Source organism: Mustela erminea, chromosome 17, assembly GCF_009829155.1.
Source record: "Mustela erminea isolate mMusErm1 chromosome 17, mMusErm1.Pri, whole genome shotgun sequence".
In the NCBI taxonomy this organism is placed as follows: domain Eukaryota; kingdom Metazoa; phylum Chordata; class Mammalia; order Carnivora; family Mustelidae; genus Mustela; species Mustela erminea.
Window position 1 is genome coordinate 30,809,230 of NC_045630.1, and position 142,595 is coordinate 30,951,824.

The 142,595-nt window shown below is 46.6% G+C and overlaps 3 protein-coding genes across 9 annotated transcripts; 2 read left to right on the forward strand and 1 right to left on the reverse strand.

The window, feature by feature from the left end:
• The first annotated feature begins 10,203 nt into the window (after positions 1-10,203).
• On the forward strand, positions 10,204-108,604 carry NVL (nuclear VCP like). Of its 7 annotated transcripts, none has more exons than XM_032319084.1 (23): positions 10,205-10,337; positions 14,202-14,275; positions 16,865-16,917; positions 17,000-17,099; positions 21,410-21,467; positions 22,673-22,927; positions 24,519-24,648; positions 24,866-24,942; positions 25,438-25,572; positions 27,644-27,745; positions 29,344-29,461; positions 34,222-34,366; positions 44,156-44,420; positions 45,714-45,932; positions 46,834-46,938; positions 51,058-51,120; positions 57,233-57,352; positions 60,602-60,701; positions 78,203-78,309; positions 95,116-95,192; positions 97,421-97,509; positions 99,652-99,722; positions 108,312-108,604. In XM_032319084.1, the coding sequence occupies exons 1-23, from the start codon at positions 10,281-10,283 to the stop codon at positions 108,354-108,356; spliced, it is 2,565 nt and encodes an 854-aa protein (XP_032174975.1). In that variant the 5' UTR covers positions 10,205-10,280; the 3' UTR covers positions 108,357-108,604. The 7 variants fall into 7 exon arrangements, 6 of the variants coding, with proteins under 6 accessions (XP_032174981.1, XP_032174978.1, XP_032174975.1 ...); XM_032319085.1 differs by lacking the exon at positions 108,312-108,604 and adding an exon at positions 107,299-108,305; XM_032319089.1 differs by having other exon boundaries at positions 10,211-10,337; positions 16,870-16,917.
• A 16,632-nt stretch (positions 108,605-125,236) lies between these two features.
• On the reverse strand, positions 125,237-134,363 carry DEGS1 (delta 4-desaturase, sphingolipid 1). Its single transcript, XM_032318219.1, has 3 exons — positions 134,158-134,363; positions 128,858-129,600; positions 125,237-125,745 (listed from the first exon to the last, which is right to left on the reverse strand). The coding sequence occupies exons 1-3, from the start codon at positions 134,237-134,239 to the stop codon at positions 125,599-125,601; spliced, it is 972 nt and encodes a 323-aa protein (XP_032174110.1). The 5' UTR covers positions 134,240-134,363; the 3' UTR covers positions 125,237-125,598.
• Positions 134,364-134,560: 197 nt separating this feature from the next.
• On the forward strand, positions 134,561-136,916 carry LOC116575908 (F-box only protein 27-like). Its single transcript, XM_032317542.1, is given in 5 exon segments — positions 134,561-135,080; positions 135,083-135,481; positions 135,484-135,705; positions 135,708-136,346; positions 136,885-136,916. Coding segments are annotated over 5 exon segments (1,482 nt in total). The 5' UTR covers positions 134,561-134,890.
• The last annotated feature ends 5,679 nt before the right edge of the window (positions 136,917-142,595 follow it).

Here is a 142,595-nt window from a genome sequence, read left to right on the forward strand (position 1 = left end):
TTCCACAAATCACTACACTGTTAATAACTATGCTGAATCAAGAGGTAAAAATCGGGACTATTCAGAGTCAGGATTAGATCACCCAAACTATAAACTCCGTCAGCCTGAACCTATTTGTTGGCTAGATCAAGTTGGGGAGGGTGAAGTTGTGAAGAACAGAATGTGAAATGTACCACTAGGTGGGGTTGCGCCATTACAGATCAGAGAACGTTTCCATTATTGTGGGAAGTTCTGGACAGACGCAAGCACTCATCTTTTTTTACATAGTCAGTCATCTTTTTGGTCTGGATGTATGGAAGGGTACCAACTGAACAATGGACTTGTTGGAAATTTGTCTTCAGGGCAGTAATTACTAAAAGTAATTCCAGCTGAGAATGTTCAGGCATGTCATTACTGATACCTAGTATTAACTTACTTTCAATTACTGCCTGCTGCCCTTGATAGGGTAAAGAGATGAAAAACATACTGTTTGCCCTTGAGAAGCTGGCGTTCTGGAAAGTACTTAAGGTCTGAATAGGTCGCATAGTTTGCAAATTTTGCCCAATGCAAAATTAAAATAAGGGTCCACTTTCAAGGTGGAAACTTTATGTGTCAAGAAAAGAAAAAAAAAAGAGAAAGAAATCCTTTGATTCAGAACAATGAAGAATACTTTATTTATTAACAGTAATACATTTCAGGGTGCCTGGGTGGCTCAGTCATTAAGCATCTGCTTTCAGCTCAGGTCATGATCCCAGGGTCCAGGTTCGAGCCCTGCATCAGGCTCCCTGCTCAGCGGGAAGCCTGCTTCTCTCTCTGCCACTCCCCCTGCTTGTGTTCCCTCTCTTGCTATCTCTCTCTCTCTCTCTCTCTCTCTGTTAAATAAATAAATAAATAAAATCGTTAATATCTTAAAAATAATAAATAAATAAATAAATAAAGTAATACCTTTCTTTGACAGCCACACAAAATTTTTTAAAAAGAACAAGTTTTGGGCTTCTGGGTAGCTCAGTTGGTTGGGCCTTTGCCTTTGGCTTGGGTCATGATCTCAGGGTCCTGGGATCCAGCCCTGCATCTGGCTCTCTGCTCAGCAGGGAGCCTGCTTCCCTCCCCCCTCTCTCTCTGCCTGCCTCTCTGCCTATTTGTCATCTCTGTCTGTCAAATAAATAAATAAAATCTTTAAAAAAAAAGAGCAAGTTTGAAATTCTACATACCCCTGAAACAAATAATACATGCTAATATAAAAAAAATAAAAAATAAAGAAAATTCTATAGTGTCAGGGAGTTAAATTTCTTTCTTTCTTTCTTTTTTAAGATTTTATTTATTTATTTGAGACAGAGATAGTGACAGAGAGGATGAAGGGGAAGATGAGGGAGAAGCAGGACCCTGAGATCATGACCTGAGCCAAGGCAGACGCTTAAGTGACTGAGCCACCCAGATGCCCAGGGTACTAAATTTCTTAATAAAATTCAAGTTGGCATGAATATTGTCAATAAAAACAACTACTGAAGATAGTGCACTTCATATAACATATTTAAAATGTTCAGTGCTTTTCATGATGAAACACTTGTGCATACTATTACATTAAGCAAAATAGTTTTATTTTAAAAAACATTTTTTAAATTATTTATTTATTTATTTGAGAGAGAGCGAGCACGCATGACAGAGGGGAGGGTCAGAGGGAGAAGGAGGATCCCCACTGAGCAGGGAGCCTGACATGGGACTCTGGAGTCTGGTATCATGACCTGAACCAGAGGCAGTCACCCAACCAACTGAGCCACCCAGGTGCCCTAAGCGAAATATTAAAAAAAAAAAATACATTTGTAACCCATAACACAGATAAACCATAGGGAGAAGCAAGGACTGGTTTATATGGGTGCTGTATACTTTCTTTTGCTTGGGGTTCATAAGTGAGGCCCCTTTTCTGGCCCTCTCACCATGCTCCCATTTGACACTAGAGATTCTTAGATTGGACATATGACTTTGATAATCTCAGGGCAAAGACCCTGATGACCCCCATTTGTCTAAACTTGCGGAAAAAAGAAAAAAGAATGTCAGGCAGCCACAGCAGACCATTAAACTAAGGGTGGGATCTTCTAAGAACAGAGGCCTTGGCGAAGGCACAGGTCATACACCCATGAAGCCAACGGAAAATGTAGATAGTGTTCTGTGACAAATTACAGACCAACAAAGTATGATGCTTCAGATATGTTGTGATGCTGCTGGCCCTGTTAGCCCCTTTTTATTCTTACATTTTGCATGCTCACAATTAAATTACATTTAAACAGTTATTAAGCATTGACTCTGTGCTATTTACTGTAGGAAATCTTTGCTAAAGTTCAATATAATTGAGTAAATACACAATCTAATTTTTAAAAAGATGTTATAAAAAGTTAGAATTCTTTTGCTCTTCCTCCCAAGACTCAAGAACAGGGCAGGGACTGAAACTGGTAAGCACTCAATATATTTTTGCTGAATATTCATTCAGTGGGTCGAGATTTTCACAAAGGGAAATATCAAGAAAGGCAAAAGGTAGATGGCTAGCTAGGATTCTAGAGAAGTCACAGACTGGCCGAAAGGCATTGTAGACAAGAGGAAATGTCAGTAAAAGCAAAGTGCTGTAAGTATTACCTTCCAGGAGAACTGGATGCCTCCTAAAAGCGGGGATTTGTTTCTTCCCAGCTAGGACCAGCACCTGTGGCCCAGCAGGCCTTCAGGACTGACCCAGTAAATGCAGGGAAGTAGATGAAGCTGGAGCCAAATGAACCAAAGTTTTGAATATTAGAGGGAGAATATATATTCAATGTACAGGTAAGAACCATTTGAAAAGGGCAGTGAAGTGATCAGGACTCTGAGGAAAAAAGAAGCCTGTGGTTTCCTTGCTGTGGTTCTGGAATATAGGTGAGGTTATATGGGGTGAAGTCTGGAGCCAAAACCCAAGAAAGAAATCTTGAGACATCTTTGGTGCAGAAAGGTGATTTTATTAAAGCATGGGTGCTGAAGGAACAGAAGGCTGGCTGAGGACAAAGCAAAAGCTGATACCCTACAACGTTCCCCCACCCCCACTCCTGGGTGGCACCTATGTGACATTCTTTAGGTATTAATGTTAATACCTTGCTAAGAAGGGAAAAATGACCTTGACAGTGGCAAGGCCTCTGGTATCCTGTGTCTTGTAGGTCTTCTTTGGCATATGAAAGTTCTATTGAAACCTCCCTTTTCCTTACCTCTCCCAACCCCATGGTATATAACCTGCCACCCCTCACGACCCCAGGGCAGCAACTCTTCCTGCCCACAGGTCCTGTTCCGTGCTTTAATAAATCACCTTTTTGCACCAGAGCCATGTTAAGAATTCTTTCTTGGCCATCAGCTCTGGACCTTACTACATTCTAAAACTTCATCATTTGGTGCCCAACGTGGGGCTTTGAGTCTTTACATCTGGACTCTGGACTTTGGTGCAAAATTGGAGAGTACTTTCTCTCCTCTTCTTTGACTCTCATTTCAGGAGCCCTTCAAAGAGTATGGTCTTATTGGAACACTTTCATGCTGATTGCTCGGGCTGTAATCTTCTAGCCCGTGGCTACTGTATGGGGAGGAGAAAGTCTGCCTTTTGGCTGGAAGTTAGTAGCCTGGTCAAAATGGTAATAAGACCCAAAAACTTGATGCCCTCTCTCTGTTCCTCTTCTTATACTAACTTGTCTGTCTTGGGCATGGGACAGCCACCTAAGTCACCAGGATGGCTGCCAATCTTAAGACTCCTGGGTGAAGTTTCCTCCTGATTGATCTAATGTGATCTCCTCCACATCCCTGGTCTAGCATCTTCTGGCCACTGGACCTCCACTGGGAGCCCGCTGAAACCAGTACCCAATTGAATTAAAACCCAACTGGGGACCGCTTCCTAGGGACGTTGGCTGTAAGGACCACATGTGTTGGAATGTTGCTTAGACTATGACAGATTTCAGTCTTTACTGTTTCTTGTCAGTGTCCTCTACTAAGTACTTAGAGCTACAGAATTCATTAATTTCCCCTTGTAAAACTTCTCTAGTATTTTCCGTGGGTTAAAAATGGCAGGGCATTAACACAACTTCCAGACTATAGGATGGCACAGTATCTTAGTCCATTCACCAGGCACCCATCTGTAGCCTAGGATGCAATGGGGAAGAAGAGGGATGCCAGCACCCTTTCAGGGCCTTTTACAGCGGGAATGCCTTCACAGGAAGGTAGAATGGTGATCAACAGTGATTTTTATTGAGAGATGCCTCCCGTCACTTTTAACACCTGGAATGTCTGACATACTGCATGAGATGCCACCCAGGAGTTGGGGGGGATTTTGGTAATGAACCTTCTTTACTTTTCTAGGAACATGGGATCCTCTTCTTCTGTTCCCAAGAGTTCTCCCTTGGGATCCCTTTTAACCCACTGGAATCAATTCAGATTACAAGATTTAAGAAAGAAAAAAATGATCTTCTTCTGTAACACTGAATGGCCTCAGTACTCCTTAGGAGATGAGGGAAAGTGGCCCATGAATGGGACATTAAGTTTCAAGTCAATCTGTCAGTTAGACCTCTTTTGCAGGGAGAAGGGCAAATGGACTAAAGTCCTATACGTCCAAGCTTTTACGGCCCTAAATCGGGATCTGGGCTGAAAGACCTCTTGTAGAGTGTGTTTAACCCTCAGTCCAGCCAACAGAGGCCCCCTCCCCAGATATACTGGATGATGACTGTCTAAATAGACAGACTCCTCTTAATAAACCTGAGTTGGAAGAATTGTCAGCCAGTCTAAAGAAAGAGAACACTGGCTCTATTGCTAACCCTCCTCCTTATAAACCCCAAGACCCCTTTGCCCCCAGCCCAGGGGGACATACCAGGAGCAGGACTCCCTCTCTTCCAGGAGCTCCATCTAAGTGGGGAATGCATCCTCTTAGGATTTGCAGCAGGAGTGGAGAAGTGGGCACAATTAGGGTCCATGTCCCATTCTCCATGGCAGACCTGGGTCAAGTAAAACCACAATTACGATGACATTCTAAAAATACTTCTCAATTTATTGAAGGCTTTCAAGAAGAATATATTATGTGTGATTTGACCTGGAAGGATATATGTATCATTTTAACTTGTTGTTGTCCCTCTGAGGAAAAAAACGAATTTGGGAGGGAGCACGGGAGTTCGCTGATAAGCCGGCAACTAGAGGAACATTCTCCAGCTGGGGGTGCGGCTGTCCCTGGCATGAAACCACACTGGAACTACTGAGAGGATAGTCCAGGGAGAGAAAAACAGGACCATATGATCACTTGTTTAAAAGAAAGAATGAAAAAAAGGATTTTCTAAACCTCTAAACTTTGATAAACTTCAGGAAGTTACACAAGGAACTTTTGAAAATCCAGCTCTATTTCAGGGACAATTGGAAGAGGCCATCTGTAAATACAGAAATTTGGACCCAGCCTCACCTGAGGGAGTAACCATACTAAACATAAGCCAGTTGGCACCTGACATCCTCTGAAAACTAACTAAAATGGCTTTAGGTCCTCAAACTCTCATCCAGCACCTACTAGAAGTAGCAACTGAAGTCTTTAATAACAGAGATATGACCTTAAGGCAAGAAAAGGACCGGAGAACTAAACGGCAGGGTAAGATACAGGCTCAAAAATAATGGCTGCTGCTATTGTGGTTTTCCCACAGCACCAGACTAACCGGGGACCAAAAAAAAAAAAAAAAAAAAAAAAAGCCAGTAACAGACAGAAAACTAGGTAAGTCCCCATGCTATACACGTGGCCAATTCGGACACTGGAGCAAAGACTATCCAAACATGTGCTCTCCACTAGGGCCGTGTCCTGTCTGTAAAGAAGCAGGACGTTGGAAGAGAGACTGTCCTCATCTCCAGAGAGAGAGGAAGACAGGAAATCACTTCCCTGCCTGAGAGTCGAAGCTGGAGGAGCTGGCATAACGGGGCCCTGAGGTTGGTCCGGCTCCTTCTGACATCAAGATGACTGAGCCCTGGGTTACTCTAGGTATGGGAGGCAAGTTTATCAATATTCTTACAGACACAGGAGCCCCTTTCTCTGTCCTTATTCAGCACTCCAGCCCTACTTGCCTTTCTTTTTTTTTCTTTTTTAAATTTTATTTATTTATTTATTTATTTAATTTTTTTTTAAAGATTTTATTTATTTATTTGACAGAGAGAGATCACAAGTGGGCAGACGCAGGCAGAGAGAGAGAGAGAGGAGGAAGCAGGCTCCCTGCTGAGCAGAGAGCCTGATGTGGGACTCGATCCCAGGACCCTGAGATCATGACCTGAGCCAAAGGCAGCGGCTTAACCCACTGAGCCACCCAGGCGCCCCCCTACTTGCCTTCCTAACCTTAAAGTTGTGGCATAGAAGGGGAAACTAAAACATCCTGTCAGACAAGGTCCTTAACCTGTAAATACAAAAGTCAGTTGGTCACTCGTGTTTTTCTAGTCCTTTGTCTTGTCTCAGTCCATTACTTGGATGAGATTTAATGTATAAATTGGGTAGCCAATTGGCTCTTCCTGTAGAGGGGGATGGCCTGTTCTCTTTAACATCTGGAGAGCTAGAACCATACCCAACTGTCACTTCCAATGTCTGGAAGGAAGTAAATCCACAGGTCTGGGATTGTGATACTGCAGGATAGGCTCTTACAGCCTGACCCGTCAAGGTGACCTTAAAAGACCCAACCAATATACCTCTAAAAAACAACATCCTCTAAAACCTGAGGCCAAAGCTGGGTTGCTACCACTTATTGATAAGTTTCTGAGACAAGGTATTTTAAAGCCTTATCAATCTCCTCATAACACCCCAGTTTTACCAGTAAAAAAGCCAAATGGGGACTATCGGATAGTACAAGACTTAAGAGCTATAAATGAGGCAGTAAGTAACGCCTATTCAACCCTTACTGCCAAATCCGCATACTATTCTCACCCACGTCCCTGGTAACACCAACTGGTTTATAGCACTTGACTTAAAAGATGCCTTTTTGCATCCCACTAAGTGAGGAAAGGCAGCCACTATTTGCTTTTGAATGGACCTCACCTTCAAGCCCACAGGTTGCTCAATGAACCTGGACGGTCTTACTATAAGGATTTAAAAACACTCCTCACCTATTTGGAGCTTCACTTACCAAAGATCTCCGTGATATATCCTTGTCTGAGGGGACAATAATTCAATATGTAGATGACATTCCAATCTGTAGTCCCAAGAAGGAGACATCTGATAAAAATTCTATAACTTTACTTAATTTTTTGACAGATAGATGGTATCGTGTATCCCCTAAAAAGGCACAAATATCTCAACAAAAAGTACACTGTTTAGGATATGAACTGACACCGGGTCACTGTATTCTATCTACTGATAGAAAAAAAGGCTATATTGGATCTAGAGCCTCCCACTACAAAAAAACAACTCCGGGGGCGCTTGGGTGGCTCAGTGGGTTAAAGCCTCTGCCTTCAGCTCAGGTAGTGATCCCAGGGTCCTGGGATTGAACCCCGCATCGGGCTCTCTGCTCAGTGGGGAGCCTGTTTCCTCCTCTCTCTGCCTGCCTCTCTGTCTACTTGTAATCTCTGTCTGTCAAATAAATGAATAAAATCTTAAAAAAAAAAAAAAACCCAAAACAACTCTGTACTTTTCTAGGTATGGCAGGTTTTTGCTGCCTATGGATTACTGGATGTGCACTCTTAGCCAAACCGTTGTACGGTTTTGTTAAAGGTCCTGATGAGGAATCTTTGCTCTGGACTAAAGCTCAGCAGATGGCCTTTCAAACCTTAAAAGCTAAACTCCTGTCAGCTCCAGCTGTGGCGTTACCAAATTTAGAAAAACCTTTCACTGTATACGAAGCAGAAGAGCACAGCCAAGCCTTGGGAGTTCTCACCCAAAAATTAAGAAATGAAGCTAGACTGGTGGGCTATTTTTTTTTAAAGATTTTATTTATTTATTTATTATTTTTAAAAAAGATTTATTTATTTATTTGACAGAGAGAGAGATCACAAGTAGGCAGAGAGGTGGGCAGAGAGAGAAGAAAGCAGGCTCCCTGCTAAGCAGAGAACCTGATGCGGGGCTCCATCCCAGGACCCCAAGACCATGACCTGAGCCGAAAGCAGAGGCTTTAACCCACTAAGCCATCCAGGGGCCCCTATTTTTTTTTTTTAAGATTTTATTTATTTGACAGAGAGAGATCACAAATAAGCAGAGCGACAGGCAGAGAGCGAGAGAAAGGAGGAAGCAGGCACCCCAGCAAGCAGAGAGACCCCAATGCAGGGTTCAATCCCAGGACCCTGGGATCATGACTCGAGCTGAAAGCAGAGGCTTTAACCCACTGACCCACCCAGGTGCCTCTAGCCTCCCAATTTAAAGCAAAGATGGACACGATCTGTTTTTAAATGGTATGATCACTTAACAATTATTCCCTAAATAGCATCCCCTTACTTAATATCAAAGTCACACAAATGTGCAAAGCATTCCTACAAAATAGAATGGCCTCCCTTTTTCCTTACCTCCTCTAGCCCCATTGTTTACAACCTGCCACCCTCACAACCCCAGGGCAGCAACTCTTCCTGTCCATGGGTCCTGTCCCCGTGCTTTAGTAAGTCACTTTTTTGCACCAGAGACGTCCTAAGAATTCTTTCTTACATTTTAAAACTTCGTCATGGGGACAAGACCCATGGATAGAAAAAGCTGCTGCAGAGTTGTGAGGGGTGACTGTTCATATACTTGGGAGTTGGGGGAGGTAACTAAGACAAAGGGAGGTTTCAAAAGGATTTTCATATGTTAAAGACTCACAGGTTACCAGAGACCTTAACCACTGTCTATGTAAGGTTGTTTTTCCCTCTACCAGGGCATTAACATGAAGACAGTTGGGAACCTCCTGGAGTAATGTCCCACAGGTCCCACCCAGGAGTTTGTGTGTGTGTGGGGGGGTGGACAATGCAGGGTGTCAGCTTGTCCTTTGACCTCAGCAAACCTTCTGTTCGTTCATCACATCATCCTGAATAAGGAGGTTAATACATCTAATTCCACCTCCCTCCACCCCCAACCTTAATAAACACTGTTGTCATGATGAAGTTTTAGAACGTAGGTGAGGTTCAGTGGAGTGAAGTCCGGAGCCAATGACCAAGAAAGAATTTTGTGCAAAATAGTGCTTTGGTGCAAAATAGTGGCTTATCAAAACATGGGGACAGGACCCGTGGGCAGAGAGCGCTGTTGCCCTGGGGTTATGAGAGGTGGCAGGTTAGGTACCACGGGGTTGGGGGAGGTAAGGAAAAGGGAGATTTCAATAGAACTTTCATATGCTAAAGAGGACCTAGAAAATACTGGATACCAGAGGCCTGGCCATTGCCAAGGTCGTTTTTTCCCTTTTCAGCAAGCTATTAACATTAAGATGTTGGAAGATTCCTAAAGAATGTCCCATAGGTGCCACCTAGGTGTGGGGGTGGGGGAAGGCTGCAGGGTGTCAGCTTTTGCTTTGTCCTCAGCCAGCCTTCTGTTCCCTCATCAGTCACAAGCCAGGACGACCTCAAATGGGAATCTTTTAAAACACTGTGAACCAAGCAAGCACACTGAAAGGAAAGCCAGTAACTGTGTTAACTGTCCCGTTATTTATGTCTTAACGCCTCACTTGCAAATACGGACCTTTACCAGAATTCTGGGCAGCTTCTAGGTCTAGCTGTAGTCCTGCGCTGGACGTGCTCCACAAACCAGCGGCGGAAAATCACTCAAGATGACAAGCTTTCCGAACGTTGCAGACGGTGTGGTCACCTGCGCACATCTGCGTGCACCTGCCTGCCCACCCCGCGCCCAGGTGCGGTCTCCCTGCGGAGCTAGGTGGCGCTGTGCTTTTACCCCTCCTTCATCGTCCTGGAGGTCTCTAGGTTTGGGGTTCATTACGATTCCGGCCCACACTAACTTTGCACGGAGCAGGGGGTGACTGGAACTTGACCCAGAACCCAAGCCGAGCCACGCAGCCCGAAAGGTGCTGGCCGTGGCCGCGCGCAGGCGTGTCCGCTCAGCGGGGAACAATAAAGTTGAGCGTGTTCAAAAGGGGTCCTTGTCTTCCAGGGCCCTCTGGACAAGCCTGCAAAATAAGACTCCCTGAAAGTCCCTGGGGTTGGCAGGTGTCGTTGTTCTCGGTGGCGTCTTCCTCACTGGCAGTGGGAAAGGACCTGCGGGGCGGCGCGAACGGCGGGCGGGCGGGCGCGGGCGGGCGCAGGCGGAGAGGGCGGCCCGGCGATCGTCGTGGGCAGCCCTGCGAGGACCCCGGGCCAGTGGAGCGGGCCGCCTACTTGGGGCTACCCTGACGCGTGCGATGAAGCCACGACCCGCGAGGTTCGTGGACAACAGGCTGAAGCAGCGAGTCGTGCAGGTAGATACTGTGCGCGGCCCCTTCTCGGCGGCTTCCAGGCCAGGCTGGACTGGCCGCCTGTCACGGCCCGGGTCCTGGGCGGTGCGTCGGCCGCCCTTCCGCCGCGCGGAACTGCTGGGAGCCGGGGTCCGGGCTGGTGCGGCGCCTGCGGAGACGGGGAAGGGGCGAGTGCAGCCAGCGAGGGGAAGAGCCAGCGAGGGGACTGGTGCAGTCCGGAGGCGACGGGACGGGACGGGGGCGGATGCAGCGCCCACGGAGTCGGGGAAAGGGCGCGTGCAGCCCCGGAGGAGCTGGGACGGGGCCTGGTGCAGCCCGGGAGGAGACGGGAAGGGGGCGGGTGTAGCGCCTGTGGAGACCGAGAAGGAGCGGGTGCAGCCCGGGAGGAGATAGAGAAGGAGCGGGTGCAGGCCGGGAGGAGCCGGAACGGGGTCGGTTCAGCACCTGTGGAGACGGAGAAGGAGCGGGCGCAGCGCGGGAGAGACGGGACGGGGCTGGGTGTAGCGCCTGTGGAAACGGAGAAGGAGCGGGTCTAGGCCGGGAGGAGACAGGGAAGGGGCGTGTGCAGCTCGGGAGGAGACGGGACGGGGGCGGGTGTAGCCTTGGAGGAGCTGGGGTCCGGGCGGCTGCAGCCGGGGAGAAGCCAGGATGGAGGCGAGTGTAGCCTGGAAGGAGCGAGGACAGCGGCGGTGCAGCCCGGGAGTAGCTGGCGAGGGGACAGGTGCAGTCCAGGAGGAGCCGGGACGGCGGTGGGTGCTTGGCATGGATCAGATGTTGTAATAGGCTCTTGCCAACGGGTTTTTCATTTTCATACTCATCTGTAGAAAGCGGTGTGTAGTAAATGTTTTGCAGTGAGTGGCACTGTCTGCCAGCAGTCTTAGGAGGAGGGAGAAATTTCTCAGCCCTCCGTACTCTGGGAGCTATATATTCTTTCCCTTTTGCTTCGCTAGTGCTGTAGTCCCCTTTTCGGACGGGTCTCTTCCTTCCAAACTCTTAAGTGTTGGAAGTGCCCTGAGCTCCTGCGTTGTTTCTCTAGACTCATTCCTCTCACCTACTTCCTAGGTGGTCTCCTCCAGTGTAAAATCTTTAAGTACTATCTATATGTTTTCTATACCTTCACTAAAATTACTATAAACATAAAATTAAATATAAATATATGAGTATATAAACAGATTCAATGAAAGTATATGTACATTTAATTTTTTATTTTTATTTTTTAATATTTATTTGAGAGAGAGAGCATGAGTTGTGGGGGCAGAGGACAGAGGGAGAGGGAGCAGCAGACCTCCTGTTAGCAGAGATACCGATTTGGGGATGGATCCTGGAACTTGGGGATCATGACCCGAGCCTAAGGGAGATGCCTCACTGACTGAGCCACCCAGATGCCCCATATATTCACGTTAAGTACTGTCTGTATAGTCCCAAGACTCATGTGTCTAGTGTGGATTTTATTTTAAATAACCGTCTGCCTACTCAACATTTCCTCTTGAATGTCTGATGGGTATCTCCCACATCAGATCCATACTGAATATTTTGATATTTGCCTCCAAACCTGTTTTTTTCCTATTGTTTTCTGTTTCAGTAAATGACACTACCATCCATCCAGTTGTAAGGGCCAAAACCCTTAAAAACCATTACTCCTTCTTTGTTTTGCTTTTTGTAACCAATTAATCAGCAATTTATTCGGCTTTACCATCAAAATCTACTGCAAACCCGGACACTCCTACCTCACTGTACCTCCAGCCATCATAGCCTAAACCGGTTTGATCTCTCCTAGTTCTATCTAAGGTCTGTTCTTTGCAGGGCAGCCAGGGAGGTCCTTTCAAAAGGAGCTTGGCAGAGCCCTGCTCAGAAAACCCCTCCGATGAACTCCCAGAGTTATCTAGAGAAAAACCCATCGTGAAGAATGTGATGTAGTCTGGCCCCTGTCTACTTTTTTGTCCTGTTTCCTTCTGCCATCCCCCTTACTTTCACTGTCGTCACCACACTGACCTCAGACCTGCCAGGCACATGACCTTCATTCCCGCAACTCACAGCTGCCTCTGGATGTTCCCACCACTGGCTGCTTTGCTGCGTTCAACCGATGTCTCAACAGTGATTCCTAATGGCTGAATCCAGTGGCCCTTACGCAGCCCTTCACCATTTCACGTTATCCATTTTTCTCTATTGCTTTTGCTTTGGCTTATTATGAAAGCAATAGGTTCTTATGCTTTAAAATAGAAGGGTCAGAAATGCATAAAAGGAAAGAAAGAATCCCTTCATCTTCATTTCTGTAGGGGTAACCATGGCGAGTTTCTGTTGTATCTTAAAGTTTTGTACATGTGTACACACTTGTGTCTATATATATGTGTGTGTATATGTATATATATTTATTCACACATAGAGGATCACCTGGTCTCTTGTCACTGGAGGCATTTATGCCGAGACCATTATCCTGTGTTAGGGATTCTTGAGAAGAAACTGCTGTCTGAAGTCAGGCATGCCTTGACTGGATGAGCAGCAGGCATTGAAACTTGGAAGTGGGGGGCGCCTGGGTGGCTCAGTGTGTTAAAGCCTCTGCCTTCGGCTCAGGTCATGATCCCAGGGTTCTGGGATTGGGCCCCGCATCCGGCTCTCTGCTCTGCGGAGAGCCTGCTTCCTCCTCTCTCTCTGCCTGCCTCTCTGCCTACTTGTGATCTCTCTGTGTCAAATGAATAAATAAAATGTTTGTTTAAAAAAAAAAATTAAAAAAAAAAAAAGAAACTTGGAAGTGGGCAGACATTCTGGGTTTGAAATCTGGCCCTGTAATTTACATGCTGCCAAGTAAGTAAGTGGCCTTTTAAAGTCTCTGAGACTTTCCCATGTATAAAGTGGGGGAGACCAACTTCCCTCATGGGACTGTGAGTGCTGCTAGAAGAATGAGTTAGAGGCCTGCAGCAGGTGCCCAGAGCCCTCAGTTTCTTGGGAGTTTTTCCTGGTGCCTCCAGGCCAAGTAATACCTGCTGGGTCTGTTTATTAAACAGTTAGATTCAAGCCACTTCCTGACTATTTAATCCAAGTAACTTAGTAGCATTTTGAAATAAGTGATTTATAAAAATGGGAAAATTAATATTGTTGTGTTTCATTCTTTTTTTTTTTTTTTAAAGATTTTATTTATTTATTTGACAGAGAGAGATCACAAGTAAACGGAGAGGCAGGCAGAGAGAAAGAGAGAGAGGGAAGCAGGCTTCTTGCCGAGCAGAGAGCCTGATGCGGGACTCGATCCCAGGACCCTGAGATCATGACCTGAGCCGAAGGCAGCGGCTTAACCCACTGAGCCACCCAGGCGCCCTGTTGTGTTTCATTCTTAAATAATCATATGTGAGTGGGGTTTGTATGCCCTTTGGGTCAGATTGACTCTGACGTTCTCATATCTGATTCCACATTAAATTTTGCAAGGGATTTACTTACAGCAACTGCTGAAAATCCAGTTTTGCAAAGATCTGACATCATCAAAAAGTGATTTAATATTGAAACCATGAGTTGTCTCTGGCCAGCAGTTCCTGCAGTATTGGACAGGTGGCAGATATTATGATGCTCCCTCAGACTTAAATAGCCCTTCATGCCTTTGTGAGCCTAGTGCTTTGTTCTGGGGTATTTGGGAATTTAGAGTGTTATAAGCCCTCACTTACAGCTATTTTAGTTATTGGTACCGTGCTATCATAGTGATTAATAATGTTAAATTCTCTAATTCCAGGCTTGATAATTATGTAGTGATTTTTTTAATGTTTCTGATACGCTTAATAATGAAGAGTTTACATTAAAGCATAAATGTTTGAATGGCTCAATCTCTGATTAAAATCACTGAGTTTAAAATAGTGTTGAAGTTTGTCTTATTTTCTGTTGTAGTACCTCACCAGTAACAAATGTGGCAAATATGTGGACATTGGAGTCTTAGCATCTGATTTACAAAGAATGTACAGGTAAAGAGGTGTAATCTCCAGATTCATGCCTTTATTTTATTTATTTATTTTTTTTTTAAAGATTTTATTTATTTGACAGAGAGAAATCACAAGTAGATGGAGAGGCAGGCAGAGAGAGAGAGAGAAGGAAGCAGGCTCCCTGCTGAGCAGAGAGCCCGATGTGGGACTCGATCCCAGGACCCTGAGATCCTGACCTGAGCGGAAGGCAGCGGCTTAACCCACTGAGCCACCCAGGCGCCCCACATGCCTTTATTTTTAGTTTCCATCCAATAATCCAGTTGATATTAATCACTGCTGGCATTTATTCACCAGTCCAAAAGTTTAGAATTCAGTCTAGGTATACAAAGATTTATCAATTACCTATTATATGCAAGATGCTGTCCTTGTTACTAAGGGAAATGGCTGCTGCTTCCCTTTCAGTACCTTACAGTCTGGTCAGGAGTATTGCCTTTTTTCCTGTCTCATTAAAGAATTAAAACCATCAGGTATGATCTCCCTGAGCTTCCTGGCTACCTTGAAACATCTCTAGGCTTCCCCCTAAAGATTCAGTTTTTCTCTTCTGTCTCTAACTTCACCTTTCCTGATACCTCACTCCATGAATTATCACCACTTTGTATATTTCAGACCCTCTGTTTTCTTTTTCTCAGTATACTAGTTTGCTAGGACTGCCATAAAAAAATATCGGACAGGGCACCTTGGTGGTTCATTCATTAAGCATCTGCCTTTGGCTCAGGTCATGATCCCAGGGTCCTGGGATCAAGCCCGGCATCAGGCTTCCCGCAGAGCCTGCTTCTCTCTCTGCCACTACCCTTGCTTGTGTTCCCTCTCTTGCTGTGTCTCTCTCTGTCAAATAAATAAACAAAATCTTTAAAAAAAAAATAAAGAAAAAAATGAATCTGAGGTAGGGGATCTTAAACTACAGAAGCTTAAAGTCTCACAGTTGTGGGGCAGAAGTCAGGGATCATTCAAGGCTCTGCCTGGGTTGGTTTCTCCTGAGGTCTCTCCTTGCCTTGCAGGTGACTGTCTTCTTCCTGTGTCCTCACCTGCTCTTTCCTCTGTGCATCTGTCTGTATCCTAATCTCTTACTCTTTTAAGATTTTATTTCTAAGTATTCTCTATGCCCAGTGTGGGACTCAAACTCAGAACCGTGAGATCAGCAGTCACGTGCTCCACTGACTGAGCCAATCAGGTGCCCCTCTTACTCTTATAAAAACACCAGTTGTATTGGATTAGTTTGCTTCATTGCTTTGTCCTGTGGGCCCACTAGGATGGCCGCCCTGCCCTTAAGAGGGACAGTGCCACTTTCCAGATCTGGACCCCTGGGCCCAAGGCAGTGGTGGCAGCCCTCCAACCTCTGAGCCTCCTTTAGAGTCATTCATACCTTTCCTTGAAGGGTCATGTGTGTCCACAGCTGATGGCCCCTCCTGTATAATCTTAGAACTTCAGTCGTATTCCTTCCTTCATCTTTCCTGTCTCTTCCAGTACAAGCTGCCAGTAGTTCTGATGCTGTAACCCCATTTCTTTTTTTTTATTTTTTTAATAGATTATTTATTTATTTATTTATTTGACAGAGATCACAAGTAGGCAGAAAGGCAGGCAGAGAGAGAGAGAGAGAGGAGGAAGCAGGCTGCCTGCTGAGCATAGAGCCTGATGTGAGGCTCCATCCCAGGACCCTGGGATCATGACCTGAGCCAAAGGCAGAGGCTTTAACCCACTGAGCCACCCAGGCGCCCCATAACCCCATTTCTTTCTTTCTTTTTTTTTTTTTCTAAAGATTTTATTTACTTGACAGAGAGATCACAAGTAGGCAGAGAGGCAGGCAGAGAGAGAGGGGGAAGCAGACTCCCCACTGAGCAGAGAACCCCATGTGGGGCTCGATACCAGGACCCGGAGATCATGACCTGACCCGAAGGCCGAGGCCTAACCCACTGAGCCACCCAGGCGCCCCTGTAACCCCATTTCTTTTTTCTTTTTCTTTTCTTTTAAGATTTTATTTATTTATTTCACAAGTAGGCAGAGAGACAGGCAGAGAGAGGAGGAAGCAGCCTCCCCACTGAGCAGAGAGCCCGACGCGGGGCTCAATCCCAGGACCCTGAGACCACAACCTAAGCTGAAGGCCGAGGCTTAACCCACTGAGCCACCCAGGTGCCCCTGTAACTCCATTTCTAATCAAGAAAATTTTATGGGTCCCTGGGTGGATCAGTTGGTTAAGTGTCTACCTTCGGCTCAGGCCCTGGGATCAAGCCCTGTGTTGAGCTCCTTGCTCAGTGGGGAGTCTCCTCCCTCTGCCTCTGCTTCTTCCCCTGCTCATGTTATCTCTCTCTTTCTCTGTCTCTCTGAAATACATAAAATTTCAAAAGAAAAAAATTTATAGTAGTGAAATGTAAACTCAGAATTTCCTTGAAAATAAGCTTTTTTTTTTTAAGGATTTTTATTTGTCAGAGAGAGAGTGAAAATAAGCTTATGGTCAGGGTGAATACAGTGACATACTTACATACTTGTGCAAATTAATGTGATCAATTTAGATTGAGTCTAATGGGAAAACGTTGGTGGAGACCACTGTACTAAGACTCTTTTCATGTTTTTCAGTATAGACTACGGTCGAAGAAAAAGAAATGCTTTTAGGATTCAGGTAGAAAAAGGTGAGTCTTTTAGTGTTAGAACTGAATTATTAATGAAGTTAAAGAATTGTTTTAGGTCATGACATTTTTCTCTTTGTTTCAGTATTTAATATAATTACTAGTGAGAAAGAACTTAAGGATCTAACAGAATTGGAAGATGAACATCTGGCAAAAAGAGCAAGACAAGACGAAGACGATAATGAGTAAGGATTACAGAAAAGGAACTGTTTTTCTTAAGCGGGAGCCCAGTCACATTGCATTTCTATTTGCAAAATTTTCAGTGGCTCTTCATCGCCAGCGTTGGCTACATGTAATACTTAATCTGTCTCCAGATCTTTGCTTCAGGCCTACTGAATACTCACAGTTGCCCAAAGAGGACACATTTTTGTGCCTTTGTGTGAGTGGCTTTCTGTAACTCCCACCCAGCCTTCAAGACGCCACATTAGTGCCTTTGTTGGGCCGTCTTAGATGCCTTTCTGCAGATTTCCTTAACTCCTATTTATAGATATTTGTGATGTTGCTTGTTATATGGTGTTGAGATTGTTATGTATGTATCTGCAACAGACCCATCTCATTATCCGTGTTTTCCTCTGCCCTAATACAATGCCAGATACGTAAAAAGGTACCAACTAATTTTGTCATTTAAGTAATAATATTGAGGGTTTTTATCATGAATGGGTATTACATTTTCAAATGCTCTTTATGCACTTAATGAAGGATTTTGCTATGTTTTTTCCCTTTGTTCTATTAATTTGGTGAATTATGTTGATTTTTTTGAGTGTTAAGCGGGTCTTACATCCTGGGAAACACCCTACTTGGTCCTGATGTATTATCCTTCTTAGATATTGGAAAATCCTGTTTGCTAATCTTTTTTTGTATGTGGTTATGTCTCTATTCATACTGGTGTGCATTTTTTTCTTTTAAAGATTTTGTTTATTTAACAGAGAGATAGCAAGAGAAGGAACACGAGCAGGGGGAGTGGAAGAGGGAGCCCTTTGCAAGGGTCTGTCTCAGGATCCTGGGATCATGACCTAAGCTGAAGGCAGATGCTTAATAACTACCACCAGGCACCCCCATTTCTTTCCTCTTTTGCAGTGTCTTCATCAAGTTTTGGTATTAGGGTTGTACTGACTTCATAATATTAGCTGGAAAATGTTTTTATGTCTCTATTTGATGAAAAAGTTAGCGTAGTATTACTGTTGTTCTATCTTAGTTTGTTAGAATTCACCTAGAATTCATGTTGACCTAGAGGCTTCTTTTTGGAAGGGGTTTAGGTAACATTTATTTTTGCTAGATCTAGGGCTCTTCCTATCTTCTTTTTCTTTTATCAGTGTTGGTAAATTGTGCTTTTAAGGGAACATTTCCATTTCAGCTAGGGTGTGGAATTTGTTGGCATAAAGTTCAAGATAACCCTCTCATTTTCCTTTCAATGTCTGTAGTATTGTGTTGGTAGCTCCTTTTCACTTTGCTGCCTTTTCATTTGGATTTACCATCATTTTCTTAACTAGTTCAACATTTGGTTCTTTCCAGTTTTGCACTATCGTGCACATAGTAAGTAATCCTTTAGGACATATCTTGTATACATTTTTAAAGATTTTACTTATTTATTTGACAGAGAGCACAAGCAAGGAGAGTGGCAGGCAGAGAGAGGGAGAAGCAGGCTTTGTACTTAGCAGGGAGCCCTATGTGGGGCTTGATCCCAGGAACTTGGGATCAGGACCCGAGCCAAAGGCAGACACCAACTGAGCCACCCAGGCACCCCCATTTCTTTGTTTTTTTTTAATGTTAAATTCCTGAAGTGGTTTGTCTGGGGTCAAGGATACATTTTTGAGATTTCCGATACATTTGGAGTTGTCTTCCAAACAGTTGTCTGGGTTCATACTCCCAGCAGTTTTGTATAAAAAGTGCACTTCTTTTCTTTTCTTCTTTTTTTTTTAAGATTTTATTTATTTCTTAGATTGAGAGAGACAGGGAAAGAGTGTGCACAAGCAGAGGGAACAGCAGGCAGAGAGAGAAATAGACTTCCTGCTGAGGAGCAGCCTGATGCAGAACTCGATCCCAGGACGCTGGGATCATGAGCCGAAGGCAGATGTATAACCGACTGAGCCACCCAGGTGTCCCTAAAGAGTGCATTTCTATGCACCCCTGTACATACAGGACCACCCCTGTGGTCCTAGTAGTACTATTCTTTAATCTTTGCCAGCTTCTTAGGTGAAAATTGATATATTTTTATTTGTAGTTTTTTATAACTTGTGAAGTTCAATTTTTTTTTTGACTGTTTCATCTTTTTTCTGTTAGTTGCTAGCTTATGGGTTTTGTCTCTTCATTTGAGAGGTATTCGAATTTTCCATATTAGTTGTCAGATATATTTGTATAAAATAATACTACCTTGTATAGGTATTGCACATGCTTGTTCCATTCTGCCATTTGTTTTTTATTTTTGTTTAAAGTGTCTTTTGGGGCACCTGGATGGTTCACTTGGTTAAGCAGCTGCCTTCGGCTCAGGTCATGATCTTAGGCTCCTGGGTTCAAGTCTTGCATCGGGCTGCCTGCTCAGTGAGGAGCCTGCTTCTCCCTCTCCCTCTGCCTCTGCCCTTACGCCCTGCTCATGTTCTCTCTCCCTCCCCATCTCAAATAAATAAATAAATAAATAAATAAATAAATAAATAAAATCTTTAAAAAAAAGTGTTTTTTGATTAGAGAACCTAGTCCAATTTGTCAGTCTTTATGGTTGATGCTGATATACTTAGAAAGCTCTATCACAGGAGTATCTGGGATAATTACTGTACTTTTGCTTATTTATTTACAGCTTTATATTTAACTCTTTAGTCTGCTTGTATTTGTAGGGTGTGACTCATAGGCAAAATGGATTTTTTTCCTAAATAGTTGAATAATTCACCTTCTTTACATTGATTAGAAATGCCCAAACTTATATTATTAGAATTTAATGAATAACAAGAGAATTCATGTCTTAATTATAAAAATGGGACATAACATTCACGTAAGCCTTTTTGCTTAAAAAGAGTCCTTTACTTACTGATTATTTTCTAAAGACATTTGATTAAATAGTAGCAGGGTCCTATAGTTTCCTGAAGCTATTAAGTATCAACTCTGCGTTATGATGAACCGAGACTGCATTTTCAGTTTGTACTTGTTAGGATTTATGCCTGTTCCTTACTGTAGGATATGAAAACCTCTGTGTACGTTCATTTCTCATGGACAGACTTGGGAAAGCTGCACTTGGTCATGTGACTGGGTCATATAGAATTTGTTAATTTGTTACTTAGTTATTTAATTATGGCTTGCTGGAATATTTCCCCTTTTTTGGCATCTGATATTCCTAATGAGACCCTTGGGTCAGATAGGAATTTGCATTTCACTTTTATTAATTGCTAGGATTAAGATAACCACAATTTATTAAGCATTTATTATGTACTCTAAGGACTTGGTGAGCTTCTGTTGAATCTTCTAATAAGCCAGTGAGGTGGGTATTATTTATTCTCCCTCTTTATAGATAGGGAAGCAGGTCCTCACAGAGATTAAGTAGAAGCTAGTAACCGCACTGTTGAATGTTGAATCCAGATTTCTCTTAACTCCAAAGCCTGGACTATTAACTACCATAATATTTTGCCTTAGTGTATATATATTTTTTAATTTTTATTTATTTTTTAATTTCTTTTCCATGTTTCAGAATTCATTGTTTATGAACCACACCCAGTGCTCCATGCAATATGTGCCCTCCATAACACCCAGCACCAGGCTCACCCAACCTCCCACTCCACTCCCCTCCCCTCCAAAACCCTCGGTTTGTTTCTCAGAGTCCATAGTCTCTCCTGGTTCGTTTCCCCCTCTGATTTCCCCCAACTCCCTTCTCTCCGTCTCCCCATGTCCTCCGTGTTATTTCTTATGCTCCACAAGTAAGTGAAACCGTATGATAATTGATTCTCTCTGCTTGACTTATTTCATTTAGCATAATCTCTTCCAGTCCTGTCCATGTTGATATAAAAGTTGGGTATTCATCCTTTCTGATGGAGGCATAATATTACATAGTATATATGGACCACATCTTCTTTATCCATTGTCCATTGAAGGGCATCTTGGTTCTTTGCATAGTTTGGCGACTATGGCCATTGCTGCTAAGAACATTGGGGTACACATGGCTCTTCTTTTCACTACATCTCTATCTTTGGGGTAAATACCCAGTAGTGTCTTAGTATATTTTTTTGTTTGGGTAGTAAATTTTTTAGGATGTGGGAGAAAAGCCTTTAAAATGTTTCTTTTCGGGGGGCGCCTGGGTGGCTCAGTGGGTTAAAGCCTCTGCCTTCGGCTCGGGTCATGATCCCGGGGTCCTGGGATCAAGCCCCGCATCGGGCTCTCCGATCAGCAGGGAGCCTGCTTCCTCCTCTCTCTCTGCCTGCCTCTCCGCCTACTTGTGATCTCTGTCTGTCAAATAAATAAATAAAGTCTTTAAAAAAAATTTTAAAAAAATGTTTCTTTTCTTCTTCTCACTGAGGTATACTGAAAGCTATTCAGATGATGATTCAAATATGGAAGACTACCCAGATCCACAGGTAAGTCAGACATTTAATGGACCCATTTTGATTTTTTAAAAAAATCATTATGAACACTTCTTAAAAAAATCAGTGTGGAATAGAATAAGAGACTTTGAACACCTCATCAATAAATAATTGAAAACTTTCTATGTATAGTGCTGAAGAATTCTCCGGATGGCCATCCTTTCAGTATTTGTGTTTATGGCTTATTTTATAAGGAAGAAAAGGGGAAGAGAGTGGCCAGAAACAAGGGCATAGGGGAAGAGAAAGGGGAATTATCAGTAAAAATTGAGAAAAGGATACATTTTCTGTCAAAGAGTTGACATTTCCAAGAAGTAGGCTTTGATTGAAGGGAAATGTAGAAATAATATGCCAGATGATTTGTAACTTACTGTATTTTTTCCCTAATGGTAATTCAGTTCTTAAATTTATTAACAAAGTTAGAATGATAATGAGTTCTATCTGATTCTGTATTGAATTGATGGGATAGTAGTGACTCTCCTTGACAACCAGCTTATTTTTACACCTGATTCTGTTGTATTTCTTTTTATTTTAAAATTTTTTTTTATTATTTTATTTTTTTAAAAATATTTTTGTTTATTTATTTGACAGAGAGAGAGATCACAAGTAGGCAGAGACGGGCAGAGAGAGAGGGGAAGCAGGCTCCCCACCGAGCAGAGAGCCCGATGTGGGGTTCGATCCCAGGACCCTGAGACCATGACCTGAGCCAAAGGCAGAGGCTCAACCCACTGAACCACCCAGGTGTCCCACTGTTGTATTTTTTTTTTTTTAAGATTTTATTTATTTATTTGACAGACAGAGATCACAAGTAGGCAGAGAGAGGGGGGGAAGCAGACTCCCCACTGAGCAGACAGCCTGATGCGGGGCTCGATCCCATGACCCTGGGACCATGACCCAAGCCTAAGGCAGAGGTGGCCTGAGCCACCCAGGCGCTCCCATTGTTGTATTTTTTAAAAGGGAGTTTACTTGCTTGATTTTATTTAACTTTTTATTTAACATTTATGAATTGGTGCATTAACTTGAGGTGAAGTGGGGGGACATCATTTGTGAACAGTAAATGTTTGTTTATGAAGCATCTTATTGTAAACCCCTGTGTTTTCTGGCTGAAATGCTGTGAGAGAAGGTGGGTAGTGGAATTTACAGGTAACCAGCTTCCCATGAGTACCTTCAAGTAATTCATGCTGATGTCATGTTTCTGCCAGGCAGCAAATCACATGAACAGCTCCCTACTCTCCTTATATCGGAAAGGACATTCTGATTCTGTTTCAAGTACTCCCGAGATGGAGCCCAGAGAAACCACTGGTTCGACCCCATGGACACCTTCGGGAACAGGCTCCATCCCGTTAAAGACCCCGGCCAGAGGTTCTGAGGGAGGGTGGTTTATCGACAGAACTGGTGGAAAGATGGACCTGACAGATGAGAAGAGTAATCACAAGAAGCCAGGATCTGAGATAGAGGTATTTGTTGTAGTGGAATTTTAGCCCTAAGTAGTTGGAGCACATTACCACCTTTTCACTTGATGTAACATCAGCAGATTCTTGTGTTTCTTGAAGGGCATGGGGATTTGGAAGCATACAGAGAACGAGGTCATGTCGCCACCATTTCTGTCCAGGTCTAAGCCTTAACTACTGAAATAACCTCCCCCCAGTTTATTTTCCATACGCAGATGTCATTTTATTTGTTTAAGATTTTATTTATTTGAGAGGGAGAGCACAGAGGGAGAGGGAGATGCAGACTCCACACTGAGCACAGGGAGCCCTTTGCAGGACTAGATCCCAGGACCCCGAGATCATGACTTAGCTGATATCAGACACTTAACTGACTGAGCCATCCAGGCACCCCACAGTTGTTGTTTTTATAAGTCAGATTGTTCCCATTCATGTATTAAAAATGGCTTTGTTCAGTCTAATCCAAGGCCTTACAGTAGCCAGGAAAATTGTGCACACGGCTACCCTACTTGCTCTTCAGTCATCTCAGCCACCGTGGCCTTGAACACCCCATGCATGCTCACCTGGGGCCTATGCGGTTGTGCTTCTATCTGGTACTGTCCCCAGATTCCTGTGACTCATATCTTCTTTCCCTGTAATCTTGTCAGTGTCCTTTTCTGATGTGTAAAATATCCCGTAGTTGGATACTGTTTTTCTGACTCCCCTTCATCTCCTTTTTGTCAAGCACTTAGGACCACTTAAACTTACTGAGTAATTCTCTTATTGGGTTTTTTTCTTTGACTTTCCTCACTAGAACATCAGCTTCAGGGGAATAGGACCTTTGGTTTATTTAATAGTGTCTCCCTGGCTAAAATGCAGCTAATGGGGGCACCTGGGTGGCTCAGTCAGTCGAGGTCTGAATCTTGACTTTGGTTCTGGTCATGGTCTCAGGGTCCTGGGATTGAGCACAGCATAGGGCTCTGCTCTGGGCAAGGAGCCTGCTTGAGAGTCTCTCTCTCTCTCTCTGCCCCTGCCCCTACTCATGCACACGTGTGCATGCTCTCTCTCTCTCTCTCTCTCTCTCTGTCTCATTCTCTCTAAAATAAATAACTAAAATCTCAAAAATGCATCTGACATATAGTTGTCACTTTGTTGAATTAGTGCCTAATGAGCCTTCCAAGGTGCATTTACCAGTGCGGGTTAAAAAATAGGTACTTTGGGCATGTGTTAGAGAAAGTTGGTTGTTCTGGGAGGAAGGGAAGTTAGTGCTAAACCAGTGTGTGGCTCACTTTGAGCTTAGGGTAATAACTTGAGGGAGCCTGCCCAAATGGTACACCATGAAAATACAGTGTAAGCAGTGTAAGTAGATACCCTTTTTTTTTTTCTTTAAAAACCTTTCTAAGTTCCACCCAGGGATCCAGGGTTCTGGAATTGAGTCCCACATCAGGCTCCCTGTTCAGCGGGAAACCTGCTTCTCCCACTCCATCTCCCCCTGCTTGTGTTCCCTCTCTTGCTGTCTCTCTGTCAAATAAATAAATAAAATCTTTAAAAAAAAAGGAAAGAAAGAAATACTGGTGCTGTGATTTCGAGTAGGGCATATCAAAACTTCTTTTCTTTCCAGGATTCCAAGGATGCTTCTCTTCTGGAGAGTAGTGAAAAAAGGAAAAGTAGGCTGAAGAGCAAAGGAAGCAAAAGGAAGAAAGACCTTCAGGAAGCAGATGGAGAAATAGAAGCTGTCCTGAAGCGGAAAGGTGCGCTGTGAGTCCTGGGGGGTGGGAGGGGGGCTGACCAGTGGGCTCAGGGAGTGGCGTCCTCAGTCCCAGCCCTTGTGCCTGGACCTGCCGTGTGCAGCGATGTTTGTGAGAAAAATCTTCACTGTCCCATGGACCTTGGTTTCCTTAGACATTATTCAGTAGAATTCTGAGTTACTACTGAATCACTAATCTTTTCATCTCTTTTGTGTACAAGCTAAAGCCAAGGAGCTAGAGTTACAGGTCTCCAAGGTGAAGTTTGAAGACGTCGGAGGCAATGATACGACATTAAAGGTTAGCTCGAGTGCAGAATTTTACTGAGATGGGCTTATTGCCAAACTGTTACTCCAACAAAGTCTGCCTCTTTGTTTCTGGTAGGAACTGGGGGTGAAAAGGAGTCTAGGGAGGGGAGAAGGGCAAACCCGGCTTGTACCTTCAGGGTGCTGAGGGGGAAAGAAGTGTAGTACCTTCTACTTCGCCACGACTGGAATTATAGTGTATGGAAGATACGTGTTTTGTGAGTGGTACTGTTGTGGCAGAAGTAGGAATGACAATGACTGTTCACTTAGCATCTGCTCTGTTCCACTTCCCACGCGTCATGTCCGTGATGCCGCGAGGTGGGTGCTCTGACAGCTGGGGGTGGGGGGCATGGAGAGGGTCCTCCACCAGGCACCAGAGCTGGGCTGCAGCCTTGGCTTCAGGCTAGTTGGGAGGACAGGCCGATTGCTTCCATGGGGTTCACTCCCTCTTGGGCTGAGAAAGATGTCTTTCCTGTCTGTTCCCTGCCAGGAAGTCTGCAAGATGCTTATCCACATGCGTCACCCTGAGGTGTACTGCCACCTGGGCGCCACCCCACCTCGCGGAGTCCTGCTGCACGGGCCACCGGGCTGCGGGAAGACCTTGCTGGCGCACGCCATTGCTGGGGTGAGGTTGGTCTTTGACTCTGTGGCTTTTGGTCCTTGTGTCCTTGTTCCTCTTAGGTCAACCTGAACCAGAATTGGCATCTTCTCTGGAGGATCAATTTCTCTCCATTGTTTTTTGTTTTTTGTTTTTAAAGATTTTATTTATCCATTGGACAGACAGTAGTAGTAGACACAAGAAGGCAGAGAGGCAGGCAGAGAGAGAGGAAGGGAAGCAGGCTCCCCACTGAGCAGAGAGCCTGATGTGGGGCTCCATCCCAGGACCTTGGGATCATGACCTGAGCCGAAGGCAGAGGCTTTAACCCACTGAGCCACCCAGGTGCCCCTCTCCATTGTTGTTTTTTTTTTTTAAGATTTTATTTATTTATTTGACACACAGAGAAGGGGCACAAGCAGGGGCATCTGGGGCAGGTAGAAGGAGAGGGAGACTCCCTGCTGAGCAGGGAGCAGGGTGCGGGGCTCTATCCTAGGACCCTGAGATCATGACCTGAACCGAAGGCAGACATCTAACCACCTGAGCAACCCAGGTGCCCTCCATTTTTCTCTCCATTTTTCCCTCTTTCCTGCTGTTGTGTGCTTTAATGCAGCCAGTTACTTAGATGGCAGGGGTTGGGTGGGAAGCAAAGTGTTGTGGCTATAAACAGCCTTTTTTTTTTAACACACAATTTATGTTTTGGCTACTTTCTTTCCCTTTAAGCCAGTGCTTCTTAAAAGCAGTAAATAAGAAAATGAAGGATCGTATTGTTTTTCACAGAACTAAAGTTACTCAAAATTTCCATTCAGAGTCATATTCTTACACTTTTTTTTAAGGTTTTCTTTCTTAATTTTTTTTTTTTTTTTAAAGATTTTATTTATTTATCAGAGAGAGAGAGGGGGAGAGAGCAAGCACAGGCAGACAGAATGGCAGGCAGAGGCAGAGGGAGAAGCAGGCTCCCCGCTCAGCAAGGAGCCCGATGCGGGACTCAATCCCAGGACTCTGGGATCATGACCTGAGCCGAAGGCAGCTGCTTAACCAACTGAGCCACCCAGGCGTCCCTTTTCTTAATTTTTAAATAATCAAGAGATCAAGAGTCAAACGCTCCATCGATTGAGCCGGCCAGGCACCCCATGTTCTTGTACTTTTTAATATGAAAATAGCATTTCTAAATGGTGATCTTAGGTGGCAAAATACAGAGATAGCAATCTTTAATCTCATCAGATTTTTCAGAAACTGTGTTGGGTGGTAAAATGCACAACATCCGAGTGACTGCAGTTTAAAGAATTGCATTTATACCTGTGACTAATAGGTTAGTGCTCTGCACAGGGAGCTTGTTCGTACAGGAGAACTGATGGATTTGGCTCATTCGTTCCTCTGTTTTGACGAAACTATTGTGTGACCACCACGTGGCAGACACTGAAATATAGTGAGGCATATAGCAAACCCAATCTTGTAGGAGAGGTTGTGTGAGGCCACCATCACACAAATAAATGTCCACAGTCAGTAGCGGTCATGAATGGGAGACTTGGGGTGCGGCACATGGGTGGCATCTCTGTGGGATGTCCATGGCTGAGGCAGTGATTTTCAGAATGAGTAGGAATGTGCAGTCAGGCTGGTTATTGTGTGTTGCCGGCAGGGGGTGCAGTGCTGCACTTGCCCCTCCTTCATGTCGGGAGCCTGTCCTCTGACTGGTAACGGGCACCTGCCCCATAGGCCAGGTGAGACAAGCCAGTTGTGCCAGTGGGACACAACTGTATCGTGATCCTGCTTCTCTTTTCCAGCAGATAAATAACTGGAACTTTCTGGCTCAGCTCTAAGCAGGGGGACCTGTCTCTGGAGAGCCAAGTCCCTTTACTCAGAAGAGGTGACAGCAGGGTTGCAGAGTGCCTTTAATAAAGTGAACACAAGTGGCAGGTGTCCAGGTGCTATGTTTGAGCAAACTGTAGATTTTTAAATAATCAGCCCAACACAAAAAGATGAAGTTGCTCAGAAAATCGGGTACTCAAACCAGGAAATTTTGAGAGAGGGACTGAATAAGGAACAGGTAGGAAAGATAAATTCTGACAATGTGATCATTCTTTAATGTGTTTCTACCCAGGAACTGGACCTCCCAATTCTGAAGGTAGCTGCCACAGAGATTGTGTCCGGAGTGTCTGGGGAGTCGGAGCAGAAGCTGAGGGAGCTGTTTGAGCAGGCCGTGGTGAGTCAGACACATGCTGGGTCATCAGGTCGCCCATGGTTACGACTGAGAGCCTGCGATGGCTAAATACTTCCAACTATTCACGGGTACTGACTGTTGGCTAAACTCACCTGTTTAATGTCAAGTCAGGCATAAGTGTAACTGGTGAGGAGTTTGAGGCTGTCGTAGCCAGTGGTTGTGTGTTGAAAATAGATTATCCTGGTCTTGTTTCCTTTCCTTTCACTTTCCCCAAGTTAAGTTTAGCAAACAGTTTGTAAGCAGTGTGAAAATTGTTCACCTTTAGGATTATCTCATTATAAAAGCAGCCATAGAAATCCAGGATAAACTCTTCTCTACTTGCCTCTTTGAATCAGTGAAAAGAAAATCCTGTTACCAGAGAAATTATAGATTGGATTTTATCCCAGCTATAATTCCTTTTGTTAAAACATGGTTGATGGCCAATGTTCCCAGTCCCTGTTACCTAATGAAGCAGCACTAGGGGGCATGGGTCAAAGGATAAAATGGTCCAGGCAGATCCCTTGGTGCTTCTGTCCAGCTGAACTCTGATGACCATCACTTGCTCCTCCTTCCTCTTTTTCTCACTGGGTTTCCCGGCCGTGGGCAGATGCTGTTGTGCTCGCCCCCAAGACCACTGTCTGTGAGCTGACTGACTGGGTGTTGCCTACAGTCCTCGCTGCCCCTTGGCCCGTGTTGTCACTGGGAGGATTGGAAGCGAGCTGGCCAGATCTTCCCTTTAGTTGCTGTGGTCCCCATGGTGTTGAGACGCCTTAGCCGGGCTGAGAGTCTGACCCTTAGCATGATCAGTGTCCCTGAAGAATTAGGAATGAGCTTGCTGGAGATTGCATGTCTCGATAGTTTTATTTAAATTTTTCATATTAATCGATCCTCCTCTCTTTTTATTTGTTTTTATTGTGGTAAAATAAGTTAAACTTGCCATTTTAAACATTTTTTAAGTGTACAGTTCTGTGGTGTTAATAAATATATTCACTCACATGTTTTGTGACCATCACCCTTAACGTCTCCCCAGCCTGACCGCATGCTCACTGGCCACTGGCCCACGCCCTCCCTCCCCAGCCCCTCGCTGCCACTCTGTTCCCCGTGGCTGTGGCTTTGCTCCAGGCAGTCGGTGCTTCTTTCGGAATCTCCTCTGTCCACTCTGAGCTTTGAAGAACACACGGGGAAGGTTCTGGTCATCCACACGGCAGTACTGGGGACTCCCTTCTTTCCTCAGTGCGTTCTTCACGGCTGGCTACTGCTGGTTCTCCGGCTTGGCTTGTGCTCCCTCCTGGGTTGTACCTCATAGCATTGCAGATACTGCTCGCTGATGACAGAATTTCAGTAACTTGGTCACCGCAAAGCATGGGTGGATGAGAGAGTTGGAAGCTTGATAGCCTGTGTGCAGTCTCTCATTGTCCTCTCTGCGGTGACTTAAGTCATATCAAAGCAGACAGGATCATGCTGGGACCTGCCTTCTTCAGTGCTGCTCATTGGCTGAATGGCGTGAGAACTCCAGAATTTTTTAAAACATTACATACTAAACTATGCTGCAGTGTGGGGAATGTCTTTGTGATTGTCTTCTGTGATATTTTTATTTCTAGTCAAATGCACCCTGTGTCCTTTTTATTGATGAAATTGATGCTATTACCCCCAAGAGGGAAGTTGCTTCAAAAGACATGGAACGAAGAATTGTAGCCCAGCTCCTCACCTGCATGGATGGTCAGTTGAAAGTAATTCATTTTCAGATAATACGTTGTGGGTTCTTTTAATAGTGTGAGTAGCATGAGGATATAAGATGTTTGGGTGAAATAACACCGAGTAAAAAATCCTTTTCTTAAAGGATTGTATTGTTAATTTTTTGGAGTACATCTTACAGTTATTTTAATGTGTTTATGCATACATGCGAGCATACTGACATTGTTTTGCTTTGTACAGTGCTGCGATTGCACCACTCACATTGTTCTAGGACTTGCTGTGTATATCTTAGTGCTCCTGAGAAATGTGGCTATTTTAATGCATTTAAATTTACCTTTTAACTCCTGCATGGTGTTCTTTAGGATGGACTTACTATATTGCATGTAAGCATTCCCATTTTGATTGATGTTTAAGTTGTTTTGTTTTTTGCTTTACCAGAAGCTGTAGGGAATCTAAGTGGCCCTTTTTGGTGAACACATACTTTTCGAGGGTAAATACCTTAAAAATTAAGGTAATGGTTAAAGGTTACATGCTTTCAGCTTTATACGAACTGGCAAACTGCCTTCAGAAGGGTTTGCATTGTATGCTTCCCCGTCCTCTGAGACGCCCTGTGTCCATGTCCCTCCACAACTCTGACTGTTACCATGTTCTTATGTTTGATAGGCTGGTGGTGATGATAGAGATCTTACCTTGTTCTTTTACATTTCCCTGTTTTTGCAGGAGGTGGATCCTTTTTCTTTATTTCTTGGCTCTTTATATTACCCCAATCCCTTTCTCATCCTGTGCTTCCTGTGTAACTGAATTTTTTTTTTTTTTTAAAGATTTTTATTTATTTGAGTGAGTGAGCACGAGAGAGTGGCAGAGGGCGAGGTAGAAGCAGGCTCCCCACTGAGCAGGGAGCCTGATGCGGGGCTCGATCCCAGGACCCTGAGACCATGACCTGAGCCAAAGGCAGAGATTTAACCCACTGAGCCACTCAGGCACCCCGTAACTGAATTTTTTAAAATCAATTTGAAGGAGTACTTTATTATTTTTTTTTTTCAAAGATTTTATTTATTCATTTGACACAGAGAGATCACAAGTAGGCAGAGAGGCAGGCAGAGAGAGAGAGAGAGGAGGAAGCAGGCTCCCCGCGGAGCAGAGAACCCGATGCGGGACCCGATCCCAGGACCCTGAGATCATGACCTGAGCCGAAGGCAGCGGCTTAACCCACTGAGCCACCCAGGCGCCCGGAGTACTTTATTTTAATTTGTTAAGGAAGCAAATTCTTTGTCAAATACAGTATAGTTACTTTCTCCCAGTCTGTAACTTGTTTTTCAGTTTTGTTAAATTGTTTTTAGATAGAAATTTGGAGGGAAGGTAAATATACTTTTGGAACTAGATCCTGTCCACCGTGAAATAGCCTGGGGTTTACATTCACAAGATACATTGAAGTAGTACGGATTTGGGGCTCCTTGTGGTGCTGGTTGCAGGTTGCTTAGTCTGCTGTTTTATTTTCGTGTAAAATTTTCTTGCCATGTTTTGAGGCCTCTGTTCTGAATTGCCGTATTAAAGGTATATTGTTATCAGTTATAAGATAGGTGGTTCCCTAAGAAGGGGAGAGACCCCAGGAGGCATACTGAGGCACAATGCTTATCCCATGATGGTAGAAGCTTTCTGATTTCAGAGATTTTACAATCTGGAAGAAAGGAACAAGTACCGGGCCTAAGCAGATTACCCATTACTAGAACTTTACTGACAGTTGGGGTTAGTTGGGGTTTCTGGTGTGTCTCTGTGTGTGTTTTAGGGTCTTCTCTGTGAACAGAGTAGAGAAAGTAGTCAACAGTTCGATGGACACAGTCGTGCCACAAGTAGTCTGTCCCAGGTGGTGGTTTTTCCCCTGCAGTTTGAGAATTTTATGAAATACTAATTCAGAGTTTACAAATTTGAATTTTAATAATTTAAAACTTTTAAGTAAATTGTTTTGAATTAGGTAATAATGAGGCCACTTAAGAGCTAATTTTACCTAATTTCAAAAAAACTTAAAACTCAGGCATAATTTTAATTATTAGGAGCTGGAAAGTATCTTAAAATATGATCTTGTCCATGAGGAAAGTGATGCACAGGGAGCCAGGGCCCAGTGTATACAGTGGGTCATCAGCAAAGCCTGGGCTAGGCTCCAGAATTCTACATACACATGTACGGCTAATAGGCTACCCGCAAATGTGTGCTTTGTTTAGGAGAGCTGATGCCCCATAAACAGGTTTTACTTTGCGTGGCAAGAAGTAAGACTATGCTTTTTCCACAATATTCCAAAATTCAAACTTGTGGCTAACGTAACGTCAGTTTATCATGATCACGTCATACTGGTGAAAAGGGAGAAGAAGAATGGGATTTATCTTGAAGTTATTGACAGGAGGGGGTGGCCAGTTCTCTCTGAGGTCTGATTTTTATCTTTTATGCAACAGGAAAAAATAGCATTTTGACATTCGTCCTTCTATTACTGCCTGTTGATTACCTGTGGAAGGGTATTTTTCATGACGGAGGCTTTCAGATTCCCACAACTGTTCTCACTGAGTTCTGTTACTGACCCCTGATACACTCAGCTTGCATCCCTGAGACCACAGTGTCTGAGTGACCCGATCTGGAAGAAGGAAGGGAATTCCTAGGTCGTTGTCGTAGCCGTGGGCATTAGACCCATTTAACCAGCCAGGGAGCGGCCAGCCTCAGTGCTGGGGCACTCAGCATAGGCACGTCTCCGTGGGAAGCACGTGTGCTGCTCATGATTATAATGTGCCGTCTCGTTTCCTTCAAGTTTTTCTTGCTTGTTCAGTGACTCTCACAGTGTGAATCTCTTCCTTGAGCTTTTATGCAGTTTTCAGAAAGTTTTTTTTTTTAAAGAATTTATTTATTTATTTGACACAGAGAAATCACAAGTAGGCAAAGAGGCAGGCAGAGAGAGGGGGAAGCAGGCTCCCTGCTGAGCAGAAAGCCTGATGTGGGGCTTGATCCCAGGACCCTGAGACCATGACCTGAGCTGAAGGCAGAGGCTTAACCCTCTGAACCACCCAGGTGCCCCAGTATTCTGAAAGTTTTTAAGAGCTTTCCTGTCTCACTCAAACTGACCACCTTGTGCCTCTCTTCTCAACCCAAAATCTGTCAAAGGAATAGCCGCTGTCTGCTAAGTACAAGCTTGTGTTAGCAGTCTACACTACACTCCCTTCACTACATGTCTGTCCCTGACGTTTTACTGAGGCTACTCCTGGGACAGTCGTGGGGGAACCTCTGTTGGCCACATTTGGTGGCTTTCAGTGCTCATCTGTCCGAACTTCTGTTCAGTAGTTTCCTTGTCTAAAAACTACCTGTTCCAGGGGTGGCAGGTGTTGCCAGAGGGGCCGACTACACCCTAGTGCCTGGCATACAGTGAGCCCCCAGCAAGCGTCCATACAGTGGTTCTCCAGAGCCTTTGCGCCTGTCGGCTGCCTCGCCCTGGGCATTGTTGGCACACATGGCTTGAGCACGGGCGCTGTCTTTTCTGTCCTTGCCCCGTCTGTCCGGCTGCTCCTTAGCCGTTCCCTGCCGTGCCTGCCTCTGTCCCCTGTCCCTCAGACAGAGGTGGTCTGTAAGGCTTCCCACTCGGACTTCTCCTCTGCCTTCTGCCCGTTTCCTAGCTGTCTGATGCGACACTTCAGCAAACAAAAACTATCTGTAATCTCAGTTTCTAATCAGCATCGACTCCTCTTCCCCCTGCCGGATACCCCATGCTCCGTGCGCTCGGGCCAGACCCGCTTCCCTTCTCTGTCCTTCTGCCCTCGCCCTGTATGCCCTTCGAGGGGAATCACTTAGTGCCTTGGCTGCCTGTGCAGCCTCACCCTGCGAGGGGCCTCTCCCCCTTCTCCCCTGTGTTCCTGCCTCATTGTCTCCTCTGTCCCCTGATGGCTGCCATCAGATAACGCTGAGCTCTCCTCTACTCTCTTCCTCTCTACTCTTAGAATTGTCTTTCCAACACACACACCTTCTCAGAAAAACTTTCTCTGGCTTCCTGTGGGCTAAGGAATATTCTACAGATTCCTCATGACTCAGCCATGAAGGTACTGAATTAGCATCTTCCTGCCTTCTTACCTGTGAGGAGTGCGACCTCAGACCTCAGGTCAGACCTCTGCTGGTCTACCCTGGCTTAGTGGAGAAGAATGAGAGAGAAATAACACTCAGGAAGGACACGCGCTGGACACTGCACTCTGCCATTCCTGAAACTGTCTCTAGATGATGCCAGAGCAACTGAAGACTGTAGTGTGTACCCCTCCCCCCACACCCAGGTATCCACACCACACGGCTGTTTGGAGACCTGCACTGTGCATTCTCGCCCAGTCTGCCCGCTGCCGGGCAGCCCCCCTCTGAGCTCAGCACGTGTGCCTGTGCCTCTGCTGTCACTCACACACTCTGTTCAGGCAGAACTTCAGTCACTTGGGTCTGCTTATGAATATCCTCGTTCCCTGAATGTAGCCTCTTCTGTGAAACTGTGCTGTCTTCCATTGTCTCACTGCGACACTGTTTCTACCCATCACCATGCGTCACAAGATTTGTCCTATGGGTTTCTCAGTACACTGTGAGCTGCTTGAGGACAATGTGTATTTATCCTCCTCTTGTCTTCCACATAACAGACAATTAGTAAATGTCAGCTTTGTATGTATATTGCCGTCAAAACATGTACTGCTCTCTAACTACTCAGGTGACTTATGGAAGTGCTGTTGTCTGCCATCCCCGGTGTCTTGTTCGCTGCTCACCCTGTGTCTGCTTCTTACCAGATCTGAACACCATGGCCACGACGGCCCGGGTCCTCGTCATTGGAGCCACCAACCGACCAGATGCTTTAGACCCTGCTTTGAGACGTGCAGGAAGGTTCGACCGAGAGATATGCCTAGGGATCCCAGATGAAGCCTCCAGGGAAAGGTACACTCTTGGAAGATGAAGTTTATGTGTCGCTGTGTTGTCTGAATGGAGTGATTTGGAAACGAGGGCTGAGAAGTACCACATAGCCTTTTCTTTCTCTCTTCGTTTCTGTGCCAGTAACATTGATTTGGAATCCATGGCTGGTGTCACTTAGTCGGGCGATCGGCAAAGGAACAACATGGGGAGCTGTGGAGCGGAGCTGTGCTCGCTGTCCCATGCGGAGGTTACATTGAGCACCACACTCTCACCTGTTGCGCTAACCTGCTTAAGACACAGGGTTTGCAACAGAAGTTAGCCAGAGAGCTGAAAGCCATGTGTGTTCATTTGAAGACCAGCCTGTCCTAGTTGGGGGGCTGGGGGGTGGGGAATGTGAGTGTTCGTGGAGCAAAGAAAGCTCCAACAGCATCTCAGTAAGCAAAGGCCACACAGAAGGCACTGATGAGGCCAGGGAGCAGGAATCTAGCAGAGAGGTCTTCTGTAAGAGCGGATTCCTCGTGGCTTTTGGCTCCGGGTTAGTGACACTGATGTTGGCGCCGTGGTCCCCAGCAGCTTTCGGGAAGAGTGGTGTGTAGGGAGAGGGGACTCTCACGGGAGGGCAGGAAGCTCAGGGGATGCAGGGCAAGGAGGTGCTCATAAGGCATGTAGGTGGGAGAGAGGGTGGGGAGGAGCGCATCACCCCTTCTCCTTCCCAGCTCCTCAATCCTTCAGCCTTAGATTGTCGACCAGGTCCTTCCTCAGCAGCTGTAGTCCCAGTCAGGCACATGCTGATTACGTTCCCACACATGTGGTCTTCCATAGTCACTCAGGTGTTCAGGTTCATCTGCTCGTGTTTAAGCCCACAGCATAGTGATATTTAAGATTTCAGTGGTTCTTACTTATTTGGCAAACATGCTGAGCATATGGCGTGTGAAGATACCACTGTGGAGGGCGAGATGACCAATGCAGAGAAGTACGAGTCCTTGCTTTCAGGACGCATCCAATCCGGTAAGAGTTCTAGAAGTCAGGCCTGTGTTCTGCCTCAAGCCTTAGTTTCGCCCACAGCCCAACCTACATAGAGACATAGACACAGTGGGGCCTATCTTTGCTGCTGGATAAAATGTCTGTTCTCACTGTCTGTCAGTGTCCCTGATCAACAGAGTCCTTAAACACTTTCATTGATGGCCATATTTTGAAAAATTTGAAGCCACAGATAAGTTGAAAGAATAGTATGATTAGGGTCTGTATGCCCTCCAGCTGAATTCACCCCTCGCTAGAACTGTCCACTCTTGTCTTTAGCCTCAGGAAAAAACACGTATATTTGTGTGTGTACCTTTTTTTTTTTTAATTTGCCAAGCCATTTGAAGGATAGTTGGAGACATGATGACACTTCAGCTATAAGTCCTCCGATGGGACTGTCATTCTGTGTCACACCATTTCACATCATTCCAGGAAATTTGATATTGACACAATGATAATATCTCACTGTATAATCCGTTCTGATTTTCCAGTTGCCCCAAGGATGTCCCTTTTTAGTTGTTTGTGTTTCATCTAGACTCCACTCTGGGATCAAGCCCGGCTGAGTCCATGTGACCCTATAACCTTAGCCTGCCTCCTCGGGGAGGAAGTGTTTTCATAACATTGGCGTTTTCTGGGTGCTGCGAAATTTGAACATTCCCAGTTATTTCCTCCTGATGACACTCAGGTTAGACACTTTGGGCAGGAATACTGCCTGGGCGGTGAGGTGTTCTCAGCATCATGTCAGGAGGCTCACAGTGTCACTTCGTGCCATTATTGGTCGTGTTAGGTCCGATCGCTCCATTAGGAAGTTTGTCAGTGTTTCCTCCTGTAAAGTTGCCTTTTTCTTGTCCACTTAATAAATGGAAACCTGACATTTCTGGTATCTGCAGTAACTATGGCTAGCTTTATCAGTTTGTCCAGACTCCACTGTAGACTCCTACTCAGTGCTGTGGTGTTCACGGCAGTGTTTCACGTAGGCCAGGCGCTCTGGCTTAGTCCCGGGCTTAAGTGTCTGCTGTGCTTAAAGCCAGCTGGGGAGACTAGGGTTCAAAGCCTGAAAGACGGTAGCTCTTGAGTAGAATCATGAGTGAGACTCTTATAAGGCAGTGTATTTAGAAATATCATTTTTATTCTGCTTAAAAAAAAAAAAACATAGGGGCGCCTGGGTGGCTCAGTGGGTTAGGCCGCTGCCTTCGGCTCAGGTCATGATCTCAGGGTCCTGGGATCGAGTCCCGCATCGGGCTCTCTGCTCAGCAGGGAGCCTGCTTCCCTTCCTCTCTCTCTGCCTTCCTCTCTCTCTGCCTGCCTCTCCATCTGTGATTTCACTCTGTCAAATAAATAAATAAAAATCTTAAAAAAAAAAAACATAAAATTTACTGAACTAGTTTTAACAGTACAGTTTAGTAATACTAACTTGATCCAGTTTCTAGCAAATTTCTAGAACTTTGCAACTTGCAATTTCACTGTGGAGAATTAACATTCAGTGCCCCTTACACACCCATTACTCCTCCTATGAAAGAGTATTTCTTTTTCTTTCCTGCAATTTTATCATTATTAGTACTTAAAGCTTGATTGATTGGAGAGAGAGATAGAGACCACAACCCTGAGATCATGAGCTGAACTGAAATCAAGAGTCAAACGCTCAACTGAATGAGCCACCCAGGGCTTTCCAAAGATTTTATTATTTTTTAGCAATCTCTACACCCTTCGTGGGGCTCAAACTCAAAACCCTGAGATCAAGAGTCAGACGCTCCACCAACTGAGCCAGCCAGGTGCCCCAAGAAAGAGTATTTCTTTTTTTTTTTTAATATTTTTTATTTATTTGATAGACAAATACAAGTAGGCAGAGAGGCAGGCAGAGAGAGAGAGAAAGGGAAGCAGGCTCCCTACTGAGTAGAGAGCCTGATGTGGGACTCTATCCCAGGACCCCGGGATCATGACCTGAGCCGAAGGCAGAGGCTTCAACCCACTGAGCCACCCAGGTGCCCCAAGAAAGAGTATTTCTGATTTGAGTCTTCAACAAAGGCAGAATACAGTTTTCTTATTTTTGTATTTGTGCCTAGCTCTGAGTGCAAACACAAAGCAGTTATATTATCATATGCAAGTGCTAATACCTTAAATTCTAAGGTGGGGAAAATATATAAATAGAATTGAGGTATGTCAGTGTTTGTATCACTAGTTCTTAGAAGGTCATTGATTGAGGAAATATTTCAGCACCTTTTGTTGTACAAAGGAGGGAGGCAGAGTGGTCGGCATTTCAGTCACTAGTGTGAGTGATTAGAAGTACAATGTGTACAAAAAGGAAAAAATAGGATGTTTCAAGCAAAGCATGCCGGTCTGGGGGTTCTTAAAGGCTTCTCCGAGGAAGCTGAGACGTTAAGGATAATAGCGATGAACAGATCATGTAATGATAGATTATTCCAGGTAGGCGCTGAGGTGACTGAACTCAATGAGTGCAGGGACCTGGAAGAACACTGAGACTGTAGAAGAGATAAGGTGTAGAAAGGCTGTCAAGGAATGCAGAAGGCACTTTACATACCCTTGTTAAGGATTTTGGATTTCTCTGTGAGTGGTGAGAAGGAATTAAAGCAGTTCAGTTAGGTAGGACAGTGATGGAAAGAGATTTTTTATTTTGAAAAGATGACTGTAGCTACAATGTGAAGAATGAGTGAAAGAAGAGTGAGAATGGGTTCTGGTGGTCCAGGGAGGGGCCTGTTGTAATATCCAGATGAGATGGCATTGGGCTTAAGGAGGTGGGAGGGTAGGTCAAGATAACTGGAGCATGGATAGAGCACAGCTGGGGGGAGGGCATTGCCTGGTGTGGGGAGCGTGGATACGGCACAGCTGGGGGGTTGTCTGGTAGGGGAGTGTAGATAGGGCACAGCTGGGAGTTGCCTGGTGATCAGAGCATGGATGGGGCACTGATTGGGGGAGTTCCTGGGGGCACAGCTGGGGAGTGCTTGGTGGTTGGAGTGTGGATGGGGCACAACTGCGATAATCTGAGACATTTAGCAAGTAGAGCCAGTATGTTGCATTTCTTGGCAGAAGGAATGCGTGGAAGGTGGGGGCTGTGATGGAGCAGGAGGGAATATTCCCAGGTTGCTGTGGTTTTCTCTGAGGGGTAAGAAGTAGTGGAGGCGTTAGAGGAGGATTTGGGGAGAGCTGGAGCTGATCCGGGCAGCTGGGCTAGATGTGCTTGCAGGCTGTTCAAGTGGAGATGTCAGCTTGGCAACTGGATGAGTCAGGAGCTCTAAGGAGGTACAAATTGGGGAATTATCAGCATACTGAAGGCAGCTGAAGTTCTATGAGTAGAGCAGATTAGCTGGAGTGCGAGAACCAGAGGTCGGAGGTCCTGGGGCAGAGTTAGGATCCAGAGGGAGCCGCTGGAGTGCTGGAGAGAGGAGAATGTGTGTCATGGGAGTGAGGGGACGTGAGTGTTCCCTGCAGGAGGGACTAATGAGAGCTCAGGAGGGCAGGGCTGGAGCACCGTTGTTAGAGTTGAGCACCTAGCTCAAATGAGCTATCTGAGAGCTCATGAATAGGCTGATCAGGCAGCATCCTGGTTGAGTGGTTAAGTGAGTGGTGGAAAGAGAAGGAATAAGTGAGCAGACTTTCATGATTCCACAAAGGGAGGTGTGGACATGAAGGGGGAGAGGGAGGTAGTAGCCGTACAAGGGGTATTGGGATGTTGGGGGTGGGATAGGAGAAACCAGAGTACCTTGGAATGCTTTGGAAAGAAGCAAGTAGGAGGAATGGGGAATGGGAGCCCAGGGAGGTGCTGGCTGCGGTGCAAGGGCTCTTCCGGTGGAGCAGTTGCAGAGGGAAGGGGGGTGCAGGCCACGGAGCTTGTTGCTGTGGTACTTGTTTTCTCCATGAATCCAGCAGTGAGATCATCTGATGAAAGTCAGGCAGGTGACCTGTAGAGGCTGAAGGAGGGTGAAGGCCTGCAGTTATGTTCTTGGATGATTCTAAATGAGCCAGCTAGGATAATAGGATTTTTTGGTGGTGTTTAGGATTGGGGTGTAGAATGGTACCTAAGCCTCATCTTGGAGTTTTTTCCTCCCCAGGAGTGCTCCCCAGTCTAGGTACAGGCCAGGAGGGAGCCGAGATTTAGAATTTAAGAAAGGAAATAGAGGCCCTGGGGTCTAAGTTGTAGAAAGAGGAGCACCTGCTGAGGAGGGGCGAGCTCAGGGATCTGTCAGGGTCCAGAGCAGATTTGGGGGAGACGGGGGACTGAGTGCGAGGGCCTCGAGCATGTGATCTCAGAAGTTGAGACAGCTCTGCTGTGCGTCCCTGTACCTTTCCCTAGAGAGCTGACGTTTTCTAGCTTTCGTTGTTTACTTGTAATAAAGGAAAAATGGTAACAGTGCCTTGTTTTATCTATAAGATGGTAGGGGACCTTAACTTTGAAAGGTTTCTTGTAAGGACTGCATTAACGTACCTAGCACAGCCTCCAACATGTAGGAATCCTAAGGTACCTGTTGATGTTTTCCTGGACTTTAAAAGCATTTTGTTATAGAAAATTCCAGTGTACATGAAACAGTCTGGTAGAACTGTTCAGTTTCTGTTGCTGCAGAACAAACCACTGCAAAATTTCATGGCTTTCAACAATAGTCATTTTATTGTCTCTCACAAGTCCCATGGGTAAAGAATTTAGGTTCTGTCTCAGGATGTTGTGTGGTTGCAGAGACGGTAGCTGGAACTCCGAGCCACAGGGTTGAGCTTATTAGTGCACCTACTACCTGTCTATGTGTCTGTCCCCTCTTCCCCGTCTGTGTGGCACCCATCATGGGACCCTGTGGGCTTCCTTGGACCCAGGAGGACTCGGGGTGGTAGGATTCTTGCTGGGCAGTTCCTCAGCCTCCGTTCCACTGCCCTGTGCTGTTGAACAGCCACAGGGCTAAGCCCAGACTCGGGGAGAGGGGCCAGAGTGCCCACCTCCCAGTGAGAGGAGGCTCAAGAACTTGACAGACATTCTTTAAAACTCTCAGGACAGTGAACCCTATGTCTTGTCATGTTATGATCATTTCAGTCTTGTTCTATCTAGCCCCCACTTTTTTTCCTGGAGCGTTTTAAAAGCAAAATCCAGGCAGTGTGTCGTTCCATCTGTAAATACTTCAGTGTCTCATGGATAAAGACTTTTTATTTAACTTCCATGCAGTGGTGTTATAAACATCACAAATAATTCTTTAATGTACCTGATATCCAAACCATAGCCACAAGTTTGAAGTGTGTAATTGTGTTACAAATTCTGAGTATAACTGTATTTAGCATTTTCATTTCTCCTCTGTATAAATATTATTCCCTGCTAACCTAAGTCCTGTATCAGGATCATACAACCTTTCTTTACCATTTTAACTTTTCTGGAATTCATAATTTTATTTTTTTCATTTGCTAACCCTCTTGCAACTTTTTCACATTCTCTGTTTCCTCCAGGCATCTCTGTATGTGTGCCTGTGTGTTTCAGTCTGTCCTGTGCCTTATATCACAGGGAGAGGCAGTGAGACACATGGGTAAAGTCCAAGCAACTATACCTGCTGTGTTGGGAGTCCTGACCTGTGATGGATTAGTATCATTTCCTGTAGGTGCTTTGCTCGAGTGGCAGACTGGGGCCGACCATTCTGTTCTAAGAGTGAGGCTGATGGGACACCTGTGATGGGAGGTTTTTTGTTTTTTGTTTGTTTGTTTGTTTGTTTTTAAAATTTTATTTATTTATTTGAGAGAGAATGAGAGAGAGAGCCAGAATGAGACAGGAGAGGATCAGAGGGAGAAGCAGACTCCCTGCGAAGCAAGGAGCCCGATACAGGACTTGATCCTGGGACTCTAGGATCATGACCTGAGCCGAAGGCAGTTGCCCAACCAACTGAGCCACCCAGGTGCCCAAGTGGTAGCAGTTTTGTTGAAGCCCGAGTATCACCATAAAGCAGTCAGGTGATACTAGCTGTCATTTCAGCTAGATAATGCCACATGTCCACTTCCCTAGATGTTGAGTCGCTTCAGGTTTTTTCAGAAACAGACATTGAGGCAGCACCATGGGCTGCAGGTCTTGCGGTTGTAGTTGTTGGACTCCTGACACGAGCAGGGGAAGGAGTGAGGGATCGCACACCCCATTTTCCTGGTGGATGGGGCTTGCGGTCGTCCACACACCCAGATCTCTCCTCTCCTGCTTCAGGCTTGGTGGAGAGCACACTCTGGGGATTCTTGCTGGCTGCAGGCATGCACATGGTATGGGGTCTTAGTGCTTCTCACGTGGGCTGTCCAGAACTTGCTGGTTTGGTTCTCCGCTATGGCCCCCGTTTCTGCCGCCCAGCCCTTGGGTGCCTCCATTTCCTGCTTTCTGGGGCTCGCCAGACAAATCTCTTCCCTTCTCATTAGTGCACCTCTCTGAGGAAGGTCAGTCTGACTTTGTCCCCTCTCCTAGGTCATTTATCATCCACTTCATTTATCATTTGTCTGTCCACTTCAGTTCTTCATAAGTGGCTGTTCACTTGGCCTGTGCTGATAAAAATAAATGACTGAATAAAGAAATAAAAGGCAAGCCTCTGGTGCAGAATTCCAGATGATTTATTAGGATGTACTGAGAAGGAGTGGAGTCTGACTCCCTGCACCTCAAACGGGAGCTGGGCATAGTACAGTGTGGAAGAGGGAAGGGCTAACCTCACGGCAGAGACCCTGCCAAACAGCATCCAGCCTGCTCAGGGTTCACATCCCAGTGGGGAGGGGTGTGGATGACACTCCACCTCTGTGCTCTTCTTCCCGACAATACATTAACTTAGTCTGATCACCATAAAAATATCAGAGTAATCCCGCCGAGGGGTCCTCTACAAAATTCTGGGCCAGTAATCCTCAACATTACCAATAGTAGTAGGATAGCAGTGTGAGGTGTAGTGAACTCTGTACTATCTTTGCAATAAATAATTCGGTACATCTAAAACTTCAAAAATAACAGGTGAATTTTTTAAAAAATGAGTTAAAATTCATCCTATTTATAGGCAAATAATGACATTAAACCTGGATCATTTATTCCGGAAACCCCTAATATTTTAATCTTTTCTGGGGGTTTATCGGCCTTAAGGCATCAGCTAGAGCTGATGCGGAAACCCGTGTCGGAGTGCCTTTCTCAGGTAGTAAGACGTGTACACATCAGAACCCTCTAAACACCTGTCCCTTTGGTGTCCTAGCGGTATAAATACCTCTCTCTACATGGAGCCCTGCTGGAGCCTGGAGACTAACGTTGACGGCTTTTGAAAGACCTCATACAAATAAAGACTGAACTTCTTGTTTCCTGTTCTGTGGCTCCCTTCCAGAATGGGCCGGGGTCTGGGTGGTAAGGGTCCATACAGCCTCCTGGTTCCGTGGACTATGGATTTCATGCTTCCGGATCTTGTTATTTTTCCAGGCGGAGGACTGTTGCTGCCGTAGTCACTCTGCCATCTTGAAACTGGAAATTTCTTCCTGGGTCTTTTCTCCTCCTCTGGAGTTTCCAGAGTGTGGTGACTGGAAATATCTACATTTTTTTCAGAAATATAAGTTGTAACTGAGAAAAGGATGATACTTATTTTATGTTAGCAGTTTCTTCTGACATTCTGAGTATCTTAGTGTTCTCATGAAAATGTTTTTATAGTGGAAGCTTTTTTTGCTTTCCGTTGTGTAGAGTGAGTGATTTTTCATTGGTCAGTAATGTTTATCTGCTGCTTTTCTGTTCACTTACATGACCTCAGGGGACTTTTCTGGAACTTACTCTCCATCAATGCTCCTCTGCCCTACAACTTTGGAAATTCCAGACTGTATTTCCCTGTCCAAGTTCATCCATAATATCACAATATGTGAATCGTAATAACTAACACTAGGGCGCTTGCTGTAGCTCAGACATTGTTCGGAGGGTTCAGCAGATGTTCACGCTGACCCCCCTGCGAGCGAGTGCTGCTATGATCCATAGCTAACAAGTGACAAAACCCAAGTGCACAGGGCAGCAACGGGCCCAGGCAGGTAGCGGCAGGGCCGGCTGCAGAACTCCCGGCTGGCTTGTTTCTTCACAAGCTCTTACCACAAACTGTCTGGGGTCCTCTTTTGATGGCCATTACCTGGAGACCCACATTCTCTGGCCCTACCTGGTGGTGCTTCCAGCGAGCAGGCTTTCTCTCCCATGTAGTACGGTAAAGTTGGGGAAGTAACTGTCCTAACATGAAGCTAGGGGTTAAGGTGGGCAGCAGCCTAGCTTTTTGTGACAAATAGAACTGATGGTTTACTTGAGTTTGGTGGCTTTTATTTCTGGAAGATGTCCATTTAATCTACTCTCAAAGCAGAATTTACTTCAGATAAACAGTAAGTTGTTTTATTTCGTTTTTTAAGAATTTTATTTACTTATTTGACAGAGAGAGTCAGTGAGAGAGGGAACATAAGCTGAGGGAGTGGGAGAGGGAGAAGCAGGCTTCCCACTGAGTGGGGATCCCGAAGTGGGGCTTAATTCCAGGACCCTGGGATCATGACCTGAGCTGAAGGCAGATGCTTAACGACTAAGTCACCCAGGTGCCCCAGTAGTGACTTGTTTTGACTGGTGAGTCAGGAATCCGAATTTTTTAAAAAAATAATTTATTTATTCATTTGGCAGAGAGATCATAGTAGGCAAAACAGCAGGCAGAGAGAGGTTCCCCTCTGAGCAGAGAGCCTGTTGCAGGGCCCAATCCCAGCACCCCAAGATCATCACATTAGCCGAAGGCAGAGGCACAACCCACTGAGCCACCCAGGTGCCCCAGGAATCTGAATTTCTTTTTGCCCCTGTCTTCCCTACAGAATACTTCGAACTTTGTGCAGAAAACTTAGACTTCCGGAAAGTTTCCCTTTTTGTCATTTAGCACACCTGACACCAGGCTTCGTTGGTGCTGACCTGATGGCGCTGTGCCGAGAAGCGGCCATGGGAGCGGTCAGCAGGGTCCTGATGGCATGGCAGGAACAGCAGACCATGGATCCCAAGACTGCAGTTTCGCCCCCTGGACGAGGCCGGGAATACCCAATGGGAGCCGAGCCCACTCCTGAACCACCGGCGTGTTCTGTGCAGGTACCTTCCCCTATCCTGATGTCAGCCATGCAGCAGGCATCAGTGGATTTGAGGTGTATGATTTTTGGTTTTATTGGCATTTTATCCACTGCATGATGATCAGTTACACCCAGAATGCCTCTGGTTTCCAAAGTACAAGTTATTTTACGTTTTTAGCCGATCCTGAGTGAGATCCTTTTACAACATGGATTATAAAATTGTGAAACAGGGATTGGCAAACCATGGGCTGCCCGCCTGCTGCCTCTTCTTGGGACATAGCTATGTTCCCATGTTTCCCACATCACCTCCCTGCTGTCCCACTTCACAGTGCAGTTCACACTGGAGGCTCCCAAAGCCTATAGTGTTGACCCTGCAAGTCTATCTAGAGAAAGTTCTCCAGCTGTTGTAAGAGCACCAGACATTTAGTTCTGTTTCCTGGTTACCGTCTGCTCACGTGGACTGGCATAGTCTACGGTGAGCTTGCTGCATGTGGCTCTGGAGGATGGTCCTGCTCTAGTCGGGAGCTCTATGAGTCGTGAAGACTCAGCACAACATTTATGTAGCACTTCATGGTTTGCACAGAGGCATCATGGCTTCATGATCAGAGGAGCTGAGCATGAGAGACCATGGCCTGCCCCAGCCATGCAGCTTCTGCTCTCCAGAGCAGACATCCTGGTGTGTGGTTGCAGATGTCTTTTCCCTCCTTACTCATTTGGAACCACAGATATATCTGTTAAAATTCACAGCAAGTACAGTCCTTATATAATGCTGTACATAAGTTAGAACTTTATGAATTGAGTTACTCAGTTACTCTTCACCCATCCTTTCATTTCTTTACAAAGCAAGTAGTCTGCCTTTGAAGCTCAAGGCTCGGTGTAGTCCTAGGATGCCAGCTCTCTGTATAGGGGCAAGCCTCTGGGGAGCCATACTGTGAATGACACTCTTACTGGTGTAATTTTGGTTTAATTTCATCAAAATTCACCTGCTGTTCAATTCTTTATAAGTGAAACATGGGAATTGGTGGTTGTAGAAATGAACACGGTCAGCTGCTAGTGTGGGTCCCAGCCAGCCCTGGCGTCACCTACAGACACCATCCTCCTGTGTTCCATTCCAGTCAGTGGACCTGCCCCCGGCCAAGTCGCATGAGCCCTGGAGACCAAAGTAAACCACTGTGTCAATGGGGAAAATTGTTTAAACACAGGAAAGCTCTTACAGCTTAAAGAAATACTGCAGTAACAATTTTTAAAAGCACAAAATAACTTTTTCAACAGACTTCATGTTTGTTCATCTTCCCCCTCAATTGCTCCCTGTCAGGATGAGTTGAAGTGGCTGCTGGAGCTGCTAAGAAGCCAAGACCCCCTCTCCGAGGAGCAGCTGCAGGGACTGTGCATCGAGTGGGATGATTTCACTGCTGCGCTCGCCTCAGTCCAGCCCTCTGCCAAAAGGGAAGGCTTTGTCACCGTCCCCAATGTGACTTGGGCAGATATTGGTGCCCTGGAAGATATCCGGGAGGAGCTCACCATGGCAATACTGGTAGGTGTGTCTGCGGCTGAGCGCCCAGCGTGTGCACGAGGCTGTGTGTCAAAACAGGCTCGGCTGTAACTTTCTCCTGTGGGTCCTGTTGGATTCTAATTAAGCCTCCAACAGCTGTTTCTCATTCTTATGAGACCTGTTTTAGACCCATTTTCATGGTTGTGCTTGAATTCTTGGCAGTGAACATTAAAAAAAAAAAAAAAAAAGTTTCAACCAAGAGCCAACTATTTGAGAAATATTTTCTCAACTCGCTCACACTCCTATGGGTCAAAGCAGTTTAGTGCCTGTGAAACTTTAAATTAATATTTTTTTAAATTATATTTATTTATTTGACAGAGAGAGAGAAAGAGGGAACCCAAGCAGGGGGAGTGGGAGAGGGAGAAGCAGGCTTCCCACTGAGCAGGGAGCCCGATGTGGGGCTCAGTCCCAGGACCCCGGGTTCATGACCTGAGCCGAAGGCAGATACTTAACAACTGAGCCATGCAGGCGCCCCTTGGATTAATTTTCTTTACGCTTACTTTTCCACTTCCCTGAGGGTTCTGTGGTTCATTAATGAAGGATGATCCACTTCGAGGTGTGGAGTTTCTGAAAGCAAAGAGCAGGGTATAGCATGTGTCTCTGGCTCCTGACCACGCAGGGCACTCCTGCTTCTGAGCCTCACAGGATGGCTCCACCTGATGCTTTATAACCTGGGAATTTAGGTAGCGTAAAAAAACTCTTGATTTTAAGATGCTGAAGTATTGTATCCTTATGCTTAAAACGTTTGAATTCCCCAAGAGCAGGGATTCCCGTAATAATCACATGTGCCCCACACTCCTCTTGGCAGCATGCATCGAGATCATTCGGGCACACAGTATAGGACGGACATTTGTAACAACACACGTGGCTATTGTCTTCACAGGCACCGGTGCGCAATCCTGATCAGTTCCGAGCTCTTGGATTGGAGACTCCCGCTGGGGTCCTCCTGGCTGGCCCCCCTGGCTGTGGGAAAACGCTGCTGGCAAAGGTATGGGGTGAGCGCAGGGGTGAGCATAGCTGCCTGTGTTTTCCTTCTTACAGTGGGGAGAAGAGTAGGAATTTAACTTCTGTCTTACAGCAAGTGGGTTTTACATAGTGTCTATTACAGACTCTTTCTAGCAAGACTGGCCTTTTCTTCAGGAAGGTTTCCCACTTTTATTTTGATTACAAAAAAATGCATCATTGAGAATTTGCACAAGAAAAAGATTTTTACATCAGCCATCACCCCGTCAATTTTAACAGCAATTTACCATATTTTCTGTTATTCTGGCTTTTTAGTGAGCACTGTCACGTAACTGTGGTTTGTAGCTGACCTTGTTTCCTGCTTTTGTGTAGTTCTTTATAAGTATTTTCTTCTGTGTTTCTTAATAATTGTTATTTTAAAAAAACCCTTTCCTTGCAATAGAAAATATACAGAAGCCAAAGGGGTCACACTACTTAGAATCCTCTCGTGGCGGCTAACTGGTTCATTCTGTGTTCAGTCCTTCCAGACATCTCCATACATGCACATCCCAGTGATATGTGTGCATAACTTTGCATGTGTTTTGACAAGTATAAGGTTTTTAATGATGCTTTCCCAGCATAGCAGTATGTCTTGAACATGTCAACATATATACACCTCAGTATTTTAACATCTGTCTAGTATCCTGTCATGAAGATACTCTGTAACTTACAGAAATGATGCCCCATTGAAACAACACTATGTCTAATAGTCCCGTACTAGATTTTTTGTACCTTAACTGATTGTTTTATTAAAATGCATTCCTGAATAATTTTTCAATAAAAGGAATGCATGTTTCTAAAACTTTTGACCCATTACCACTTGATCAGAGTGAACCATTACCAGATTACATCTGCTCCATCACCAAAGTGCCTTCAAGATGCTTTGTGCAGATTCAACCCTGGCAGTGTGGGTATTGTCCCGCACACCCCAAGTTAGCAAGAACCAATGATGCTTTCAATGTCTGGTGGTCGGGGAGGCAAAAATGGTATCGTACACTTTCTAATTCACATTTTAAAAATTACCAGTGGGCTTATCAAACTATGTATTTATTGGCTATTTTTCTTAATGAAACTGTTCATATCCTTTGCCTGTTTTTCCATTGACATGTGTGTGGTTCTATAATGATTCTTCATATGTTAAAATGGTTTTTTATTTATTTTATTAATTTTTTTCATTTTTATGTGGGCAAATTTCTCAGTTTGTGTCTTTTTTTTTCCTTTGGAGTCATGCAAATTAGACCCCTCTTCCTTATCTGTAAGTTATGTGGGCTGTCATTTTTAATGTCTGTATAATGTTTCATCTTTTACTTAGCCCTCATCAGCTTTTTAAATTATTCGAATTACTTATAAACAGAATGAAAACTAATAGCACTTTTAGTAGGTGCCACAGCAGCCAATTTGTGACTGCTCCATAAATATCCACTAGCAACAGTAAATACCAAATATCCATATATCAAATAGCACATGTGAAGTTTTCCAAACTTACTGTTGCTGATACGACTACATTTCCTTGCTCCGTGCTTCCTGCACTCTTCCAGACCCTGGCTGTGCAGGGTCAGAGGGCACTGTGGGGGGGGTAGGCAGCAGTTTCCTGGGCATCGTTCTAAAAGGACAGAGCAGGAAAGAAGGGCCTGCTTGTGAATACATAACTTCATCAGGCAGATGCAGGTCCTGGGCCTGGATGCCTTGCCGAGTTTGTTTACTTACTTACATGTGCCTTTGAGTAGCCCTTCCTTGGCAGAAAGTAGACCGTGTGGGTTATTTGAAATCCATAGACCAGATTTTCCTCCTCTCCGTATTCCTGCCTCCCCCGACTGCCAACAACTTGGTACCTGTCTGCACCCACATTCTGGCACCAGCACCTGATGAGGGGGAATCTGACCAAGGACGCCGTGGGTGGCCTTCAGGCTCACTGGGTCCGTGAGCCCAGGTGGTATTTGTGCAGCTGTGTACTTTTTCCTGGGAGAGGGTTCACCAGTTGCTTTAGATGCTCTGGGAGGTAAATGCCCGAAAATCTTGAAATGGTAGAAAATGTCCTTGAATGGCAGAAGGAAATGTTACTGTACGAAAGTTGTGGAACTACTTATAAGTCAGAACCTGGCACCTTAGTATGGACCATAAATGAAGATTTGGGCTAATCTTGGTTGTTTTGTTTACTCACAGTCACAATAAGATAATACCATTTTTCTGAACACTGACGCAAAGAAAGTGTATGAGTAGCATAAGGTCAAGGCATATGATTGCCAGAGCCAACACCTTGCACAGTGATGGCTGATGAGGAAACTGCAGAGAGAGGAGTGAGATCAACGAGCGTCTGGAGCTCTGGCCTGAAGCAGACAGCTCCTGACCATGTGCAGGAGGCTCAGGCTGTGAAGAAAAAGTAAATTGTGCTCACTGTGCTTCCCCTAGGAGACAAGATTGCCAACAACTTCAGGAACTCTTGGGGGGTGTTTGCGGTTAAATTTTGGTAGTCTGGCAGATAGAAGCTGAAAAGCTGATGCAGGGGCATCAGCCCTTGTTATATGTGGTCCCTGGTTCTCCTGTTTGTGTCATGTTGAATGAAAGCTGGGACAGAGACCAAGCGCTCCCTCCGAGGCAGAGCACGCATGCGTTCGTGCACCTACTTGGCTACTTCCTTACTCTGCCGGCCCCTGTTGGAGGCGAACCAGGCACTTCCTGTGGTGGCATTTACTGTCTGTCTGGGGAGACAGGCAGGAAACGGTAATAGAGTAACACTGGAGATGCAGCAAGGTTAGGCTGGAAATCAGCAGATGTGCTCATACATTGGCTAGGAGGTGGCTGTTTGAGGTAGTGATGTTTGGGGATGCTCTCAGTTGGCAGTGTTCTGAGGGATGGGCTGGCCATGTGAGGCAGCAGGAACAGAAGGGGAAGGCTCCTCCAGGCAGAGGGAACAGCAGTGGCAGAATCCCTGACGTGGGGAAGGGCTTGGTGAGTTCGCGATCCAGAGAAAGCCAGTGTCTGGACTGTGGAGAAGCTGTCCTGTGCCAAACTACAGGCTTGTGAGCTGTGGTTAATGTTTCATACTGTGCTCAAAGATGAATGCGAATCTTAGGGAAATGATAGGACTGACGTGCTGGGGGCGCTGTGAGAATGGGTGGGAGGAAAGCAAGAGGGAGATGAAACTGGTCAGGGTCTTGGGTTTGGTTTCTTTGGATATCCAGACAGGAGATACGGTGGTCTGCATGAGGGAATATGTGGTGGAGAAGCAGAGAGCGGTGGACTCCTGCATTTTGGCATCAGAGCTGACAGGACTTGCAGGCAGATTGGATGATGTCACAAGACAGGGTCAAGGTGGGGACCCCAGGGTTAGGGGCTAAAAGCTTTTGGAGTTGGAAGTGTGGGGTGTGGAGGGAGTTGGACAGATCCACACGTCCTGCTCTGTCAATGATGGATTTGAGATGTGTGTCCAATCGGGAGGGAGATGCCGAGCAGTCTGTTGGGTCTAGATCTGGAGCTCCAAGGTCAGGCTCTGAGGAGAGGAGAGGAGGGAGATCCCTTCCCTGGTCCTCGTGAAGCTCTGGGTGATTTTCTCAGGGTTCAGGTGACCTTCAGGTGAACGCTCTTGGATTCTGCCACATGTATAAGCACATGTGTCTCCTTCGTGCTTCTCTTTGGCTTTGAGCCATGAGGTTTAATCGTTATTAAAAATAACCAGGAAACACTGGCCTTTGACCAGGGCTGATACTGATGTGGTTGAATTTGGGGTCATGAGCTAATGATTTTTTTCACTGGGCAACAACGTGCTAGGATGTGGAGGTTATGGTCTTACTGGGATTCCAGGCTGAGGCTACGAGTGTGCAGATGTACGTGTGTGAGCAAGTTTACAGAAACAGAACACTGACATAGATGTTCCTGTTGTCTCCATCTGATTGCAGTCTAAGTGATTCTTAGAAAGTGAACATTCCTTGATTTTTTTTTTTTAACCCGTTTCTCCTTTCCCCATATGTGAGTTGCGTCTAATAAGGAAAAAATGGCTGTGAGAGAAGGGAAGCAGCAAAGCTGCAAAAGTCCCTGCTCTGTCACGAATTGCTGTCACTTTCCGCTGTACTTGTCTGACTTGTGTCCTTTGGTTTTCTCTCCCTAGGCTGTTGCAAATGAGTCCGGACTGAACTTTATATCGGTCAAGGGACCTGAATTGCTCAACATGGTAAGTCATGTGGTGTCCGCCATGAGTATAGGTTGGGAGACTCGGGGCCACTCCAGTCACGGGCTGGCATGTCCTCAGTCCTGGGGATGGATGTGGCATTTGGGTAAAATCTCCACTGCGGGCGTGATGTTAGCTTTGCTCTACAGTACCGAATATGTGTAGCTGCTCTCCCAGTTAGGTCTCATCAGCTTGGCGTTTCCATGTTCCCACCTGCAAAATGGAAATAACATTCAAAGTGTATGCTCCTTGCCGAGTGTTCATCACACACTGTACATACACAGTCATCCCTCAAGCAGCCTGGGTGTGAGCTGCGCAGGCCCACGTAAACATGCAGAGACTTCTCAGCAAATACAGTCCTCTCCATGTATTTTCCTCATCATATTTTCTTCTCTGATGCTAGTAACTTTATTGTAAGAAGTCCGCTTGTGATATACAGAACATAGAAAGTAGATGTCAGTCGACTGTTTATGTTGTCGACTGTTAGGCTTCTGAAAGTCAACAGGCTATTGGTGGTTAAGTTTTGGGGGAGTCAAAAGTTACACATGGATTTTTGACAGCAGTGGGCAGGGGGGGTTAGTGCCCCTAACCCTGTGCACTGTTCAAGGGTCCACTGTATTCTTCTTCAGCAACCCAGTGAGAGATGACTTACTGTTTCCTCTGATTCCTGATTTCCAAACAAGGAAACTGAAGTCTTCAGGCAGCGTGCACCTTGACCAAAGTCCAGGAGCTGAGGGAGGAGAGCTGAGATTTGAGTCTTGGTTACGTGACTCCTGGTCTGCTTGCCTTGCTCTAGTGTCCTGTGGCTCAAATGACTGAGGTGGTTTTTTTTCTTTAAAGTAGGCTCCACACCCAACATGGAGCCCAACACGAGGCTTGAACTCATGACCATAAGATCATGACCTGAGCCAAGATCAAGAGTTAGACACTCAACTGACTGAGCCACCCCAATACCCCCAGATGACTTAAGTTTTAATAAATAAAAGTACTAAGGAGAAAAATATTACCATAGTATATAGTAACTTCTTTCCGTATTTAGCAGTTGATGTAGTGTCTCAAATTTAAGAGAGTTTGAATACCTTATTATCTCTTCATCCCCGTGAGAAGTAAAAATGCTATTCTGTCATGTATTCAGATGAAGAAGTGAAAGTAGTAGCGTTTATTTTAAAAGGCCTTTCGGGGTGCCCACTGGCTCAGTCGGTGGAGCATGTGACTCTTGATCTTGGGCTTATGAGTTTGAGCCCCACGTTGGGTGTAGAGATGATTTAAAATCTTAAAAAAAAAAATTAAATAAAAGGCTTTTTACACTTATCCCCCTACTGGTTTTTAATGTGTTTCCTATTGTATGTGATAGCTTGCTCCTAAAGTAAGGATTCGTATTTAAGTGTTTCCTGTGGGCTTTCTACATACGTCTTTGCTTCCCTTACGCTTCATTTCGGCATTCTGGCAGAAGTGTTAGAAATGAAACTTGGAGGGAGAGGATTGATCAGGGATGAGACTGGAAAAGAAGGGACAGTGAAGGGCTGTCCTACCTTGCTAGAGCTGGGATTTCCTCTCCAGAATCGCAGAGACCCAACAGAGGCTGTGTTGTTGTGTTAACTTTATTAGAAAGCATCCCAAGCACAGAAGTAGTTATGGAGAGTAATGGAATGACTCCTTCTTGTATTTGTCACCCAACTTTTTTTTTTTTTAAAGATTTTATTTATTTATTTGACAGAGAGGGAGAGATCACAAAGTAGGCAGAGAGGCAGGCAGAGAGAGAGGGGGAAGCAGACTCCCCGCTGAGCAGAGAGCCTGATGCGGGTCTCGATCCCAGGACCCTGAGATTATGACCTGAGCCGAAGGCAGAGGCTTAACCCACTGAGCCACCCAGGTGCCCCTTTGTCACCCAACTTTAAAAAAAACACACAAAACCAAGGTGCTTGAAGCCCCCTCCAGACCTTCCCTAACCATGACCCTGTTTTCTCTCCCATAGAATTTACCATAATCTTAAATTTGGTGTACATTTATCCTGTGTAATTTCTACATTTATTCTATATGTACTTAGCCCTCAGCAATACTCAGTATTATTGTAAATGTTTCAGGAATGTTTAGGGGACAATTAGAAATGTGAACACTTGCCAGATAGATGATGTTTAGAGAATAATTTGGAAGGAAAGGGTGGATTTGGTGACAGAGTGCAGAGTGCGCTTGTCCTGACCAGTGCTGAGTAAGGCGGGAGGAGCAGATGATGAGTGAAGCGGGGTGATGGGCATATTTGGGGTTCCATATACTATAATGCCCATTCCACATGTGTGGAATGCTTTTATAAACAGTAAAGGAAAAACCACTTTACATAAGTGGTATGTGGGTTTTTTGTAACTTTTTTTTTTTTTTTAAGATTTTTAAAATTTATTTGACAGAGAGAGACACAGCGAGAGAGGGAACCCAAGCAGGGGGATTTGGGAGAGGGAGAAGCAGGCTTCCTGCCCAACAGGGAGCCTGAATAGGGGCTCGATCCCAGAACCCTGGGATTGTGATCTGAGCCTAAGTCAGACACTTAATGACTGAGCCACCTAGGCACCCCTGTAACTTGATTTTATTGTTATTTTTGTTGAACATTTTTATCATTCTTTTAGCATTTCTGGTCCCAATTCCGGTGAGGAGGGGATTCCCCCTCAAAAACATTGAACAATTTCAGATACCGGCAGGGTATCTAAGAACAAGCACGTCTCAGTTCAGCTCAGTTCTGGCACAGTCTGCTGGGACACAGCATTGGACTCCAGAGGCTAGAGCTCAGTCCTACAGGAGGGTCCCACACCCTCCACTGCACACAGCCTCCTCCTTAGTTGCTATTGATTTGCTAGACCAGCTCACAGAACTCAGAAATACACTTTTGTTTATTGAAGGAACTGATAAAGGATAAGAAGAGATATATGGGGCAAAGTCCCAAACAGGAGTCTTGCGAGGCTTGATGCCTGGCTGCGGGGCACACGGTAGCGAACTGGCTCCCTGGCATAGAAGGATGGAAAAACTTCCTCTTGGGTTTTTATGGAGGTGTGATTACATAGCCATAATTGGCTGAGTCACTGACCATTGGCTGATTCATTCCCCAGCTCCGTCCTATATGGGGATGTGGGGGTGAGGAGGACTGAAAATTCCATTCCTCTGACCACCCTGTCCTCCTGGCAGCCAGCCTTGCCCTCAGGTGGGGTCCAGATTCACCTTGATTAGCAAGACGTCCTTTCACTTTTGTAGTTCTGACGTTTCTCAGAAACTATGGGTGAAGATTAGATATATCTTAGTGACCAAATAAATATATCATCTAAATCATTCTATCACAGGTATTATTTTTGTTGATATGTTTACTTCGAGCTCATTAGTCTTATGTGTGGTATTCCACTGATTGAATATAACCACACTTAAAAAATCGTGATGGATGTTTAGGTTGAACATTATATAAACATATCCTTTCATACATTTGGGAGCTGTTTGTCCCAAGGGTATGTATTCAGAGGAGAATTGCTGTCCCTTCTAGAGTGTGTGCACTTGCAAAAATAGAAAGTTTTGCCTGCTTTTTTCCCAAGGCGGTTGTTGCTGAGTTGCACCTCCCCCGGCTGTGAAGGGGGTCCCCACATCCTCAGCAGCGCCGGTGGGATCAGCTCTGAGGAGTGCGAACGGTCATCTCACTGTGATCTGACTTGTTCTCTAGGGAGAGGTGTAGGAAGAGGTCGGTGGCAGAGTATGGAGTGATGGGCAGCGATGAGGTGGTCTGTTGAAGATCGACTTTTTGGGGTTGGAAAATGCATTTGCTCTGGGAAATTTCAGGAACAAGGGGTCTGGAGACATCCAGCAGACATGCAGATATGAGTTTGGAGCTCTGAGATTTGGGGTGGCCCCTGAAACCCTGGGAATGGGCCAGGTCTGCCAGCAGAGGGGGTGCATTCACCAGGTCCCCTGATGGCACTGGGGCAAGGAAGGAAAAACTGGCAAAGCAGGCTGGTCTCTCGAAGGGGAGGATGCCCAGGACTTCTTAAGCCTAAAAACCGGGAGGAGGCTAACTAACCTCGTTGGTATAACCAGACCGAGTACCAGGAACTGGAAGTAGGTAGGACCTTGGGTTTGGCAACTAGAAGATCATTAGTGACTTTAGGGCAAATATTTTCAGTAATTGTGTTTGCAAAAGCCAGATTTTCAAGGTTGAAAAATTTAGATTCTTTAGGACCCCGAACCAGTCCAATGTATTTGTACAGGGCTCAGGGTGTGATGATTGAGGCGAATGTGAAAGTGACGCAGGCTTTCCGAGGACATCCACCACGATGCGGTGAAGGTGGACGAGCTGCAGGTCACAGTAGTAGAGACACTGTGAGTTAGAGGAATCAGCAGACAGTTGGGAGAACTGGTGGCAGGCTGTGAGACAGTGCAGGTGGGAGGAGCACAATGAGCAGAAGTACCAAGAAAGGACAGGGCAGCCGTGAGGGAAGGACAGTTCTGCTCACAGGAGCCTTACACCTTCATCACCACCGTGATGTACCGTGTGCCTGCATGATATGGCTTTCAGATTGTTTTAGGCATTGTATTATGAAAAACCTACTTTTCTTTCTTTTTATTTAATTTTATTTATTTATTCTTGAAAATTATTTATTTATTTATTTATTTATCTGACAGAGAGAGATCACAAGTAGCAGAGAGGCAGGCAGAGAGAGAGTGGGAAGCAGGCTCCTCACTGAGCAGAGGGCCTGATGTAGGGCTCCATCCCAGGACCCTGGGATCATGACTTGAGCTGAAGACAGATGCCTAACGACTAAGCCACCCAGGTGCCCCAAAACCTGCTCTTCTTAGTCAATCGGTTCGAAATTTTACAAGAAGAATTTACAAGAAGAATGCTTCGCCAGCAGTGAGACTGTATTCTCACATGTGACTTCCTGTACGGATTAGTCTAATGTTACAGCTGCGTGTGAATTGCTGTATTCCTCAACTGAACTTTTTTATTTTGATTTAGTTTTTTTAAAGAATTTTTTTAAAGATTTTATTTATTTATTTGACAGAGATCACAAGTAGGCAGAGAGGCAGGCAGAGAGAGAGAGGGAAGCAGGCTCCCTGCTGAGCCAGAGAGCCCAAAGTGGGGCTGGATCCCAGGACTCTGGATCATGACTTGAGCTGAAGGTGAGGCTTAACCCACTGAGCCACCCAGGCGCCCCTAGATTTTTTTTTTTAAGATTTTATTTACTTATATGACAGAGAGGCAACACAAACAGGGGGAGTACGAGAGGGAGAAGCCTGTATTTCTTGACTGATCTTATTATTTTATATTTTGATTTAGATTTTTTTTTTTTTTTAAGATTTTATTTACTTATTTGACAGAGAGAGGGAACACAAGCAGGGGGAGTAGGAGAGGGCTCGCCAAGCAGGGAGCCTGATGAGGGGCTCGATCCTAGGACCCTGGGATCATGACCCGAGCTGAAGGCAGACGCTCAATGACTGAGCCACCCAGGCACCCCTTGATTTATATTTCTTTTTAAATTTTTATTTCTTTAAGTCATCTCTACACCCAACGTCGGGCTTGAACTCATGGCCCCGAAATTGAGAGTCGCACACTTATCCAAAGGAGCCAGTCAGGCACCCCTGATTTAGACTTAACATACCATATGTCCCACAAAGCCATGAGAGGCCTCGCTGGCTCACCTACCATCTCTGAAGCCATGTGACGACATAGCTCTCCCGTCAGCAACATGACCATGTAGGTAACACGGCAGAGCAGCGGATGGCAGTTAGAACCCTCCTGAATTCGGGAGAGTTACGGCTGGGTATCCTACGCGATGAAGTTTAGGAGATCCGTTCTAAAATACAGCAGAATTACGGGATTAATTGTGACCTGGAGGAGACCTTACACTCACTTTGCCTTTGTTTTGCAAATGAGGAAATTTGTAAATGTGGACAACAGCTAGTTTTTTTAAGTTGACCCATATATTGGCTATTTTTATGTATCAGAAATGGGTACCTATCCACAGTTGCATGTGATTCCCACCTCATGCTTTTTGGACTCTTGATATCTAACCGCCATTTAGAACTAGTTTTACCATGATTTGGCCCCAACCCCAAAGTTGACTGGTCTCTGTTGTTTCTGCTGTGTCAGTACGTCGGTGAGAGCGAGCGTGCCGTCCGCCAGGTGTTCCAGCGAGCCAGGAGCTCCGCACCCTGCGTCATCTTCTTTGATGAAGTAGACGCCCTGTGCCCTCGGAGGTCAGACCGGGAGGTAGGTGTAAAGCCCTAAACCTTTTGTGAGTTCTGACAAAGTCACTCCCTAAGAACACTAAGATTCTTGCAGTGAAGAAGCCTAGTAATTCAAAGTGAAGGCTGCCGTGGTGACAGTTGGTTTTTCTTGGCATCTGTGTCCATTTTGTCGCTACATGATATTGCTTAAACTGGTCTGGTTCAGGCAGGCAAGTGGCTGGGAACGGGAATGACGTGGCTTCCAAGAGCCTGCCTCATGATCATGACTCTCTTCAGGCAAATGGGTTCTGGAGACAGGAGAAAGTATAATTTAAGATTCCCTTGAAATAGGGCTGAGCTTTGACTCAGCCCTGCTCCTTGTCTACCCAGACTCCCCCTGCATCCCTGGGCTGATTTAGGGTTGGTAGGAATTTCAGTATAGTGAGTGCCTGGAAGTGCTCTTGTCATAGGGATGCTTGTTTTAAAGTCCCCAGCAGAGCGAAGCCTCTTGTAAGCAACAGCCAGCCTGCAAAAGGTGGTGGAGACTATCTGATAAGGACATTCCTGGCATGATGACTAAGCAGGTGGTTTTATTTCCTTTGTGATTTATCTTTAGAAAGTTGTTCAGTTATCTTCAGATAGTTGTTCGGTTATCTTCAGATAGTTGTTCTGTGCATGCCCCTAAGGTTGTAAAAACAGTTACTAAATACCTCAGTTTGCTCACAAATTCCAGAAACCTTCCAGAGGCCCAAGAACAAAACTTGACTAATGTCCGAGTGATTCATGTCATAGGGAGATAGATTGTTTCCTCATTCAAGAGTCCCAGAAAATCCTTCCACAGTCTTGTCTCTGATGGCCACGTGGGTGGCCAAGGGTTGCCCTGCCTGCTTTGACATTCTAAATCCTATGTGGGATCCAGAGCAAAGCACTGCCCTTTCTGTCCTGCTGGTTGGGGCATGGTGCCCTCTGGGTCTGACCCCTTTTTAATTCTTCTGTGGCTCCACATACGCCCTTCATTTGTCAAGAGCCCCTTTCATGGGTTTTCAGCTATCTGTCATCGACTGGGAATCTAATTTGCGGGGGTTCACCGAGATGCCGCCTGCCTCAGAGAAGTCTGCAGCCTGGGAACCTCGCTCCTAACATCTGGCTTCTCTTGCTCTCTCTTGGGTGTGTATGAACACACGTTTCCATGTTCCAGTACACGTGTTCTGCTTTTTTGATTTCTTCAAATGAGGGGGATTCTGAACATATGTTAAATTTGAATGTGTTCTCTTATTACACAGGTTATATATGAACATGTACTTGTGAGAAAATTCAAATAAAATACAAGTGCTAAGAGATAGAGTCTTCTAATTTTTTTTCCCTGTTATTCTCCTTGGAGGTTACTGCTGCCAACCCTTTCATGTGTGGTATTTGTCATTCTAAAACTTTCTCTGTAAACTTAAAAACATGTATGACTTAGACTTTTTTTTTTTTTAATGATTTTATTTACTTATTTGACAGAAATAGAGAGAGAGAGATCACAAGTAGGCAGAGAGGCAGGCAGTGAGAAGGAGAGGCAGGTTCCCTGCTGAGCAGAGAGCCTGATGCGGGGCTCGATCCCAGGACCCTGAGATCATGACCTGAGCCGAAGGCAGAGGCTTTAACCCACTGAGCCACCCAGGCGCCCCTAGACTTGTTTTTTTACACAAACATGGTCATTCATCTTGACAATTTTCCCATGTACTTAATAACTTAATTTTTTAACGATTGCTTAAATATTCCACAGTCTGGAAACAAGTATTTCTTAAATCACACTGTTTCCAGTTGTTTCTCTTACAAACAGAACTGAAGTAACATTATCATCACATATTTCTGTGCATGTGGGGGACTTTCAGAAGTGGGATCTCAGCGTAGATGTGTATGTATTATGTTCTGAAAGCTAACACTGAATTATCCTTCACAAAAACTGCCAGTTATGCGTACCCGCCAACACTTTGTGAAAATAACCATCTCCTGTGCCTTTGTCAGCATAGGGTAACACCCATCTAAACAATTTTTGTCAATTTTTTTTTGGCAAAACATGATATTAAATCTTAGTAGTCATGTCCACGCTTGTCAGTAAGATTGATTGTCTTCACTGAATGTGTATTTCATCTTCTATAATTTGCTTGATCAGATATGTTGACCTTTTTGCTCTTAAAATTTTGTTCTGATTTTAGGAGCTTTTGTGTGCTCCAGAAATGAGTCCATTGTCCAGTTATGTGTGTTGGTGCTTTTTTCCCCAGTCTTTTTACTTACCTTTAATCTGCTTATTACGTACAATGTTATAATTTTAATATAGTAAAACCTGTCATCCTGTTCCTGCAGATTCTGAGAGTTTCGTCTTGTTGAGGTGGGACAGGGTTTATTGTTAATCTGTGCTGCTGGACTGTTTTGTGCCCGGATTATAATTATCTTCCATCCTCTGAGATGTTGGTGTTGTGTGTCCCAGGGGTCGTAATGTGCACCAGCTACTTTCTGGAGAAATCCACCTGTAAACTCATGACCACCTCTGCCCGTGGACTTTGTGTTGGAAGAAGGGCAGTCATGACAGACACGCACAGACACAGAGAGAGACACAGACACAGACGCAGACACAAATGCATGCACAGATACGCAGACACACAGACAATACAGACACATACAGACACATAGAGACACAGACACACACAGATGCACACAGAGACACACACACACAGATGCATGAACAGACACCCCACTTTTCTCATCTCCATTGTGCATTTAGTACATTTCTGTGTCCGAGTGAGTTACCCCTCTGTCTACCACCTCCCCAGATCTTTCTCTTGGATGTTGCCCCGGAGGAGATCTGCTTTGTACTGTTGGCTTTCAGGAAAAGAGGAAAAGCCTCCATGCCCCAGTCCAAGGATCTGGAGCATCTCACATCCTAGGGCATCCCTTTGCGCTCAGTGTACACATGACCCACAGGAAATCCATTGCAGCCAGCAGGTCTTTGAATAACTTGGAGGCAGGAGACTCGGGTCAGCCAGGCTTGCCTGTGTTTAGCTGAGAGGCCTGGACAGGTGGCCTCTCTGAGCCTCAATTCCTCCTTCTGGAACAGGGGATAACAGGACTTCGGGGAGTTCCTGATGGGAATGTGTTTTGCATAGCACCTCTCAGAAAAGTGATTACTGTTACCTCTTGATCAAAGATTTCATTCAAGTTTGCAAATACCCCGTTTCATGTGCAAAAACATGGTGATGTGTTTTTCTTTTTATCGGGAACTGATGGAGCTGTATTTATTTATTTTTAGACGGGAGCAAGTGTCCGGGTGGTGAATCAGCTACTTACCGAGATGGACGGTCTGGAAGCTCGGCAGCAGGTTTTCATTCTGGCGGCTACCAACAGGCCAGGTGAGGAGACTGCTCTCAAATCTTTAGCATTTGAAAACCGTGGGATTTACATACAGCCTAGTAATGGAAGATTAAGTTTAAGAAATCGCTTTTTGGCTCCTCAGTTGAAATAAAACCTTAGGAAGCTTCCTTGTAAGCTAGAGTAAAAAAACATAGCATTACTGGCTAGATTTAATGAGGTTTTTCTCTGTGCTGATTCTCAGAAGGTAGTCTGGTTGGCAGAAAATTCAGAATGTATGCTCGTGATCATACAAGTATTATCAGCATTTATGTCCTGTAGTTTCTGTCAAGCTCACAGGAAAAAGAGCCAGAGTCCTTTTACTGTATCTGAAGGTAGAGGATAGGTTTTCAAGGATTTATATCAGCTTCGTCCCTGTACCTGCATTTAACCCGTACTTAAAGTTGTTTGTAAGCTTCAGAGCCACGATGGGTTTAGAAAAGGCTCCACGTTTCCCGAATTCTCTTCATGTTGTTCAGTCCTCTGCTGTCATGTGAGCTTCTGGCTGCCATAGTGGCCTCTGCATCCATCCGGGTGTAACTGTGTTGGCCAACAGTCCAGCTGATGAAATTGTTCTTTCAGGTCTTGTAAGTTCTTTGGAAGGTGAAACCCTCCTGAATTATATACCACTCCATTTTCAGATGGAAAATTGACAGATGTTAAGGTTTATACTTTGATGAGAGTCCAGTGCTGTCTTTGGAGTCTGATTGCATGGGGTTTGAGTCCTGGCTATAGCTTCGTCTCTGGCTGTTCTGTTCCAGCCCCCGGTGATCTGATAGCCACGGGGTGACTGGTTCAGTTCTGTCACCGACCACACACAGAGCTGGCAGATCCTGTGAGTCCCCAGGTCCCCTGCTCCCCACGTCTGCTCGAGTGGTGTCTCCGGGACACCCACACTTCTGACCAGCTGCAGTTGAACAACAGATGGAATGCAGGAAAGCGCCATACACTTGGCCCTTAAATAGCGTGGTTTTGAATGATGTGGGTCTACTTGTACACAGGTTTTTCTCGATGAACACAGTGCAGTCCTGTAAACGCATTTTCTCTTCCTTTAAAAAAAAATTTTTTTTAAAGATTTCATTTTTTTACTTGGCAAGACACAGCGAGAGGGAACACAAGCAGGGGGAGTGTAGGAGGGAGAAGCAGGCTTCCCGCTGAGCAGGGAGCCCAATGTGGGGCTTGATCCCAGGACCCTGGAATCATGACCTGAGCCAAAGGCAGGTGCTTAATGACTGAGCTACCCAGGTGTCCCCACATTTTCTCTTCCTAATGATTTGCTTAATATTTTCTCTACTTTATTAAAAGAATTTGGGACATCATACAGAGAGCATTCAAAATGTGTGCTGATTGACTTGATGTTATTGGCACAGCGTCCAGTCAGCAGTAGCTACTAGGTTTTGGGGGAATCAAAGGTTACACTCAGACTTTAGAGGCAGGGGCAAGGTGGGTAGTCAGCACCCCTAACCCTGCATTGTTCGAGGGTCAGAAGTTGCAGGTTGTTATAAAGGAAAACATTGGCCCAGGTCCGGGGGCAGTGCAGACCCTTGGTGCCCTCTTCCCGTGGAGCTGGGTTAGAGGATCACCTACCTCACAGCCCCCTCCTGGCCCCAGTGTGCTCATCAGCCGGGAAGCTGTCCTGAGCTTTGCATCCAGAGAGAGTTTCTGGGGGATTTTATTACATAGTCGTGCCGCCCTTTCTCTGCAGAGGTCTGACTCCAGATCCCACCACTCTAATTGCAGGGCTGGGCTTTTTGCTACCTGGCCCATCCTGGCATTGGCTTGGGGCCAACCTTGAGTCCTCTCATTAGTGTAACGAAGACTCCCATCCCTCAGGAGATTCTGGGGAGTTGAAGTTTTCTGACAGGAAGGAAGAGCACATGTATTCATCATGCATCAGCCATGGCACACCTTTCTTCATCCTTCATCCTTTGTCTGGGAGATGAGGAGAGCAATACCTACTTGGCAGGACTGTCGCACTTGTTACATGATGCCACCAGCCTGTCTCCCAGCAGATGTGGGAAGTAGCTGCGCGGTGACTTTCATCATTGCCAAGAGCACTTCGGGTGACTGCGTGGAGCGGTCTTGAGGTCACACGCTCCCAGCAGTCCTGGAAGAAACCTGGAAACTCTCTCAGATTTGCACAGAATCACAGCCTACCCTTTCTAAGTAGATACAGATTTCCAGAAGACAGACTCTGGTCTGTGATAACGCACTCGGTCTTCAGTGGCCCTCGCTGTTTTCATGTTTGGTTACTGTAAACACTTTAGCTTAATCTGTAGCCTAGGGAATAGCAGGTCCTCAGTGTCCTTGGGTTTTAATCGAATCTTCTCCTTCCAAATGGTGCAGGAGCATTTCCTTTTCTCTGGGTCATGTTTCCTGATCTCTAGTACCTCTGAATTCTTGACAGTTCTCCAAATTCTTGGTTGTAAAACCCAGGACTGAGTAGAGGTGTCTGTGCTGAGTTTAGCCAGTTACGGTAAGAATGACAGGAAGGTGGTGCCTGCATTTTGTCCCCTCCAGCATCCCTGACATTGTTTTCCTCACTCTGCCCCTCCTCTGTACTCTGTCCCCAGAGTAGATCCCACTGCCTTGGTGCCTACAGAAATCCAATAGTTGTTCTAGACCTTTCACCTGTTTGCCTGCCTGTGGCAGTTCTGTTCCCTTGTGTGCTGTCCTGTGACAATGTTTGATTGTTTATGACTTGCTTTCTCCCCAGCTTTCAGAAATCTCTTCTTGCCTGATGACCTTTGCCACGTGAGAAATTACTACAATACTTAGAGGCTGAAAATTGCCGTTCTTGCTTTGTCCACAATTTTGTGGGTCAGGGATTCAGGAAGAGCTTGTCTGGGAGGTTCCTCTGTGATCCACACACCATCAGCTTGGGCGTGGCTGGGCCAGAGGATCCCCTTCTATGGCCGTGCTCTGGCATCTCTATCTCCCCTCCTCCACTCATTGTCCTCTTTCTGGGCCTCCATGTGGCTTCCCCTGGGGTCCTCATTCCCGAGTGACCACTGGGTCCCAAGAGAGGAGGGTGGAAGCCGCCATGGGTCCTAAAGGCACAAGTGGGGAGGGTGACAGGGAGACTCAGATACAAGAGCAGCAGAGGGAGAATGTGAACAACTGGGGTCACTTGAACTCTATAGACATACGTTTCTGTCCCCTTCTTTTTCATCGAGCACATTGTAGCTCCCTCTTTCCATCTAGTGCTGAAGATCCATCAATCAGTGTCCTGCTGTTTAATTTCTCAGCACATTCACTGTTTCATTCATGAAGTATTTCTTGGGTTTTTACTGTGTAAAGACTAGCAATTCAGAAAAGTTATATCTATCCCGCTCTGAAGCTGGGACACCTGGAGTAAATGATAGACAACCAGGATCGGAGGGAAGAGGATGACGGGTAGTTGGAGGGAGAATGCTAATTTAGATACCATGGTCCGGGAAGGCTTCTTCCAAAGTGGTCTGTGAACACGTGTAGCTGGGGCGCAGGGGAGCGAGAGCACCTGGTTCCGGGGATTGCGGACAGACCACGTTCTGCAGCTCACCAGTCACATGACCAAAGGCAGAGGCGCAGATGGTGGTAAAACAGGAAAGGAGTTCATTTCAGTGATGCCAACACCAGGAAGACAGTGGACTAGTAGACTAAGACAGTCTCCAAAGTGCTGCAGATACCTCCAGGTTTGCAGATGATAGGTGTGGGGCAAAGGTTGGTGGGTGGGTGCTGGTGGGCAGCGGAGATCAGGCTTGTCTTGGGGTCAGTCCTGGGTGGGGTCTCCCTGGGGGCAGGGCAGTCCTTATTGCTTGAGGTGGGGAGTGTCAGATCCTGCCAGGAGATGCTCTGCCTGCTGGGTTTTTTGCCTGAGTTAAGAGATAAGCTGGAAAAAAATTTAAAAAGAGAGACCAGCTGGAAAGAAGAGCTAATAAGTTAGAAAGTACAGACTGTGGTCCAGATGGGGGCTGCTGACAACCTCTTTCACAGTGACCCAAAGGACATGAAGGATGAGACATGCAGAGTCTGCGCAGAGCACTCCAGGTAGAGGGTGGGCAGTCAGTGTGAAGGCCCAGGTTGGCATGTGTGCCATGTTGCAGAACATGCTGGAAGGCGGGGTGCCTGCAGTGAGACGAATGGGCCTGGAGGAGAGTATAGGGCCTTGGAGGCCGCGGAAGGGTCTCATGTGCTTTGCTGAGATGGGGGCCCTGTGGGGTTTTGCGTGAGGAAGTGGTACCATCCCATTTTCTTTCCTAGTCCTGTTTTTATAAACTATGGTTCTACTCTTGTTTTTTTTATTTTGTATTTGGAAGCATTTATAAGTTCACAGGAAATTATAAAAAGAGTGCACAGGGGTTCCATATACCCAGTTTATCTTAATTGTTACATTTTATGTAACTGGCAGCATGTGCCAGGTCAAAACCAGGAAACAGACATTTGTATAATAACAGACATTTGTATAATATGTATGTGTTTCTGTGCAGTAGATTCCTGTAGTGACCACAGCGGTCAACATGGGAACTATGCCATCAGCTCCGAGATCCCCCTTGCGCTGCCCCAAATGGTAACACCCGCCTCTGTGTCTTCCCATAACTCCACACCACTGCCAACCTGCTCTCTTACCTACATGTGTCACGTCAAGAGTTTACTATAAAAGGGATCATAGAAATGTGGCTTTTTAGGTTGGCTGTGTGCTCCTCGCATAATGCCTTTGAGGTGGGTTCAGATGCAAGTATGGCTCTGCAGTTTGCTCCTTTTTAGTGCTGAGTTGGGGAGGGCACAGTTGGTTTGACCTTTCTCTTCCAGGGCAGCATTGTGGTTTTTCCGCCCCCCGCCGAGCAGAGAGCCCGATGTGGGGCTCGATCTCAGGACCCTGAGATCATGACCTGAGCCGAAGGCAGAGGATCAACCCACTGAGCCACCCAGGCGCCCCCAATGTTCATTTTTTTAAAGGGCTTGTCGAACCTTTTTCCAGAGTGACTGTACCATGTGACATCTCTGTAATGGCATGAGAAATCCAGTTGGTTTGCTTCCTTCCAGTATTTTGTGTTGTCACTATATTTTTTCCTAAGGGATGTATAGTGGTATCTCATCATGGTTGTAATTTGTAATTTGTATTTCTCTAATGGCTCATCAGCCATTAGAACATCTTTTTGTGTGTTTACTTACCATCCTGTATATTCTTCATTGAAGTATCTCTTGTATCTTACGCCCATTTTCTAAAATTGGATTGTATTTTTTTCAAGATTTTATTTTTAAGATAAAGTAATCTCTACAGCCAGTGTGGGTCTCAAACTTAGAACCCTGAGACCAGGAGTCCTACTCCACTGACTGAGCCAGCCAGGTGCCCCTAGACTACACTTTTTTTTTCTTTTTTAAACTATTGAGTTTTGAGAGTTCTTTATATATTCTAGATATGAGTCTTTGTCAGATACATGATTTGCAGTATTTTTTCTCATTCTGCAGCTTATCCTTTCATTCTCTTAATTGAAGAGACTCCTTGTATTTTTTTAAATTTTTATTTATTTCCTAATCTCTACACCCCAAGTTCAAGAGTTGCATGTTCAGAAGACTGAGCCAGTCAGGCACCCCTTCAGTATATTAATATTTACCTTTATATATTCTGATTTGGGGAGCATTTTTAAGAACCTTTTTCAGTCTTACGTCCCCAAAATTTTCTTCAGTGTTTTCTTCTAAAAATTTTGTAGTCTTATGTTTTTACAACTTAAAATCTGTAATCTATTTTTAGTTAACTTTTATTTGAGGTAGGAAACTTAAGTCTAGGTGTATTTTTTCCCCTATGAATATCCAGTTCCTCCATCATTTTGAAGACTATTGTTCCTGCATTGAATCAGTTTTGCACCTTTATCAAAAATCAGTTGGCGTATATCAGCAATGGACAATTGGAATTTGAAATTAAAAACACAATACCATTAGGGTGCCTGGGTGTCTCAGTCAGGTAAGCATCTGACTCTTGGTTTCGGCTCAGGTCGGGAATCTCAGGTTCCTGAGATTGAGCCCCACATGGGGCTCCACACTCAGTGGGAAGTCTGCTTCTCTTTTCCTCTGCTCCTCCCCCTGCTCATGTTCTCTCTCTCTCCCCCTCTCAAATAAAAATGAATAAATCTTTTCTTAAAATGACACACAATACCGTTTACATTACCGCTGGAAGGAAGGAAAGTAAATAGGTCTAGGTGTAAATCGTACAAAATATGTACAAGATCTATAGAGGAGGGGCTTCTGGGTGGCCCAGTTGGCTAAGCCTCTGACTCTTGGTTTCATCTAAGGTCATGATCCCAGGGTCCTGAGATCGAGCCCAGCCTCGGACTCCCAGCTTGGCAGGAGGCTCGCTTCTCCCTCTCCCACTCCCCCACTTGTTTTCCTGCTCTCATGGTCTCTCTCTCTGCCAAGTAAATATATAAAATCTTTTAAAAAATCTTCAGGCTCCCTGCCGAGCAGGGAGCCTGCTTTTCCTTCTCTCTTTGCCTGCCTCTCTGCCTACTTGTGATCTCTCTCTCAGTGCCAAATAAATAAAAATAAAATCTTAAAAAAAAAACAAAAAATACAATGGTGCACCTGGGTGGCTCAGTGGGATAAAGCCTCTGCCTTCGGCTCAGGTCATGATCCCAGGGTCCTGGGATCAAGCCCCACATCAGGCTCTCTGCTCAGCAAGGAGCCTGTTTCCCTTCCTCTCTCTCTGCCTGCTTCTCTGCCTACTTGTGATCTCTGTCTGTCAAATAAAGAAAATTAAAAAAAAAAAAAAAAGAAAGACGTGGTTAAGAGGATAAAAAGAGGGGTGCCTGGGTGGCTCAGTGGGTTAAGCCTCTGCCTTTGGCTCAGGTCATGATCTCAGGGTCCTGGGATCGAGCCCTGTATCAGGTTCTCTGCTTAGCAGGGAGCTTACTTCCTCCCCTCTCTCTGCCTACTTGTGATATCTCTCTCTCTGTCAAATAAAATTTTTTTAAAAAAAGAGAGAATAAAAAGACAAGACACAAACTGGAAGAAAATATTTGTGGAACACATACCTGATAAAGGACTGTGCAGTGGACTGAATGTCGTGTCCCTACCCCAAATTTATTATGTGGAAATCTTTACCCCAGATGTCAGGATATAAAAGATGGGGCCTTTGGTAATGAGGTCTGTGGCTGGGCCTTCATCAGGGGGATTAGCACCCTTATAAAAGGGACACAATGAGAAGATGGCATAGGCTGCAGCCCATAAGAGGGCTCTTCCTGGAAACCAGCCACGGGGGCACCCTGACCTCAGACTTCAGCTTCCAGAACTGTGAGAAACAAATTTCTGTTGTGCATCATGCCACCCAATGTGTGATATTTTGTTGTAAGAGCCTAAATTGACTAAGACTGATATCCAAAATATACAAAGAACTCTTAAAAACTCAATAATGAGAAAACAAACAAATACGGTAAAGATCTAAGCAGACTCCTTACCAGAGAAGATGTACAAATGGCAGATAAAGACATGAAAAAATGTTTAACAGCATCGTATGTTATTAGGGAAATGCAAATTAAGACAGTAGAGATATGGGAGCCTGGGTGGCTTGGTGACTTAAGCCTCTGCCCTTGGCTCAGGTCATGATCTCGGGGTCCTGGGATCGAGCCCCGCATTGGGCTCTCTGCTCAGCAGGGAGCCTGCTTCCTCCTCACTCGCTCTCTGCCTACCTTGTGATCTCTCTCTGTCAAATAAATAAATAAAATCTTAAAAAATTTTTTGAAATTTAAACAGTAGAGATACCATTGCACATCTACTGGAATGGCTGAAATCCAAACACAGACAACACTAAATGGTGACAATATGGAGCAATAGGAATTCTCACTTGTTGATGGCAGGAACGTAATAAAATGGTACAGCCACCTGAAAGACAGTCTGGCAGCTTCTTTAAAAATGAAACAGGGACAACTATCTGGCTCAGGTGGTGGAGCGTGTGACTCTGGATCTCAGAGTTGTGAGTTTGATCCCCACACTGGCTGTAGAGTTTACTTAAAGACAAAATCTTTAAAGAAAGAAACATCCTTACCATAAAGTGCCTAACTTGTAATTGTGGGTGTTTCGATGCTCCTCTCAGTCCTGTTGGCTGCACATCTTTGCGGTTCTGTTGTGCATATTCATTTAGAACTGTCTTTTGGTGGGCTGATATGTATGTTCTGTCATTACATTAAGTCCTTCTCAGGCCCCTGACAGGTTTCTTTTGAAGTATATTTTATCTGCTATTAATATAGCCATTTCTGATTTCTTTTGATTGATGTTTCCATGGTGTATCTTTTCTATCCATTTAATGTCACCCTATTGATGTCATTACATGTGAAGTGAGTTTCTTATAAACAGCAGATAAGGTCCTTTTTATTTATTTATTTTTTTAAGATTTTATTTATTTGACAGACAAAGATCACAAGTAGGCAGAGAGGAGGAAGCAGGCTCCCCGCTGAGCAGAGAGCCCGATGTGGGGCTCGATCCCAGGACCCCGGGATCATGACCTGAGCCGAAGGCAGAGGCTTTAACCCACTGAGCCACCCAGGCACCCCAAGGTCCTTTTTAAAATCCACTCTGCCAATCTCTGCCTTTTAATTGGTATATTTAGAGTGTTTCCATTTAGTATACATTTTTACTCTTCCCATAGTTTTTCTTTTCTGGTGTTCCTAATTTTTTTCTATCATTTTCTTTTTGTTTTAGGAACTTCTTTGAGCTATTCTTTTAGGTATGTTCAGCTTGTAGCAAATTTTCTTGGTTTTCATTTACCTGTGAATGTCTTCATTTCAGTTTCTTTCTTGAAGTCTGTCTATGCTAGATAGGCAGTTCTGGGTTGACTGTTTTCTCTGCCAGTACCTGAAAATTGTGCCACGTCCTGCCAGCGCTTGTGATTTCTGAACATAGACTAGCTCTCCTTTGAATGTTCTAACGGCACAGGGAGGGTGGTGTCACTGTTCTCTGCTTTTGTTTTTAACTTTTTATTTCTGTTTTTCAAATATTTTAGTTATTTATTGGAGACAGAGAGAGGGAAAGAGAATCCAAGTAGGCTCCATGCCCAGTGCAGAGCCTGATGCGGGGCTCAATGCCATGACCCTGAGATCACAACCTGAGCTAAAACCAAGACTGAGCCCACTCAGGTGCCCCTCATATACTTTTTTTAGCTCTTTCTCTTTTCCTCCTGGGACTCCTGTGACACACATGTTAGATCTTTTGTTATAGTCCCTGAGGCTTTGTTGCTGGTTCTTTCCATCCTGTTTTCTCCGTGTTGTTCATATTAGGTAATTTCTGTTCTTCAGGTTCACTCGTTCTCTCTGTTGTCTCCATGGTTCCGGTGAGCCTGTCCAGTGAGGTTTTCCTTTTGTTTGCTCAGTTTTGCCATTGAAAATTTTGTTTACTTTTTTTTTAAAATATGTTTTTAAATATTTTTAAGGTTTAAAAAGTGTTTAAAGTTTGTAGTTCCTAGTAGGAAAACATTATCTGAATGAATACCCTAATGGCAAACCACTGTAGAATGTTTCAGTTGCATGGGGAGCAGAGGGGTAGGGATTCTCTTCACAGCACCCCAGCTTTCTTCATGAGAAGGTCAGAGGTACACTGGTTTGTATTATTGCGACATCCATTAGGTGATCGAAGTTGCTTTTCCTTCAGCAAGGGCTTTATTTGTCAGAAGGGCACTATGCTTGACCTCCAAATTTGGCTGACAATTTACTGATGAGATTCATAACCTTTGGGTTGCTCTGATATTTGACATATTCGCTGGGTTCTGGGCCACATCCTGGAAGGCCACCATAACTTCTGGATCCTGCATGGCTGCAAGAACTTCCGGATCACTAAGAATTTCATTGAGCCCAGGCATTCCTGCCATTCCAGGCATCCCCCCTGCCATTCCAGGCATTCCCCCAGGAAAGCCACCTGGGAAAGAGCCATACTGAGCTCCTGATTGTCGTCTGGCTTCTTCCTCCCTCTGGGCTCTCTCGTGTTCTTCCCAAGCCTTCTTAACCCTTTCTATTCTTTCTTTGATCTCTCGCTTTTCCCGTTTTTGCTCATATTTTCTCCAATGTTCAGCAATTTTCTGGGCCCTCGGTTGAACTTCTTTCAGCATCGCACTAGCATCTTCATCACAATCCAGTTTTCAAGCAAGGGCAAGATCATGCGCTGCTTCTTCCCAATGGCCCAGAAGTCTATGTGCTTTCCCGCGCCACTTAAAAAGCTGAGCTGAATCAGGATTTATTTCAATAGCTCTGTCACAGTCTCGAATGGCAGCATTTGGCTTCTGTAATTTGATGAAGACACTGGCTCTCTTGGCATACAGAATGGCCGAGCGAGGACTTAGTTTGGCCATGGGCTGAGACTTAGTTTGGCCATGGGCTGAGACAGGAAGCCCAGGCTCCTTGCTCTACCTCCGTTCACACTCACTGGGTGGGGAGATGTGTTGTTCCTGCTGGGCGTCCATTAACATCCCCTCAGCCTCGGTAGGGGCACCTCGTACTCTTCCCCACAACCTCCAGGAACCCAGGGAAAGCAGAGGTGGAAGTGTCAGCTCTCCACTGGGCCTTCTCTGACACTGCCTAGCATGAAAAGAGAAACCCAAGATGGGGAGGTAGCTGTTAAAATTCAAATGACACTGAAAAGCAAAAAATAAAATTACCCTCTCTGTCCCTGCCCAGAGGCAACCACTGGTAAAGTTATGAGCTGTTTCTTTTGTATTTTTTTCCATATTTTCAAATAATATGCTCATATTGCTGTTTCTTATCAGTTTCATATGCTGCTGTCACTGCTTTCTCAGGCACATGAAGATTTGTTATATTCACTGTTGCTCCACATGCGGCTGCTGTCACTGCCCCCACCCCGGTCGTCCCCACAGGATACCGTTTCTGCACAACTTTTGGTCACATCAGCAGTTGGTGTTTACATTACCTGGATAGTGTACCTATTTCTCTGCGTGGACCCAGGAGTTACACTGTGATCAGAGTTCTGTTTTCACATAACCTTCTCATTCTTAGATGTAGAAACTCTAGTTTTCTTTCTCTTGCTTTGTTTTGTTTCTATTTTTCATTATCTGATGAAAATATTGACCGTGGTCAATATTACTTGTGTCCATGATTTATTTTGCCTTTGTTTCCAGAGCATTCTCTGCTCTGGCTGCAGTCTGGGCTTTTTGAGTTTGGTATATTTGAGGGTATCTCTGTTCCCTCTTCATTACTGATTGGTAGCCTGGCTGAGTACAGGATTTTGAGTTGAAAATTTTTTTTTCATGATTTATAGGCCTTGCTTTTTTTTCTCTTAAAAGTTTTGTGTCATACTGATCCTTTTTATGTGACATAAAAAAAAAAAAATCTTATTTTTAAGTGCTCTCTATACCCAGTGTAGGGCTGAAACTCACAACCTAGAGGTCAAGAGTTGCACATTTTACCATTTCAGCCAGCCAGGCATGCCTTATGTGACATTTTATTAATTTGTTTCATGTGTATGCTTAGCACTTAGTGAGTCTTAACCCTCTGGATTGGACTTTTAACTTTTTTTTTTTTTTTAAGATTTTATTTATTTATTTGACAGACAGACATCACAAGTAGGCAGAGAGGCAGGCAGAGAGAGGGGAGGAAGCAGGCTCTCTGCTGAGCAAAGAGCCCGATGGGAGTCTCAATCCCAGGACCCTGGGATCATGACCTGAGCCGAAGGCGGAGGCTTTAACCCACTGAGCCACCTAGGCACCCTGGATTGGACTTTGAAATGTCTTCTTTTCTCCTAGTCTCTATTTCTGTCTTAATTTTTCCCCTACTTTTTGAGCTACTGGTTTTTAGAAAGTAAGTGAAAGATTGTTGCGTCACCCTTCACCTGTGGTTACCCTGTGGCCCAGCCACAGCTCTCCTGTGTTGTGTGGTCCGCCAGAGTCCACACCCTGCCCTGGAGATACCCTGCTTCCCATGCTGTCTCCACAGAGTAGTACAGCTAGACCACAGATATCCTGACTCACCTCCCTTCTTCCATACTGGCTCCAAGGGACTGTCCGTTCCCACTTCATCCTCTGTCGGGCTGGTTAGAAACGCGGGTGCCTGGCACGCAGATGCGTGAGACCGGAAGAGCCCTGCCGGCTTATTACTTACTCTTCCGCTCAGCAGGGATCTGTGTCCTACTGTAGCCACACACAATCCAGAAAGTTTCTGCCCCCAGTATACAACTCAGGTGAAGAAACACTTCCTTTATGATGGATAAGTTTCTGGACAAGAATTAGGTATGAAGTTTCACATTTTGACAGAAAGCTTCTAGTTGAGGGTCCCCATCTGCTGTAAGCCCTTCGTAACTCTTGGGTGACAGGGGGGATAGCTTACATGGAAGAGATTCACTTCACCTCATAGGATATTCAGCCACTTTGAGTTCCAAGTAAACTGCCTTGTTTCCTTACATATCTGGCCTTGGGTCATGGCGGTGCCTTGGGGCCATGGTCAGACCTGTGTGTCTTGCCTTTTGGCACAATACTTTATATATATATATATATATATATGTATATATATATGTATATGTATATATAATATTTTATTTATTTGACACAGAGAGAGAGAGATCACAGGAGGCAGAGAGGCAGGCAAAGAGAGAGGGGGAAGCAGGGAAGCAGGCTCCCTGCTGAGCAGAGAGCCCAGTGCGGGGCTTGATCCCAGCACCCTGAGATCATGACCTGAACCAAAGGCAGAGGGTTAACCCACTGAGCCACCCAGGTGCCCCAGTACTTCCCTTTTAAAGATGACTTAGGCCCCAGCCTCACTTCTGCTGCGTCACAGGAACCTGGTACATGAGAGAACCCAGGAAGTATTTGTTTAGTGAATTGTAAGAAGAGGCCTACTTTTCTTTCATGAAGGCTGACCCACCTTGTAATACTTTTCACTCAACACATTATTCACGGTCTCATTAGCCTGAGGATGGATCCAGTTTGTAAGGAAATCCGCTTGATTGAGAGGTGACGTAGCGTTAACTTTACCAGATTCAGATAACTTTACAAGATTCAGTGGTATTGAGTGTATTTATAGACTCCTATGGCCATCCCAACCATCTGATTTTAGAACATTTCTATCACCCTAAAAAGCAATCTGTCGTTGGCCATTACTCGCCGTCCTTCCCCCACCTCCAGCACTTCTGCCTATGTAGGCTTCCTTGTCCTGGCTCACTTATGTGATAGAGCTGTCAAGTCCACCTGCCTTTACCTGGCATCCCCTGTTACAGACCATAGCTAGCCCGTAGCAATACTTCGTCCCTCTTGCCAGATAATGGTCCCTTGTGTGGGTATACGATATTTGATTCATTCACCAGTCAGTGGACATTTAGGTTGTTTCCACTTGGGGGCTTGTGATAATACTGCTGTAGACATCCAGGTACAAATTTTTGTGTGGATATATATTAAAATTTCTGTGGGGTAGATACCCAGGAGTGGGATTGCTGGGCCACGTGGTGACTGTGTTTACCATTTCAAGAAACAGCCAGACTTGTCCACAGTATTTTACATTCCTGCTAGCAATTATAACAAAGCAGTGTGTGAGCATTACGATTTCTCCACATCCTCGCCAACACTTCTTATGTCTTTCTTTCTGGGTATAGCCATTCTAGTGGGTATGAGGTAGTATTTCACTGTAGTGTATCTTCTTTTCACTTGGGTTATGCCTTGTCATGGTAAGACTTTTAATTATTTTAGTTAGGAGTCTATACCAGATATGTGACTTGCATATGTTTTCTCCCAGTCTGTGGGTTGTCTTTTCATTTTAAATTTTGGTGAAGTCCAATTTATTAATTTTTTTAAAGCACATGCACTTTTGTTGTCATGCCATATCTTTTAAAAAATCACTGCCTAGCACAAGGTCACAGGCAGGCAGAGGGAGAAGCAAACTCCTCACTGAGCAGGGAGCCCAATGTGGAACTCGATCCCGGACCCTGTGATCATGACCTGAGCCAAAGACAGATGCTTCATTGACTAACCCACCCAGGCGCCTCCTACGAATGTTTGCTAATCATAATTGGGATTATTACACCAGGATTACTTTTGAGCTTGCAGATCTGGCTTTAAGATCCACTTGTATTTTTTCTTTCTTTTTTTTTTTTTTTTAAGTTTTAATTTATTTATTTGACAGAGAGAGATCACAAGTAGGCAGAGAGGCAGGCAGAGAGAGAGGGGGAAGCAGGCTCTCCGCTGAGCAGAGAACCCGATGCGGGGCTCGATCCCAGGACCCTGAGATCATGACCCGAGCCAAAGGCAGAGGCTCAACCCTCTGAGCCACCCAGGCGCCCCGAGATCCACTTGTATTCTTAAGTTAAAATATGTTTTACCACGTGATACTGGCATAACCACAGATTTACACATCACTGAAACATGGTAGGATCTAAAAATATTGCTCCATGTATTGAAATAATTGAGTTCTTAAAAACATGAAGGCCATGCAAGGGTGCCTGGGTGTCTCATATTGGTTACATGTCTGACTCTTGGTTTCAGCTCAGGTCATTATCTTGGGGTCATGAAATTGAGTCTCATGTCCGGCTTTGTGGTCAGTGGTGGGTCTACTTGTCTCTCTCCCTCTGCTCCTCACCACCCCCCAACCATGAGCACGCGTGCTTGCTCTTACCTCTCTCTCTCTCTCAAATAAATAAATAAATAAAAATCTTTGAAAAACTCATACACAAAAGCCACGCAGTGGACAAAGAATAGCCTTTTCAACAAAGTGCTGGAACAATCAGATATCCGTGTGCAAGGGGTGCCTGGGTGGCTTAGTCAGTTAAGCATCTGCCTTCGGCTCAGGACATGATCCCAGGGTCTTGGGATCAAGCCCTGCATTGGCTGAGGTAGGGGAGGTTGTCCCTGCTCAGCAGGGAGTCTGCTTCTCCCTCTGTCCCTCACCCACCCCACTTGTGTACTCTCTGTCTTTCAAGTAAGTAAAATCTTTTTTTTTTTCTTTAAAGATCTTGTTTATTTATTTGACAGACAGATCACAAGTGGCAGAGGTTGGTGGTTGGTGGGTGGGTAGCAGGCTCCCTTCTGAGCAGAGTAGAGAGGCTGATGCGGGGCTTGATTCCAGAACTGGGATCATGACCTGAGCTGAAGGCAGAGGCTTTAACCTACTGAACCACCCTGGTGCCCAGTTAATAAAATATTTAATAAAGAAAAGATGGGGCTCCTGGGTGGCTCATTTGTTAAGCGTTGGCCTTCAGCTCAGGTCATGATCCCAGCACCCTGGGATCGAGCCCCACATCGGGCTCCCTACTCTACGGGAAGTCTGCTTCTCCCTCTCCCACTTCCCCTGCTTGTATTCCCTCTCTCACTGTCTCTCTCTCTCTGTCAAATAAATAAATAAAATCTTAAAAAAAAAAAAAGCCATATGCAAGAAAAATCACCTTTAATACACACACTTATTACCACACGTAAAAATTAACTCAGAATGGATCAAAGATCAGTGACAACTAACAGCTGTAAAATTCCAGGAAGAAAACAGGAGAGAAATGTTTCCTACCATGGATTAAGTGAAGATTGCTTAGGTGTGACGCCAAAAGCACAATCTTTTAGAGCAAAAAGATAAATTGAACTGCTCTTCACAAGATGCCACTGAGTGAACACAAGGCCAAAACTACACTGACTAGGAAAAAATACTTACAAAGTGTATATGTGGTCAAGGATTTATATCTGGAACGTAGAATGGATTCTCAAAATTCAGCAACTGAAGAACATTAAAAATTGGCTGAACACTGCACAGACCCTTCCCTGTCATGAGTATACAGGCAGCAGATAGACCTGAAAATGTGCTCGGCCTCATTAGCCCTCAGGGAGATGCTAGTGAGATCCCGCTACAAACCTTAGAATAACTATCTAAAATGAAAACGACTATACCAAGTATTGGCAAGGAGGGGAATGTCAACTGGCACAGCTAGTCTGGAAAACAGTTTGTTGGTGTTTTTAAATTTCAGGCTACCACTATGGTGGGATGTAGCCATACTGCTCTGCATCCCACACTTAGCAAGGGAAACACACCAAGACTGGTACTCCAGAACTGGAAACCAAATGGTGATCAGCAGAGCAATGGAAGAATAAATCGTGGCATAGCTGCACAGGGCAATACTCCCCAACCATAAAGGAAGAATCAAGTACTAAGGCACGCAAGAACTTAGGGGAACCTGAAAACAGTTCTGTTGAGTAAAAGAAAGCAGAGTACATAGAGTGTGCTTACACATCTATAAAATTCTAGAAAATATGAACTAGCCTGTAGTGATAGAACCAATGAGTGGATGCCTGGGGACTGAGGGTGTCAGGGAAGAGCAGCAGGGAAAGGCCACAAAGCAGTCCTTGGTAAGTTTTTAAATTGCAGAGGTTTCCTGAGACCTGAGTGTGTGGGGTCCTTCGCCCTATAGGGTAAGAGGGCACTCAGGTCTGTGGGATAGCACTCTATCATCATGCTGCAGGGGTTAGGCAATCAACTTTCCTTTTCTTCCTTACTTCCAAGTAGTAGATCCTAGCATCTCAAGAGAAAGTCCAATATTGTGTTGAACATCAAAAGATCACTGAATTAAGTATTTAGCTTCCCCAAGGGAACTGAAGAACAAAATTAACAATCAGAATTTCAGCCAGAAAGAACTCTACCTCTTTATGGAATAAATTAATGGTTAAGTCTGAGTGTGTTCATTAGAAAACACGAGACCCATTATTTATAGGTGCACTTGTGCGTGAACAAGGGTCTTATCATAGTGAGCTACGTGAAGCCTCTCTGGAATGGTTGAGGGCCCCTTCACGGAGGAATCAGGAATGTACCTAATGAACTTCAGTGTCAGGCAGAGTTTGGAGCTTGCTCTGTGCTCCTGCTACCAAGAGTCTAGTGAGGACAAACAAGGGCAAGAGTTTCTTCTGGGGGACTCTGGGAAGGCTTCCTGGAGGAAGCATTGTTTGAGAATCCCACTATGTGTCTGAGGAAGAAAGTATTTCGGAGAAAGGAACCACTGAGAGCAAAGAGAAGAAGGCTTGAGGCTTCTAGGTTGTTTAGGGAATGGAGAGAGAGAGAGGTCTGGTCAGTGGAGTGTGGGAGTTGGGGAGACTGAAAGAGAGGGAACTAGGATGGGAAGATCGGGTCCTTTAGGGCCTTCCTCCTGTGGTGAGAGATACGGGCTTGGTTCTGCCACAGCAAGTGGTCGGCAGGTGTTTTAGAAGATAACCCTAGGGGCATTGCAGTGGGTCCCAGAGAGGGGAAGTTCAGAGATGAGGCCAGTCAGAGGTTGTGACATTTGGCCCCTGAGGATAGGGTAATGGGAGGTCCCCCTGCCGGAATCCCAGGCTCCTGTGGCGGGTCCTCATCTGAGCCAGAGAACCCTGGTGGCTCACAGGTTTGGGCAGAAACATGGGCTGGACTTTTTTGAAGGATATACTCTTTTGAAGGAGGAATTTTAATTTTAATAAAGTCTAATTTATCAATTTTTTCTTTTTAAAAAAAGTCGTCTTCCCACATCTCATGTTAATTATATTTTTGTAAAGATTATATTTAATTTATTGAAGACTTCACCCTCCCATCATCTCTAGACATCATTGACCCTGCGATCCTGCGCCCTGGACGCCTGGACAAAACACTGTTTGTGGGTTTGCCACCTCCCGCAGACCGTCTGGCCATCCTAAAAACCATTACAAAAGTGAGTAAAGGAAATGGCATGGTTTCATGTGTTTCTGTCCTTTTAGATACACACAAGTATCTGTAGCTTTAAATATTTGTTCAGCCTGTGTCTCCCAAAGAAAAAGCGAATGGTTTAAATAATTGAAGAGACTGTCCATTCATTTTATTTGCTTAAAATAAAAGGGATATTTGGAGTTAAATGCTTGACTGATGTATTTGAGATTTTACTCTAATCATACTTTTTTTGTTCTTTTGAATCTTTGATTGTTACTTTAGAGAAATTGCCCTTAGAGGAATTTTAAATGGAATAGAAACTTTTGTAGCTGAGAAGTGAATAGATACAGGCCTGTTATAAATATCCACGGAAACTGAGTCTCAGTCACAGTGTTGAATCTGTCCTCCATGTTTGTATAGGCCAACTTTTTTTTAAGATTTTATTTATTTGAGAGAGAGAATGTGAGTGCGTTGGGGGAGGGCTAGAGGGAGAGAATCTCAGGCCAATTGCACTGAGCGCAGAGCCTGATGTAGGGCTGAGTCCCATAACTCTGAGATCATGACCTGAGCTGAAACCAAGAATCGGGCACTCAATCAGCTGCACCACCCAGGATCCCTCTCCTTTATTTTAAGTAAACTACACCTGACATGAGCCTTGAACTCCTGACCCCAAGATGAAGGGTCAACACTCTATCAGCTGAGCCAGCCAGTCTGGTGCACGCCAGCTTTATGATGCCTGTATAGTATTCATGTTGCTATTGTTATAAAAATAATAAACAACATGGACAAAATACAAAGAAGAAAACAAATCACCCTAAATTGTATGGCTACAAAAATAATGTGCATTGACATTTTTTTAATCTTTTTTTTACGATTTTATTTATTTGACAAAGCGAAAGACAGCAAGAGAGGGAACACAAGGAGGGGAATGAGAGAGGGGGAAGCAGACTTCTCACTGAGCAGGGAGCCCAATGTGGGGCTCGATCCCAGGACCCAGGAATATGACCTGAGCCGAAGGCTGATGCTTAACAACTGAGACACCCAGGTGCCCCAACTTTCTTTAATTTAAAAAAGGCAAAGCTAAAACAGTTATCAGACCTCCAGTAAATGTTTTTCTCCATAAATGATATTATTTCCTAAAATAGCACCCTAAGTGTTAAAAATGTAAAAAGATCAGGAAAACCAGTAAGCAGCAGAACCATTCTTTTTTTTTTCCCAACTCTCATTTTTGTTTTAAGATTTTTTGTTTGTTTGTTTGAGAGAGAGTAGAGGTGAGGGAGCAGATGGAGAGTGAGAGTCTTAAACAGACTTCATGCTGAGCAGGACTCAGTCTCACGACCCTGAGATCACAAGCTGAGCTGAAACCAAGAGTGGGACAAAATGGTTCATGCCTTTATTTGGTTGCCACTAGTAAACTTTAAACCTTAACACGTGTGTAGGGTATTCCATTTAAAATTCCTCTTTCTGTAATGGCAGAGGAAGATTCCAGGCTTTCATTACCTAAAACTGCATAAAGCAGTGAGTGCCCGCTGCTACCTTCCAAAGGAGGGGGTACGAGGGGACATGAGGGGTGCAAGGGGGACCAGCCTTCTGGGTGGAGGCCCCAGTGAGAGATGTCTGGAAGACCGCTTGGAGGAAGTGAAGCCAGAAGCTGTGAAGGGAGGTGCGCCAGACGCAAAGCCATGTCCGGCACGGCAAAAAGAACACGTGTGAGAACTGGGTCTGGTGTGAACAAATAGGATGCTGGATGACTGTAGAGTTGAGGGGCAAAGGCAGAGCAGGAGAAACTCTGTTTGGACCACTGAGTGGGTGAGAGTCTGGGAAGGAGGAGGTTCTGGTAGCTTGGTCAGTCTCCTGGTGAGAGTCAGCTCGAGCCTGGGAGGTCAGGAGAGCCCTCTAGCCGCCACCAGCATGGCTTCCTGTCAGAGACATGAAGACACATGGCTTTGGTCCAGGGCTTTTGACCCAGAGCAATCTGACTCCCAACAGCCCACCTCGCGGGCAGCATCTGGGGACACTCGTATGGGGTCTAGGTGGGGGTGATGGTATGCCAAGCAGCCCCACAGCACGAAGTACCCGACCCAGGACGTCCGCAGAGCCACAGCCACATAGCCCTGCTGTCACATGCGTCCTTGGGTCTCTGTGGCCAGCGGGTTCTGTGACAAGTGCACGCAGCATTTTGTCACTGTCCTGGGCTCCTTCCCGGAGCTGTCTCTGAGGCATTGTTTGCTCTGGTTAAAGTGTGTGTATACAAACACAGACAGACAAGCATGTGCACGTGCTCCTAATTTGTTTCCATGAACTCCCGGTAGTTCTGGTGGCTGGAAAATCCTTCCACTCTTGCCCCTGGGCAAGCACTAAATACAGGCACGGACCGGAGGAGGCCTGCCCGATGGGAGCTGTGGGTGCTCAGGGCCGCACACACTCGGACCCACAGTGATGACCGATGGCTGTTTCCCTTGTGTTCTCTTCTGTGGGCTGCTCAGCACCATGGGACAGCCTGACACGTCCTTTAGCTATAATCCCAGTGCCATTTGCCGGTTACTAGCCCTTGGACTTTGGTAAAAGCACCTCACCTCAAAGGCAAAGTTATTGAGAAAAGAAGGTAATAGAATGCTGTGCGTGGGAAGTATGTGCTCCTGATGGTGTGGGCTTGCTGAGGACAGGAAACCCTCCTCTCCTCTGAGGAGCACATCTCCTAGACCAGAGGGTGACACGCATGCTTACAAAACAACACAGGCCCATTCATTCCTGCGGCATGGAGGCAGTAGAGGGGCTGAACCGCCCAGGGGTTTCAGCTATGTGAAGAAGAAAGTCCACTGACATATGGGCACTGGGCGACCCAGGGGTGGCGTTACAGGGCTTCGTCCATGTGGTCAGGTTTGGTCCATCCACCAGCCCCACACGTCGTTGAACCAGCTGCGTGGGGAGAGCTGTGGGCATTTGGCTCCGTGGGTTTAGTGGTTTGTGGTCTCAGGTTTGGGGAGGGTGCAGGGGCCTTTGTTCCAGGTCACTTTGAGGTGGCCATACTGCTATGATTGGGTGTCTTCAGTCTCACCTGGAAGGAAGGCTGGGCCACGGGGACAGAGATTGCTGAAGAAGCAGCTGTCACGTGTGTCAGTGGGACAGGTCTGGTTGCTTGGACGCTGCACTGTCTGCGCACAGACATCATGATGCAGGTCACTGTGTTTGTTGATGTCCATGTTCTGTGACGTCATGTGTGTTCAGCAGGGGAGCACCACCAGCTGGCTGTGAGTGTGGACGTTCTCAGGTGGCGGTGAACCCCTCAACAGTCTCAGGCCCCATCCTGTGTCGATCCCAGCCTTGTATTTCCAGACGTTCTCCTGCGAGCATATAGTGGGGGGTGGTTAAAGAACCATTTAACGGGACGCCTGGGTGGCTCAGTTGGTTGGACGACTGCCTTCGGCTCAGGTCATGATCCCGGAGTCCCGGGATCGAGTCCCGCATCGGGCTCCCAGCTCCATGGGGAGTCTGCTTCTCCCTCTGACCTTCTCCTCGCTCATGCTCTCTCTCACTGTCTCTCTCTCTCAAATGAATAAATAAAATCTTTAAAAAAAAAAAAAAAAGAACCATTTAACTGGCGTAAATATGGAGATTTAGGAGGAAGAGTGTAGAATTAGAGACAGCCGTCCTTTGGGCAACTTCTACACACAAGCTGGGAATATGGAATGAAAAGACAGAGAAAGACATTTTAATAGGAAAATCAGTGTGACTTTAAAAGCAGCTTTCTGTAGCACTGTGGTTTGGCCTGTTTGTGGTCATTTCTCAGCATCTGTCAGGGATAAAGGCAAAGGAGGGCTTTCGGTGGTGTCCTCTTTGACCCTAGTGGGTATTTTTGCTTCAGTTAAGCGTGTGTTGTGTGCTTCCGCGGGAGACTTGGAGCCTCACACACAGAACCGCAGAGGGAAAGTTCTCAACCAGTGCCTGGGCACCTGCCGGCAGGGCAGAGGGCTGATCATCCTGCGGCACGCACCCTCCCGCCTCCACCCTCCTCTCCCCTTCCTCTCTTCTCCCCACTCTTCTCCCCAATCTCCCCTCCTCCTCGAATGTTCTGTTCACGGTCTATGTTGATAGCTAGAGCCAGAGCTGGCAGAGGGACAGGATGCAGAACCTCCGATTGCCAGAAGAGAACACAGTCAGACCTCCTGCCTGGACTGAGGAAAAGTGGCATTTTCAGTGTTTACCCTTTCGGTGCTAAAGTTTGCTAGACTTTTGCTCCAGTTCCCCAGATTGTTATATATACAGTTTCCTCTTCTCTTACTGATATGTGAAATTGTAGGGGGAGAGGACAGTAAAATTCTCTCATCTTGGTCCTAGAAGTCTGAAAAGACTCATAGGTGAAAGCAACTTCTCAGTATCTTTTAGTCTGTTTCTTTCTTTCTTTTTTAAGATTTTATTTATTTATTTGTCAGAGAGAGAGAGCACAGGCAGAGGGAGAGGCAGGCTGCCTGCCGAGCAAGGAGTCCGATGGGGAATTCAATCCCAGGACCCTGGGATCATAACCTGAGCCCAAGGCAGACTCTCAACCACTGAGCCACCCCAGGCTTCCCTTGGAGTCTCTTTCTTTCTTTCTTTCTTTTTTAAGATTTTATTAATTTATTTGACAGACAGATCACAAGTAGGCGGTGGGGGGAGAGGGAAGCAGGCTCCCTGCTAAACAGAAAGCCTGATGCGGGGCTTGATCCCAAGACCCTGGAATCATGACCTGAGCCGAAAGCAGAGGCTTTAACCCACTGAGCCGCCCAGGCGCCTTTGGAGTCTGTTTCTTAAGAGAACTTTAGCAATAACAAATTACTTACTTGGTATGTTTGGTAATAATGTGATAGAAAGATGTTTATCACCAAAAGCCCCTTGGACAAAGGGAATTTTTTTTAACTTCTATTTCTTCCTTAATAAATGTAATTAAAATGTCTGCCAAGTGCTTTGAGATAATACATAGTCTTTAAAATAGCAGTAAATCCCACTAAAAGACTCAAAATTCCCCATTTTTTTTTTACAGTGTGTCCCAGAAGACTAAAATATATCTTAAAATCTCATCTAGAAACATTAAATTTTCATGAGCTAAGAATATCAGGTATAATAGGCAATGTCTGTGAACCTCGTAACAGTGTTCCAGGCATTTGGAATGTTTAGCTGTTGTTTCCAGTTTAGTGATGAGCAGGATACAGAGGGGTACACTTCCATGGGTAAGTCCAGAGATTGGCAAGAAACTCCAAACTAACAATTACCATGTTATCGTGGTAAGATGATATTAATTTTCCTTCCTTTATTTCTTTACGATCAACTATGTAAATAGATAACATTCTGATTCCAGAGTTTATTATATGACAAAGGACAGGTTTCTGTGATTAAATATAGATGTCATCATTGAAATAAAAGTTATAGGGGCGCCTGTGTGGCTCATTCAGTTGAGCATCCAACTCTTGTCGCAATTCAGGTTGTGATCTCAGGCTCATGAGCTTGAGCTCTGCATCACGCTCTGTGTTCAGCAGGAGTCTGCTTGGGATTCTCTCCCTCTTCCTTTCCTTCTGCATGTGCTTGCTCTCTCTCTCTCTCAAATAAATAGATCTTTTAAAAAACAAAAAAAGCGGGGGGCACCTGGGTGGCTCAGTCAGCGGGTTAAGCATCTATCTTCGGCTAAGGTCATAATCCCGGAATGCTGGGATCAAGTCCCACATCGGGCTCCCTGCTCAGTGGGGGGTGTGCTTCTCCCTCTTTTGCCTACCCCCCGACTCATGCACGCATGCACTCGCTCTCTCTAATAAATAAATAATAGTCTTGAAAGTAAGTAAAAAAAGAAAGAAAAGTAATGGTATAAGACAAAATACTTTTGAACCCGTGTTCTGTAACATCTGTGCTTATTCAGAATTCTAGGAATAATTGTAAAGGGGTCCTAACTTCTTTTTCTTACTTGTGATAAAATATGTTTAACTTAAATTTACCATTTTAACCATCTTTTTAATTGAAGTATAATTAACGTAATGTAATATTAGATCCCAACGCACACTATAGTGATTCAACACTTCCATGTGACAGCCGGTGCTCATCAGGACAGGTGCACTCTTCAATTCCCATCCGTTACATCACCCACTCCCCTACGCACCCACCCCCTCTGGTGACCATCAGTGTGTTCTCCACAGTGAAGAGTTTGTTTCTTGGTTTGCCTCTCTCTCTCTCTTTCCTTTTTTCCACTTTTTTCACTTGTTTTCTTTCTTAAATTCCATATACAAGTGAAATCATATGGTATTTGTCTTTCTCTGATGGATTTATTTCACTTACCATTATACTCTGTAGCTCCACCCATGTCATTTCAAATGGCAAGATTTCATTCTTTTTTATGGCTGAGTACTATTTCATTATACCACATCTTTATCCCTTCCTCACTCAGTGGACAGCAGGGCTGCTGCCATATCTTGGCTGTTATAGATAATGCAGCTATAAACATCGGGGTGCACGTGTCTCTTTGAATTAGTGTTTTTCTATTCTGGTAAATACCCAGTAGTGCAGTTGCTGGATTGGGTAGTTTTATTTGTAATTTTTTGAGAACCTTCCCTACTGTTTTCCAGAGCAGCTGCACCAGTTTACATTCCCACCAACAGTGCTCAAGGTTTCCCTTTCTCCATGTCCTCCCCAACACCTGTTGTGTCTTGTGTTGTTGATTTTAGCCACTTTGACAGATGTGAGGTGGGATCTCACTGCGGTTTTGATCTGCACTAACCTGGTGATCAGTGACGATGAACATCTTTTCATGTTTTTGTTGGCTATCTCTCTTGTCTTCTTTGGAGAAGTGTCTGTTCATGTCTTCTGCCCATTTTAATAGGATTATTAGGGGTTTTTTGGTGTTAAGTTGTATAAAGTTTTTTATGTATTTATGTATTTTGACATATCAGATACATCATTTGCAGTTACCTCCCATTCGGTAGATTATCTTGTCATTTTGTTGATGGTTCCTTTGCTGTACAGACGATTTTATCTTCATGTAGTAATGTAATTTCCCTTGGCTTTCCCTTGCCAGAGACAGATCTAGAAATGTTTCTACGGCAAGTGTCAGAGACATTACTGCCTACATTTTAACCATTGTGAAGTGTACAGTTCTTTGCCATTAGTACTTTTACAGTGTTCTTCTTAAACTGTACAGTTGAACCGAGTAATTTAAAGATCAAATTGGCATAATTCTTCAGTTCATGAATCATCAGCATACCATCCAGCAGGTAGAAAGGAGCTCCGAAGAGTTGTAGGAAAAGAAAGATTTTTTTTAAGGCAGAAAGGAGGTGGGACAAGGAAGTGTATTAGGAAGGAATATGTCATTTCACACCAAGTTACCTCCCTAAGGGGTCAGAAGGGTCTATTGCAGAGTGTGGGGGGAGTGTCTCACTAGTTTGGACCTGCTGGTCAGAGGATCCCCTCACTGACGGAGACCCGCAGCTGATATCCTCCTTGCGTCAGAAGGTTCCCTTGCTGGTGAGGACCCGGGGCTGAAGGTCCCCTTCCTTCAGTCTTCCTGGTGGAGACCTGGGGCTGAAGGATCCCTCCCTTTGTTGGGTTTCCTCGTTGCTGTAGACCAGGAGTTCCAGACCCAGGGGCTGAAGGTGATGTGACCTTCTGGGAGAGGCTACACCTGCAGTTGGGTTGGGTGTTAAGTCTCGGTTTGCTGACTGGGACTTGGCACAACTGATTCTGTTCGTGGCCTTGTCTCCTTTTTAACAGTTCTCCCACTTTTGGTCCTACCTTCAGCCTACCTGAGGATGTGATAAAAATATACGGCCCTGGCACCCCTCCCTGCTTGGTCTTCGAAGGTCTCAGTGTTTGCTGATGCTCTGTGGTAAGGACAGGTCATGACTTCAGGCTCACTGCTGCTTAGTGGGTCATTGCCTTAGTCCCATTTCTGACTCTGTGTTCCTGGGGAGCTTGTGGGCTGGGTTCTTAGTGGCCGTGAACATGCATCTGAAGCTTTTGAGGGCATACAGCATGCTAGGGAGCCAGCTCTGGTTATTATAAGCAGAACAGTTCCCAGTGCACTTTAGGTGCACTTTGGAGCCATGGTCCCAAGACCCACACCAATCAAAATCTAGTCAGAGAAAGACCCTGTTGAAGGAATTACTTTTTGTAAGTCAAGTGGCCTGTTCGGTGACTTTATGTTGCTGAGTTTCAGCTTCCCCAGAAGTGTGGGCACACGGTCTTGGCCACAGCGTGGACACCTCCTCTTTTTATAAAATCAAGTGTGATGCTACTGTCAGAGTCAACTTTGGCCAGAGCCTATGGGTTTTTGTTGAATAGCTTTGCTGTAGGAACAGATTTGGTAATATTTTCAAGAGTTAAGGAGAGGTTCCTAATCTTAGCTGCATATACTTTTATTCCTACCCATTTCAGGGAACCTGGGACCTGCCAGAGGGAGCTAAGTTTGAATCATGAGGGCTTTCTGCTACAGCCACAGAGTCCAGGGAAATTTAAGGGTCTATAGACCACATGGACTTTTTATTCAGGTTATGCCTGCTGTGTTTATCCCTTTGAATTAGTATTTTTGTATTCTGTAGGTAAATACCCACTACTACAATAGCTGGATCATAGGGCTGTTAATCAGAGACAGGAGAATGTACCCAGGGCTCAGAGAATCAGGCACAGTAGAGAGGGGCTGAATTTGTTCAAAAGAAACTGAGGCAGGAGTATCATGGCAGGTCCAACAGTCAATTGGAAGATGGATTACCCGCCCCTCTCCCACTACCTTTTTGGCCAATGCCAGGGCAGAGGGAAAAGAAGAAAGGGTTTTGTGGTTAGTTGAAGTGTGAAGTTGTGTTAGTTGAAGGTTTCCTTTGGGGACTTAGGAGGAAGCAGTCCACCTGTGGCCTGCTCCTCTGCCCCTCACTTTGACTAGAGGTCTCCAGCTGCGGCAGACCAGATGTCAGGTGATGTTCTTCAGCTGTGTGCTGCTTATGCAGAGTCAAAACCCTGAACTCTGAAGGCCTCCTGCCTCAGGAGGGCCACCTGCCTCAGGAGGGCCACCTGCCTGGGAGGGGCGCCTGGCATGGGGCGGTCCACGGGGGCTGGAAGGCAGTCTTTGTTCGTAGTGATTCTGATCCATAGTGGTGGGGAAACCAGAAGTGTTACTGTGGAGAGTCATGGGCAGATGATTGAGGAAACAGTTCAGGACCCGGTCTAGTCACAGGTCTAGTCACAAAGCCTCAGCGGCAGTTAACAAGACTAGAACAGAATATGGACAAAGGTACGAATGAGCGTTTCTCTACAGTTACCTTCATTTTTGAATTTTAGGGGGATCAGGCTGGGAGAAAAATAAGTTTCACCTTTGTTTATAAAGGCTTTTCCAAACTGCTGTTAAGTCATCTATGGTTCCTCAGATGAGGAAAAATAAAATACTAAAGAACCAGCAGCGCTTCTGGCAAGAGTTGTAAAAACTGTAATCCTTAGTTTATTCAGCCCCGTGTTATTAATTCTTGTTCTGTATGAATCCGGGTTTTTGCCTTCAGTTCCAGAAATTCTTGCACAATCAGTTTTTACACTTGATCTTAGCCAAAAGGCCGAGAAGCGATTGCACCATTCATTTTTATGAAGTTACTGGAAACCTGTATTTGCCCGAGGGTTTTCCATGAAACTCCTTGAAGGTGACCCACTTTGGCAGGAACATTATTGCAAAAGCATCCAACTAACACAATAACTCTGTAAATGACAGACAACTTAAAAAAACCTCCATTGTTAAAGATCAATTAGAAAAAAAAAAAAAAAATAAAGATCAATTAGAGTCCATTATGATGGGATTGACAGGAGATTTGGTTGATTGTGTAACAGAATTTTCAAATGACAACTGGGAAGACGATGGTAACATTATACTGGACGTACCAGATTCTGGGAGTCTCATGTCATTTCTGCGAGAGTCACATACCCACACAGTACTCCATAAACAAGGCTGGTACCCCACAGGGCTCCCCCGCCATGACGACATAACAAGTAAGCCGTCATTTGACATCTCCCTCTTCATAAGGAGAGAAGAAATCTTTGGAGATGTTCTAGGGGCCCTTCAGTCAATTTCAGAATTAGCTCTAAGTTAAAAAGACTTCATTTAAGATTTGAAATTGGCAAGTTTGTCAAAAGTATCAAAGGTTTAAAACACTTGAGTAGTATCACAAGGTGTTCACAAGGTAACCGTTGTGAAACCTCTAGTTACCTTCTTAAACATGGTGACACTTAAATACCTCTCAGGCAAATATCGAAAATTAAATCCTTTTGTAATTTCCCCCCATTTTTTTGAGGGGGGAGGAGCAGAGGGAGAGGGAGACAGAATCCCAGTCAGATTCCATTAGCATAGAGCCTGACGTGGGACTCAGACTTCCCAACCCTGAGATCAGGACCTGAGCCAAAATCAAGAGTCAGACGCTCAACTGACTGAGCCACCCAGGTGCCCCTATAATTTCTTATTTAAGAGCAAACCAGGGTGCCTGGGTGGCTCAGTGGGTTAAAGCCTCTGCCTTCGGCTCAGGTCATGATCTCAGGGTCCTGGGATTGAGCCCCACATTGGGCTCTCTGCTCAGCAGGGAGCCTGCTCCCCCCCCATCTCTGCCTGCCTCTCTGCCTACTTGTGATCTCTCTCTGTCAAATAAATAAATAAAATCTTAAAAAAAAAAAAAAGGCAGGCCAGTAATCCAAGGAAACTCGTCCTTCTGCAGATGAGAGAAAATTAAGGTTTAGTTCTACCTAAGTACAATATTGGTACTAAAGCTTTTTTAACCCATAATTGTATTTGATGTTATTCACCTTGATCACCTGTAAAATTCTTTTTCAACTCTTAAAAACCTTAATTTGTAATGAAAATTAAGAAAGTAAGCAATTGTGGACTGTCCGTTCTGTGCCTTGGCAAATTTACGAATATTGTTCATATTTTCTAGAAATGTGTTTTCTCACAGTAAACTTTTGGGTGACACAAAACATGTTTTCTAACAGATCCAAATATCTTTTGCTACTCCGCAAAGGAAACCAAATGTAGATGAACCTGGTGTAAATGATGTTTCAGTATTTCATTTGCGGATGATCTAGACATTGAATTTCACTGAACTCATCATTTAACTTAATTAATAAAACTTTAAGGTTTTGGGTAACCAGAAGATCTTTGGGAACTATTTGCTGAAAATTTCACCTAGAGATTCTTCTCATTTACATCTATTTAAATCATTTGTTCTTAACAGTTGTGCTTTGATTCCTTGGGAAAATTTCACTGACTTTGGACACAAAGTCATTTCAAGTTAGTTTTGGGGGCAACCGATTTTGTAATAGGTAGCAGGAACTTACTTGATTAGTAAGCCCGAGTGGAAAAGACATTTCATTATATTTAGTGTTAATAACTCCAAAGACGTGGCTGTTTTAATTAAACCAACAAACCAGAAGTAGCTTTTATAGTCACCAAAGATTATCCTAGATCATGTGAACTGGAGGGTTGGTAAAAGCTCCAAATATTTGGGTTGGTTTTTATATTTTTTAAGGGTTTTAGGAATCCTTCCCCAAACCCTACAGAAGGCTTTTCCTTCCATCTGGTGACATTGGCTTAGCTTAGCTCAGAGGGGAGGGCTGAAAAAAAACATTCCTATCAGGCTCTGAGTATCAGCTTCCAGTTTGACCAAGTACTGAAACAATCTTTTTAAATACTTTGTCAGTTTGTAGTTTGTTTGTAGCTGGGACAAACAGTAAATATTTCTGGCAATATTGAACCACCCCTTGGACTTAAGTGACGTCACCAGAGAGGGTGCAAAAGTTCTATCTCTTTCTGCTGGGTGATACAGACAAAGGTCTGGGAGGGCGGACTCTCGTGGGAGTGTTCACCTCTGGTGGCTGTTCTGTTTCCCAGGATCCTGTCTGCAGGCTCCCTACAGCTTCAGGCAGAGGTGTGGCTCTGGTATCCCCCAGACTTTGATAAGGTTTTCATTAATTTTAATTCTGGTTTCCTGGCTGTTTCTGGAGTGAGGTCACAGCCCACTGGGCCATCTCTGGGAGCCTTGCTAGCTCTGGGACTGCCCGGTGGGAGCCCTCTCTCTTGGCGGGGTGGGGAGGGGGGATGACAGGGTGTATGTGCAGGCACTACTTTGGCAGGTCTTGTTGGCTTTTGTTCCATAGTCTTTCCAAGTCAGGTCTTTGGCCTCTTATCCTGTTTTCTGCCTTCTTATCAACCCATTAATCTTAACTCAGAACTCAAGTGTAGAAGCCTTCCAGGATCCTCCCTGAGCTTAGGAAATTTTTTAGCTGTGACCTTGAATTTGACTTTTGACCAAGGATTGAAAGCTGCCTCAGGAGGATGGCTGTGGCTATGGCTGTGGGTGGCCTTGTTTGAAAAGAAGCCTATTTGATAGTGACCTCTGAGTGCAAAGGGGTTGACGCTGAGGAGTGCTGGAAGGAGGAGTGCTGGAAGGAGGAGTGCTGAGCAGAATAGTGACATCGTACAGTCTTTTGTATTACTTGCCTCTCCTTTTCAGTTTCCATTAACCTTAGGCACAGGTCTTTCAGGATAGCTATTTTGGAATTTTTGAAGCATTTTGGAGGCTTCTGCACGCCAGTTAAAAATAGGAGTCCCATTCTCTTTATTTGGTTTGGGAACCTTTGTTTTTAAGGACACTTTTTTTTTTTTTTTTTTTTAAGGATTTTAGTTATGTATTTGTTAGAGAGCGCAAGCAGGTGGAGCAGCAGGCAGAGGGAGAGGGAGAAGCAGGCTCCCCGCTGAGCAGGGAGCCCAAAGCGGGGCTCTATCACGGGACCCTGAGATCATGACCTGAGCTGAGGGCAGGTGCTTAACCAGCTGAGCCGCCTGCACCCCAAGAATAATTAAGATTTTAATTTGATTATTTGGTTTTTGGGTGTTGAGTTGTATCAGTTCTTTGTATAATTTGGATACTAACCCTTTATCAGATATGTCATAAGCAAATACCTTATGCTATTTAGTAGTTTACCTTGATCAACAAGTAGCTGAACATGAACATGAACAAAACAGGTACTTTGGTTGATCATTTCCTTTCTCTGCAGAAGCTTTTTATTTTGATGAAGCCCTAGTAATTTATTTTGCTTGTATTTTCCTTGCCTCTGGAGACCTATCTAGAAGAACATTGCTATGGCCGATATCAGAGACATTACTGCCTATGTTCTCTTCTAGCAGTTTTATGGTTTCAGGTCTCACAGTTAGGTCTTGAATCCATTTTGAGTCTTTTTTTGTGTGTGTATGGTATAGGAAAGTGGTCTAGACTCATTCTTCTGCATGTAGCTGCCCAGTTTTCCCAGCACCATTGACTGAAGAGATTGTCTTTTCCCCATTGGATGTTCTTTCCTGCTTTGTTGAAGATTAGTTGACCATAGAGTTGTGGGTCCATCCCTGGGTTTTCTGTTCTGTTGCACTGCTCTCTGTGTTTGTTTTTGTGCCCATACCATACTGTCTTGATCACTACAGCTCTGTAATATAACATGAAGTCCAGAATCATGATGCCTCCAGCTTTGCTTTTCCAAGATTGCTTCACTCTTTGGGGTCTTTTGTGGTTCCACACAAATTTTAGGATTGTGTGTCCTAGTTCTATGAAAAGTGCTGTTGGTATTTTGATAGGGATTGCAATATATGTATAGATTACTTTGGGTTGTAGAGACATTTTAACAATATTTGTTCTCCCAGGGGCGCCTGGGTGGCTCAGTTGGTTGGGTGACTGCCTTCAGCTCAGGTCATGATCCTGGAGTCCTGTGATCAAGCCCCACATCGGGCTCCCTGCTCAGCAGAGAGCCTGCTTCTCCCTCTGCCTGCTGCTCTGCCTACTTGTGCTTTCTCTCTATGTCTCTGTCAAATAAAAATAAATTAAAAAAAAAAATTTTGTTCTCCCGATCCATAAGAATGGAGTGTCTCCATTTTTTTGTGTATTCAACTTTTTTTTTTTTTTAAGATTTTTATCTATTTATTTGACAGAGAAAGACAGCCAAAGAAGGAACACAAGCATGGGGAGTGGGAGAGGGAGAAGCAGGCTTCCTGCTGAGCAGGGTGCCTGATGGGGGACTCCATCCCAGGACCCTGGGATCATGACCTGAGCTGAAGGCAGATGCTTAATAACTGAACCACCCAGGCATCCCCATCTTCAGTTTCTTTTATGAGTGTTTTTTTCAGAGTATCAGTCTTTCAACTCTTTGGTTAGATTTATTCCTAGGTAGTTTACTGTTTTTTGGTTCAATTATAAATGCGATTGTTTTCTTAATTCTCTTTCTGCTGCTTCACTATTGGTGCATAGAAATGCAACAGATTTCTGTATATCGATTTTTGTATCCTTTGATTTTACTGAATTCATTTATCAGTTCTAGCAGTTTTTTGGTGGAGTCTTTAGGGTTTTCTACATAGAATATCATGTCATCTGCAAATACTGAGTTTTGCTTCTTCTTTCCAATTTAGATGCCTTTTATACCTTTCTGTTTTCTGACTGCTGCAGCTGGGACTTACAATAATATGTTGAATAAAAGTAGTGAGATTGAACATCCTTGTCTTGTTCCTGACCACAGAGGTCAGTTTTTCCCCATTTAGGATGAGATTAGCCATGGGTTTTTCATATATGGCCTTTATTATGTTGAGGTATGTTCCTCTAAACCTACTTTGTTGAGGGCTTTTACCATGAATGGATGTTGGACTTTGTCAGATGCTTTTCCTGCGCCTATTGAAAGGATCATATGGTTTTTATCCTTTCTCTTGTTGATGTGATGTATCACAGTGATTGATTTGCAAAGATTGGATCACCTTCATATCCCAGGAATAAATCCCAGTTGATGGTGGCGAATGTCTTTTTTAATGTACTATTGGATTCAGTTTGCTCGTATTTTGTTGAAAATTTTTACGTCTATGTTCCTCAGAGATATTGGCCTATAGTTCTCTTTTTTTGTGGTATCTTTATCTGGTTTTGGTATCAGGATCACGCTGGCCTCACAGAATGAATTTGGAAACTTTCCTTCCTCTTGTAGTTTTTGAAATAGACACTTACTGTGTTTTATTACCAAAATAAATTATAAAGTTCTAGGAACTTCCCAAAGTCCATTTAGTTGTAGATTTGAATTTTAGAACTCAGAATTCCTAATTCCTGGCCCAATGTTATTTCTTCTTTTTAGACTTTTTACTGAAGTACAATGCACATACAGAGAAGTGGAGATGTCATTAAATACGCAGCTGCCTGAGTTTCTATAAACAAAACCTCCAGATGAAGGAAGAGAACGTTATCAGTTATGGTCATAGAGCGTTAGTTGCCAGGGCTGGAGGCAGTGGGAGTGGGCAGGCCAGTGGCTCTGCGTCTAGCATTTCATTTGGGGAAGGTGGAAGAAGCTCTAGACATGAATGGCTGTACAACACTGTGAATGTACTTAATGCTACTAAACTGTACAGGTAAAAATGGTTAAACTAATAAGTTTTGTTAAGCAGATTTTACGGCAGTAAGAAAAGAGAGATCGTCACCAGAGCCTCAGAAGCTGTTCTCCTTCCTTCCCGCCACTCCCGAGCCCCCCAAACCCCTCCCCTTCCCGTGCCCCACGTTAACTGACTAAATGGAAACATTATACATTATAAGGGTCCATGCAGTCTGGCCATCTAGTTTTACACACTTGGGAGGGAAAAAAGAAACGAGCACCAAGATTGTTTGCCTGAGGTCCCACAGAGTTTATTCCTCATGATGTCTTCCCAGGTCAGTGTGGATTGAGTGGGAGCCATAACTGTTTCTTGACTACGTGTTGGATGAACATTTGCGTTTTATCAGGTCATAGCAGATGCAGAGTTTATGAAGCTGTTAAATATGCACAGCCGGGAGGAAGAGATAGGACGCTGTGTGTCTGCGTGTGGCGCCTGGCCGTCTGGTCCAGCTCGCGGCGCCCACCATGCTGATGCGTAATACCTAACCTTGAGGTTTAAGAGCCCTTTGACTCACTCACTTTCTGTGTGTTTCTTCAACTGTTTCCTAAAGTGATACTTATTACAAAGGAAGGAGTGTATGCAATATATGTGTACATTATAAAAAAGAATAATAAAGCAAAAATTCAGACCTGCCATTTATCTCGGTCATGATTTTAAGTCACTAAAATGTCATTACATCTGTAGCGTAAGCAAATGCCTATATGTTGCTGGAATTCCGAGCATGTCCTGATGTCTGTCCTTTCTGGCATCTGTTGGTATATGAGCCATTGGGGAGGTGGCACCAAGGCCTGGGTCGAGTTGCAGACAAGGGCTAGGAACACACGGAGCCCAGAGGGTGTGTGGCATCCTCCCCTGGTCAAGTTCAAGGTTCTTCCCGTCTCACCTGCCAGCCTTGCTTCGAAGTACTTGCCTTATTTAATTGGCCAGAGGAAGTGTTTCTTCCCTTTAGAAAGGTTGAAGTGGTGGTTTCTGTTCTTGCTGCAACTGCACAGATTCTCAGCTCCACAAGATCAGTCAGTCATTTGCCTTTAGCTTTCTGAATATTGGAGTCCACTTCCTAACCTTGTTTCTCAAAATTGGAAATTTTTTAAAAGATTTTATTTATTTATTTATTTGACAGAGATCACAAGTAGGCAGAGAGGCAGGGAGAGCTGCTCTGCAGAGAGCCCGATGTGGGGCTCGATCCCAGGACCCTCAGATCACGCCCCAAGCTGAAGGCAGAGGCTTAACCCACTGAGCCACCCAGGCACCCCTCAAAATTGGAAATATATAGAAATCTCACAATACTGGTCTAGGAGTCAAAAATAATTCATTTAGTCAAGCGGTTATTACTGTTCATGAAGAACCTGTTCTGTGAAAAAGCCCAGATCTTTAAAGTCTCCATGAAAACTGATTTTTCTCTCTTAGAATGGCACCAGACCGCCCCTGGGTGCAGACGTGAGTTTGGAAGCCCTCGCTGCTGACCTGCGCTGTGATTGCTACTCGTGAGTACCTCAATCTCAAGTCCTGATCTCTCGATCTTGTGGACAGGATGGGGGACAGCAGTCCTATGGGGAGGGTTGAGCTTGGTGTCTGTTGAGTGCCCACGGTGGTTAGTGGCTGGCTCGGGCCTGGCTCTTCCTTCTGAGAGAAGGGACTACCCGTCTTGAGGCTCTGAGGAGCTCTGGCGCTGGGGCGCATGTGCTCCCACATCGACTCTTGGTTCCCAGCTTCCCTGACTACTGTAGCTGCCTTCGCCTGTTGTCCGTCCCTTCTTCCAGAAGACCTGAGCAGACATTTCAGTGTTCCTGCTTCAGCCCTGAAGAGGGTCATCTGTGAGTGTTTTGTTCTCCAAGGCTCAGAAGGCATTTTCACAGCACACCTGCTAACCTGTACAACCCATAGTGACAGCCAGAAAAGAGGCGTTTCTGCTGGCAGCACGTGTGTTTGTGTGGTCATGGTTTTTGTTATTTTCTTTACGTTCAGTAAGGTTGTTAACTGTCCCACTTTGGGTACACAGAGAAGAAAACGAAACTCTCATTTCACTATTAGGGAGACGTCTGCCTCTCTGGCTTTGAAAGCCTTACTGCTTGGTTGTTCTTAATATATTTGGTGCTTGTGATATTCCTCTAGGTCAGAGCCAAATAATGTGCTTTCCAAAGCCAAGCGAGTAAGGTGATGTTTTCTTTCTTTATCTCTCTCTTTTTAAATTAATTTATTTCAGTGAGAGAAAGAAAGAGCATGTGATGGGGGGAAGGGGCAGAGGGAGAGAGAATCTCAAGCAGACTCCACACTAGTGCAGAGCCTGACATGGGCTCGATCCCACGACTCTGAGACTGTCAACTGAGCTGAAACCAAGAGTCCAGTGCTCAGCCAACTGTGCCTCCCAGATGCCCCGAGACAACATTTTCACATTGGAGACATTCAGGACTCGGTTACTCCACAGTGTAAACTTAAATCCCAACAGCCAGACCGACAGGGGGCCATATTGGCATCTGGTTACATTCATTCTAGTCGAAGACCTTCATTTCTTGTAAAGAGGATTACACTGGAAACCACATGATCATTCTCAGGGAGTGTGGTCAGGATGCATCATTTTATCTCGTTTCTTCACATATGAGCATCGGGGCCATGACCCTCTTCTCTGTCCAGCTATCTTGGCTCAGGCATGAAGGCAGGGATTGTCTTGACGACAGGACACACTTGGAGTCACAGGTGGTGGTGGTCAGCAGAAGCCCCTTCCTCCCTCGAAGGACAGTGCACTCCTTCCCCCACTTCGATTGGGATCAAACTTGTACAACTACAGGAACTATTACACAGGGGGGATGGCTTATGTGAGTAGTTTACAGCTTGAAGAGCTAAAACACAGAGGCAGTTTAATGGCAGAACTTACCCTGGGCCACACCTTCTGGATTCTTCAGAGGAGGGTGCAGGTTTACAAAGGGGTCAGGGGTACCATTGGATACCTAACCACAGAAACGTTGCATTTAGCTAATAATTTAAGCTCTGTGGGCATTTAATGTTTTACATTGTGTTGGATGGGCAACATTATATACATGAAGTAAGTTTTAATGTCTAGAAATTAGGTTTTTGTCCCCAGGTCCAAACTTTCTCCCAAAGAGCTGCACGATTCTGTTGAAGATGTGATGTAGTGAAATGCCAGTGAGCTCGTTGAATGCTCGTTGAACTCAGGAACTGTGCTAAGTCAGCATAGTGTAGCACAAAGTAATTAGAGGCTTGTTAGCTGTCCTGCTTTAATTCGTTTATGACAGGTCCACTCAGCTCAGACTTGAGTCAGGACATTAAAGACTTGCTAGCCTTTGTGCTTCCCCTTTTTGAAGTAGGTGCCATAAATGACTCGTGTAAGCTTCCTCTAGGCGGTAGGTCGCATGTGCACAGGCAGCACACTGGCAGCACAGGCCCCGTGGATGGAGAGTTTATGATGAATGTGTAACTTTCTATCAACTGGGCAATTCATGTAGACTTTTTACGTTAACTTCATTTCAGTATCTATGGCTGTTAGCACAGGAATGTTTATGATTCCTTGCATTGTTTCCATCATAATTACCCTTCTTCTAAAAGCTAGAAATATTTGAAGTAAAATTGAAAAGGTCTTTTGCTGCTGACCCTAGTGGTCAGTCTGTTCCCGAGCTGTGTGGTTTGTGACTAGAAACTGCAGTCAGGCTCCATTCTTTGTGCTGTCGTAGAATAACTGAGAGCAGTTCTCCTGCAGGGGTGCAGATCTCTCTGCTTTGGTTCGGGAAGCGTCCGTCTGCGCCCTGAGACAGGAAATGACAAGACCGAAGGGTGGAGGTGAGACAGGTACGGTGCTTTCTGGAATGTCTCTGTTCCCTGTCGTTGTCACTCTGGACACCTCACACCACTGCTGACCCACAAAGTGACCGTTGTCTCATGTCTGTGATGTGAAAGCTGACATGTCTCTGACAAGACCATTCCAGTAGGCTTTGCCTCACATGGTGTCTGGCAGCCATCTGGTGGCTTCTCGGCCTCTTCTTCCCCGCTCAGAGTCCACGCATCTGTTTTTATTCCCACTGGGTTTCTCTGTCTCCCTCTTCCTTCTGTCTTTGGTTCCTGGGAATCCCAGGGTGAACTTTGGTTTAGTTCCCAGCTGCATCTGTGCCGCCGAGATCTGTCAGCACACGTCCCTTCCCCGTGTTTTTGTTATGATTCAGTTATCCAAATCGCTTTTATTATAAGCTATTTTAGATTCCTCTTGGAGGATGTAAGTGATGAATCACTAAATGCTACTCCTGAAACCAACATTACACTGTATGTTAACTAGAATTTAAATAAAAATTTGGAGATGGAAAAAAAAAGAAAAGACCACTGGACTTAGAATCAGGAAAAAAAAAATACAAGTTGCCATGGCATTCAGATTATATTACATGATTTAAAAAAAAAAAAAAAAAAAAAGTTCACCCATGGAGAGCTTTATAATTCTGCATTAAAGTTAAGAATTAAAATAAAACAATAAAAATTTAAAAAGTTTTTTTTTTTAAACAGAATTTAAAAATCTCTTGGAAGTAACAGATAAAATTCGCAAACCTAGACTATCTTGTAAGAAACATTGTGTAAGTGCTACTTGAGAGCAGAGTCTGATGGTGTTTTGCTCTCAAGTGCTACTTGAGAGCAGAGTCTGTTGGCTGTTTGGATATTCATGTGTAATCATGCAGCAAATTCTGACATCTGTGCTCTGCTGCAGTTTGCATTACTAGTTACCTGTCCTCTAGGGCCTTAGTGTTGATATCTTCCTCACCGAAATCCTTATGCTGTTCACCTTCCACTTGACGTGTTTAACTACACATTTTATTCTATTTTTTTTTTTTAGGTAAATACAGTATCCTAATATTTTTATATTCAGTTTTAATCGTCATCGTGCAAGCTGTTTCAGGAACATTCTAAACCAAGTCTTGTTCAAAATGTAGTTATTTGATTTCCCTTACTTACATAATGGCACAACCTTATAAAGAAGGAGAGCCCCTTCTGATCCAGTGTTGGGATAGTATCTCTGTATCTAATAGATATGATGACATAACGCTGTAACATCTACTAATGCATATGCACTCTTAAATAGCTATAGAATATTACTTTCCACTCCCAGTTAAATTATTTGTATTATCTTAAAAAGGAACAATTTTGGCTCTTCTTCATCAAACATCGTCATTAAATTAAGGCGTAAACAGTGCAAAGAGGGGCCTTCAAAGCGTGATAGTGTAAGAGTGATAGTCTCTCTGCGGTGTCCTGCATTGAAACCTGGTAAGCATGGGGGGATGATGGTTAGAGGATGAGACTTCCTGACATAAAATGAGCACATTCCGGGGGTCAGATGTATTGCATGAGGCCTATTTAACAATAAGGATTATATACTTGAACGATAGATCTTAGAAAGATAGATCTTGAAAGAGTCGATCTTAGAAGTTACACACACACACACACACACATCGTGTGAGGGATGTAGGTGCCAGCTAACATTTGTGATGATCACTTTATAACAACGTCTGAAATCGTCACAATAGTCACCCACCTTAAACTTCCAGGTTATATGTCAGTGATCTCTCAATAAAGGGGGCCGGTAATGAAAACAGGGACTCTAATTAAAGATGAACAAAGTACTTTTTTATATAATTTGTCCCAAAGTAAACTGTTTCAATTGCTGAGGGAAAAAAATTTGCACTACAATGGACACTGATATAAAACTTAAGCATTTATTTAAAATTAAATATGGTTAGGTGTGTGTAAATTAAATGAAATTGAAAATATGTCCCAAAACATCTGATAAGCAGGGTGTCCCGGTCTTGACTGTCGTTCAGAACAGACCCAGTGTGATCACTATCTCCTCCCTATTCCCTTGACCTCTTGCAAGTCAGTGTCTCAGGAGAATCTGCCTGTCAGTTGCTGTTAGTGCCCCCCCCCACCCAGATGTGTCTGTGATTTGCTCCCCAGGTGAACTCAAGGTCAGTCAGAAGCACTTTGAAGAAGCTTTCAAGAAAGTGAAATCTTCTATATCAAAAAAGGTAAGAAATGCTCTTAATATGTGTGGAGAAGAACTAGAATGGAGACCAGTAGATTGTGAGCTTATGGAAACAAGGAAAATAAATGTCTTTATGGGAGCATTCTTGAGACTGTAGTTTTGTGTGTTTCTTGAAAGTCTGAAGCCGAGAGAGGGTGACGCATGTGGGTCTGTCCACCATCTGAGGATTTTTAGTCTCTTTGGTCCACGTGTCCCCTGACCTGCTCCACCCTTCCCAAGACTCTTACCTGCCTGGAGCCAGACTTCCTCGTCGGCACCTGGGACTCGCCCACACATTTCAGGCGGGTACAGATGTCCTCCCGGTAAGGTCAGAGAAGGGTTAAACACAAGAACTCCTTTGGTGGTAACAAGGACAGCCAATGCCACCCAGAGCTGCGGGGGTGCGTCCAGCCCTCTGAAACGCCTGACTTGGGCACCGCTGTGATAAAGCTCCTTCACCTGGCTGCCTTGTTTCGGGGCTCCTGGAAATGTAATGCGTGTTAGCCGCGAGAACCTGCTTCCTGATGGACTAAAACTCCCTTTAAATCATTAGGCATTTATTACCCCAGGCCTGGTATTTCTGATGATAATTACTGATTGAAAACCTTGGAGTCAAAGTCCAAGGAGTTATGGGAGGTGGGCTGCCCTGTTTGGTGTCTCAAAATTTGCTCTGAACCTTCTAAGTGAGGTGACTGCTGTACCACTTTTATTTTTTTTTTTTAAAGATTTTATTTTTAGTTAATCTCTGCTCCCTATACGGGGTTCGAATTCACAACCCCGAGATAAGAATCTCAGACTGTACTGAGTGAGCTGGCCAGGCGCCCTCCCCCCATCATGCTAACCACAGAAGCTGGTTAATTGGTCGGGGCTGGTGGTGGTTCTGATTCGGCCTGAGAAGAGTCTGCTGTACCCAGACTCAGTTCTCCGCCGTAGCTGGAAGCAGTGGTCTGCCTTTACCTCTCAGGTGTTTTTGTATCCCAGAGGAAACAGGTCTGTTCTGCTGAGCATCTTCGAATAAAACCCAGTCTTGTGGGGCGCCTGGGTGGCTCAGTGGGTTAAAGCCTCTGCCTTCGGCTCAGGTCATGATCTCAGGGTTCTGGGATCTCTGCTCAGCAGGGAGCCTGCTTCCCTTCCTCTCCCTCTGCCTGCTTCTCTCTCTGCCTGCCTCTCGGCCTACTTGTGATCTCTCTCTGTCAAATAAATAAATAAAATTTTAAAAATAAATAAGTAAATAAGAATCTTTTTTTAAAAATTAGAAAATTTAAAAAAAACCAAAAACCTGTCTTACTCATTAAAATCGATAATAGTTTGGCAGACTGGTGCTCCTCGTTTTGACGGACAAGAGATTCATGATGTTAGTGTCCTCCAGAAGGCTTCATCATCAAAAACATGGTTTTAGTTGAAATTGTTCCTCACCCACAGCTGGAGCCCCGGGCTTGTCAGGACTGAGAGGACATGTGGATGCGGCTCCTCCCCTAGCCTCGCTGTGCTTAGTACAAATGTATCCACACGGTAGTGCACACACACGTTTGTTTTTTTTTTTAAAGATATTATTTATGTATTCATGAGAGACAGAGAGATAGAGGCAGAGGGAGAAGCAGACTCCCCACTGAGCAGGGAGCCTGTTGTGGGACTCAGTCCCAGGACCACAGGATCATGACCTGAGCCAAAGGCAGACGCTTAACCATCTGAGCTACCCAAGCACCCGCACACACACAGTTCTGTGATCTCCGTCAGTGTCTAGGACGTTCCATCCCTTCCGAAGTTCCTTGTGGCCCCTCTGTGGCCAATGCTGACAGCACTGCCCGTGATTGCAGATCTGACCTGTCTATGGGCTGCATCCCCACAGAAGCCCATGGCGTGAGCTCCCTGGTCTGGCTGCTCTGCTCAGTGGAGGCTTCTGGGTTCCATCCCTGTTATGTGTCGCCCATTTCTACCTGAGCAGTTTTCCAGGATAAGAATATAGCATGGCTCCTTCTCGTTTCCTCTGCTGGGGGACACTTGGTGCTCCTGGGGTATGTGGGGCTTTCATGAGTAATGTGTGTGTGAGAGTAGCGTGCTGGCTTGCACTTCTCCCTGGTGTGCAGCTGGGGCGGTATGGCCAGGGCTCCAGACCCTTCCTTGGGGAGCGGCTGAGTCCCCCAGTGTCATAGTCCTTTCACAGCATTAAGCGGCATAGAAACTGGTATCTCATGTGCTCTCCATGAGCATCTCCGAATGGTAGGACACCCAGCAAAGTTTCACGTACCTGTGAGCGGTTTGGAGTTCTGCTGTCCTGTCCTCGTGCTTCGATCTTAAAAACACTAGACTTGTATCTCTCCTTGCTATAAACGTGCACAGATTCTTACTTATTCAGATGTGCATGCGGAGGACATTCTCTCCAAATCTGCTGCTCACCTTTCTGTCATCTAAAAGCACCTTCTGGAGAGCAGGATCCTTGAATCCAGATGAGGGCCCACCTGGCTCCTGTGTATATGGCTTGTGCGTTCCGTCGGGAGAAATCTTGGCAATTTCAGGTTCACAAAGATTCTCACCTTTGCTTTTTTCTAGACATGTCATACTTTTTAGCTTTTACATGGAGCCTTGTGATCCATCTCAAATTAATATTTTAGTTTGATGGGAGGGGAGGTGGGGGTCATGGTTCCATGTTTCCATGTGGCTCCAACTTGCTGTGACTCTGTTGAGAAGACTTCCCTATGGAGTCACCACCCCCTCTCTGAAAACCAGTTGTTCATAGAGGCGTGGATCCGTTTCTGGGCTCTGACTACATCTGTCTTAATGCCACAGTATCTTTTTTGCCACTGTCTTGATGACCATAGATCTGTAAGTCATGGGATCAGGTATAAGCTCTCCAAATTTGTCCTCTTTACCCCCCCTCAGTTTTTAAAAATATCTTAAACCCTTTTCATGTCCACATAAAGTTTATAATCAGCTTATCAATTCCTACACAAGAAGCCTGCTGCGATTTGGAATTGGACTGAATCTAGATCAGTTATGAGAACAGCGCTTGAAAGTTTTTCACTTCATGAACTTTGTACATCTGTCCATTTAATTAGATTTGTTTAATTTCTCTTAGTTAAATTTATTCACTTTTTAATTCATTTCATTTCTTAGATCCACAGGATTTACCCAGTAATGTGAACTTTCATGGTAAATATTTTACCATCTTTCGTCAAATTTATTCCCTAGTAATTTATACTTTTTTTTTTTTATGGATTTTTTTTTTTTACATCTTGTTTTCTGACTGTTGCTAATATATAGAAATTCAGTTAGTTTTTATCTATTGACCTTGGATAGCTCATTTATCACTCTCTTTCTTTTTTTTTTTTTTAAAGATTTTATTTATTCATTTGACACAGAGAGATCACAAGTAGGCAGAGAGGCAGGCAGAGAGAGAGAGAGGAGGAAGCAGGCTCCCCGCGGAGCAGAGAACCCGATGCGGGACTCGATCCCAGGACCCTGAGATCATGACCTGAGCCGAAGGCAGCGGCTTAACCCACTGAGCCACCCAGGTGCCCCTATCACTCTCTTTCTTTATCTCCAAAAAGATCAGTTTTCTAGAAACTGCTGTATTTTGAAAAGTTCTCATGTTTGTTGCTTGAGTGACTTTATACAGAGGCTACAAATGTATGGTACAAAGTTCAAAAATCACTTGACCTGATTTCTAAATTTGGCTATGTTTTCATCCAAGCAGCTACGACAATTAAGGATTAAACCTTTGCTTTATCTCCTTTGCACACTTTTGCAGGTGAATCAGACACCAGTGTATATTATGTTTTTTGTGGGGGGGTTCTCGGATCCTTCTCATTCCTTTTTTTCCTGGTCCTTCCCAGTTGAGAACTGTGGTAAAGAACCTCTTCCTTCTGGTTGAGGATAGTGCAGTTGAAATTAGAGGCACAGGCAGGGTTGAAAGGTGTGGCACTTTTTTGGATGTGAATCTGAGTAGCTCATTGATAAGCCACTTCTTTATGCTTTTGTAATTAGGGCTCTTTTAGTTGTAAAGGACAGAAACCCAACTCCAACTCATGCGAGTAGGGGAAACAGTTGTTTGGAGGTACCTGGGTGGCTCAGTTGGTTAAGCATCTGTCTTCATCTCAGGTCATGATCCCGGGGTCCTGAGATCGAAGCCCCAGAAGTGGGGCTTGCCTCTCCCCCTCCTCGTGCCCTTGTGCTCACGTGATCTCTCTCTCTCAAATAAATAAAATAAAATGATGCATCTTGAGTTTAAAAAACAACAACAGTTCATTGTTCCACTTAACAAGGATCTTTTTTTTTTTTTTTTAAAGATTTATTTATTTATTTGACAGACAGAAATCACAAGGAGGCAGAGAAGCAGACAGAGAGAGGAGGAAGCAGGCTCCCCGCTGAGCAGAGAGCCCAATGTGGGGCTCGATCCCAGGACCCTGGGATCATGACCCGAGCCGAAGTCAGAGGCTTTAACCCACTGAGCCACCCAGGCACCCCTCACTTAACAAGGATCTTGAGAGCACAGATGGCTCTAGGCATGCTGGCTGCCAAACCTCATTGCTTCCTTTCCTGGGGGAAGGTGGGAGGCTCAGACTTCTCCCAGCAAGAGAGTTCCCCATAGGCTCTAACGGGAGAGTCTCAGGGAACCCTGGGGTCAGTCCAGCCCAGGTTAGGATCCCGTGCCAGAACCAGTCAGTGTGGCCAATTAGGAAATTAGATGCTCTGGCCAGGCTGGGCTGTGAGGGGCCATGGAGTTTGGTCACGCCTTCAAGGCTTAGAATGAAAATCTGTAAATAAGATGTTGGTGACTCAGGTTAACTGACATGGTAGTGGTGGGATTGGGGTTTGGGGTCTTCCTGCTGAAAGAAAATTGCTAGATTTTGTTTACTGTACAAGGAACACACATTTTAGCCTCTCGGACCTACTTACCAAAACGGCAGTTGCTTTGAAGTGAGTTAACATGGGATTAATGAGACGTCTAAGAAGACAGAAGTCCTGTCTCGAGGTCTACCGAGTGGGCCTTCATAGTTCTCAAATACTCAGCACACTCTTCGCTTAGAGACCCAATGCAGAAATGTGTCACCTGGCCCAGTAAACCGTTGGTAACTGGTTCAGGGTGGTGGTGTCGGCAGCGAGCAGACACTCCTCTCCGGCTGTCCTTTCCGGCTGTCTGTCCTCACCAGCTGTCCATCCTCGGCTGACTCTCACTCGGGCAGGGCGAGGCCCTCGGGCTCCACTGAAGATCCCTGCCCGTCCTCACTGCTAGTGAGCGGCTGTGTCCTGTTTGGTCCCAAGAGGACCTGACAGGCTGCGATCTGTGAGGACAGATCCCTGACACAAAAGCCAGGACCCTCTGCCAGCGGCTTCTCCAAATCCAGAGGCAAGCGTCCCGGCTGCGCGTGCATCACAGAGCAGCGTCATTCCCTGTGCACCGGAGACTTGAGGCCCCCCAGCTACTGTCCATGTTGAGACCTTGAGGTTACTTTCCTGGGTATTTATTATCTCCCAGTACAGTCTCGTCACGCTGCTCGCTCTGGCATCATTCCACCGTCAGGAAGGAAACCTCACTCAGACGGACAAGCCGGATTTTGTTCTTTACTTCCTCTGTTAAACCACCCCAGAGCAACCCTCTGGGGTGGTTTAACAACGCTGCTCACTGGCAGCGTGTTTTTCACACCCACTGCCCCCAGCTCTTCCTTTTTCTTCTCCACACGCAGGAGTAGATGGTTCATTTCCCAGATTATTTCCACCCCATGGACAGTCCCAGGAGAACAGCTCCTCAAGTCAGAGTTTCCAGCTGTGTTTGTTTTGTTTTGTTTTGTTTTTAATTTATTTGACAGATCGAGATCACAAGTAGGTAGAGAGGCAGGCAAAGAGAGAGGAGGAAGCAGGCTCCCTGCTGAGCAGAGAGCCCAATGCGGGGCTCGATCCCAGAACCCTGAGATCATGACCTGAGCCGAAGGCAGAGGCTTAACCCACTGAGCCACCAGGTGCCCCCCAGCTGTGTTTTAATGGGTTACCTATGGTCCGACTCGTTACGTGTGTCGAGTCTCTGCTGTATGCGTGCCAGGCTCTGTGCTGGACTCACAGAAAAATTGCAGGGGACAGGCTACTACACATAGAACACGGATCGACCTGGGCACTCGATCCCATCGGTGTTAGAACGTGGCTTCCATGTAGCTTTTGCTACATGGAAGGGACCAACTACATGACAGAGGCAGTGTGACTGATTTTATTAAAAACATCTGTACCTGTCATGCCAGACGTTATCAAAGACTCTGCGGATGTCCTAGTGAGACTTAGTACTAGTGTAGTCTTCATAGTTTGGGAGATCGTAAATCTCTAAATATTTGATTTCTGAAAAACTTAGCGAATAAGAAGCTATAACTTCCCTTGGGGAAGTAGGCATCATATGAATTTTGAATAAATATTAAATAAAGCAGACGACCAAGCTGATTATTAATTTGATCTTTTAAAAATAAGGCAGGGCATCAAGGTGAAGCCCCACACTCCCACTGGTTCTCATGAAACAATTACTTACAAAACTAGTGACAGCTGTTTGTGGGTGGGGGGGAGACTAGCTTCCCTTGGGGCCTTTTTATCTTTATTGAACTTTGCACCATATGAAGGTCTTACCTAGTCAAAAAAAGTAAATACTGAGGGGAGCACAGCTGGTTCAATTGGTGGAACGTGTGACTCTTGATCTTTGGGCTGTGAGTTCCAGCCCCACGCTGGATGTAGAGATTACTTAAAAAACAAAAAGTTTTGAAAAATTAAAAACTAAACAGGTGCCTGGGTGGCTCAGTCGTTAAGCATCTGCCGTCAGCACAGGTCATGATCACGGGGTCCTGGGATCAAGCCCCATGTCAGGCTCCCTGCTTAGCAGGGAGCCTGCTTCTCCCTCTCCCACTCCCCTTGCTTGTGTTCCCTCTCTTGCTGTGTGTGTGTGTCTCTCTCTCTGTCAAATAAATATATAAAATCTTTTTTTAAAAAAATAAAAAATAAATATTGAAAAAAATAGTAATTTAAAAGTTCCAAAAGACCAAAATAGTAATAATAGTTATCTCTAGAAATAAGGATTAATTTTTTCTGATCTGTATTTTCTAACATTTTTGCAATAGATCTTATCTTATAATTTTAAAAGTTATTTTACTGTAAGAAAGGGATTGCTCAGGGCACCTGTGTGGCTCATTGGGTTAAGCCTCTGCCTTCAGCTCAGGTCATGATCTCAGGGTCCTGGGATCGCGCCCATCGGGTTCTCTGCTCAGCAGGGAGCCTGCTTCCTCCTCTCTCTCTGCCTGCCTCTCTGCCTACTTGTGATTCCCCCCTTTCAAATAAATAAATAAAATCTTTTTAAAAAAAAAAAAAAAAAAAAGGAAAGAAAGAAAGGGATTGCTCTAACCTGGTTATAATGTAGGGGTGCTTAAAATGTCTTTACTGTAGATTATTTGGCACTGAAACTGATGTACAGAGGGACTGTTTTACCCTATTTCAGAGTTAATTCATCATTTCACTAATTCCTACTTTATGTTCACCTTTGAAACTGTTTGACAGGTACTTGAAAATCACTAAAACAAGTTACATAGATTTTTTTTTTCTAATCCGTCTTTCAGACCGGAGGTGAACATTAAGTACAGTCCAGGAAATGGGTTTCCCTAGTGAATGGGAAACGCCCTCTAGTCAGGGTCTGACTTCTCGCAGAGAGAACAAACAGAAGAGTTTGCCTTTCTCTGCCTGACCCAGGATTGTGGCCAGGATAAAAACTAGTGGCCGTAAAGTCCCCTCTGAACACCGGACAGACCTCATACGTGTGGGACAGACCTCATCGTGGCCGCTTGTGCGAGTGTCTCAGTGTCCGCCAGACGTCGGGAACGCGGCTGTGCCTCTAGCACGGGGCCCTGGGCTGGTCGGCACATGCCATGCTAAGGCCATTTGTTGCTGTTCGAAATCATGTAAATGGCTCTACTCCGTGGTCTTTTTAATTCCTGCTTAATTTGTGCTGGGGACCAGATGGTGCGACTGAAAGTTGCTGTGGAAAACCAAGCAGACTGCAGCAGCAGGAAAACTGCAGGAAGACCGAGCTGGGAGTGGGGGCGGCTAACCATACTGATCTGTTTTCCAGAAGCCTCAGTAACTAAAACACTGTGATAATGGGCCATGACCTGACCCTAATACATAACTTCTACAAACAGTCCATCATGCTGGTCCCCACACCAGTGACAGAAAGACGGGCACTGATGTGGGGGCAGCTGGGGGAGTCGGCCTCCCAGGTCCCGTGTGGGCTGGGCACACTCCACAGAGCTGCAGGTAGAGGGACTGGGGGGCGTCCCTATCACGGTGTCGTCCCTCATCACGGTGTCGGCAGGACTGGCTTCTCCCGAGGCCACTCCCAAGGCCTCCCTGGGCCTGTCTGTTCTTCATCCGCCTTCCTGCAGAAGCACTGGTCCCGCTGGCTTAGAGCCCATCGTGGGGGGGGGGCGGTTCCTTACAAATTCACGGCCTCCCTGAACACCTGACCTCCAGTCACGGTTACTGTGCGGTCCTGGGGGAAGATAGCATGCGCATTTGGGGGACGCATATCAGCCCCTGTCACACTCACGAGCTCTGTCTTGTCCTCTGTTCTCAGGACCAGGTGATGTATGAAGCTCTGCAGCGGTCCCTCAGCCGGTGACCCCGGCGGCAGCGGGCCCTGGAGCAGGTCAGTGTGTCCAGCCGGCCGAGCTGCCCGCTTGCCACCTGATGCAGAGGGCGTCCCTTGTGAGCATGTTACTCCCGGAGTGATGTGGCCTGTTGGAGCCGAAGACTCTTTCCGTCTGGCTAGCTGGGCGCGGGAACACCACCCTTCTCTTTAACAACAAGAAAGATGTTTAACTGTTAAACTAAACTGATAACTTTTTTTAAATAAAATTTTGAAAACAGTCTCGAGTGTACTTCAGCAGAGTTGCGATCACAGTAAAAAGAACTTTGCCCTAAGCCATCTGAGTGTAAGTTGCCTGCTCGAGGCCCGGTCACCCCCAAACACTATGATGTACGTCTCCCGCGCCCCAGGCTCCCCCGATAGCCAGCCGTCACACTCAGGAAACCAGCTGTGAGATGTGGCCGTCCCGTGGCCCCCCAGGTCTGCCAGGCCTCTCTCTCCAGCTGCCCCAGGTCGTCCTTTTGACAGAAGGGCCAGGAGTGAGCTGTTCAGTCTGTTCCTATTTCGCTCCCGTTCCCTCAAAGTTGGAGCACTTCCCGTCTCCTGACTTCTGACTCTCTGGAAGGTTCCGGGCCAGTTACTTTGTAGAAAGCCATCAGCAGTTTGTCAGTGGTATCCTCATAGACCCACCCCAGGTACGCGACCATGGTTACGCGACTGTGGCAGGACTTTGACGAAGTGCGCTGTGTTCTCACTGCGTCCTGTCTGGTGGTGCCGTCGGGGTTTGTCCCGCTCCTGACGCAATCCCTATGATCCCGTGGGAGGGTGGTCCTGCTGGGCTGCTCACACGTGGCTCTTCTGTGGAGGGCAGTGCTGGAAACCATGAGCCACTCCCTTCCTTGTGGAACATGCGACTCTCAGGTTGCCCTGGGTCTGGCCGGTTGGGAGCCCCTCCCTTGCCTGTGACAAGTCCCTGCAGCGTTCGCAAGGGCCGCGTCTGTGTTCGATATCGTCGCTCATTCGCTGTGCTGCTTGCGGCGTGATGTCACTGCAGACATGGGGCACCTGTCTTCTTTTCCTTCCATTCCGCACTCCACCTCACGCTAAGGAAATGTCTGTGCTACTTTGAAGAAGAATCAGTGGGGGCGCCTGGGTGACTCTTGGTTTCGGCTCAGGTGGTGATTCCAGGGTCCTGGGCTCGAGCCCCACATCATGCTCCCTGCTCAGCGGGGAGCCTGCTTCTCCCTCTCCCTGCCCCTGCTTGCTCGCTCGCTCTCTCTCTCTCTTAAATAAATAAAATCCCCCCACCGCCGCCGCCCAAAATGGAGAAGCTCCAGCAGATGAAGTTTCCAGCAGACATCATTAGCTTCTCTTCCCTCCGTCCCAGCACTTGCTCTTCCTCCTGGTCACCCGAGCTCAAGCCTTGAAGGGTGTTCAGTTCTGAGCAGCGGTCAGGCCTCTGTTACACAGACGTGTTTCTGCAAACTCCCCTTCCCTTGGCCTCAAGGGCTCGGCCTCACGCTGCCATTGCCTTGCCTTATTGACCGGGGTCTGCCGCTGGGCCTCCCGTTCCAGTCTCGCAGACACTGAAGCCAGGGCTGCCTTTCCAAAACACTCCTAAATGACATGGAGACAGAGGGTCGGGTCCCTCAGGCCTGACCTCAAGATCCAGCCTCCATGAGGAAGAGCAAAGGGCTAAGACTCTGGGCCTTGAGGAGTCTTGCAGGGCTGTGGGGGGCAGGGGTTGCAGCCAGCAGAGACTGGACCCAACCAGTCTGCACCACCGTGGGCCCCAGCGCTGACCCCTCACCGGCTTTCCTCCTCATGACCATGTGCTAACTCTTGAGCATGTTCACAGACACGCCACTCGTGAAGAAGCATGATGTTTAGGTTCGCAGGTGCTAATAAACCCATAAACCCGTCCCATACACGCTTTGCTGTGACTGACCTCCCCGCCAGAGGCCCCTTTCCTCTGCACAGCTCCCTCCAGCTGGACCTTAACCCCAGCAGCCTCGCCTCGAGCTCCTGTCAGCTCCTGGGGTTCGGTTCTCAGCCCGAACTCATTAGTCTAATTATACACGGACCTTCGTGCTGTGACATCAGCCCACCCTCAGCGCCTGCCCTGTCTCCCCACCCCAGCCCTGACTGACGTGCACTCATTCCAGGGAAGCTCATTGTTCTCAGAGCCTCTGCTGGGGAGGCCCCCACCCCCTGGAGCACCTCCTGTGTCCCGACCCACCCAGTGCAGGGCGTCCGGGGCCTGAAATACCACTTCCTGAGAAGCTTTGCCTCATCCCTCCCTCTGCTTGTGCGTGGGCCAAGTTTCGTGCTGACGTGGCCAGTGGCGCCCACATGGGATCCTCCTCAAGCGCGAGACCCACGTTCTCCACGCGGCGCCCAGACCCCTTTCTGCCTCCGCGGCACTCGGAATAAGAATAAAGTAACTGTTGGGACGCCTGGGTGGCTCAGTTGGTTAAGCGGCTGCCTTTGGCTCAGGTCATGATCCCAGTGTCTTGGGATCGAGTCCCATGACAGGCTCCTGGCTCCACGGGGAGCCTGCTTCTGCCTCTGCCTCTGCTGCCACTCTGCCTGCTTGTGCGCTCTCTCACACTCTAACAAATAAGTAAATAAAATCTTTAAAAAAAAAACAATAAGAACAAAGTAACCGTTGAGTTGCATAGCCAATCTCTTCCCCACAAGAAGCTGTGTTAACACCGGGGAGATCTGATGTTTCCACCAAGGTGTCTACCCAGGTGGGACCTGGTAGCTCCGAAGAGGAGCCCTTGGGACTCTTGGGGGCGCGTCGTCTGCTGCAGGGTTATTGCTCAGAAGGATTCCCAAAAAAACACTTGTCCCCGGCTGAGCAGCCCGAGTGTGCCCAAGACTCTCAGAAGACACGGTTGTGGGAGCTGGGCCTGCATGAGCATTCTCTAAAACAGAAGGCTTTAAAGATTATTTATTTATTTATTTATTTATTTGACAAACAGAAATCACAAGTAGGCAGAGAGGCAGGCAGAGAAAGCGGAGGAAGCAGGCTCCGTGCTAGGCAGAGAGCCTGATGTGGGGCTCGATTCCAGAACTCTGGGATCATGACCTAAGCCGAAGGCAGAGGCTTTAACCCACTGAGCCACCCAGGTGGCCCTAAAACAGAAGGCTTTAAAAAGAGATGATGTGTGTATGTTTTACACCAAAATTCTAATTACCTTGTTTTGCGCAGACAGGAGCACCGGCTGTCCCACTCTGGCTGGCTGTGAGGGAGCCTGGTGAGCGGAGTCTGGGTTCTCTGGAGACTCCAGGAAATTTTGCTGGCTTGAACTTTGTCAGAATTAACCGTGTAGAATGCAAAGTGAGTGTCACGATCACCAGGGGCTTGAGAAGTGCAGACACTGAGTGAAGGAAGCAGCTGTGGCACCCAAGGAAATCGTGTTTCAAGGTACAAGGTGCTGTCTAGAAAGGGGATCAGCAAATTAAATCGATAAGCACTTTGGGGGCACCTGCTTCATGTCTGCTGGTTTTCAGTTGCCTCCTTGATTTTTCCCAGCTCACGAAGAACTTACAGTCAGATTTTCCAGCCCTCGATTGCCACACTCAGTTCATGGTCCAGCTTAGATTCACTTATTGGAAATGCAATTAGGGCGCCTGGGTGGCTGTCAGTTCGGCGTGTGCCTTTGGCCCAGATCATGATCCCGGTGTCCTGAGACTGAGTCCCGCATTGGGCTCCCTGCTCAGCGGGGAGTCCGCTTCTCCCGGTCCTGCTGCTGCTCCCCCTGCTCGTGCACGCGCGCTCTCTTGCTCCCAAATAAATAAATGAGTCTTTAAAAATAAATAAACGATAAAGTAGTGGATGACCTGTCTTTGAATTCAAGCGATTAGTATCAGAGGCCTTAGGCAGCAGCCGCTCAGTGGACGTTGAGCTTGTGCGGAACGGTCGAGTGTTTAATGGCTGTCGGGTCTTTCCGAGGAGCTCATTGTCAGTGGGCTCCTAGGGCAACATGGAACCACAAAGGTGAACGTGGGAACCGTGACGATACAGTGGAATGCGTGGTTTGCCTGCTTATAGTGGAAGCTGTCAACTATACACGTGTAGAAGAACAGCGCTTGGATAACCATGAGCAAGTTGCTGTTTTAGTGGGTAACCTAGTCCAAGCAGAAGGACTCCCTGAGCGCCCCTTGCTTGGATTCTCCACCCACGTGGCCAGCCTCCCTCCACCTGTCTGGGCCCGCGCCCACGCCTCCCACGGTGGATTACTTGGAAGGGAATCTGAGACAATGTATCATTTACTCCATAGGTATTTTAATTAAGTGATTTTTAAGTATGGAGGGTGGAGGCGAAGAAACAGCGCCTTTATTGTTCTTCCTCTGCAGTGAAAGATGGAAGGAATCAGGCAAATGGGGAACTCCCGGGACAACAGAAGGCGCCCACCTCTCTGCGGCAGTGTCAGAGGCCAGCTTGTGTCTTCCAGGCTCTGGAAGACAGTGACCATGTCCCCACAGGGCCGCCTCCAGGGGTCTGAGCACATCCGGCTCCACAGCCCTGTGGATTTTGTCTTGGAAAATATTACCAGCAGCTTCCCGAGTTGTAATGCCACAGCAGGCATTTGAATCATCTGTCAGTGTTTCTCAACTCAGGGTTACACAAGAATCACCCAAGGCTTTTCAAAAACATGCCACCTGGGCCTCACCGTGGACGGGCTGAATCAGAGTCGCTGGGTGGGGAGCAGGGAATCTCGCTCACACACTCTCCCAGGCGATTCTGATTCCCAACCCCCCCACCCCGAGGAGGACCCCCAGAACCTCACTCTCGCAGTTTAAAGGTGGGGAGCCCCAGGAAGGAATTGTGCGGGAACACACACTAGTGATGCCCAGGGTGGAAATGCGTGGCCAGTGTGTTCTGCAACCACAGGGGCTCGCCAGCCTTGAGATGGGGGAGGTGATGATCTGGCCCCCTTTTAGATTGCTCTCGCCATGGTTTACCCCCAGCAGTGCATGGGCTGTGGCGGGGACAGAGAGCTGACTCAAATGGGCTGTGGCCCCGGTGCCTCTTCTCCAGGTCACAGAGCTCGCCTGAGTGCATATCCCTTGGCCCCAGAGAGGGGAGCAGGACCAGGGACTCCCTGCCCGGCCTCCTCAGCACCCACAAATAGCTCGCACACTCTCTCAGGCTGCAGTCCCCTGTGGAGGGAGCCAGGCACCCAGGCCTCATGCCCAGGTTCCAGGCGGTAAGACTCTAGATGCACTCCCCCATCGTGCAGAGGGCCTGGGGTTGCCATTCTCTTGTGGCAGGTTTTCCACGAGCAGGCCAGTGCGAACCTGAGTTCTTCCAGGCATGCACTTGACCTTCCCTAGGCTTCTGCAACCCCGAGCCCAGTGGCAGGCCCTCTTCCGGGAGCCTCTGGGGAGGGGTGATGGGTCTAGGGCAGCCTGAGCACAGGTCATCACAGGTCATGACCACAGAGCAGTGTTTTAAACATGAAGACGGAACACCCGCCATGTGCTTGGCTCACTTCTCTGTCCTTCTGTCCATTCCCTGGAGTACTGAGCACCTTGCTTCCCAAGCACCTGAGCACACAGACTTCAGCCTCTGGCAGCCAGCGCGAGTCTGGAGGCAGAAAGGCCAGAGCAGCCCACTCTGTTCTGAGCATCTCGCTGCTGGACGGGTAGCATCTAGATCACACGGTAACCCTCAGGGCACCCCATGGAGAATGAAGCCAGGCTCTGCTCCAGCTGCCTGTGGGGACCAGCATCCAGTGGGGCATCAGGGTCCTACAAAGTGAGGCTCGGACCTGCTCAGCTTTTCGGAACAACTATAGGTTTGTTGCACATCCACACATGGGTAAGACCAAGCAGTGAGTCAAAGAGCTACTGCATCATCTCACTTGTATGGGGAATCTAAAAAACAAACTGACGCAGACGCCTGAATGCAGAGGACTGATGGTTTGGGTGAAGGGGATCAAGAGCACAAACTTCCAGTTACCAATAAGTCGCGGAAATGCAAGCACAGCATGGGGAAACCAGTCAGTAGCATCCTAACAACATCATGTGGTTGTCCAGGGCGAGCACTGCGGAACTTACAGAATCGTCGAATGTATGTTCTGCACCTGAAGTGAATATAACATTGTATGTTAACTCCAATTTTAAAAGCATTTTCTAATTAAAAGATTTGGGGGGCACCTGGGTGGCATCTGACTCTTGGTTTCAGCTCAGGTCATGATCTCAGGGTCGTGAGATAGAGCCCCGCGTTGGGCTCCCTGCTCGGCCAGAAGCCTGCTTCTCCCTCTCCCACTCCCCCTTCTTGTGTTCTCTTCCTCGCTGTGTCCCTCTCTGTCAAATAAATAAATAAAATCTTAAAAAAAAAAATCTTCATAAAAACAAAGATGCACAAATGTCAACATAATGGTCCCCTCTGGGAGGGCTGCCCAGGGGTCCTCTGTGATGTGTGTTCTCGTTCATTCTTTCTTTGTCCACTTTACTGAGGCGCAGATGCATCCAGAAAGCTATGCAGCCTTGTTTACGACTTGATGAGGTTGGAGATAAGGACCCACCTGTGAAACCATTGCAACAGCCTGTGCCATAAATCTGTCAGCACCTCCCGCCCTCTTAATTAATTTCCTTATTTGTGATAAGAACAGTTGACACAAGATGGACTGTCCTTCTGAACTTGTAAGTAGTATAGTTACTTGTAACTATAAAACTTGTAACTTGTATAGTTAATAAGCACGGGCACTGCACAACACCATCGTCATTCTCATGGTGCGACGCAGACTTTGTACCCCCGACTGGCGTCCCCTGTGCCCCCTCACCCTTGCTTTGTTTCTGTTAATGATTCTCTAAGGTGTATGTATACATTTTCCGTGCTTTCCTGTATTTATGACATATTTCCCAGTGAAAACAGAGATTCAGGGATTGCTTTTAGGAAAAGCAAGCCAGCCGGGTGGGCAGAGGGATGGTGATTATCAGGCTCTAAGTCACGGAGCCAACTTTCTGTGTGTTCAGGCCAGCAGACAGCAACCGCAGGATGGGCAGAGCTGGGCGGTGGCCAGCCCTGAGTCACCGAGCAGACGTGCTCGCCTGCAGGGGTCAGCTGGTGCGGATGCATGCGTGCCTGCCCGCTGCACATGATGAGATCTGTGCGAGTGGTTTCAGAGCAGACAGACAATGCCTTTGTCTCCTCGCTGTCTGCTTTTCCTTCCCCTGCAGCCACCAGGTGTTTGTGGAGCTCACACACCTTCTCGCTCTGTTGCCGTGGGCCTCGTGGGGCCCGCCAGGTCTCAAAGGAAGGAGATGCTTTGGCAATCCTGTCGGGTCTCCAACCATGAGAGCCTGTCCCAGGTTCCCACAGCAAATGCAGCCAAGTTCACAGACTCCTAATTGAGTCTGGCAGCCACCGTCTGAAGGGCAGAAACATAACTGGGAGGAGAGGTTTCACTCATCTGCTCAACAGATATTTATGGACAGGCACGTGCCGTGAGCCGAGCCGGGCTCCATGCCGGTCACTGGCGGTACTGCTCTAGCAGAACCCCAGCCTGTCCCATGATCTCTCCCGGGGGTGGGGGGCAAGGTCGGTGAGCCAAGAACACAGCGCACAGAGCAGGGGCAGGGGCTGAGCGGGCAGGGGCCACCGGGGGCTAGTGCACTGCGGTATGCAGACAGGTCATGCGAGGGAATGCGCTGGGCAGCAGGAACCACGGGGCAGCCTCTGTGCGGGCTCTGAGTGTGACCTCCGACCTGGCCTCACACCACCTCAGAGACCAGGGGCCCCCCAGTCAAGGGAGGAAAGGCTGTCCACTTAGTCCCAGCGTTCCACCAGCTTTTTCATCAGAAGTTTGAAAAGTAGGGGCACCTGGGTGGCTCAGTGGGTTAAAGCCTCTGCCTTCGGCTCAGGTCATGATCTCAGGGTCCTGGGATCGAGCCCCACATTGGGCTCTCTGCTCAGCGGGGAGCCTGCTTCCTCCTCTCTCTCTGCCTGCCTCTCTGCCTACTTGTGATCTCTGTCAAATAAATAAATAAAATCTAAAAAAAAAAAAAAAAAGTGTGAAAAATAGTGATGCGCGGCCTTGGGGCTGAATTTTAACCCATTCGGTCCTCCCAGGCCCCCTGGGTGGGAGGTGTTGGTCCTCCCTCAGCACAGGAGGAAAGTAACCCTAGAGCACGCAAGGAGCTGGCCGCAGCCAGAGGGCAGCCAGGCAAGTCTCCCCCGCTGAAAATCCCTTTCTTCGAGGAAACAAAGCACAATTATGGGAAGTTTAAAGGTCTAAGGTTTAAATAATGCTGCAAGTGTAGTCACAAGGCAGAGCAGTGACTCATCCAAGGAGAGAGGCTCGAGTCCTCGGAAGTGCTGGCTGCGGGTCAGCTGGACGAAGGGGAAGTCCAGGGCCCGGGTGGAGTGACCAGCTCAGGAGCCGGAAAACCTCTGTCATATACATGCGGACGACTCTGCCATTTATTTTTCTGTGGCTACAGGAACTCCTAGAAATTGATGGGAAAGTGGAAAAAGGGTATACAAGCCATCCATAATCTCATTTTCAAACACCACCACTGTTACCATTTTTCGAACGTTTTTCCCCAAGTTTGCCTCTGGTCGGATGGGTCAAGTGGTCTTGTCCCTGATCCAAGGTTACCGTCGCTTCCCGTGAAGTTGGTCTTGTGTTTCTGCCTGGCCGGTCACCTGCCTCCTTTCCTACCATCAGTCCAGGAGGCAGAGGGGCCTTGGGACAAATCTGTCTGCCTCGCCCCTTCCCCAGAGGCACCTGCCGGCAGGGACACTAGAAGAAATGTTGCCCCCAGCTCTGCAGGCCATTCCTATCGTTGGGACATCCCCTTCCTGAAGCTTGACACGCAACGCCACGGGAAGCTGATGAGAAGCAGAGCAGACTGGGCAGGTCACTCAAGGTCCGTGGAGTTTCTTTTTGTCTGTTTTGTTTTTTATTTTTTATTTTTATTTTTTAAAGATTTTACTTATTTACTCGGGACAGAGAGCACGAGTGGGGAGAGGCAGAGGGAGAGGGAGAAGCAGACTCCCTGCTGAGCAGTGAGCCTGTTGCAGAGCTTGACCTCAGGACCCTGAGATCATGACCTGAGCCCAAGGCAGACACTTAACCTACTGAGCCCCCAGCTCCCCTGTTTTGTTTTTTAAACCCTCTTCTTTGCTGTTGGTGAAAACACCCAGGACTTTCCCGCGCATACGGTGCTCCTTGTGGTCTGTCTGCGTCTGCTTTGGCCGCGGCACGGCTTGAACGACAAAGGCTGCTGGTTGCTGTGTTGGTCTCTGGGAATCTGGGACCAAGGTGGTGGCAGGGCAGGCTTCATGTTGATACTGGATGCAGTTGCGTTCTCTCCACAGGGCCCACGGCCTCCTCTCCATGCTCTGGCAGCTCCCCTCCAATTCGGGCACAGGTCCAGCTCGGGGCCCTGATACTACCACGATGGTGTCAGGGCTCCGGCCCTGAACACTGGGAACACACACATTGGGTCTCTGACCCTGAACAATTTCATGACCAGCCCTCTGCATCAAAAAAGGGTGAGGGGTGGCAACCAGCTTCTCAGGACCCCATTTGGGGACAGTCCGCCTCATGCCATGCTCCCTGCTTCCCCCAGCCCCTTGGCAGCCTGGCAATGCGGAGGGAGCACAGGTCTGAGCACGCGAGCTCGCTGAACTTCAGCAGGAGCATGGGGGGCATGCGGGGCTGTAACCGAGAAGCAGGTATGAGTCGGATGGCCTCAGAGAGCGATGTGCATGTGAAGAAGGTAAAGCAGACCCGAGTTTGTGGGGCACTCTTCTAGAAGGACATGTGTGGCTCCGTGAAAACACAGGGAACAGCCTTCAGTGCCCGGCTCCTGCCCGCTCTGGGGGCCTGGGTCCCCGTCACATCGGGACCTTCCTGGGTCTGCCTCAGGGTCTCCTCTGTCCCCTCCCCCGCAACAGACGGGTGGTGTCCCCAGCAGACACTGTCAACCGGAGATGCACGGGAGTTGGCAGACATACACCCCACTCCCTCACCCTGCACAGGGACCTTTAAAAGACTGTTCTTGTAAACGTGGACCCAGAAGACAGAACAAATGGAAGGCTGCGTGAATTGCTCCCACAGCAGGGCTCTAGAGACACGTCTACCCAGGTTCCTGGGGCTACCTCTGTCCTTTGCTGACACCATTCCATGTGCCCCAGGGATCACCCTCCAAACACAGCTGTGTGTACCCACATTCTTGCCTCAGGTCTGCCTCAGGAGAAACCCCACGTCAGGCAGTGGGTGAGGAAAGGCATCGTGCGAGCCCCGAGGACAGGGAAGGAAGGGGCCTTGCCAAGATCCAGGCTCCTGGCCGCGGCGCCCAGAGGCCCTGCAGTCTCGGAGTCCTGAGCATGTGCGGGGCAGAAAGCAGACACTGTGGCTAGAACACGCCTGTGTGTGGGGGACCTGAGGCTGCCTCCCACGGGGCCTCAAGAGCCTGTGCATGCACGTCTCTGTGTGTGTGTGTGTGTGTGAGTGCGCGCGCGCACGCGTGGCTATGCTCGCCCACATGTGTGGGGGTGGTGTGGCAGGAGGGCATGGTGAAAGGCTGGTCCTCCCGTGGCCCCACCCACCCCACCCCCTGGCCACTGGCACGTCTGCACTTACCGCACATGTTCGTGGCCAGCCGTGGCTGGAAAACCCAGTCTCATGGGGCCATTCCAGTCCGAGGACAAGTGTTTATTCAAATCGGGTACATTGAAAACCTGTGAATTACCAGGATCTCACTCCTAGGTCTCCGGGAGGTGGCCAGTCACGGATGCATAGCCTCAGTGCACAGCCCAAGCCCCGGAGCCCTGGCGGCGGACAGACCAGCAGACACAGCGCAGCCAGGACTGTCCCCCGTGTCTCCCCTCTGACCCCTGACAAGTGCCTGGCCACTCCCGCCAAAACCAGGCCTCCCATGGAGTGTCTATTGTGGGTATCGATGGGCTGTGAAGAGCCGGGCTTGCTTTAGAGAGGAAACACCCAGCCACGTTCACAGAAAGTGGAGTGGGGGCGCTGGGGTGGCAGGAGGGGGCGGTGGGGAGCTGTTTGTCGGGTGTACGTGCTCCGTTTTGGGGATGGGGCTGTTCTGGGGCTGGGCTGAACAGCAACGCGAACATTCCTAACACCACTGACCTGCACAACCTGCCCACTTAGAAACAGGTATGAGGGTAAGCTTTATGTTACGTGTTTTTACCCCAATTCTTTTAAATTCTTAAAAAAAAAAAAAAAAAAAAAAAAAAGCAGCTCCTAAAGCTCCTATAAGAGTTTGGGCAGCACGCAGTAACCACTGTGGTTTGGAACAATCCTGACAACCAGTTTCAACACCTTGGCGTTCCCAGTGGCAGCTGGAGCCATCCCAGTGGAACCCGGGCAGTGACCGTGCCTTTACCCGACGATCCCACAAACCATCCCAGCAGTGCTGGGAGGTGACTGAGGATGGGGAAGCTGCTCGGAGGAGTTATAACCTGCCCCGGGCACACAGGCTCCGAGGGCCTGTTTTTCTTCCCCGTTGCTCTCTGAGATGTATAGAGCTGACACGGTGTCCTCGCAGTGCCCCCAGACACCGGTGACCTGGCCGGGGTCCCTTCCCAGGTCTCTGCCCTGGGCCCTGCAGCTGGGTCTGCAGCCAAGGCTTATAAACCTGGTCAAGCGGACTGGGGCTCTGGTGTCACTGCACCCCGTGTCCGCCCACCTTTCTTGTTTTGCAATCTGGGCCCAGGTCCTGCCGGCTTTTCCCAGATTGGCTGTGTGATGTGCCCTGCAGAGCGGTGTTGCTCGGAAAGCCATGTGCTCGGAAAGCCGTGTGCTTCGGAGCCTGCTCTGAAAACTGATGACATGTGCCCTGCCGGCCGCAGGAACACTCCTCGGAGAACACTTGGGGGACTTCTCAGACCACTCCCGCCCAGCCCGTGTGCTCCCTCGAGTGGCCCGCCTATTCTGTCCTTGGAAACTACAGGTGTCAGACTCATTAGGGAGAGGGCTCCAAATTCAAGAAAAATGTCACAGACTTTGAATTTGTTTTGTTGATTGGAAAATGAGAACGATACCAGTGTGAGGGCGGACAGCACGTGGGGGGTGCAGCCCATGCCTGGCCCCCCACCCCCATCCCCAAGCAGGAATTCCCTGGGAATTAGCAGCACCGGCGCCCCCAGTGACCTTTACTCAGAAAAGTAGTTTGGCTTGCAACATGTGGTTCTGTGAGGCGGTGACGACTGCCCTACACCTGCTCACGTTCATGTGCTCAGCCAGCTTGCACAGAGCCAGGAGCGCCATGGTCTGGAGCAATGCCACTGACTTCCTGGAGAAGCGCAGCCAGGAATCTGAGCTGTCTCCGGGAAGGAGGTGGGAAGCCTGGCGAGAGGGTGGGACCGGGCCCTCGGCCCTCAGCCCTCGGCCCAGGAAGAACATCCTCCTGACCAGACCCAGGGTTCCAGGCTGGATGGCCCAGTGCGCTCCATCTGCCCAGGAACAGGGAGAGGCGCCTCAGGCAGGGTAGGGGCAGGAGGACCGGAGCTGGGAACATGCCTCGGAGAGTACACTGGCTGGCCAACCCGATGCAGGGTGCCGGACTTTGGCTTTCATCCTCCTCCATTAACCGAGGATAAAAGATCACGTACTTGACATTGAGTTAAAAGGACAATGATGGCTGCATTCCAAGAGGGCAGAGATTTTCCTAGTGCGTGATCCTACTTCTCTGCTCCGTCAACAGAGAGAAACGTGAGGCTGCCCAGCATGCCGGGAACCAAGGGACCATGGATATTTGGTTTTGGGTTTTGGCCCATCCCATGGAAGCACATAGCCCCTGTCAGGCTGGGAGGGGTGACACCCCCTTGCGCCCAAATCTCTCGGCAGCTACATGGGAGGGAAATGTGGGGCCTCAGCCACTAACCCGATGCAGGACTGTCCTGTTCCCTCTGTGACAGATGGTTCGTTCCCCTGGGTCTCCTTCAGGCCTTCCTGATGGCCTGTTCCAGCCGCCATGGGAGGGAGATCGCAGAGCCCTCCCTGGATTTGCACACTGCTGATCTATTGGGATTTAGAACCCAGCGCCGAGGGCCACGCAGTTCTTCTAGGCCTTTCCCACAGAGGATTTCCGACCCAAGGAAACTGTGCACACACCGTTGGTGTTTGTGCAGGTCCTACCCTGAGGAGAAAAGGCCAGGCTTGTGCCCCAGATCCAGGAAGGGGCCCTGCCGGACAGCAGCTCAGGCCGGGGCCCCACCCCTTGCTCTGGGTCTTGTGCGCCGAATCACCCCAGCCTGTGCTCGTGGCCACTTGCCCAACGGCACTGGTGCTTTTACATGTGGGCGTCGGGAAGCTTCCCTCCGCTGGGTCATTGGCTCCTCCAGAGCGGGCTTGGCAAGCACAGAGCCCGTTTTTGTCAGACACCGCGCCCATTCTCCTCTTCCCTCAGCCCTGTCATTAACTTCCCAGGAAGCGTGCCAGCCTGCCCTGCCCTGCACGTCCTGCCCCTTCTCCCCCTCGGGGCAGCCCCCAGGCACTGTGCCCTCCTCAGCCAGAGCCTCGGCCCCGCGGGGTGCGCTGCCCTCCCCCTCTCCCCTCCACACGGGCCTCTGAGAGGGTCTTTGCTTCTCCTACCCTGGGGTTTCTGAGGGGTGTTCAGGGCTTGCCGGCCCGTCCTCGCTTCCCAGCTTCATTCCACGTGACTCAGCTTAGCTCCTGGAAGACTTTCCCAGCCAGACAAGAAGCGACACATTTCCTTGTCTGAACGTGGAGTCTCCAAGTCAGCCGGGCAGGTGGAGGGGCGGGCACGTGTCTCTCTGGCTGTTTCTTCCTGAGCCGGCGTGCAGGGTCCCTCCCTGGCCAGCCCCGCACAGGGTACACGTGACAGTGACTTGCAGGGTGGGTGTGCATTGGTGGCTGCCCTGAGTCCCCTCGCCCCAGCCACGGCCACGCGGGCTCCCCTGTTTCAGGCACTGATTTTGGATTCCACACGCAATCCCAGGGCTGGCGCATCGGCTCCTTTCTTGGGGCCCCGTTTTGTCCGCATCCTCACTGCCTGATGCAACGCTGGCCACGAGCCCGCGGAGTGAATAGGAAATGAGCTTTTGCTATGAATTTACCTGTTAATGTCCCACAGCAAAGTTTAGATGGGCCTTCTGCTCAGCTTCTGCTCAGGGGCTGGGGCCTGGTGCTGCACACCGTGACGGGCTGGGCACAGTCACGTAGGCGACAGCAATGCCCTCATGAAGGCGGCCGGCGTAAATACTGAGCCTTCCTGGCTGGGCTTGTCGGCAAAGGCGCCAGCCTGTGTCAACATCGGGATCCTCACCTGCCTCGGGGGGGCCGGCAGCTCTGCCACCTCCACACTGGCGCCCCCAGAAGAGGATGTGGGCACACAGAAGGAAGAATCTCAGGAGGCCGAGGAGGCTGTGGACTTGGGTCCTTTTCACTAAACCTCTTTTGTAACGTGTTCTGTAAAAAACCAAGCTCTAAAAAAAAAGACTTTGAGTTTGTTAGAAGTCAGACCCCCGAGATGCAGCCTGACCCGCAGGCTCACCGGAGGAGGGTGGCTGGCAGCAGAGGGAACACGTTCTTTCCCACGCCCGTCCACGCCGGGCTCCAACGCTTCTGGCTCTCCAGTCCCACGGTCAGAGATGCAGCTCACTCAGTGTGGCCTCGGGCCCCTTGACTCCATCCCGCTGAGCCTGTCTTCTCCTGTCCACGATGAGGATAGGAAGAGTGCTCTATCCAACGGGAAGGATCGGTAAGCTAGTGCAGGCCCAGCAGAGGGCAGGGAATCTCGGCAAATGTCCACTGTTCGCAGTACACCCCCCCTCCAAGGTCAGCCACCTGCCCTCCGGCTTCTGCTGTTCTGCATGTGGCTCTCCTTTTATTCCCCGCTTGTTGACCCTGCGAGGTCTGGCAAACAGAAGTAAAGATCTTCCTGCCCTTCAGGAGTGACTGCCTCTTGGGGAAACAAACTGCACATTTCTAAACAGTATGTGGGGCCACACAATCTTCTGGCCACACTCTAAAAAGAGTGGCGGCTGACCTGCCAGGGAGTGGGAAAGGGCTGCAGAGGCCTGGCATGAGCTCCGATGAGCGAAGCAGACCAGAAGAAAAGATGCAGGCAGAGGAGAGTTGTGCAAAGCCACAGAAGGATTTCTCATGCCCAACCCTGGTGCTCTAAAGGCGCTAGGCCTAGCTTTCCTACCGCCCCCTAAGAGTCCTAGATCTCTCTTTGGAAAAGTCACTGCCAGGGGCAGAAACGATGGGCTGAATTGGCAGCTGGGCACTGGACTGGTCAGGAGACCTGCCACCCGAATGAGAACTGGTAACGTGACAGCCAAGAGCAGGTCTGGGGAGGGAGGACAGTGTGCGCACCATGGCCCCATGGTAAGTGGACTCAGAGAAGGCCAAGCCGGATGGGGAGCCGAGTGAAACCAGTGGCTCGAGTTCTACAGGCAGGGAGAGTGGGAGGCCTGCCTGCCAGAGAACACAGTCAACTTAATGCATCACATCCATGGGTGCGTTTCCCAGATGCTGTTTCACTGAGCGAGGGTGTTTGAATTGTAGAGTGGGTGCTATCATCACTCTCGACCGTGAACTCAATGGTTCTTGAAGCAATAGTTTTGATCTTAGGAATTTTCCTAGGTGACAGGGCCAGGAAGGAAAAGCAAAGTACTCTGGGGATGAAACGAGGTCTGTAGAGCAGGTTTGCCTCGCCTCCTGAGAACGAGGATGCAGCGCAGCTGGTGATTACAGGAATCAGACTTTGAAACATCTCATAAGGACGCCTGGGTGGCTCAGTCGGTCAAGCATCTGCCTTCAGCTCAGGTCACATACCAGGGTCCTGGGATCAAGTCCCACATCGGGCTCCCTGCTCAGCCGGCAGTTGGCTTCTCCCTCTCCCTCTCCTGGTGCTCTTCCTGCTCCTTCTCTCTCTTGCTTGCTGGCAAATATATAAATAAAATCTTTATTTTAAAAAAAGGGTGCTTGGGGATTGCTGTTGTGTACAAATTGCAGACTACTTGATTTTTCCGATACCACATTTTATTTTTTTTAGTATTTTATTTATTTATTTGACAGAGAGCACAAGTTGGGGGAGCAGCATAGGGAAAGGGAGACGCAGGCTCCCTGAGGAGCAGAGAGCGTGACTTGGAACTCAATCCCAGGACCCCGGGATCACAACCTAAGCCAAAGGCTTAGCTTGACCAACTGAGCCACCGAGGCTTCCCTTTTTTAAAAAAATGTTTTATTTATTTATTTGAAAGGGAGCACCATCAGGGGGAGCAGCAGAGGGAGAGGGAGAAGCAGGCTCCCCGAGAAGCAGAGAGCCTGATGAATACCACGTTATTATTTTTAAAATACTTCAACATGGGGTGCCTGGGTGACTCAGTCGGTTAGGGCCACTGACTCGATTTTGGCTCAGGTCATGACCTTAGGGTCACGAGAGCTCCCCCCTAGTCAAGTTCCCTGCTGGGTGTGGAGGCTGCTTGACATTCTCTCTCCCCCTCTGCCTCTCCCTCTAATAAAAAAAACAAGAAAGAAAAATGAAGATGAAAAAATAAAACACTTCACCACGTCACACTCCGTTTACCCCAGTGACACAGTTCAGCCTGGGGTACTGGCCCCGTGAAGCCAGCTGTCTGCTGTCAGACCGCACCCCCATCCTGCTGCAATACAGGGGGAGCAGCTTCTAATCTGAGAGTCGCTACATCTGGAAAAGGAAGTTCAGTGTTGGATGTGATCGATCACAGTAAGTCCTTTATTTACTTATGAGGCTCTGCAGGATTCAGGAGTGTGTCGTCTCAGTTCCATTTACAATAGTAAAAATTAAAAATTCGGCTTACAGGGAAAGATCTTTCCAGATTTTAGGGGGGTGGCAGCATTTTAAAGTAAACTCACCCCAGTACTGTATTATATAAAGACAGTAAAGTATGAAAAGGTGATAAATACTACTGTGATTAATAGCTCAGTTTATTAGCTGTTTTAATAAAGTACAACTTTATAGTGAAAATAATGTACTAGAAATAGCTTTTTTTAAAGCTTCTTTACGATACGCTTACAAAATGTCAGGCATCAGGGAAACTGTCCTCAACAATGATGATGCGACACACATGCTCCGTGGGAGCAAAGCTAAGCGCGGGCTGGACAGGCTGACAGTGGGAAGCCAGGGAAGCTCCGGGGACCACGGGGCTCACGCTTGGGACCCGCACGAGGAGCCTCTCCGCCTCACTGGGCTTCGATTAATAGCGCAGAAAGCCCACTTTGCAGCCCTCGTGAAGCTCCACAGAGAATTCCTTGAGTCCAAAGGACCTTCACTCCAGGACCACCTTGCCTTTCTGATGCCGCTTCATTCTCGAGTAGGGACTTATGGTGTCATCTGTCACGAAGTCATACAGTACTCTAATCCACGAGTTGTAGTGGGGCAGGTTGTCGTAGTACTCAGCGGCGATCTTCCTCACCTGCAAGGGTAGACATGCAAAAGTGAGTGCTGGCGGAGGCTGGCTGGACCAGACGTGATGACCAACTCCGGACACAAGCACCAAGAAGAGGAACCACCCTCTGGCCGCCTCCCTCCCCAAACGCTCATATATAAGAGCCGCGGCCGGACTCCAGCACAGAGCAGTTCGACAGTGACATATACTCGACCCTCTAGGATCACAGACTGTCCCATCAAGCTTTGAATGGCGGTCTGATTTTATTATTATTTTTAAAGATTTTATTTATTTATTTATTTGAGAGAGCGAGCGAGCAGCAGAGGCAGAGGGAGAAGCAGGCTCCCTGCTGAGCAGGGAGCCCGATGTAGGGCTCAATCCCAGGACCCTGAGATCACGATCTGGGCTGAAGGTAGACACTTCACTGACTAAGTGCCCGCATGGCCCCGAATGGTGCATTTTAAATAGCTGAGCTACAGATGTAAGTTATATCTTACTAAATCTGTTACAAGAAACCTTGTCACACACACCTGTTAACATCGTGCACTGTAACCACCGTAATATAAGGATCCAATAAACAGCAGTGACTTGCTGAGGACACAGCACAGAATGCTCCCTGAAGCACACCTGACAGGAAGAGCCGCTAAGGGAAGACCAGAGCTCTGAGGACACCTGTCACGGCAGCTCAGGACTGTGATAGCAGGCAGCCGGCAGGAAGGGAACAGACACTGCTCACTATGGGCCTTGCGGCAAGTGATGTCTGAAGCAAGAAAATTCTCAGGTTGGGGAATGTTCAAGAAACCCAGTAAGATGGGGGCGCCAGGGTGGTTCAGTCCGTGAAGGGTCTGCCTTCAGCTCAGGTTGTGATCCCGGGGTCGTGAGATCGAGCCCCGCAATGGGCTCCCCCTACTCAGCGGGGAGTGTACTTCTCCCCCTGCCCCTCCCCCATGCGGTCTCTCTCTCAAATAAATAAATAAAATATTTTAAAAGAAGACTAAAAAAATAAAAAAGAAAGAAAGAAACCCTTAAGTTAAGGTACAGTTGACCTCACAGTTGAACCACACAGTCTGAGCCACATGGGTCCACGTATACACAGACGTGTTTTCACTAAACACAGTGCAGTCCTGTAAATGTGACTTCTCTTCTTTGCAATTTTCTTAACACTTTCTCTTCTCGAGCTTACCTCACTGCAAGAACACTGTATATGACACGTATAACGTACAAAATACATGTTAACCGACTGCTTATATCAGGGTTCAGCTTGCTGTCAACAGTGGGCTAGTAGTTATGTTTCGGGGGCATCAAAAGTCACATGTGGATTTTCAACCCTGTGGGAACTTGGTGCCCCCGCTCCTTGTGTTGTTCAAGGATCAACTCTGTGGTTAATGTTGATGTTGTTTAAAGGGCAACCAGCTTTGTACCCTCTTTGAAAAGTAAGGGGAAATTCACTTCTTTAGTGAAGAGGCGAACGAGACCTCCCCTGCCGTCAGGCGAGTGCACAGGTCAGGCGACACAAGACACATTACACCTGCTTTCAAACTTGGCTCTGGTTGCATGGTTTTTCCCCAAACATTTTATTTTGAAAAATGTGACACCTACAGAAAAGTTGAAAGAGCAGAACAGACACCTCAACGCCCTTTACCCAGGCCCACCACCACCCTAAGTCGCTTCCTGTCTGCATGGACATACACCATCTAATATGCTCTCTCTGCTGAGCCTTTGGAGAGCAAGCTGCGACATGTGACAACTGACCCCTAACATGCCAGCCCAATACTCAATATGGACCTCCTAAGAACAAAGACGTTCTCCTACAAAGCCACCATGCTATTTTCACACCCAACAAAGTTAACAGCAACACAATATTCTCTGTGATACACTACAGATTTAAAGCTTCCCCACTGACCCAATGTCCTCTCTAGACCTCTCTTTTCCTCGAGTGGGAATCCACTCGTAATCAGACGTCAGACTTAGTTCTCACGTGTTTGTAATCATGTCAATAGTTAAACTGTTATGAAGAAATCCATTAAATTCAATTGGGTAGATATGATGGCATAAAATATTTGGCAAGAGCTCCCATGGGGCACCTGGGATGGCTCGGTTGTTAACCATCTGCCTTCAGCTCGGGTCATGATCCCAAGGTCCTCAGATCGAGTCCCACATTGGGCTCCATGCTCAGCGGGGAATCTGCTTCTCCCTCCCTTGGTCCCTCCCTCCACCCACCCCTGCTTGTGCTCATTTGTGCTGTCAAATAAATAAATAAAATCTTAAAAACAAACAAAAAAAGTTAACTCCCTTATATCAGAGCTTAAAAAATTTAAAAAACTAGTATTATATTTCATACATATTCCCCTTTTTAGAATTATGGTAATAAATTGTAAAAGCCACCGATTTTGAGGAAGGGAACTCTAATAAAAGAATTCACCAAAAAGATAAGTGAAGTTACAAAGGTGGGCCTTTGCAGAGGACAGAGGGATGGGGGGTCAAGCTGTGTTCTTTCACGTCCTCCACAAACACTACACTGCCGCGTGGGGAACAGGCAGGCCCTGCCTGCAGAAAGTTTGCCACCCTGGAAACTGTTTATTAATGCACGGGCCAACTGCGTGGGACGTCTGCATTTCCCAACAAGCCAACACATAAATCTTAGCCCATCAATGTAACAGTGATGAAAGCAAGGTGAACTTGAGCTCACTTTGCACAGAACTCCTTTCTCAATCTCTGACATAGTTTATAAGTCGGCAGATCCTCCAGCACTCCGGACCCAAGGGCCACTGCTAGGCTTTGGGACTCAGAGGGAATGTGGATGAATCTAAGGACGGCACACAAAGGACGCACACCTGTCGTTTGCTTTGATGAGTTTAGATGGGCAAAATACACCAGAACCTTTTATTATTTTTTAAGGTTTTATTTATTTGAGAGTGAGGGAGAAACAGGCTCCTTGCTGGGCAGGGAGCCTGACGGGGGAGTGGGGAGGCTCGATCCCAGGACCCAGGGGATCATGACCTGAGCCAAAGGCAGACATGTAACTGACTGAATCATCCACGTGTCCCTACTAGATTCCTTTTAAAATGGGAAAACTGAGACTGATTTTGGCCATAAAGTCCCCAGAAATTAAGAGTTTGTGTAAAATCTCTTTACTTACCAGTGGAAGGCTTTTTCCAGGAATGTTGGGGAAGTCATGGTGCTCGTTATGGTAACCCACATTGAAGGTGAGCAGATTCAGAGGCCCGTAATACGAGTAGGTTTCATGTCCCTTGAGGAACATGTAATGTTCGGCTATGAAATGTCCAGAAATCGGGTGCAAACCTAGCCCCAGTAAGGATGCTGCCAACATGTAGACCAAAGATTTAACTCCCAAAACATAGTAAATTATAATGTCAAAAGTGACCTGGATCACAGTATTAATAATTTCCAGGTAAGAAATGGGTTTGGGGTTGATGAACAGAGGTCGAAAAGCATAAAAGAGAGGCTGAAGGACCACCCATATAAACTTTCTGAAAGTGGTGCAGAAAAACCAGCCTTCAAAATCGGTGGGAATATCCACATCGATGCCATCACCCCCAAGGTAACGATGATGGTCCATGTGATACCTCTTAAAGGAGATTGAGTAGGGAACGCCAATGGGAAGATTGGCAAATATGCCAAACCAGCGATTCCACATAGCTCTGTAGTGGCCAAAGGCACTATTGTGGGAGACCTCATGAATAGCCAGAGTCACAGAGTGGTTAATGCAACTGCCGAAGGCGTACGCCCAAAATATGACCCACTTCCAGTCCAGGTCCTTCACTAAGTAGAACGCAACCAGCTGGGTGAGAACCATCATGGTTATAATCCAGATCAAGTTGGGATCGGGTTTCATCAGGGACTTTATCTCTGGATACTTTGCTGTAAAGAAAAACAAACCAGTAACTGAGAAGAGCACACACTCGTTCTGCAATTATGATTAAATCAACACCCATTAAATTAACACATTAATTAATTTTTTTCTTCTTCCCAATCATGATATGCCCTCCACTAGAGGCTTTATCCACTACAGGGAGGAGTATATTCCAAAAGTAAAGTTACCAAATACCACGTCACAACAAATCTGTGCAGGAAAAATTAGCCTCAAAATCTAGACTCCACACAGAACAGAAAGAAAATCACAAATGAGTAAAGATTTTATGGTTCCCAATTCCCTTTTCATCCCTAACAGTTCTTTGTATATAAAATTGGTAAGTTTTGCAAAGTTGCGATCATAGTCTGATAAACCTATTCCAGTATCTGACAGAAGGTACAACATATGCATATACTTTCGTATCATGTATATGCAATGTACTTACATATGATATATATTTGTTGTAAAAGACACATACTTAATCTTATAATTTCCTTTATAATGATGGAATCACTTCTAGTTGCCTGTCGTAACTTCTACCCACTTCCCTATTTTTAGACATTCAGATAGCTACGATTTCTGCCTGTGTGGCCTCCTGACAGGCATCAGGAAATCAGGATAATGTGTGAGAACTGCACGGTGCTAATTTGTCAGATTCTTATTTGCACTGTTGAATCTACATGCAAATATCCAAGTATGACCAAAAAGGCCAGTAACAGAATCTCTGCATTTTAGGCAAGTGTCCTCTAAGGGCAAATGCACACTCTTCTCTGGATCTTACCCACCCCCTCCTCCCACAACAAGAGGGAGCCCCAGGGTCTTTGGTTTTATGTGTTGCTGAGTAGGTATGACCCAGGACAGCATGAGGGGAAAGGACCTTCTTCTTGAGCTCGGTCATTCAGATAAAGAAGGGAAAGGAGCAGCTTCATCCTCATTCCTCTACATGTGAAACAAGGAATTCAACGAGAGCTTATACTGCAAGGCAGACTACCGAAGTCCGGTTTTATATATACGACATGAGGGTGGAACTAACTCAAGTGGATAACTCCCCATTTTCTCTCTCTGCTCCCTAAACTCTAATCGTCATTGCTTTAGTTCATTTTTTCAACTATGAATAATTTTGGAGGCAAGAGACAAAGAAAAAGTAACCCTAGAGGCCTAGAAGTGAATTTGTCTAAAACTAATTTTCCTTCCATGTCATTCAGTAAAATATGAGCATCTGGGGAGCAATTCTCCAACAATAGAATAACAACTGTTCAGTTAATTGGTGGATAAGAAAGAATTCCTTGAAAAATTCATTCAGTAAGTAGTATTATGTGTTTCTGCTCCAGCATCTTTACCTTATTTAAAACTTGGTTAAACTGACACATCTGACAAAGGATAGAAGGCAATACACATTTCAGATAGTCTAAAATGACGAAATTCACCTGCCTCGTTCTCAGACAAATCAAGTTGCTCCAAGTAATTCCGTACCAAATGCTGGCAAAGCTTATTTTAGTACATAAAAATCAATACTACAAGGGTACCGCTATAATTAAATAGGGAAAGAAGAGTTTTTGCAACAAATGGTGCTGGTTATCAACATCCAAAAAGATGAAGATGGACCCCTTCTTCACACCATACACAAAAAGTAACTCAAGACAGATCACAGACCTCAATACAAGAAAACTATAACACTCTCATAAGAAAACAGAAGTAAATCTCCATAACCTTTGTGATTTCTTAGATACTATACCAAAATCACAAGTGACCAATGAGCACATGAGAAATGCTCGACATTATCAGTTGTTAGGAAGACGCAAACTGAAACCAAAATGAGATGCTGGTTCACACATGCTAGAATGGTTACAATGACAAAGACAGGCAGTAATCAAGATATGAAGAAACCGGAACCCACACAAGTTGCTGGTGACAGTGTAAAACAGTCAGCTGGTTTGAAGAATCTGGCTGTTCCTCAAAATGCTAAACACAGAGCTACCAATGACCCAGCAATTCCACTCCTCGGCAGCTTTCCAAGGGGAATGAAAACACATCCATCTAATAACTTCCTTGTGAGGGGTCACAACAGCATTATTCGTAGTAGTCATAAGGTGAAAACAACCCCACAGTCTAGCAACTGAAGAATAAATAAATGAAATGTGAAATAGCCATACAGTCGACTTTTCCTTGGCGGATAAAAGGAATAAAATACTGACCTAGTACAACATAGATGAACCTTGAAAACAAAATGGTAAGGGAAAGAAGCCAGTCACAAAAGACCAAGGACTGTGCAACTTCATTTATAAGAAATGTCCAGAATAGGGGCCCCTGGTTGGCTCAGTCAGTTAAGTGTCTGCCTTCTGCTCAGGTCATGGTCCCAGGGTCTTGGGATCGAGCCCTACACTGTGCTCCCTATATAGCAAGGTGTCTGGTTGTGTGTCTGCCTGTCCCCCTGCTCATGCTCTCTCCTTCTCAAATAAAATAAAATCTTAAAAAAAAAAAGTCCAGAATAGGTAAAATCTCCAGGCACAGAAAGTACATTAGTGGTGGCCTAGCGCTGAGGAGTGTGACTGGAGAACACAGGAACTGCTTTTGAATATGGGGTTTCTTTCTGGGAAGACAAAAATGTTCTAAAACTTAGACTGTACTGGTAGTTACACAACTGTGTGAACACACTAAAGAACACTGAACTGTATGCTTTAAATGGATGAATTTTATAGTTCGTGCATTGTCTCTTAATGAAGCTGTTAAAAAACACGGTTTCCCTGTGGATGGGCAGTAAAAGGAGCATTTCTTGTGCTGTATTACTTGACCCACTAATAACGGTCTCGTTCCTAGCCTTCATTAAGGAGGTCATTTTTTTTCTTTTAAAAAAAAGAGACATAGAATCTTAAGCAGACTTCACGCCAGCCTGGAACCCGGCTTGGGTGGGGGTGGGGGGTCAGTCTTATGACCCTGAACCTGACCTGAAATCAAGAGTCAACCAACTAAGCCACCTTTCAAATAAACTTTAAATATAACTCCAAACACACATTTAGCATACAGATGTCAGTTGTTAAAAAACATCCACGTTCTCACGTTCTCTCAAGGCTCTCTCTTCCCTGCCGAAACCCATCCAATTCCAGAATTATCTCTTTATCATTTAAGTATTCTCATCTTTCCTGGGGTTATTTCATCTCCACTCCTGAAATGGGATACTGAGCAGTATTTGCACCTGCAGGGAAAAGGGCTACTATATTTTTACTGAGGAATCTGTCATCCTTTTACTTTCCCAGTGAAATGGTTCGGTGATGTTAAGTATGTGGGAAAAGGCTCATTGTCAAGATAAGCATCAACAGGCACCTTTTCACTTCCTTGATTATCTGAATATTAAATCCATGGCTAAGTTCCAGTACTGAGGCACTGGGTCTTTTACAAGGTGGACACCGCACTGTTCTTACCAGGTGTGTTGACTGTCTAAGGCATAGATCAAATGTATCAGACACTGTCTCTCCTGTGTAATCATGCAAACTATACGTTTTAATTAAAAATAAAAAGAAAGCACACACCCAATAACCGAAGTCTCTTAAAAGGCTATCCTGAATACCAACTGTAAAGATTCAAGCTACCAATTTACTGATTCCATTTTTTAAAAAATCCATTTTAACTGGACCTACTAACTCCAATTTCTAAAAGCATGAAATTCCTAACTCTAGACACCCCAGCAAAATTTGGGCTGGCTTTCTCTGCTCACTGGGCAGGCAAATGGATGTTGAGAAGAAAAGCCAGGTAGGGGCTTTGTGAGAAATCATTCCTCCTATTCGACTTGGCACCCGCTGGCTTCCTGATTTTTTCGAAGAGGTGGAGAGCATCTGCCTCGATCGGAACCCCTGCACCCCTCCTCACTCTACCTACTCGTCGTCGTTAGAGTGGGGGGTACCAGGGACTAGTTCCTGCGAGCGCCCAGCGGGGTGGTGTCTGTAACCCACTCAGCACAGTGTCCGGCCCCGGCGTCAGGAGCGGCCTGGGAGCAGCTCGTGGCAGCTGAGCGCGCCCTCCACCTGCAGGGCCCGCCGAGGCCTAGCGAGCCAGGAGCGAGGGGCCCTGGATGCCCAGTGCGGGAGCAGCCGGTTAAGCTCGGCCGATCTTCCGTGCGCGGGTCTTCGCGGCCTCCAGGCGTGCCCCCGCTCGCAGCCCACCGCCCCCTCCCCGGGCCAGGACCGCTTGCCGGCGTTAGCCCCCAGGAGCGCGGCTGCGCGGGGCTCGCAGGCCCAGGACCACGCCCTGCCCCGCACCCGCCGGCGCCCGCGCTCCCGGGGCCCGCGCCGGAGGCTCTCCGAGCCAAGGACGTGGTTGGGCCTGCCGGGAAGCCCCCCGCCCGCCGGAAGCCCCCTGGACGCCCCCGCCGGGGCCCCCGATCCCCCGAGCGCCCCCTCCCTGCCGGAAACACCCGGACCTCCCCGCCGCGGCCCCCGGGACCCGGCCCGCCGCGAGCCCCCTCAGGCTCTTTAACGGGCCGCGGGCGCCCGGGCGCCAGGCCGACGCGGAGAGCGCGCCCCGGCGGCGGGAGGCCGCGCGCACATAACGGAGCGCGAGCCCGGCCTCACCCAGGATCTCCTGGCGCCGGCTGGCGTGGGGCTGGTCCGTGTAGACCCACTCGAAGTCTTCTCGCGCGACGCGGTTCCCCATGGCGGCAGCTGGCTGACCCGCACCGGCTCTCGCTTCCGGCCCGGTTCCTCCGAGGCAGCGGCGCGGCAGCTCGGGGTGAAGACAGAGGCCGGGGCGGAACCCCGCGGCCCCGCCCCGCCCCGCCCCGCCCCGCCAGCCCATTGGTCCTGCGCCGCCGGAGGGGGGGGTCTCCTCACCCGCCCCGCCCCCAGCCCGCCGGCCCAATGGTCCTGCCTCCAAGTCCCCGCCCCTCCGGCCCCCGCCCCTCCATCCCATTGGTTCTCTTCACGTTCTGGCCCCGCCCCACTGGCCGCGCCCCGTGACGTCAGCGGCGGTCGCTAGACTAGGCAGGCTGCCCTCCACCGGCTGTAACCGCGGCGGGCTGCCGCAGCTGAGCGGTGTGGGGCGTGCCCGTCACTGGCGGCGCTTCTCGGCGGCGGCTGGAAGCGGAACCTCAGGAGGGCGCGGGCGCGCGGCCGCTCGGGGACAGTCGCGGCCACAGCCTCTTCTGCGAGGGCTTTCTGTTCCAAAATTAGTCACGACTTCTCCTTTACGAAAGAGGCTTGGGCTGAAACTACAAAGAGGAAGATACTGTTAGGACAGGAGAGAGCCACCGGCGAGGAGCCCGGGCTCTCATCCGGGTCACCGCCGCCCCTGCTCCTGGAGTGGACCATGGACGCCGGGGCCTCCCGACGCCGGCGCGCCCGGGTCTCCGCGCGGGAGCCGGAACCCGAGGAGGTGCTGGACCTGAGCCGGCTCTCCCCGGAGCTGCTTCTGCTGGTGCTGAGCCACGTGCCCCCGCGCACGCTGCGGACCTCCGGCCGCCGGGAGTGCGGGGACTGGCGTGCCCTGGTGGACAGCCAGGCTTGTGGATGCGCATCCTGGCCCGGGAGCAGGGCGCCCTGCTGCCGCTTGTCCGCAGCTGCCTTCCGGCTCGCCTCGACGTTAGGCCCGGCCTCGTGAGATGCCTCCAGGCCGGTCCTCCTGAGCCGCGCGTCCTCCTGAGCCGCTTCTGCAAGCCCCGTCAGTTCGGGCGCAGCCTCCTCCTCAATCCCTGCGGCCAGGAAGGCCTCCAGGGTTGGACGGTGCAGCACGGTGGGGACGGCTGGGTGGTGGAGGTAAACCTGACACAGGTGCCCGGGGCCCCCTCGCAGAACTGCTTTGTGTCTTCGTACAAGTGGTGTCGCAAAAAGCAGGTCTTGGATCTGGTGGAGGAGGGTTTGTGGCCAGAGCTTCTAGATAGCAGCAAGATTGAGATCTGTGTCTCTGGTGGGGAGCCCGAGACGACTGTGGTTGTGTGTACCGACTCCTTATCCAGCTTCTAGATGCCAAGCTGAACGTCCTGGATGAATTCTCTTCCTTCCCAGATCCCGTCCAGCAGGGGAACAACCACTTCTGCTTTCAGGTCACCCACGTGTTCTCCAACATCAAGACGGGCATGCGCTTTGTGTCTTTCAAACACTGGGGCCAGGACATGCAGTTCTGGGCTGGCACCATGGAGCCTGTGTCACCAACTCCAGTGTGGTCGTGAGGGCCTGTCTTAGTGGAGAGCTACCCTTGAAAAACAACCTCAGCGGTGCCTTCCGGGACCTGGGACCGCTGACCAGGACTTCTCATGAACCAAGGATGGATATCACCTCCCTGGGATCCTGGGATCGAGGGGCCGCTGGGCACCCTCTTCAGGTTCTGCAAACTACTAGAAGAGAGTTCTTCCGTCAGAGCTATGTACTGCTGTTACAGGGCAGTCCTCCCCTTGGTGAGCACGGAGGAATGCTGGACCTGGAGGGGCTCTTGATCCTCCCGGCGGAGGCCATCTGCTCAGCCCCACTCCCCTCTGCCCTTGCCTTTCTGCTTCAGGGGCTTTATCAGTCCCTTTACAGAAGGCCTGCCTTCTCTGAGGTGGAATCTCATCCTTACTGCTGGGAAAATTCCAGCCACCTCAGGTGGCAGACGGAATGTCGGCCAGCTTTAAGGCGGGGACCAGGTCTCAAAACTGAAAGCCAGTTAGCCCCCCAAAATGTGTGCAGATCCTCAAGGACCCCAGTGATTGTGTGGTGTATAAAATTATTTTTTTTTTTTCGGCCTGAGTGGCTCAGGTTAAGTGTCTGCCTCGGCTCAGGGCATGATCTCAGGGACCTGGGATTGAGCTCTGCATCAGGCTCCCTGATTGGCGGGGAGCCTGCTTCTCCCTCTGCCTCTCACTGTTCCTCTCTCTCACCCCGCTCATGTGCTCTCTTTCACAAATAAACTCTTTTTTTTAAAAAAAATTTTATATTGAAAAGTTCTGTAAACATTGAGAGAAAAATATATCAGCAACAACTATCTGCCAATCTCACATAATTTATTATTTTGCCAAAAAGAAAAAAAAAACCTACAATTTCTTCCAGCATTCCACCTAACAGAGTTGCTCGGAGTGGCACACACTGTGGCCTCGGAGCCTGGGATGCCGTGTGTGGGCTTCTAGTGAGAATTGGGTGGAATCCAGCCAGGTCCCCTTCCTGGGTCAGGTAGTCCTCCCTGCTGGTGGGGACCCGGGGCTGAAGGCCCCCTCCCCACCTCAGGCGGTCCCCGTGCTGGTGGGGAGCCAGGGCTGAAGGATCCCTCCCTGCATCAGGGGTTCCCTCCGTGGTAGGGACCTGGGGCTAAAGGTCCCCTCTTCATGTCAGGGGTTCGCCTCCCTGGTAGGGACCTGGGCTGAAGGATCCCTGCCCGCATCAGGGGTCCCTCGCTGGTGGGGAGCCAGGGCTGAAGGATCCCTCCCACAACAGAAAGTTCCCGTCCCTGGTGGGGTCCTGGGGCTGAAGGTCCTCCCCAGCATCAGGGGTCCCTCGCTGGGGGGACCCAGGGCTGAAATTTCCCTCCCCATATCAGGGGTCTCCTGCAAGTTGGGACTCAGGGCTGAAAGTCCCTTTCCTGAGTCAAGAGGTCCCCCTGCTGGTGGGGGCCCGTGGCGGAATGATCTCTTCCCATGTCAGGGGCCGTGCCCCCTCCCGCCCCCCACCAGCTGGTACAGAACAGTTCAGACTCAGGGACTGAAGGTCCGGTGACCTGGGAGCAGCCAAGCGCGAAGTTGGGTTGTGTGTTAGGTCTCAGTTTGCTGACTGGGACAGAACACAATTAATTCATTCTGTGGCCTTGTGATTTTTTTTTTTTTTTTTAACAATTCTCCCACTTTTAATCCAACGTTTTGCTCCCCTGAGGACAAGATCAAAATTTAAGGCCCTGGCGGGATGCCACCTGGATAACTCAGTAGGTGAAGCTTCTGCCTTGGGCTCAGGTCATGATCCCAGGGTTCTGGGATTGAGCCTCACGTCAGGTCTCTGCTCAGTGGGGAGCCTGCTTCTCCCTCTCCCGCTCTCCCTGCCTGTGCTCGCTCTCTCTCTCTCTCTCTCTGTGTCAGATGAATAAATAAAATATTTTTAAAAAGAAAAATGTACGGCCCTGGCGCCCCTCCCCACTTGGTCCCTGAAGGTCTCAGTATTTGCTGATGCTCTGTGGTAAGCACAGGTCATGACTTCAGGCTCACAGCTGCTTAGAAGGTCATTGCCTTAGTCCGGTTTCTGACTCTCCATTCCTCATGGGAGCTCCGTGGGCTGGGTTCTTAGTGGCCGTGAACATGCATCTGAAGCTTTTGAGGGCATACAGTGTACTGGGGAGCCAGCTCTGCTTATTACAAGCAGAACCGTTCCCACTGTCTGGGTGCACTTTGGAGCCATGGTCCCAAGACCCACACCAATCAAAATCAAGTCAGAGAAAGACCCTGTTGAAGGAATTGCTTTTGTAAGCCAAGTAGCCTATTTGGTGACTTTATGTCGCTGAGTTTCAGCTTCCCCAGAAGTGTGGGGCATGTGGCATCGGCCACAGTGCGGACACCTTGTCCAGCTACAAGATGTTCAAGGGCGATTCTATGATCAGGAACAACTTTGGCTCTGCAAGGACGGCTGCCACTGGTGAGATGGCGATTGTGGGCACATCTGATTTGTAATCATAAGAGCACAGCGGTGTGAACGTGCCATGATTTGCATGGGCATTTATGTCTGATTGGGCAGGTACAGTTATAATTGGAGAAAGGTAAACATGAGCCACGGATGCTCTGGCCGTGAAAGGCAGATTCCTTTAGGTGACTTCGAAGGCGGAGTGGGGAGTAGTTGGAAATAGAAGAAAGACGGATCACAGGGAGGACCAGAGGTCTCTACCATTGTGGATGGGTAGGGGGTTTTGACAACAAATCCAGACATCTGAAAGGTTGGCCCAATTAGCAAAAGGAAGTGACCTTCCTTACTTACCCATGAGCAAGATTACAGACCGATTTATCCAAGCAGTTCCTGAAAACTGTGTGGTCATATCTGAGTCTGTGCTCGTCTCTCTCAAACATGACATTCTAATCAAACCCTTGGTCATATGGGCAGTGTTTCCAGTTGTGTCCCGTTATGAAGAAAACAGATTCTTATTGAACTTATGAAAATACTCTTGAGTTTCTGAATTCTGGAGGGAATAATTACAGAGGAAAGGTAAATATTTCATCTTTGTTTACAAAACTACCCTTTACCAAATTGCTATAAGTCATAGATAATTTAAGAGAAGGCATTGCCTTAGGTCTGGAAAAACAAAACATTAGGGAATCAGTAGTAATTCAAACAAAAAGTAATAAAAAGTCATAATCATTGTTGTGATTTCTACTGGTTATTTTTTATAGAGTGTAAACCAAGTTTTATATTCTATAATGCAAACAGGTACCTATCTGTTTCTAAATAAAACTGTTTACATTGTTGTGATTTCATTCAGTTGCATATACTTAGTATTTGTTCTGCTTGAATCCAGTTTTTCTATTAATTCTGGAAATTTGTACCTCGTTTAAGTTTATGATTTTTAAGTTATCAAAAAAATTGTGCTTGTAAAGTCTTTTCCATGAATCTCTTTTTTAAAATTTTTAAAATTTTAAAAAAAGATTTTATTTTATTCATTTGATAGACAGAGATCACAAGTAGGCGGAGAGGCAGGCAGAAAGAGAGGAGGAAGCAGGCTCCCTGCTGAGCAGAGAGTTCGATGTGGGGCTCCATCCCAGGACTCCGGGATCATGACCTGAGCAGAAGGCAGTGGCTTTAACCCACTGAGCCACCCAGGTGCCCCTCCATGAATCTCTTTGAAGATGAAGCATTTTGCAGAAACACTTTTACGATAGTATCAGAGTTAAACAACAAGATTGCTTTTTAATAATTGCCATTCTAACAGGTATAACGTGATATCTCATTGTGGATTCAACTGCCTTTCTTTGATGATTAGTGATACTGAGCATCTTTTCATGTGTCTTTTTGGTCATTATGTATGTTTCCTTTTTCCTATCTATCAGGCTCTGAATATCAACTTCATATTGGACAATCTGACCCCAGAGCTACTCAAAAAATCCTTTCAAATGGGAGCACCTGGGTGGCTAAGTAAGTTAGGCATTTGACTCTTGATTTCAGCATGGGTCATGATCTCAGGGTCGTAAGATCGAGCCCTGCATCAGGCTCCATGCAGAGTGTGGACCCTGTTTGGGATTCTCTCTCCTTTACCCCCTGTCCCTCCCCTACTCGTGCACATGTGTTCTCTCTCTCTGTATTAAAAAAAAATCCTTTGAAATGAAACTCACCACCATTCCCATCCCCATCTGGGTTATATTTTTTATTTTTTCTCAGATAGTAATTTTCTTCAACTTATACCTTTAAGCCAAAGAATTGCCTCCCTCCCATGAAAGCCCGATAAAAAGGAAGTTGCTATGGTTAAAGTATAAAGGTTGGCCAGACATAGACAAAATTTACAGACCCTAGCAGAGGTTGGAGGAAGTGGAGAATGGAAAGCTATTGTTTAATGGGTATAGAGTTTCTGTTTGGGATGATGAAAAAGTTCTGGAATTGGACAGTGGCTGTACCACATTGTGAATATACTGAATGCCACTTAATTTTACACTTAAAAATGGTTAAAATGGCAAGCTATCTTATGTGTATTTTACCACACATATACATATGCAAACAATAGAGAGTTCAGATTAATGTGAGACACCATTAAGATTATCAATATATGTGTAATGAAAATGTAGGCAAATTTTTCAAAGAAAAAAATAGTTGAAAACTACCCACATTTATTGAAGAACATTTTTCTATACATCCAAGAAGCTCAATGGACTCAATGGACAAAATGAGAGATCAACACCCAGGCACATCATTGCAAAATGCTGAAACACAAGGAGAAAATCTTTTTTTTTTTTTAATCATTTTTAAAAAAGATTTTATTTATTTGACAGAGAGAGAGAGAGATCACAAGTAGGCATAGAGGCAGGCAGAGAGAGAGAGGAGGAAGCAGGCTCCCTGCTGAGCAGAGAGCCCGATGTGAGACTTGATCCCAGGACCCTGAGATCATGACCTGAGTCGAAGGCAGCGGCTTAACCCACTGAGCCACCCAGGTGCCCCACAAGGAGAAAATCTTGAAGGAGCAAGAGAAATATGACTCATCACATATAAGGAAACCCCACAGCATAAACTTCCAATAACTCCTCATTGGAAGCAGTGGAGACCAGAAGGCAGAGGGATGGCATAGTCCAAGTGCTGGGGGGAAAACATCCTGGCAACTAAGGATCTTATATCCAGCAAAACTATCTTTTTTTTTTTTTTAAGATTTTATTTATTCATTAATCTGAAAGAGAGATGGAGAGTGCCCAAGCAGGGGGAGAGGTAGAGGGAGAGGGAGAACCAGACTCCGTGCTGATGAGTGAGCCCAACAGGACCTGGAGATCATGACCTGAGCCAAAGGCAGACGCTTAACCAACTGAGCCACCTAGGTGCCCCATGAGAAACTATCTTTCAAATATGAAGGTAAGCATTTCCAAATAAACATAAACTGAGAGAATTTGTTGCTCAAACAGCCATTTGATAAGAAATACTACAGGAAGTTCCTCAGGCTGAGAGCAAGTGACCCCAGAATGTAACTCGGTCCACATGAAAAAATAAAGAGCACCCACAAAGGTAAGTAATTATAACAGCTAGAATAAACACTTATTTCTTCTACTTATTTAAAAAGCAACTGTAGAAAGCAGTATAATTGTATCACTGGCCTGATAGAATATATCAATATAAATAACAATAATGGCACATGCGATGGGAGCAAAGCTGCCTTAGATCAAGGAAATGATACCAGATGGTAACTCAAATCTGCAGAAAGAAATTAAGAGAAATGAAAATGGTAAATAAGGCAAGTAAAACAAACTCCATATATAGTCCCTCAGTTCCTGAAGCTCAAGATCATATAAAGTAACAATTATAACAGTGTATTTGGGATTTGTAGCATACACAGATATAATATGTTTAATGATAATAGCACAAAGCAGAGGAAAAGGAAATGAAACTACATAGATGTAACATTTCTTTTTTTTTTTTTTTTAAGATTTTAAAGTAAGTTATTTGACAGACAGAGATCACAAGTAGAGGCAGGCAGAGAGAGGGGGGGAAGCAGGCTTCTCACTGAGGAGAGAGCATGATCCCAGGACCCCGAGATCATGACCTGAGCCAAAGGCAAAGGTTTAACCCACTGAGGCACCCAGGTGCCCCTAGGTGTAACATTTCTATATGTCACTGGAATTAGGTTAGAATAAACTTGATAAGAATATCCTGATAAGTTAAGATGTATATGGTAAGCACATAGAGCAAACACTATGAACATAACAAAAACACGTAGTGCAAAAAATCATTAAAGGAATTAAAATTTTACAAAAGAAAATATTCACTAAATATGAAAGAAATCAGCACAGAGGAATAGAAGGGGAACAAGACTTGAGACATATAAGAAACAAGTAAAATAGCAAAGATAAATCCAACTTTGTCATAATATTAAATGTAAATGGATTAACGAATCCAATCAAAAGGCAGAGATGACAGACTAGATGAAAATATAAGCTCTAAATACAGATCTTCCTTAACTTTGGACAGGGTTATGTCCTGATAAACCCTGGTAAGTTAAAAATATGAACCATAAGTTGAAATACATTTAGGGGCATCTGGCTGGCTCAGTTGGTGGAGTGTGCAACTCTTGATCTCAGGGTTGCAAATTCGAGCCCTCTGTTGTGTGTAGAGATTACTAAAAAAAAAAAAAATCTTAAAAAAATACATTAAACACACCAAACTTACATACCATCATAGCTCAGCCATGCGTCCTTTAAATGTGCTCAAAACACTTACATTGGCCTATAGTTGGGCAAAACCACTTAACACAAGGCCTGTTTTATAATAAAGTATTGAATATGTCATGTAGTTTATTGGCTATACTGTACTGAAAGTGAAAAGTAGAATGGTTGTATCAGTTGTTTACCCCCATGATCACATGGCTGACAGGATGCTGTGACTTG

Coding starts and splice junctions, on each gene's coding strand:
- NVL (XM_032319084.1), top strand. CDS start 10,281: ATGAAGCCACGACCCGCGAGGTTCGTGGACAACAGGCTGAAGCAGCGA. Junction 14,276..16,864: donor GATTTACAAAGAATGTACAG/GTAAAGAGGTGT, acceptor CATGTTTTTCAG/TATAGACTACGGTCGAAGAA. Junction 29,462..34,221: donor GCTCCTCACCTGCATGGATG/GTCAGTTGAAAG, acceptor GCTTCTTACCAG/ATCTGAACACCATGGCCACG.
- DEGS1 (XM_032318219.1), bottom strand. CDS start 134,239: ATGGGGAACCGCGTCGCGCGAGAAGACTTCGAGTGGGTCTACACGGAC. Junction 129,601..134,157: donor CCGGCGCCAGGAGATCCTGG/GTGAGGCCGGGC, acceptor TTTTCTTTACAG/CAAAGTATCCAGAGATAAAG. Junction 125,746..128,857: donor CTGGAAAAAGCCTTCCACTG/GTAAGTAAAGAG, acceptor CTACCCTTGCAG/GTGAGGAAGATCGCCGCTGA.